We start from the raw sequence: 144,179 nt of genomic DNA, 5'->3' as shown, positions 1-144,179 counted from the left end.
ACTGTGCACAATTTTTTTTACATCCCTGTTAGTGACCATTTCTCCTTTGCCAAGATATGCCACAAGTCAGGTGAATGGATCATCAAGAAGCTGATTAAACAGCATGATAATTACATAGGTGCACCTTGTGCTGGAGAAAATATAAAGTCACAAATGTGCCGTTTTATCACACAATGCCACAGATGTCTCAAGTTGAGTGAGCATGCAATTGGCATACTGACTGCAGGAATGTCCACCAGAGCTGTTGCCAGTGAAATTAATGTTAATTTCTCAACCATAAGCCACCAACATCATTTAGAGATTTTGGCAGTATATCCGACTGGCCTCACAACAGCAGACCATGTCTGGGCAAACGGTTTGCTGATGTCAACGCTGTGAACAGAGTGCCCCATGGTGGCTGTGGGGTTATGATATGGGCAGGCATAAGCAATGAACAACCAACACAATTGAATTTTATCAATAGTAATTTCAATGCACAAAGATACCGTGACGAGATCCTGAGGCCCATTGTCGTGCCATTCATCTGCCATCATCACCTCACGTTTCATCATGATAATGCACGGCCCAATGTTGTAAGGATACGTACACAATTACTGGAAGCTGAAAATGTCCCAGTTCTTCCATGGCCTGCATACTCAGCAGACATGTCACTCATTAAGCATGTTTAGGATGTTGTTCTGGATCGACGTGTACGACAGCGTGTTCCAGTTCCCGACAATATCCAGTAACTTCACACAGCAATTGAAGAGGAGCAGGACAACATTCCACAGGCCACAATCAACTCTATGCCAAGGTGATGTCACGTTGCATGAGGCAAATGTGGTCACACCAGATACTGCCTAATTTTATCATCCACGCCCCTAGCTTTTTTTCTTTATAAAAAGGTATCGGTGACCAACCGATGCATATCTGTATTTCCAGTCATGTGAAATCCTTATTTCAGGACCGAATTAATTTATTTCAGTTGACTGATGTCCTTATATGAATTAACTAAAATCGTTGAAATTGTTGCATTTATTTTTGTTCAGTGTATATGAAAAATCACTCTGGTGCTCATTACATTTTGTTTGGTGCCTAACATTTTTTAAGTTGGAAGCAGTGTGTATGTGTTTGTGGGAGAGAGCGGTGTGTGTTTATGAGAGCGAGAGAGTGTGGGAGGGAGTCCATGTGGGTCTGTTTACTGAAGAGTAAAGAAGATTTCATGCAGTGTTTTCACCTTACTGCCACAATTACATGCAGATCATTAGACATGTAAACTCAGCAAAAAAGGAAACGTCCCTTTTTCAGGACCTTGTCTTTCAAAGATAATTGAATTTTTACAATTAACTTCACAGATCATCATTGTAAACGGTTTAAACACTGCAGTCCATGAGGAGGAGATGCACTGCAGTACTTAATGCAGCTGGTGGCCACACCAGATACCGACTTACTTTTGACCCCCCCTTTGTTCAGGGACACTTATTCCATTTGTTAGTCACATGTCTGTGGAACTTTTTCAGTTTGTCTCAGTTGTTGAATCTTATGTAAATACAAATATTTACACATGTTAAGTTTGCTGAAAATAAAAAGCAGTTGACAGTAAGGACGTTTATTTTTTTTGCTGAGTTTATATTCCTTCCTCCAATCTCTCCAGGCAAATCACAGGTAGGCCTTGGCAAATATGAGCAAATCAGCCATTCTATGCAGTATGCTATTAAACAGTTTGAAGTTAAATTCTGTGTTGTAATGAGTAGAAGTGGGAATATCAGTGACGGTTGTTTGAAGCACCTGCGGATAACGTTTAGAAAACCGGAACTGGGGGGGGGGGCACCAGGCCACAGAATTTCCCCCGTGGTACCCCATCCATACTACTTGGTATCGTGATACTTGGCCTGGTATCGTTAGTAAAATGTTGGTATAGTGACAACACTATTCCTTATACACTGAGTGTACAAAACATTACTATTCCTTATACACTGAGTGTACAAAACATTAAGGACACCATCCTAATATTAATACATTCAATGTCATCTTGGTAAGCAACTCGTGTACATTTGTCCTGCTTAACGATGAATTTGTCTCCCAGTGTGTTGGAAAGCAGACTGAAGCATGTTTCCCTTTCAGATTTTGCCTGTGATAAGCATAATACAATTTCTACTCATCCTTAAAAAAATATATAAAAAAAATCCCCCTAGTCCTTGCAGATGACATGTATACCATAACATGATACAGCCACCACCAAGCTGGAAAATATGAAGAGTGGTACTCTGTGATGCGTTTTCCCCAAACCTAACGCTTTGTATTCAGGACATTGTTAAAGAAATTAACAAAGGTTTTTTGCAGTATTACGTTCGTGCCTTGTTGTAAACAGGATTCATGTTTTAGAATATTTATATGCTGTAATGTCCTAGGATTGTCATCTGATGAAGATCAAAGGTTAGTGCTGCATTTAGCTGTGGTTTGGGTTTATGTGACATTATATGCTAGCTTGAAAAATGGGTGTCTGATTATTTCTGGCTGGGTACTCTGCTGACATAATCTAATGTTTTGCTTTCGTTGTAAAGCCTTTTTGAAATCGGACAGTGTGGTTAGATTAACGAGAGTCTTGTCTTTAAAATGGTGTAAAATAGTCATATGTTTGAGAAATTGATGTAATAGCATTTCTAAGGTATTTGAATATCGCGCCACGGGATTACACTGGCTGTTGCGTAGGTGGGACGATTTCGTCCCACCGACCCTAGAGAAGTTAAGAACAAATTCTTATTTTCAATGACGGCCTAGGAACAGTGGGTTAACTGCCTTGTTCGGGGGCAGAACGACAGATTTGTACCTTGTCAGCTCGGGGATTCGATCTTGCAACCTTTCGGTTACTAACCACTAGGCGACGCTGCCGCCCCATTAAAAACTCTGTTTTAAAAGTCACCATTGGCCTTATGGTGAAATACGTGGGTGGTTTCCTTCCTCTCCGGCAACTGAGTTAAGAAGGGAGCCTGTATCTTTGTAGTGAGTGGGTGTACTGATACACCATCCAACGTGTTATTAATAACTTCACCATGCTCAAAAAGGGATATACAATGTCTGCAATTTTATTTTACCCATCTACCAATAGCTTCCCTTCTTTGCGAGGCCTTGGAAAATCTCCCACATCTTGGTGGTTGAATCTGGAATTCACAACTGGGCAGAGGGACCTGACAGTTAATTGTAAGTGTGGGGTACAGAGGGGAGTTAGCCATTCAAACTTAATGTTAAACACTATTGCACACAGGGTGAGTCCATGCAACTTGTGAAGCAAATGTTTACTCCTGAATGTATTTATGCTTGCCATAACAAAGGGGTTGAATACTTGACTCAAGACATTTCGGATTTTCGTTTTGAATTTGTACAAATTTATAAAAACAAATCCCACTTTGAGATAATGGGATATTGTGTGTAGGCCAGTGATAATTTAAAACTATTTAAACTAAATTTGGAGAAAGTCATGGTGTGAGAACACTTTCTAAAGTCACTGTATGTAGCTCAAACCGTTCGCGAGTTATGGAAGTTTGAAGGTCCTAATATCTGTCGAATCTCGGACCAATTTTACCAGGGTTTGACAAATGTTTGCCGTGTGTCGAGAACATACCCGTGTCGTTCATGTCACTCCCACTAATCTGAAACTAACAAAATATATATTTTAATAAACTATCGAGCCCGCAAACGTAGTACTTTGTTCATAATTCTTCACATCGTCATAATCTTTCACATGGTGGTTACATTTGCTTACTTCTTGGGGCCCAAGGCAACGCACCAAACATTCTTACCGAAGATATTAGCTATGTTAGCTAGTTAACCATCCGTTCTAACCCGCTAACGTTAGATAGCTAACTACAGTAATACCTAGCTAGCTGCTAAGGACAGTGCTGAGGCTTACTGGTCAAAAAGGGCAAGTCAGAGGAACGGACTTTCCTTACCTTTTCTGTCGAGGCATCGATTGCAGACTGGTTGTAAAACGACGTGACGGTTTTTGACCTCTCTCGTGCCAGTTCTGTATGTCCCTGTATTGAAGATGTAGAAAGAAATAATTTGCTGTCTGTTGAGATGGGGGTGATTGTTTTCGTGATGGGGGCAAGCAAAAGCTTGCTCAGCGTCGGGCTCGTGATAGTAGAACCACAGCCCAGCATCTCGAACGCAGTACCTGTCACTCTACGACGCATTTTGGATATATATTTACAGGAAAATCCTGTTCTGAGGTTGTTCAAATTATTTGATGGACGTAGGTAACCCTTGTGATCGTGCACAAAGGCACGTATCTGATTACAGTGAATCTCATGAAGAGTACGGAAGGGTCACTTTATAAAGAGATTGACCAGTCTGCAACAGTGTTTTTCAGAAGACGCGTCGGTTTAACCAATCGCAGAGAGGAGAGGCGGGGAATGGTGTATTGCCACGCCCACATGCTATTGTCCGTAAGGTTTGTGTGCGTGCACAGAATAATGGAAGTATCAAGAAGAGTGGGAGATCCTCATTTGCATTTCCTTGATTCCTCGCATCCTCTCTTACAGCCTCCCCAATCCATTAAATGTGAAAATCAGTGGAGGGACCTCTGACCTTCTCATCAAGTGGGCTTTGAGGAGGCGGCAAGGGGAGGACGATAGAAATCAAGGAAATGCACCTGATTCTGTCAATGTTCTTCTCCTTGGCAAATTTTAAATGTTTATAAATAGGAATCAAATGCATACTTCACATTTATACAGATTTAATTTAGGCATAGTCCTCAATCATATACAATGAATTATTGTGCAACAAATTTAGCAATGCACCAGTTGAGCAAAAGAAAGAGAAAACTACTTCCTGATTCTTCATCTAATTAGTTTGCAAATAAAACAGTCCATCTTAAAATAAAAACAGTATATCATGAGGTAAATTGAATGAGGTTTATTTTTTTTTAAGTATCCGGTTTTGTCATTATCTATATCATTTTGAGACGTTTCCCCACAAGGTGCCACATGTTCTGTCCTTTAAGAAATTGCTCATGCTCTTGTGAACCGGTTTACATTTCCACTAGAATAAGGCGAATTCGATTATGCTGAGCTGCGGGGTCTCCGGTTCATCGCCCGTGACGTGAGAGGGCTTTAAAAAAATGTAACCTTTATTTAACTAGGCAAGTCAGTTATTAGGAACAAATTCTTATTTACATTGACGGCCTACAAATTGAACAGTAATCTGCGCCGCTCGCTCATGTCAACAAGGCAGCATGGTGCGTCATCTAGAAACAATTTTCCATAAAATATATGTTTGAATTTTCAAACTAGTTTTCCCTGGAAATGCAGAAAAAGCGTATTTTGAAAACACAATCCTACTCATTACTCCTCGTGCTTAATTACGTTAATTACGGGCTTTGAACGGGGCACCTGGCACACGCCTAGGAGGCAGCCCGGTTCCAAAACGAATGCAATCAACTTTCACTCTGCACAAAAAGACGGTAGGGCGGGCTGGCCCACAAGTGACGAGAGTGCGAAGTAACACAAGCGTAAACAAAAATTGACCTTCCTCCAGGGAAACGACCCAGTACTTTTATTCAGGAAAATAAACAGAACGCGCCACAGCGCTGGGTTAACAATAAAACCCCAACCAAAAACCTAGTTTTTCTTTGAGCCTTTCCACAAGGGTCTTCCGGTCCCTCTGCAACCGGACAGCTAACCTGTTCACCGGCGTATCAAACAAAATAAAACATAAATCCAACAGGCTTGTCCTTCCTGGTGTCAGGTCTACGGCCAAGTAACGTCCGGTAGGTTCCTGTCCAGTTGGGTTCGATATCCCTCACAGCGTTGGCGGACTGAATGTCAGCTCTTGCTGATCCAGACCAAAAACAGATCTGGCCAAAACCAAGTTACAACAGCCACCACCCAACCTCCAAGCTAATTATATCCAGATGTGTGTAATTAGGCCCTTATCCTTCCAGGCCACCCTATCTTGTGGCCAGCAGAAGTAGCCAACGTCAGGAATATACCGGCCTTCACACACCCACTAACCATTTCTAATTATTCCTAATTTTCTATAATAAAAATAAATAAATCGTTTCCATATGTAATCTCATACTTACAACATCAGAAAACTATAATCCATTTCACAATTCAAAATATATAAAATTAACCTGAAAAATTACTCAATGTCACACTCTTGTGGCGAAGGAATATAATACACCACGTTTTCCTACACTAACAAAACCAGGCTAAATACGCTGGCTGGTGTTCATGAGTTTATAAAATATATACTTTATTCATTTGTAAAACTGAAATTCGGCAAATAACATAAAAAGTTGCTTATTTGACTCCAAACCAACAACATAAATAATAATAACATAAATTGCTAATGTACGATGTAAAAGGTGGATTTTATGATGTAATGTCAACTTTATGCATTTCTATCCCGGGACCATTACATTTTTTATAAATCTGCTGTGAATTACCTAGAATCCCATTCCTTTATCAGTGAGTGTATTAGACAATGTAAACACATTCATCTACCAGGAGGTGGCATAATACCCACTTTATGCAGGAATTTAACTTGATTATACCATTACATATGCATATTTGTATGCATCTTCAGTACAATTAATATATAAGATTCACCCATGTTTTTAAGAAATAATTTTCAAGCATCAACAACCCCTGCATCAAAATCAACTAGTCTAATAGGTGCTGCCTGACGAGGAGGGGAGTGGAAATTAGGGAGGGTACATTTTAGCCGTGTTAAGGTGAGGAGTCAACAGTAGAGTGAGGTCAACCAAACAGAAAGGTGCCAAGTCAATACCAATTCCCAATAGCATTGAATAGCTTCCTTTCCTTACTGATCATCACTGACCTGAAAGGACTTGGTTGAAGCGATACTGGCAACACCTATCCAGTATTTATACCCATCAGTGAACATTAAGAAAATTAGCCCAGGAGAAGTTCTCTCTGGTCATCAGGAGGACTCTGCCCTTCTCCACACTTGTCAACGAGGGCAACCAGCTGTCTGAGCTCAGGGCCCATGGCCAAACTGTTGATAGTGGGACCTTCCATTGGGCCCTGTCCTTTCCTCACAGGTGACGGCCATTCCAGAATCTGCAATTCCCCAAACAGCTCATTATTACAGTCAAATGACATGGAAAACATGTATCGTTTCAGTGACAAAGGATGACTTTAGACTGACGGTCCTTGCTATGTGGGATCCATGTGACATCTTTAGATGGTGACCACCATTCCCATTCATTTAGGATTGAGACATATAGCTGGATATACACAGCAGATAGCTATGACATAGATTCATCTCAACAGTAGACCACTTTTAAGGTCTGAAAACCCCTGACAAAATTAGGTTTTGGAGTAAACTATCACTTTAATAAAAAGTTTCACTAATAAGTACCTCTGTGGCAGGAATTGCTTAACCACTCCTGGAGTCCACATAAAACATGAAACATGACATAATACAGAACATTAATAGACAAGAACAGAACTACATAAATAAATACAAAATTACAAAAGGCACACGTAGCCTACATAGCAATACATACACACAAACTATCTAGGTAAAATAGGGGAGAGGCGTTGTGCCGTGAGGTGTTGCTTTATCTGTTTTTTTATACCAGGTTTGCTGTTCACTTGAGCAATAATAGCTCTATATAGTATAATACTGTATGCTTTCTTGTATTTGTTCTGGATTGGGGGACTGTGAATTGACCCCTGGTGCCATGTCTGGCGGGGAAAATATGTGTGTCAGAGCTGTGTGTAATTGACAATGCCCACAATTTGTGATTTTCAACACATTGTTTCTTATAAAAAGAAGAAGTGATGCAGTCAGTCTCTCCTCAACTCTTAACCAAGAGAGACTGAAATGCATAGTATTTATATTAGCCTTCTGATTACAATGAAGAGCAAGACGTGCCGCTCTGTTCTGGGCCAGCTGCAGCTTAACTAGGTCTTTCCTTGCAGCACTTGACCACACAACTGGACAATAATCATGATAAGTCAAAACTAAAGCCTGCAGGACTAGCTGTTTGGAGTTTGGTGTCAAAAAAGCAGAGCGTCTCTTTATTACGGACAGACTGCTCCCCATCTTTACAACCATTGAATCTATATGGTTTGACCATGACAGTTTACAATCTAAGGTAACGGCAAGTAATTTAGTCTCCTCAACTCGTTCAACAGCCACACCATTCATTACCAGATTCAGCTGAGGTCTAGAACTTAGAGAATGATTTGTACTAAATACAATGGTCTTAGTTTTAGAGATGTTCAGGACCAGTTAATTACTGGCCACCCATTCCAAAACAGACTGCAACTCTTTGTTAAGGGTTTCAGTGACTTCATTAGCTGTGGTTGCTGATGCGTATATGGTTGACTCATCAGCATACATGGACACACATGCTTTGTTTAATGCCAGTGGCAGGTCATTGGTAAAAATAGAAAAGAGTTGAGGGCCTAGAGAGTTCCCTTGCGGTATACCACACTTTACATGTTTGACATTAGAGAATTTTCCATTAAAAAAAAACTTTCAGTTCTATTAGATAGATAGCTCCAAATCCACGATATGGCAGAGGTTGAAAAGCCATAACACAAGTTTTTTCAACAACAGGTTATGGTCAATAATATCAAAGGCTGCACTGAAATATAACAGTACAGCTCCTACAATCTTCTTATTATCAATTTCTTTCAACCAATCATCAGTTAATTGTGTAAGTGCAGTACATGTTGAGTGCCCTTCTCTATAAGCATGCTGAAAGTCTGTTGTTAATTTGTTTACAGAGAAATAGCATTGTATTTGGTCAAACAATTTTTTCCAACAGTTTGCTATGAGCTGGCAGCAAGCTTATAGGTCTGCTGTTAGAACCAGTAAAGGCCGCTTTACCACTCTTGGGTAGTGGAATTACTTTGGCTTCCCTCAAGGCCTGAGGACAAAGACTTTCTTCTAGGCATATTAAAGATATGACCAACAACGAGCGATCTAGAGAGCCACAAACCCGGGTAAATCCACAGTCCCAGCCACAATGGCTAACCTCGTCGCGGGCTGTGTTCAAGCCCTCAAGAAACCCCCCTAGCTTGATAGGCAGCTAGATAGCAACTGGGCTAGCTGCTATGCCAAATAGCTCCTCAGACCCTGCCTTAGTTGGCAGGATCACTGGACAGATAGTAGCAGTCCCAGCAACAGATGAGGGTCTTGATTTTCGTGTTTTGTGTCTCACAATTTAAAAGGAGTCAACGATCTTGAGAGTGAACCCTTTAATTGTTTCATCATGTCTGTTTGATGGGTTCGATCACTGCCATTTACACAGTATGATGTGGTCTTGACGGAAACAGTTACATGATGTGACATGCAGTCATGTGCTGTGACATGTTGCCATGTTGTTGTGACATGTTGATGTGGTGTTGTGACATGCTGTGCCCTGTTATGACATATGGGCAGGTGTTGAGGGACAGGTAGGGGATGTCTGTGCTGGACCACTGCAGTTCCGCCAGGATCACAGCACACCTCCTCCTTATAATTATTGGTGCGTTGGGCTCGCGTGCCAATCCAGCTAAACCGGTAGATAGAGCCCTGCCCTAAGAGGGAGAGAGCGATATAAAAGAGGTGGACAGAAAGGTAGGAGAAAATGGAAATGAGGGATGTGGAGGGGAGAGGGAGGGGCATAACGCGAATGTCTAGCATCCGAAAGGTTACAAGTAAGAATCTCATGGACAACTGACATTTCAGCTAATTAGAAACTTCTCAACTACAGTACTTGCTACTTTGCTACCAAACTAAGCAAAAAAAGAAACATCCTCTCACTGTCAACTGCGTATATTTTCAGCAAACTTAACATGTAAATATTTGTATGAACATAACAAGATTCAACAAATGAGACATAAACTGAACAAGTTCCACAGACATGTGACTAACAGAAATAGAATAATGTGTCCCTGAACAAAGGGGGGTCAAAATCAAAAGTAAGTCAGTATCTGGTGTGGCCACCAGCTGCATTAAGTACTGCAGTGCATCTCCTCCTCATGGACTGCATCAGATTTGCCAGTTCTGGCTGTGAGATGTTACCCCACTCTTCCACCAAGTCACCTGCAAGTTCCAGGACATTTCTGTCGGGAATGGCCCTATCCCTCACCCTCCGATCAAACAGGTCCCAGACGTGCTCAATGGGATTGAGATCCGGGCTCTTCGCTGGCCATGGCAGGCCACTAACATTCCTGTCTTGCAGGAAATCATGCACAGAATGAGCAGTATGGCTGGTGGCATTGTCATGCAAGAGAGTCAAGTCAGGATGAGCCTGCAGGAAGGGTACCACATGTGGGAGGAGGATGTCTTCCCTGTAACGCACAGCATTGAGATTGCCTGCAACAAGCTCAGTCCGATGATGCTGTGACACACCGCCCCAGACCATGACGGACCCTCCACCTCCAAATCGATCCCGCTCCAGAGTACAGGCCTCGGAGTAATGCTAATTCCTTTGACGATAAACGCAAATCCGACCATCACCCCTGGTGAGACAAAACCGCGACTCATCATTGAAGAGCACTTTTTACCAGTCCTGTCTGGCCTGCGACGTTGTTGCCAGTGATGTCTGGTGAGGACCTGCCTTACAACAGGCCTACAAGCCCTCAGTCCAGCCTCTCAGCCTATTGCGGACAGTCTGAGCACTGATGGAGGGATTGTGCGTTCCTGGTGTAACTCGGGCAGTTGTTGTTGCCATCCTGTACTTGTCCCGCAGGTGTGATGTTTGGATGTAGCGATCCTGTGCAGGTGTTGTTACACGTGGGCTGCCACTGCGAGAACGATCAGCTGTCCGTCCTGTCTCCCTGTAGCGCTGTCTTAGGCGTCTCACAGTACGGACATTGCAATTTATTGCCCTGGCCACATCTGCAGTCCTCATGCCTCCTTGCAGCATGCCTAAGGCACGTTCACGCAGATGAGCAGGGACCCTGGGCATCTTTCTTTTGGTGTTTTTGAGAGTCAGTAGAAAGGCCTCTTCAGTGTCCTAAGTTTTCATAACTGTGACCTTAATTGCTTACCGTTTGTAAGCTGTTAGTGTCTTAACGACCGTTCCACAGGTACATGTTCATTAATTGTTTATGGTTCATTGAACAAGCATGGGAAACAGTGTTTAAACCCTTTACAATGAAGATCTGTGAAGTTATTTGGATTTTTACAAATTATCTTTGACAGACAGGGTCCTGAAAAAGGGATGTTTCTTTTATTACTGAGTTTACTTAGCATGTTAGATAACTCCAGCCCAGCCAGCCAGCCAATTTACATACATAATAATAGAAAATGCTCTGATCAACTGATTTTTACGGAAATAGAAACAGTGATCATTGTAGTCTCTCTATATCGGTGTACCCTCAAAGCTCAGAGCTATGTCCAGCAGTTGGGAGCCCAAGTTTTGAAGCTCTCCCCCAGACAGGTACTCAGCTAGCTCCCTGTTGGTAGCCTACTGCACACCCTGCGCTCATGGATGTCATGTCTGTGGATGGCATGCTTCCCTCTGTGCCTTGCTTCGTTGTATACCACCACAAGGGATCCGCAGGGAAGGTGCACAGCCACCCTGACCTCCCTGTGAACCAGTTTTGTCTGTCCCTACTCCAGGGACATTGTGAGAGTGGTGTCTGAGAGCAGCTTGACCCTTACTAAAAAAAGATTGCAGTATAACTGCAGTATACTGCAAATACTGTGTCCCAATTATAATTTTTTTTACTGCAGTAATTTTGCAGTGCAGTATTCTGCAATTACTGCGCCCAAAATACCACAGTCGACTGCAGTTACTGCAGTTTCAAAACTGCAAAAAAAATGTAAGGGGACGGTGACCAGACGCTAACCCCATGGACAGCTGTCATCCAGGTGGGGGTTGATGGCAGACACGCTGGGGGTGGTAATTGTCGTGACTTTACTTTTATTAATCTGATGACTTACTTATCTAATCAACTAACTATGTTTAATTGTTACCCGATTTAAATTAATAATCTAACAATTAACTCATTAGGATTTGGGGCACCACGAGAGCGGTTCTTTAGAGTTACCATCTCCCAAATTAAACTCTAAAGGTCTTTACCTATCACATCCATAAACAGTCAACTTATTCATCATAATAAATTCATAAAAAAATCCTACAATGTGATTTTCTGGATTTTATTTTCTCATTTTGTCTGTCATAGTTGACGTGTACCTATGATGAAAATTACAGGCCTCTCTCATCTTTTTAAGTGGGAGAACTTGCACAATTGGTGGCTGACTAAATACTTTTTTGCCCCACTGTATGTTCCAATGGCACGTTGTGTTAGCTAATCAAAGTTTATAATTTTAAAAGGCTAATTGATCATTAAAAAACCCTTTTGCAATTATGTTAGCACAGATAAACTGTTGTGCTAATTAAAGAAGCAATAAAACTGGCCTTCTTGAGACTAGTTGAGAATCTGGAGCATGAGCATTTGTGGATTCGATTACATGCTCAAAATGGCCAGAAACAAAGACCTTTCTTCGCTCAGCCAAACTGAGCAATCGGGGGAGAAGGGCCTTGGTCAGGGAGGTGACCAAGAACCCGATGATCACTCTGACAGAGCTCTGGAGTTCCTCTGTGGAGATGGTAGAAACTTCCAGAAGGATAACCATCTCTGCAGCACTTCACCAATTAGGCCTTTATGGTAGAGTGTCTAGACGGAAGCCACTCCTCAGTAAAAGGCACATGACAGCCTGCTTGGAGTTTGCCAAAAGGAACCTGAAGGACTCTCAGACCATGAGAAAAAGGATTATCTGGTCAGATGAAACCACGATTGAACTTTTTGGCCTTAATGCCAAGCATCACATCTGGAGGAAACCTGGCACCATCCCTACAGTAAAGGATAGTGGTGGCAGCATCATGCTGTGGGGATGTTTTTTAGCGGCAGGGACTGGAAGAGTAGTCAGGATCGAGGGAAAGATGAACGGAGCAAAGTAGAGAGATCCTTGATGAAAACCTGCACCAGAGCGCTCAGGACCTCAGACTGGGGCGAAGGTTCACCTTCCAACAGGAAAACGACCCTAAGCACACAGCCAAGACAACACAGGAGTGGCTTCGGGACAAGTCCCTGAATGTCCTTGAGTGGCCCAGGCAAAGCCCGGACTTGAACCTGATCAAACATCTCTGGAGACCTGAAAATAGCTGTGCAGCAACGCTCCCCATCCAACCTGACAGAGCTTGGGAGGATCTGCAGAGAAGAATGGTTTGCCAAGCTTGTAGCGTCACACTCAAGAAGACCTGAGGCTGTAATCGCTGCAAAAGGTGCTTCAACAAAGTACTGAGTAAATGGTCTGAATACCTGTAAATGTGATCGTTTTTTCTACTTTGAATACATTTGCAAAAATGTCTAAACTTGTTTTTGCTTTGTCATTGTGGGGTATTGTGTGTAGATCGATGAGGGAAAATAACAATTCAATCGTTCTAAATAAGGCTGTAAGGTAACTTTGTGGAAAAGTCAAGGGGTCTGAATACTTTCCGAATGCGCTGTATATGTACAAATTACCTCGACTAACCTGTACCCTTGCACATTGACTCGGTACTGGTACCCCCTGTATATAGCCTCATTGTTTTGTGTAACTTTACTAAATAAACTAAAGTAAAATATATATTTTTTAATATTTTCTTAACTGCATTGTTGGTTAAGGGCTTGTAAGCATTTCACGGTAAGGTCTACTACACCTGTTGTATTTGGCGCATGTGACAAATTAAATTACATTTGTAAACTGACTGATATCTCATTGAACAACATGTATAAGACCTAAGCATGTGTTGCCCTCAGACCTTATTTTTGTCATTCATCCCAAAACCCCATTATTTTCCCCCATAGGAATGGATGAAAAAACCAGAGGTAACTAATTTCAGTTTTTTAGGACTACAAGCTGGCGAGCTCTATAGGGCGGGGGGGTCGTCACTAGTTAACACAGCCACAGTCATGAACCCTGCCTATTTCTAAAATGTTTCTTCTTAAAATTCAATGTTTAACCCAAACTTAACCACACTGCTAACCTTCTGCCTAACCTGAAGCTTAATGAAAACAAAAATTAGCTTTTTGGTCTTCATTTAAGTTAAGATAGACAATTTTGACTTTGTGGCTGTGCTAACTAGTGACAACCCTATTGGGGGGCTGGCTATAACATTACAGGAAAATAAATATTACAAGAATGATTTATTGAAAAACAAACCTTAACTGTTCACTATTATTCTCAGAAAATGTAGGGCCAAATAAGGACCATGTCGGGCATTGTAAAACTAAAGCATTTAACAGGAATGGATATCATGCAAAATATTTCCATGAAATAAAGTTTTAAACCATGCTTGTCATCTTTCAGCACATACCTAACAAACTACAGTATTGAATTCAAATGAGTAAAACAACATGTGATTCTGTTTTGAATTAACCAATCCACTTTATGATCTCAGATTCTGTTTCAAATCACCAATTTCCTTATGTTTCAGTGTGTAAAAAAAGTATTATTTAACATATACAATTACATCCATTCTTGCAAATATGTTACCGTGGTCTAGAATGAAAACTCACTCAAAACGCCATTCAGTACTTTGTATACAGAGCCTGTGCCTAGCATGGCAGTAATGGTAAGTCCAAAACAGAGTCCTTTTATAGAATCCTGGTTAAATGAAATGTGATCTTCAAAGTGACATCTTTCCCAACATTATGCACCAATCCTTATTCAATTCCTTCTTGCTTGTCTTTAATTGCAACCTGAAACAAAGTTGAGAGATATGAATGTAGTAGTTACACATTCTGCTGATTAAGTAGGTCCTTACTCACCAATTTGTATTATTATTAGTTTTCAAAAATACATTTCCATTTTAGTCATTTAGCAGATGCTCTTATCGAGAGCAACTTAAAGTAGTGAGTGCATACATTTTCATACTAGTCCCCCATGGGAAACCAACTCACAACCCTGGCATTGCAAGTGCCATGCTCTACGAAGTGAGCCACACACAACTTTTTAACCCAAATAGTATTGCAGATGAGTGTTTCAGGTAAATTACTAAGCAAAGGTTGTTGGAAATGTAGTTAGCGCGTACATCACAGGACAGGCTCGAGGTAATGGCAGGAGCGGAATTGGTGGAATGGTATCAAATAATCAAAACACATGGTTTCTATGTGTTTGATGCCATTCCATTCGCACCGTTCCAGCCATTATAATGAGCAGTCCTCCCCTCTGCAACTTCCACCGGCGTACATACATTTTTGGCAAAGAATAATATTTTCCACAACCAGTTCTAGTATAGAGGACAATCCATATAATATTATATATTGACAGTTCACTACAGTAGAACTGTTCCACGAAATGTACTGATTAAGAGATGTGATAATGACGGTATCTCATGTACTCACCCTGAATCTCTCCTCCAACAAGGACAGCTCGCTGATGAGGTCAGTGATGGCATTAGTGAAAGCCTCCTGAGGACTATAGTCTGGTGTGGTCTGAACACGGATCACAATCTTGTGCTCCAGAGGATGAGGGACCTTGTAGCCAGCAAATAGCACTTGGGGGTCTTTCAGAAGTTGTCTGCAAATACAATACATTTTAGTTATGATTGAGGAGCTTCGCAGTTATCATTGATTACACAAAAATCACAATAAATTCAAGAATTGCACTCACTGTCTGATGATGTTACCAAGCGTGTGATCCTCTTTGTTCAACGTGAAGAGGCAGGCGTTAGGGACTTTTGTGTCCTTGATGATTGTGATTCTAAAAACATTTTTTGTAAGAGTATTTCACTTTCAGATTCATATTCAGTGGTAATGGCAGACCAATCATTGTGGCGTGTAAGTTAGCTAGCTAGTTTATGCTGAATTGAGCTAACATATAGTAGGCAACAAAGCCATAACTATATAACTCTGGTAGCCAGTAGACGCGAATTTGCTAGCTGATAATGCCTGACAGGACTTCCCTAGCTGATACTCTTTAGCCACTGGCAAGGCACAAACATAGCATACTAGCTAACTGTCAGGCTATCAAATACGATATGTTGTAGCATGCTACCTATCTAGCTACTTCCTGAAACAGAATCTGGGATTCTCTTCTGAGAATCGCCATATTCAACGTCTCCTGTAAACCCAGATTATGGTTCAAATACCTGCTTACCTGGCAGTTAACTATGATCGCTAGCGAACCTAAACCAGAATAACAATAGCTAAATGAGCTAATCCTAGCTAGCTGAACGTTCTTGGAGGGAAACGTCAGCAAGGGATCAAGTAATATGTTACAGTAGCTATATGTATAAAACGTACTTCTTTTCCCCTTCAAACAACAGAAATGACTCGAATGCCGGTGGCGCGTTCATATTTGAACAGTTAGTTATCTACGTAGTTGCATATAAGAATGCAGAAACAGCAAACACACACCACAGTTCTTGAATGAGGGACTCAATAGCTGGTGGGACCAACTTCCGGTAGTGTTTATTATAAAGGGATTTCAAAATAAAGGTCTTCATACAAGATCTGTGCGTCTTGATGAGTGAAATCATAGAAATTATAGAGCCCTTATCAATGACGGTCTGGACACCAACCTGTACCTCAAAAAGAGAATCAGAAGACGACTAAGGGATGCTTCAGAGTCTGAATTGAGAAGTGCATGGGACGATGAAGGAGAAGAACCTGAAAGAGATGAATAGGGAGGACAAAGGGAGGATAGGCACGGAGGTAAGGGCACTAATCCAAATGATGAAGAGAAACTGCAGCGAAGGTGATCTTGAGGCAGTAAACCTGGACAGCTGGCTGAATTACCTCAAAAAGTTGAAAGTGGCCTTCAAGAAATGCACTGGAGAGATGGTCAAAATGATAGAGAGCATAGCAGAAATGCAGGCCACCATAGCTGACTGCAGAGTTCTCAAACCTGAGAAAAATAACTCTGTCCAGAGCTTTGTAAGTTACTCCTACTTATTGAGTGTAGTCACATCTGCAATGTGTTATGAAGTAGTTAATACAGTATATCTAGAGATTGTCTATAACATAGCACTGTCCTGATAGTTTGTTTGTTGTTTCTGGTCCTACAGAGCCCAGGGAAGGTCTCTGTGTCCTGTGTCTGGCATGACTGACCTCTCACCTCTTGTGACTTCAGCACCGCAGACCCTGGATGAAGCCCTATGGCCCTGCCCTCTGCTGTGGCCCCTCCCTCCCCAGAGGATGTCCCAAGGCCTTTGACTCCTCCCAGCCCTGTCCATGTCATTGTTGCTCTGCCTGCTGTGGAGTACTTCTTATACCACCGCAGCCCTTACCTGGACCCCATCACCAACCTGAGCGAGAACGGTAGGAAGCTGCTCCAGGAAATGGCGCAGGACATAGCAGGAGTGGCCCAACAGGTAGGTTTTGGGAAGGGGTTGTCATTCCCTCCTACTATAGCTGTAAATTACCCGCAGGGTTGGGTAGGTTACTTTCTAAATGTAATCCGTTACAGTTACTAGTTACCTGTCCAAAATTGTATTGTTTTGAATTTTAGAATTTTTATTTCACCTTTATTGAACCAAGTTCTCATTTGCAACTGCGACCTGGCCAAGATAAAGCAAAGCAGTTCGACACATACAACAACACAGAGTTACACATGGAATAAACAAACATACAATCAATAATACAGTAGAAAATCTATATACAGCATGTGCAAATGAGGTAGGATAAGAGAGGCAAGGCAATAGGTAGGCCATGGTGGCAAAGTAATTACAATATAGCAATTAAACACTGGAATGGTAGGATGTGCAGAAGATGAATGTGTAAGTTGAGATACTGGGGTGCAAAGGAGCAAGATAAATAAATACAGTATGGGGATGAGGAAGATTGGATGGGCTATTTACAGATGAGCTATGTACAGGTGCAGTGATCTGTGAGCTGCTCTGACAGCTGGTGCTTAAATCTAGTGAGGGAGGTAAGAGCCTCCAGCTTCAGAGATTTTTGCAGTTCATTCCAGTCATTGGCAGCAGAGAACTGGAAGGAGAGGCGGCCAAAGGAAGAATTGGCTTTGGGGGTGACCAGTGACATATACCTGCTGGAGCGCGTGCTACGGGTGGGTGCTGCTATGGTGACCAGTGAGCTGAGATAAGGCAGGGCTTTACCTAGCAGAGACTTGTAGATGACCTGGAGCCAGTGGGTTTGGCGACGAGTATGAAGCGAGGGCCAGCCAACGAGATCATACAGGTCGCAGTGGTGGGTAGTATATGGGGCTTTGGTGACAAAACGGATGGCACTGTGATAGACTGCATCCAATTTGTTGAGTAGAGTGTTGGAGGCTATTTTGTAAATGACATGGCCGAAGTCGAGGATCGGTAGGATGGTCAGTTTTACGAGGGTATGTTTGGCAGCATGAGTGAAGGATCCTTTGTTGAGAAATAGGAAGACGATTCTAGATTTAATTTTGGATTGGAGATGTTTAATGTGAGTCTGGAAGGAGAGTTTACAGTCTAACCAGACACCTAGATATTTGTAATCAGTAACGTAACTTTTGGATTACCCAAACTCAGTAACGTAATTTGATTACATCCAGTTACTTTTAGATTACTTTCCCCTTAAGAGGCATTAGAAGAAGCCAAAAATGTATGTTAGTAATTGAACGACATCTGTTGCAGGATAAATCGGTGTTAAAGTTTACATAGCTGGCCATATATGGATGTTACATTTTACTTTATGGGTTGGTTATGTAGGCTTCTTATAACCCATCGCTTTCTACTACATATAATAAATAATACGATTAAATTATATCTTTACATTAAAAACCGAACTCTATCAGAATTCCAGTCATTCCAATAAATGTTATATCCCTTGATCTTCAAGAGTAGGACTTGGAAATATGGAAGTATAGATTAGCCACATTGTTTTACCTGAACATAACCCCAAAACCCCATTCTGACTATGTCCCAGTCCCTGCCGCTGAAAAACATAAATTTTCACCCTATCATTTGGACTGAGTGCACTGAGCACCTTGGACTCTTTGTCATAGTACCTTTTCTGTTCACTCCTTTTTCTCAGTTTGTTAAGAATGACCTTGTCATCCTTCTCTGTTTCTAGGAGTACTGGCAACCTAGTTTTGAGTTTCCTGTTGAACAACAGCTCTGCAGGAGACACCATGTTTTAGTGGAGTAGCCCTGTAGTTTAACAAAGCTAGATACGGATCTGTCTTTGAGTCGAGAACTTTCTTAAGCAGTAGTTTCACTGTTTCGTAACCGTTTTCGACAAACCCATTAGACTGTGGGTACAGTGGGCTGGATGTAACATGCTTGAACCCCTCCAGTTTAGCAAAATCACTGAAAGCTGAACTGTGAGGCGTTGTCTGTACAGACTACCTCTGCGACCCTATGACGAGCAAAGAATGACTCAATGTGAGTTATCACCTGACTATCAGTAGTGTCCTTCAGCAAAGCCATCTCTGGGTAATGAGAGTAATAGTCTATCAGTAGAACATAGTTTTTGCCCTCAAGAGAAAAGACATCTATTCCTACTTTGCCCCATGATCTCAATACCTCTTTTTCCTCAACCCACATTGGCTCTTTGCTCTGTTTCGACCTGTATTTCTGGCATGTTTCACAGGCTCTGACTATCTGCTCTATATCAGCATTCATCTTGGGCCAGAATAACACTACTTTTGCACATCGTTTTGACTTTTCCATCCCTATTTTGATCAGCATGTTTTTCTATAACACACTTGGTATCATAATTCTTGAACCCTTCAACAGAATTCCATTAAGGCCAGATAGCTCATACCTGTATTGACCATAAGGGTATGGTATCACTTGTGCAGCATGTTATGGCTTGAATCACCTTTTGCAAACACTCATCTTCTGCAGTAGCACGTGAAATAACTGTCCACATTTCATCTGAGACTGGGCAACTCTTTCTGATAAGGTTTACATGTATGGCCTCATCCTGCTCTTATATCTGGTTTGGTTCTAAGCTGTGAAAAGCTCTGGACAATGTGTCTGCCACTAACAATTCTTTCCCTGGCCTGTACTCGAGTTGCAAGTCATATTTCTGAAGTTTTAGAAACCGTCTCTGTACCTTTGAACATTCTTTGCAAAAGTAACCAAAGGTTTAGGATCTGTTTCGGCCCATACTGTGTTAGCCATAGATAAACACATGGAATTTCTGACATGCATATGACAGTGCCAATGTCTCTTTCTCAATCTGAGCATTGTTACACTCAGAAATTGTCAGAGCCCTGGAGGCATATGCAACTGGGCGCTATCTAGTGCCATACTGCTGTAACAACACTGCACCTAAACCTTCTTTTGAAGCATCTGCTGAGATTTTGGTTTTGCGCTTTTCATCATAGAACCTCAGTACTGGAGCATACATGATTAATGCCTTGAGCTCCTCAAACTCTTTCTGGTGTTTACTGTTCCAAAACCACTCTGTAGTTTTACACAGTAAACTTCTCATCTGACTCTTGTGAGTTGCCAGATTAGGTACAAATTTGCCCACATACAGTAGTTAACTATACTTAAGAACCTTTGTACACCCTCTTGATCGGTAGGCGGTGGCATGTTCTTGATGGCTTTCACTTTGCTCTGGTCTATCTGAACACCTTCACATGTTAGTTTTTCACTCAAGAAGGTTATTTCTGTCTTTCTGAATTCACATTTGTCTGCATTTAGCTTTAGCCCGTTAGCTCTGACTAGAGCAAGTGCTGCTTTCAACCTTGTGTTGTGCTCTTCAAGAGTCTGACCCCATATTAGCACATCATCAATGTACACCTTTGTGCCTGGCACACTCTCAAATATCTGTTGGACTGTCCTATGAAAGACTTCTGGTGCTGAAATGAGATCAAACGGAAGCCTTTTAAATGAGATCCTACCAAAAGGAGTATTGAAAGTACAAAGCCTTGTACTCTCCTTGTCTAGACTGATCTGCCAAAACCCTGAGGAGGCGTCTAGCTTTGAGAAGTATTTAGCCCCTGCTATGTCCCCAATTATCTCCCCTCTGGTGGGCAGCTGAAAGTGTTTCCTTTTTACATACTTGTTTAGCTCTTTTGAATCCATACACAGTCTGAGCGAGCCGTCTTTCTTCTCAACTATTACTAGTGAGTGGACCCATTCAGTAGGCTCTTCTACTTTGTCTTGGATATGTAAGGACTCTAGCCTCAGTAGCTCTGCTTTTAGCTTGTCTCTTCGTGATAATGGGACCTTTCTACAGTAGGTGCATGGATCACTGGTCTATATGGCTGCTCTAACTCGATTTTGTGCCGCATCTTGAGTTTTCCTACTCCCTGAAAAACATCAGCATATGTATCCTCAACATTAGTCATTTCACCATTCACTGTATGAACCCGTTTCACTAGACCCAGTAAGTTACATGACTTGAACCCAATGATGGGTGTTTTTTCTCTCTTTACTATGACAAACAGAACCTTGTGAGATTGATCATCTACCTCCTGTACCAATGTGCATGTCCCTGAAGTGGCAATTGCTTCACCACTGTAAGCTTTCAGTATTATCCTTTGTTTTGTGTTCACCACTGGTTTTACGTGTAACCGTAACAATTCAGTCTATGGAATGATGTTGACCTGTGCTCTAGTGTCAAGTTTAAACACAATGTCAGTTCCATTAGTCTTGTATTTTTATTTATTTTATTTAACCCAGTAAGTTGACTGAGAACACATTCTCATTTACAGCAACAACCATGGGGAAAAGAATAAGCCAATTGTAAACTGGGGATGATTAGGTGACAGTATGAGGGCCAGATTGGGAATTTAGCCTGGACTCCAGGGTAACACCCCTACTCTTCCAATACATGCCATGGGATCTTCAGTGACCATAGAGAGTCAGGACACCCATTTAACATCCCATCTGAAAGACAGCACCCTACACAGGGAAACTTCCCACAAAGAGGTCACCTAAGGACCCCTCACTGTACTCGTTGTCACTGCTGTTGTCCTGGTCCTCTTTGACACAGTGTACTGTATTTTGTTGTCTCCGCTGCCTGCATTTGAGTGCAAAGTGGTTCTTCATGCCACGGTTGTAACATTATTTTTTTCTATATGTTGGGCACTGGTGAAATCTTTGCTCTCCTCCGCAGTTGCCGCACGAGAGCTGGTTCCCTGAAGTGCGCTGCTGACTGCTGTCGGCACTGTCCTTTGAAGTGAGCCTTTTAGCTGTAGCTCTTCCTTTGCTAACATACTCCACTTTACATACTATGTCACTAAGAACACCACTGTCCATTGACCATATGCGACTCTGAGTCACTTCTCTAGCTTGACACATTTGTATCGCTCTTTCTAGTGTCAATTTATTCTCACCAAGTAACTTTTCTCTCAGACCCTTGTCTCTCACCCCCATGACAATTCCATCTCGTATAAGCGAGTCCGCAATTTTACTAAAATTACACGACTGACATTTCAGTTTCAAGTCCATAATAAATTCATTTAATTTTTAATTCTGACATCTACTGTTGAAAACATACCTCTCAAATGTCTTGTTTCCTCTGGGAGTACAAAAAGACAGACATTTGGCTAATACCAGTTCATATTCTGCTTGCTCTTCATCCATTAGCTGAAAGCTGTTGTAGACATCAATGGTGTCCGAGCCAGATACTGTGAGAAACTGTGCAAACTTCTGTGCGTCGTTTTTTTCAGCCTCTCCTATCGCCGGTCAGATAGAGGATGAAACGCTGCTTGAACCGCTTCCATTGCTCTTCAACTTTTCCGTTAAGTTTCAGTTCTGTTAGAGGCTTTAGCTGCTCCATGTTGTTAGCCAGCTAGCACTGCAAAACGACTAGCTACATGCACTGCACGCTCCGTTAGTGCCGGTGTGTTTTTTTTTTTTTTACCACAGTCTTGTTAGCCCAGTGGCTAGTAAGCTAACATTAGCTAAAGTTAGCTAGTTGACGTGAAGCCTCTTGGCTTCGTTCAGCATTTTCTACCAAAACTCGATGATTGATGAGACAAAGGCGAGTTCTGTCACTCCTGGTACCATGTTGTATCTTCTTGTCTAAGAAATACTAAAGAAAACAACTGTTCTTTAAAACATAAGTTCTTCTTTATTCAAGTTAACAGGAGCCGTACAAGAATTGTGCATTGAGCTGGGATCTCCCATCTCTCTGCGCGGGCTGTGCGTCCCCTAAATGGTCAGGTGGTCTCTGATACAATATGCCACATCTGGTAGCTAAGAAATTGAACCTAACTAGAGTGAGGATGAATTACCTGCAGTGTCAGGTGCAGTGAAGACTGGCGAATTTGGGCCTCAGCCTGATGATGACAAAGATGAATCTGACCCAGTGGTACTCAGATTTTTGGAGAGAATGGATCCTTGCTGTATGGCTTATCCATTTGTGGTGTCAGGTTGGGTGAAAATATGTTGGGGACTGTTGAATTGGTGAAAGTAACTAGAAGTGGACTTGTGATGATTTTTTTAGTGTGTCTTCCACCCAGAGGGAGTGGTGTCTCCGCACCACGCACCTCGGGACAGGACCTGTGACTTGCTTTCCTCTCCGAAGAAGGGTGCAGTTGAAAGGAGTGATAACTGGGGTAGCATTAAGTGTTATGGAGGATCAACTGAAATGGAAGATTCAGGTGTCTGTGACACCTGCCATTTGGTGCGACACAGACCTAGTGGAGAGTGTGGTGAAACAGAGAAGACACTGTCTGTCCTGCTGAGTTTTGATGCAGAGTCTTTACTCCAAAAAAGTCAAGTTAGAGTGTGTCAGTTATCCCATGAGAGCTTTTGTCCCGAACTCATTATGGTGTTTTGGGTGCCAAGTTTTATGGTCATGCAGCAGTGTGTAGGAGGGAGATTCCTAGTTGTGAGAAGTGTGCAGGAGGACATGAGACAAAGGAATGTGTAGCACAGGAGGCTGCTGAGGAGAGGATGGCTCATAATAATGACCGGAACGGAGCGAATGGAATGACATCAAATACATGGAAACCATGTGTTGATGTATTTCATACCATTCCACTTCTTCCACTCCAGCCATTACCACGTGCCCCTCCTCCCCAATTAATGTGCCACCAACCTCCTGGGATGTGTAGTATTGGTGGAAAAAGCTATGTGTGTTACCTGTAGGGGTACCCATTTTGCTGGAGATCAGAAGTGTCTGGTGAGAGAAATGTAGGTCGAAGTTGCAAGGATCAGAGTTGTACAGAAGGTGTTGTATGCTGAGGCAGTGAAGAGAATAGTAGAGAAAGATGGGTCCAGGGCGAGAGATCCTTAGAGGCTCCCTGTGAGTATGCCGAGGCCAATATAGAGTGATAGGAATAACATATGCTTCAGTAAGGTTGGCTTCTTAGCGTTCATAGCCACGGTTATGGTTTAACTGACTGCAGAAATTGAACATAAATCACAGAAAATAGACGTGGTGGCAGCTGCAGAAAAGTACTCGGTTTACAAGGTTTTTCTGCAGAAGAGTTACAAGGTGTATTGAACGATAGTGTCCAGTCCTCACAGGCTGCTGGCTTGGTGTAGGATCAGATAGGGCCAAAGTAGTGGAATAGTGGTAAGGTTTTAAAGAGTGTAGGGTTAGTTGGTAGGGCAATTTTTTCTTCCCTTTCCCCATTCTGTTCCCCCTCTCCTTTTTGTCACAGTGGGGATTTCTCTTTTGAGAGAAACTCTTTCTCCACTCCTTTGTGACCCGAAAACCCATAAGTGATCGAAGAGTGTGTCAATTCGTTGGTAGGCAAATGGAAAACAACCATTCACTCCTCGATTGCCTCCTTTAGGCGAGGAAGCACAAGTGTATCCTACCTGAGTCCTTCACTGAAAAGTTTTGAAATCTGCCACACCCCCTTTAAATCAGCTATCGTTTTCTGGAATGAGAAAAGCATGCAAACATTTAAAAACGTTATACCACGTATCCTTTCATGTGTAAAATGTCTTGCAAATTCGTTTGTATCACTTTATACATTTATTTTGGGATTCCACCCTGTAAACGTAATTTGCCTGATGGCGCGCGATTGGAGGACAGTCTCATTTCACAGGAGCGCATTTTAGTCCACGTTCCCTCTCCTCGCCGCCTCTTCTTGATTACCTTTGACCTTTTTCAAAAGGAGGCCAGAGAGAGGACGCCGGAGTTGATACTATCTTAATTGAGAAAATTAATGCTCCAGAACAGTAGATGGACACACAGTAGGTGGCGGCATGCACCTCTGACGTTTGTTTGCGACCTCCATAATACAAGAGAAGAAGACTTTTTATTTTATTTTATATATACACTTTTTTTTACGTTTGAAGCTACATTCCAAACCGGAAGTTACCCGATTTGCTCTACAGGCGGAAAAAAAACTGAAACATAGGAAGAAAACAGACAAATAGTAGCAAGCTAGCTACGCTCCTGTTTAGCTAGAAGTCTGAAGAAATTAGCCAGTATACTTAGCTCGATATTATTTATTTTGTCAATACGCTTTTGTATTTGCGTGTGCCCTGTGTTCATCCAAGCCTGTCCACAAATATAACAGACGGGTCACAAATTGAACAACCAGGCAGTAGGTTGATCTATGCAAACGCCTGTCTTTTCCGACGAAAGGAGAGGGCAGATGAAGACTTTAAATCAGCTAACTAGCAAGCTTACCATCCTTTAATTCGTCTTGTGATATTTGTGTGGTTATTACTGTCTTTATTCGAGAACAATAGAGATAGGCAACTACCGTGGTTACTAAATACGTGCCCAGAATTGTCATTCATTGACGGCCTCCAAGCCCCGGGGCTCTCCCCCGGCCGGCGACAGAAGCATGGCAGGAAATCCGAGGAGGGGCGCGGGTTTCATCGGCTTGATGAAGGACGCATTTCAGCCCAATCACCAGCCTCCCCAACCTGCGGTGGTAGACAAGAAAATGGTGGAGAAATGCTGGAAACTTATGGATAAGGTAGGTAACAAGCCATCTAATTTCCTCAGGTCTTATGTTAAGTCCTTTTGATAGGTAGTGCAATTGTCCATTTAAATAGCCAGAATACTCAAAATATGAAATGCAAGGTTTGCAAATGTCCATAGTGTAGCAATAGCAAAACAATAGGACAGTGTGCTTTTCATATTCTGTGAGCAATTACCACAAGACTGATCATGCTAAGTCAAAACTATTTATTCTGCAAAAAGAAAATAACATATTCAGGCATTTATTTATTTATATAAAATGGGCTCCAATACATTGTTCTCCAAATGGCCACAATTACCAATTATGCTGATTGGGCAATTTTGACTTAAGCAGAGTGTACAAGTTGCCTTTGTCAGGAAAACACTTTCAGAACAAAGTCTGTTTTCAACGTCTGAACTAACCATCAGGTGGTTATTACATCCTTCCTCTTTTGCTCACTCACTCCAGTTTGAATGAACACAAGTGTACCAGTTCCATGTGTCAAATGGCCTATTCAGATATTATAACAATACCAAGTAGGCCTAAAAGGTATTATTTTCACATGTATTTTACATTTGACACAACTAAAAGATATGATAGGCCTACAAAATGGTCTATTCCCTTTCCTACTTCTGGTGTGGGAAAAATATCAACTATATTTTCTATAAATCAAATTTTATTGGTTGGGTACACTTATTTTGCAGCTGTTATCACAGGTGTAGCGAAGTGCTTATAAACAAAGATGATAAGGACTACTTTCAAAAAGGACAGTTGAGACACTAACAAGGTACTGGCTAGGCCTGGTTGGGTGAACCAGCTGAAATAGAAACATCAACAAGACTACATTTAAAAAAAAAAGTTTAATTTCACACAGATGCACGTTGGAGAAACACGTCCAGGTTCCTCTGACCTCGTCTCATCCTCCCTTTCCCACGCAGGTGGTACGTCTCTGCCAGAACCCTAAGGTGGCCCTGAAGAACAGCCCCCCCTACATCCTGGACCTGCTGCCAGACACCTACCAGCACCTCCGCACCATCCTGTCCCGCTACGAGGGCAAGATGGAGATTCTCGGGGAGAACGAGTACTTCCGGGTGGTGATGGAGAACCTGACCAATAAGATCAAGCAGACCATGAGCTTGTTCAAGGAGGCAAAGGAGCGCATGTACGAGGAGAACTCTCAGCCCAGGTAAAATGTAGGAGGATATTGAGCCTGCTGGGTGCCAGTCTGTTTCTGCTTTAGCCAACTTGTTGATGTTCTGCTTTAAGGCTAGCACCAAACTTGAATAGTAGGCCTAGTTCCTATCAAAGGTTTCTTTTCTCGTTATCAAGGTGACTGGTATGTCTTATTTTAGAAGAGTTTCTCAAGTGATTTCGACCACTTGCGGGGAGGTATAAGAGCATTTATGCATATCTCAGCAGTGTTAACCTACTCTTGAGTGAAGCTTCAAAATAGAAACGCCCTAGTGGGAGATGCTGTGTGATCAGTGTTTTGAATTTCTTCCAAGAAACTACCCCACACCTCAATCCAAAGTCCTATGAATAAAGCACATGTTGTGTTATTTGCAACGATTTGTAGCCATTTACACACACAGAAATACTAGAAATTAGGAATTGGACATTTTTCCTTATTTAGGTGCAGCTAACGTTGTGTAAAGCTGAGTGATGCAAGAACCACTAGGCTAAATGATGACCAGATCTGTTTAGGGTATATTTCCTCTTTTAATCAAAAAGACACTACTAAGCTAAAAACCCATCCTGTTTACTTTAGTTTTCAGTGAAGCAATCATAGAACTCTAATCTCATTCTAGTTCTGTGAAAGCAATGATGCTATCAGTGATTCTTCTTACTCACAAGTAGCACAAATGCATGAGCCATTATAGGAAACGGACGTGCTAGTACTTGTATGCAGCATGAAATAGCTAGGTTGGAAAAATAGTTTTTTTCTTAAGGTGAACATCTTCTAAACAAGTGTTCGGAGGAATGTAAAAAAAAAAATGTTTAGCCCCTGTGTAAACTTTTGTGGTCATATAGATAAACCCACCAGGCAGTCTCTAGCATATACCACCACACGGATTACACTTCTAAGAACCTCATCACACAAGTTAGATGAATGTAATTGAATCAAACGCAATTGCTTCTCTATTGCACTTTCCCTTTGCTCACCTGTAGTGAATACTCCAGTTGGTATTGCATACCAGTCCCCACTCAAAGGCATTGCTTTAGTAGACTAATGTGAATTTAGTATCCAATCCTAAGCGGCTAGGCTTATACTACCTAGCCTAAATGTTTGACCAGTGGGGTGCCAAAGTCAAGAGAATGCATTACCATTAGTCAACCTCAGGCATATGAGGTTTGTTTGAGGACCTGATTTGCTAAGATGAGATATAAGATACCATTTCTCCATAGGCGAAACCTGACCAAGCTGTCGCTGATATTCAGCCACATGCTGGCTGAGCTAAAAGCCATCTTTCCCAATGGCCTGTTCCAAGGAGACAACTTCCGCATCACCAAAGCTGACGCCGCTGAGTTTTGGAGAAGGTCTTTTGGTGATAAGTGAGTTTTTCTTGGCTCATCTATTATATAAAATGTCCTTAAAATTAAACTTAAATGCTTAACCAAAACACACCTGGGGATAATTACTACTTTTGTATCACTAAACGCTTTCCCCTCTGTAGGACCATTGTTCCATGGAGGACATTCCGCCAGTCTCTTCATGAGTTCCACCCCATCAGCTCAGGCCTGGAAGCCATGGCTCTCAAATCTACCATCGACCTCACCTGCAACGACTACATCTCCGTCTTCGAGTTTGACATCTTCACCAGGCTCTTCCAGGTAATGATTTGCATGTATTTGTATTTAAGTTTCTCAAACTCAAGTAATGATGGTGATGGATGCGTTTGTTTAGCGCTTTTCCAGGTGCCTAAAACACTTTAGATTGAATGGGGGAAACTTAACTCATCCACTACCAAAATAGTTTTGCACCCATTCCACCACCAATATATAGGGAGTGTGCTTTCACTGCTCCCCATTCCTTTCCTGAATCACTCACTGTCATATTACTTTGGATGAGAGCGTCTGCTAAATGAATACAAAGTGACTTACAGTAAGTGCATTCAGGACCACTTACTTTGACATAGTCATCGGGTCATTGTATTCATAATTAAGTAACCACCCTAAGTAACTTGCGTCTCTGCCGATGGACGTTTTAAAAAATGGATGTAGCTACTAAGGATTCTAGCTTTAAGCACAACGGCAACTTTATTACCTTCTACAGTCACAAAGTTGTTTTCTCTCTGGGGCGCCAAATCTATACAGAGCTCAACTGCAGTGTAGAAACTCCACTGTAGAAGTTAACAAAACTGTTGGAGGTGGCTAAGGAAAGGCCTGCGACACCACTGTGTGGGTGGTTAATTTCAACCATGGGTACCTTTTTTTAGGCCATAAGGACATGTGAGTACAAAGGTAGAAACAGCTGCTCTATCATTATTTAGGGTGGGGTGGTTAAAGTTCAGTCAGTACGTGTTCTATTGAACGTATGTGCGTGGCCTTTACAGTAGTTCCCTCGACTGTGTGTGCACAGAGGCCACAAGTGTTTCCACAGCCTGACTCCGGGCAGCCTGAAACCAAAATGACTTCCTCAAATTAGCCTTGAGATTTGAACTGGAGATGCCTGTAAATGTTTAACCAATGTAGTTTGTAGTGCAGCAGTGGTTACCAGCCAGTGGCCCTGGAGAGCTACTGGGTATGCTGGCTTTTGTTGCAGCCCACCACTAACGCATCAGCTTGAACATGATAATCAATTAATCATCAAGGCATTGAGGGGATTTTGAGCTGGGCTGGAACAACATCATACGGGGGTAGCTCTCCAGACCATGGTTGGTGACCACAGTTGTAGTAAATATCAGGTGAAGAACAAAATCAAATGTATTTATAAAGCCATTTTTACATCATCAGATGTCATAAAGCGCATATACAGAACCCAGCCTAAAACCCAAAAAGCAAGCAATGCAGATGTAGAAGCTCGGTAGCTAGGAAAAACTCCCTAGAAAGGCAGGAACCTAGGAAGAAATCTAGAGAGGAACCAGGCTCTGAGGGAGTGGCCAGTCCTCTTTTGGCTGTGCTGGGTGGAGATTATAAGAGTACATGGCCACTAAGGCCAGATTGTTCTTCAAGATGTTCAAAGGTTCATAGATGACCAGCAGGGTCAAATAATAATCAGTGGTTGTAGAGGGTGCAACAGGTCAGCACCTCAGGAGTAAATGTCAGTTGGATTTTCATAGCCGAACATTCAGAGGTCGAGACAGCAGGTGCGGGAGGGAGGAATAGGGTCCGGGACAAGATAGCTTGTCTGGTGAACAGGTCAGGGTTTCATAGGCACAGGCAAAACAGCGTACATAAACTAAATCAGCAGCACGAACAGGTGGACTGGGGACGGGGGCAGACGGGAGTCATCCGGCCAGATGGTCCTAGGGCTTAGGTCCTTCAGGAGGGGAGAGAAATATGGGAAAATTAGAGAGAGCATACTTAAGTTCACACAGGACACCAGATAAGACAGGAGAATTTCACCAGCTAGGACAGACTGACCCTAGCTCCCCGGCACATAGACGATTGCAGAATAGATACTCAAGGCTGAGACGGGGGGTCGATACCCATGGACAGAGCCAACCAGGCAGGATGTAACCCCACCCAATTTGCCAAAGCACAGCCCCCACACCACTAGTGGGATATCAACAGACCAAGGCTGGTGGTCATGACATTTTGTCAGCCGGTGATTGTCAAGCAAATAACTGCCGGTCTCATGGTAATTGACCGTTAATTTACATAAACACATTTAGCATCTCCTGGCTTCCAAGCATAGCCTACAAGTCACTGATGCAGACCTTTGGATCATCTACATTTTAAAGTCTAATAAATCCATGTAATATAGCCTTCACCGTCACAATAAATCCATTATTTATTTTAAACAGGTCTAAAGAAACATGATATGATGAAAATGTAGTCTATTTCAGAAGAACGGAAAAGCATACTCTGAGTTGTCCTTATGTTAGTCCCTGATCTGGCTATGCCATATGCCTGTGGGCTACACTAGTTCATTTAGCAGACAATATTTGCTTAGAATTCCGTGGCATTATTTTATATACTGCTCAAAAAAATAAAGGGAACACTTAAACAACACAATGTAACTCCAAGTCAATCACACTTCTGTGAAATCAAACTGTCCAGTTCGGAAGCAACACTGATTGACAATAAATTTCACATGCTGTTGTGCAAATGGAATAGACAACAGGTGGAAATTATAGGCAATTAGCAAGACACCCCCAATAAAGGAGTGGTTCTGCAGGTGGTAACCACAGACCACTTCTCAGTTCCTATGCTTCCTGGCTGATGTTTTGGTCACTTTTTAATGCTGGCGTGCTTTCACTCTAGTGGTAGCATGAGACGGAGTCTACAACCCACACAAGTGGCTCAGGTAGTGCAGCTTATCCAGGATGGCACATCAATGCGAGCTGTGGCAAGAAGGTTTGCTGTGTCTGTCAGCGTAGTGTCCAGAGCATGGAGGCGCTACCAGGAGACAGGCCAGTACATCAGGAGACGTGGAGGAGGCCGTAGGAGGGCAACAACCCAGCAGCAGGACCGCTACCTCCGCCTTTGTGCAAGGAGGAGCAGGAAGAACACTGCCAGAGCCCTGCAAAATGACCTCCAGCAGGCCACAAATGTGCATGTGTCTGCTCAAACGGTCAGAAACAGACTCCATGAGGGTGGTATGAGGGCCCGACGTCCACAGGTGGGGGTTGTGCTTACAGCCCAACACCGTGCAGGACGTTTGGCATTTGCCAGAGAACACCAAGATTGGCAAATTTGCCACTGGCGCGCTGTGCTCTTCACAGATGAAAGCAGGTTCACACTGAGCACGTGACAGACGTGACAGAGTCTGGAGACGCCGTGGACAACGTTCTGCTGCCTGCAACATCCTCCAGCATGACCGGTTTGGCGGTGGGTCAGTCATGGTGTGGGGTGGCATTTCTTTGGGGGGCCGCACAGCCCTCCATGTGCTCGCCAGAGGTAGCCTGACTGCCATTAGGTACCGAGATGAGATCCTCAGACCCCTTGTGAGACCATATGCTGGTGCGGTTGGCCCTGGGTTCCTCCTAATGCAAGACAATGCTAGACCTCATGTGGCTGGAGTGTGTCAGCAGTTCCTGCAAGAGGAAGGCATTGATGCTATGGACTGGCCCGCCCGTTCCCCAGACCTGAATCCAATTGAGCACATATGGGACATCATGTCTCGCTCCATCCACCAACTCCACGTTGCACCACAGACTGTCCAGGAGTTGGCGGATGCTTTAGTCCAGGTCTGGAAGGAGATCCCTCAGGAGACCATCTGCCACCTCATCAGGAGCATGCCCAGGCGTTGTAGGGAGGTTATACAGGCACGTGAAGGCCACACACACTCCTGAGCCTCATTTTGACTTGTTTTAAGGACATTACATCAAAGTTGGATCAGCCTGTAGTGTGGTTTTCCACTTTAATTTTGAGTGTGACTCCAAATCCAGACCTCCATGGGTTGATAAATTGGATTTCCATTGATTATTTTTGTGTGATTTTGTTGTCAGCACATTCAACTATGTAAAGAACAAAGTATTTAATAACATTATTTCTTTCATTCAAATCTAGGATGTGTTATTTTAGTGTTCCCTTTATTTTTTTGAGCAGTGTAGTATAAAGAATACAATTGAACATAGCTGAATAAAATAGAAAGGATATTTTCTCCAAAGGATTTGAGGGAGTGCGCACATGCGGCTATTCTGTTATTTATGTAACTTTAGTTGTGATACAAATGTTGGGCTATATGTTTCGATTTTTAAAAGTTTCAAAGGCTGCAGGATGTGACTGATGGTGATTTGAAAAAAGTTGCATGAAAGGCATGAGCTCTACTTTTTTGTTGTTGCGCAGGCTGTACACACTTCATCACACTCTCACTCACAATTTGACAAGCACTTGATAATGCCTAGAATTTTCCGGCTTCATCCCCTTTGTGTGGCCTTAATGCCCCCTAAAAAAATCTGTGCCTTTTGCAGCCAGTGATCGTTGTGCCCTTAGGCTGAATATAATAAATATAATTTGCTTCTCCCAGCTGCCTGCTGAAGCATCTCTCCGTCACGTGATCGGGTCTTTCTCACAGGCTACAAGGGAAGACAGACGTATCGGGGCGCGTCCTTATCTAATTCTGAGGCGCATATTGAAGATATTGGAAGAACTGTCCACATTTACTTTTTGTCAGCCAACAAGATGATTAGGCCTAACGAACAGCAAAAGCATTAGCCTATATTAATCTACTATACCCCATAGTACAAAAGTTGATCTACTCTATTCTGTGCGAGAAATAAATATTCCAAATATAATCTGGGACAGTTGTGGGATGCGATAGATCCCAAATTAATACAACCACTAGCATAAAAAAACCTGTTTTACGCAATGAGCCTGACGCAACAGATGACAGTTTATCAACATTTTAAGATAAACGATTAGGCTATTTCTTCACATTATAAGCACAGCAATGCTCACACGTCAGTAGGCTATAAGCTCTAATGTTCCATTAGCAGGAAAATACCATTCTCAAAAGTGACCACAAATGCGAATATGCATCTATTGCTTTTATTATAAAGGTGCATTTTTATGGTGAAAAGGATCTTCTCCAAATGTGTAATTTAAGCACTGCGTATGTATGCCATTTAGGTTCTACACCCGTTGTAAAGCAGATTAATGTGCTTTATTTTAAGAAGTTATTTGGCCACTTTAGTTGTGATACAAACATTATCGAAACATATAGGCCTATGAGCTAGGCTACATGAGCTATAAGTTGAAAAAGTAGCAAAAAAAGAATGCGCTGTTTTCCTTAAGCTGGGCATCATAATATATAATATATACAGTTGAAGTCGGAAGTTTACATACACTTAGGTTGGAGTCATTAAAACTCGTTTTTCAACCACACCACAAATTTCTTAAACTATAGTTTTGGCAAGTCGGTTAGGACATCTACTTTGTGTATGACAAGTAATTTTACCAACAATTGTTTACAGACAGATTATTTCACTTATAATTCACTGTATCACAATTCCAGTGGGTCAGAAGTTGACTGTGCCTTACACTAAGTTGACTGTGCCTTTAAACAACTTGGAAAATTCCAGAAAATGAGGTCATGGCTTTAGAAGCCTTTTGATAGGCTAATTGACATAATTTAACCTCTATGGGCTAGGTGGGACGTTTGCGTCCCACCCTAGTCAACAGCCAGTGGAATCCCGTGGCGCGATATTCAAATACCTTAGAAATGCTATTACTTCAATTTCTCAAACATATGACTATTTTACACCATTTTAAAGACAAGACTCTCGTTAATCTAACCACACTGTCCGATTTCAAAAAGGCTTTACAACGAAAGCAAAACATTAGATTATGTCAGCAGAGTACCCAGCCAGAAATAATCAGACACCCATTTTTCAAGCTAGCATATAATGTCACAAAAACCAAAACCACAGCTAAATGCAGCACTAACCTTTGATGATCTTCATCAGATGACACTCCTAGGACATTGTTATACAATACATGCATGTTTTGTTCAATCAAGTTCATATTTTTACATTAGCATGTGACTAGCATTCCCACCGAACACTTCCGGTGAATTTACTAAATTACTCACGATAAACGTTCACAAAAAACACAACAATTATTTAAAGAATTATAGATACAGAACTCCTTTATGCAATCGCGGTGTCCGATTTTAAAAAAGCTTTTCGGTGAAAGCACATTTTGCAATATTCTGAGTAGATAGCCTGGCCATCACAGGCTAGCTATTTTGACACCCACCAAGTTTGGTACTCACCAAAGTCAGATTTACTATAAGAAAAATTGGATTACCTTTGCTGTTCTTCGTCAGAATGCACTCCCAGGACTTCTACTTCAATAACAACAAATGTTGGTTTGGTTCAAAATAATCCATAGTTATATCCAAATAGCGGCGTTTTGTTTGTGCGTTCAAGACACTATCCGAAGGGTAAAGAAGGGTGACGCGCGTTTCGTGACAAAAATTTTCTAAATATTCCATTACCGTACTTCGAAGCATGTCAAACGCTGTTTAAAATCAATTTTTATGCGATTTTTCTCATAAAAAAGCGATAATATTCCGACCGGGAGTCGTTGTTTTCGTTCAAAGACTGAAAATGTGAACATGGAGTCGTCTCGTGCACGCGCGCCCCAGTCTCATTGTTGTCCGATCGACCACTTACCAAATGCGCTACTGTTTTTCAGCCATGGCCTGCAAAGTCATCATTCAACGTTCTGGCGCCTTCTGAGAGCCTATGGGAGTGTTAGAAAATGTCACGTTACAGCAGAGATCCCCTGTTTTGGATAGAGATGGTAAAGAAGGCCAAGAAATGGTCAGAGAGGGCGCTTCCTGTTTGGAATCTTCTCAGGTTTTGGCCTGCCAAATGAGTTCTGTTATACTCAGACACCATTCAAACAGTTTTAGAAACTTTAGGGTGTTTTCTATCCAAATCAAACAATTATATGCATATTCTAGTTACTGGGCAGGAATAGTAACCAGATTAAATCGGGTATGTTTTTTATCCGGCCGTGCAAATACTGCCCCCTATCCCCAACAGGTTAAGTCAATTGGAGGTGTACCTGTGGATGTATTTCAAGGCCTACCTTCAAACTCAGTGCCTCTTTGCTTGACATCATGGAAAAATCCAAAGAAATCAGCCAAGACCTCAGAAAACAAATTCTGGTTCATCCCTGTGAGCAATTTCCAAACGCTTGAAGGTACCACGTTCATCTGGACAAACAATAGTACGCAAGTATAGACACCATGCAGTTGTCATACCGCTCAGAAAGGAGACTCGTTCTGTCTCCTAGAGATGAACGTACTTTGGTGCAAAAAGTGCAAATCCATCCCAGAACAACAGCAAAGGACCATGTGAAGATGCTGGAGGAAACGGGTACAAAAAATCTATATCCACAGTAAAATGAGTCCTATATCGACATAACCTGAAAGGCAGCTCAGCAAGGAAGAAGCCACTGCTCCACAACCGCCATAAAAAAGCCAGACTACGGTTTGCAACTGCACATGGGGCAAAGATCGTACTTTTTGGAGAAATGTCCTCTGGTCTGATGAAACAAAAATAGAACTGTTTGGCCATAATGGCCATCATTATGTTTGGAGGAAAAAGGGGGAGGCTTGCAAGCTGAAGAACACCATCCCAACCGTGAAGCACAGGGGTGGCAGCATCATGTTGTGGGGGTGCTTTGCTGCAGGAGGGACTGGTGCACTTCACAAAATAGATGGCAACATGAGGATGGAACATTTTTATAGATATTTTGAAGCAACGTCTCAAGACATCAGTCAGGAAGTTAAGCTTGGTCGCAAATGGTTCTTCCAAATGAACAATGACCCCACGCATGCTTCCAAAGTTGTGGCAAAATGGCTTAAGGACAACAAAGTCAAGGTATTGCAGTAGGAATGACAAAGCCCTGACCTCAATCCTATAGAAAATTTGTGGGCAGAACTGAAAGACTGTGTTCGAGCAAGGAGGCCTACAAACCTGACTCAGTTACACCAGCTCTGTCAGGAGGAATGGGCCAAAATTCACCCAGCTTATTGTGGGAAGCTTGTGGAAGGCTACCCAAAACGTTTGACCTAAGTTAAATAATTTAAAGGCAATGTTACCAAATACTAATTGAGTGTATGTAAACTTCTTACCCACTGGGAATGTGATGAATGAAATAAAAGCTCAAATCATTCTCTCTACTATTATTCTTTCACATTCTTAAAATATGGTGGTGATCCTAACTGACCTAAGACATGGAATTTTTACTAGGATTAAATGTCAGGAATTGTGAAACTGAGTTTAAATGTATTTGGCTAATGTGTATGTAAACTTCCGACTTCAACTATAATTCACAAGTGATAGGCTTATATTGTCACCCATCAGACTTTAAAAAAAATGTAAACTGGTCTTTACATATACTTAATGTGTTAAATTTGTTTTTATTTAGAATGGACCATTATCATGCACCTGTATCGAAACGGGGGCAGCGGGAAAAAATACATGTCATCTATGCACTTAAATAGCGAATTGAGGATGCTTTTCACATGATTAATTTTCATGCCAGTCAGGTAGGCTATACTCCTGTTGTAAAGAGAAGCAATGTGTTTAATATTAGGAAAGCTGAGAAGTAAATATAGTAGGCCTAGCCTACAGAAAGCTGATGGGATCCTCCTCTTTTTAATAGAGGCCATCATTCTGTTCTCACACAATTGCAAAGCATATAGAAATGTTGCGAAACATGAGCTCATGTGCTCTCATCAAGTCTTTGATTAGATTTTCGATTACATTTGCATTGATTTCAGAGTGATTAGAGGGACAATAGAATGCTGAGTACCAGGCAGTTAACAAGTTTGGTAGACAACTAATGACCATCAGAGCTTGGAGAAGCCTTAATACCGTGACTAAACGGTCACGTGGAATTTGAATGTCATGACTCGTGACAGTCGGTGTGGCGGTAATACGGTCACTGTAACAGCCCTACCACCAACTTACTACCCACAAAGATCTCCTCCACCGCACGAGCCTGAGGGGGCGCAATGCCGGACAGGAAGATCACATCAGTGACTCAACCCACTCAAGTCGAGTATTGCAAAAAAAGCCTGCCACAACATTTTTTTACATTTTAGTCATTTAGCAGACGCTCTTATCCAGAGCAACTTACAGTAGTGACTGCATACATTTCATAATTTTTCTCCATACTGGTCCCCCGTGGGAAACGAACCCACAACCCTGGCGTTGCAAACACCATGCTCTACCAACTGAGCAACACGAGACCACGTGATGCAGCTCCCCCAGGGATGTTATGGAAGAGCACTAGTAAGCCAGTGACTTATCCCCCGTAATCGGGTCAGAGGCAGAGAATCCAAGTGGGAACACAAGTGCTTCTTTCGTGTTTTATTATCAACTAGGATTATGATTTGTTGTCAGAGTTTTGACCATGGTTTTTGACCGTGGTTCGTGTGTTGTATTGTGCAGCCGTGGTCATCTCTCCTGAGAAACTGGAACAGTCTGGCTGTCACACACTCCGGGTACATGGCCTTCCTCACCTACGACGAGGTCAAGGCCCGGCTTCAGAGGTTCATCCACAAGCCTGGCAGGTGAGACACACACACTCATGACATACACACACTTGCATGCACTTCCATACACACTAACACAGAAACAGTGAGGCACACAGACCATCCAAATACATCATGTACACTCACAACTCCCCTTATGGGCCACACACACCGCACTGAATGTTGATCTCAAATCCAATTTTATTGGTCACTTACACATGTTTAGCAGATGTTATTGCGGGTGTAGCGAAATGCTTGCGTTTATAGCTCCAGCAGTGCAGTTATATCTAACAAGTAAAATCTAACAATTTCACAGCAATACACAAACTACATACAAATCTAAAGGAATGGAATTAAGAATATATACACCACCGTTCAAAAGTTTGGGGTCACTTAGAAGTGTCCTTGTTTTTTGTCCATTAAAATAACATAAAATTGATCAGAAATACAGTGTAGACATTGTTAATGTTGTAAATTACTATTGTAGCTGGAAACAGCTGATTTAGAAATAAATAAATAGGCTATTCAATACTAGAAATTGACAAGAAACTGAAGATCTCATACAACGCTGTGTACTACTCCCTTCACAGAACAGTGCAAACTGGCTCTAACCAGAATAGAAAGAGGAGTGGGTGGCCCCGGTGCACAACTGAGCAAGAGGACAAGTACATTGGTGTCTAGTTTGAGAAACAGACTCCTCACAAGTCCTCAACTGGCAGCTTCATTAAATAGTACCCATTGTGCACCGGGGCCTCCCACTCATCTTTGTATTCTGGTTAGTGACAATTTGCACTGTTCTGTGAAGGGAGTAGTACACGGCATTGTACGAGATCTTCAGTTTCTTGGCAATTTCTTGCATGGAATAGCCGTAATTTCTCAGAACAAGAATAGACTGACAAGTTTCAGAAAAAAGTTCCTTGTTTCTGGCCATTTTGAGCCTGTAACCGAACCCACAAATGCTGATGTTCCAGATACTCAACTAGACTAAATGCCATTTTTTTTATTGCTTCTTTAATCAGAACAACATTTTTCAGCTGTTTTAACCTTTTTGCTATTATGTTTTCTAATGATCAATTTGCCTTTTTAAGATGATAAACTTGGATTACCTAACACAAAGTGCCTTTGGAACACAGGAGTGATGGTTGCTGATAATGGGTCTATGTAGATATTCCATAAAAAATCTGCTGTTTCCAGCTACAATAGTCATTTACAACATTAACAATGTCTACACTGTATTTCTGATCAATTTGATGTTAGGTCATTTCGAAGTTGCCCCAAACTTTTGAACGGTAGTATAAATATTTGGATGAGCAATGTCAGAGCGCCGTAGACTAAGATTCAGTAGAATAGAATACAGTATATACATATGAGATGAGTAATGCAAAATATGTAAACATTATTAAAGTGACTAGTGTTCCATTATTAAAGTGGCCAGTGATTTACAAGTCTATGTATATAGGGCAGCAGCCTCTAATGTGCTAGTGATGGCTATTTGACAGCCTTGAGATCGAAGCTGTTTTTCAGTCTCTCGGTCCCAGCTTTGAGGCACCTGTACTGACCTCGCCTTCTGGATCTACCGTTCGTCTGCCGTTCATTCGGCGTGCTGTATTTCAGGGATCATTCTACATGTACAACCGGTTTGCAAATTACGGCCGGCCCTCACACACCACACGTCTCCCTCTGTCCCAGTTATATCTTTAGACTGAGCTGCACTCGGCTGGGCCAGTGGGCCATTGGCTACGTCACTGCAGATGGGAACATTCTGCAGACCATCCCCCACAACAAGCCCCTCTTCCAGGCCCTCATTGACGGATACAGGGAGGGATTGTGAGTACCATGACATAGCCAAGATAAAAGAATGACCAACTACTACCTTCTCTGGTTCAGTCAAGGCGTTTGCTGAGTCTGTTGTAAAGTTTCCTCTGAAAGTGGTTGAAATCAGTTTATAAGACTATAAACTTAAGTCACCACAGAATTGCACATTAGTTGAAATAACAGGAAATCATACAGCCTGTGGCTTCAACTGGCCATTGAAATGTTTTGGTTTGTTGCTCTCTCTGTCCAGCTACCTGTTCCCAGACGGCCGGACCCAGAACCCAGACCTCACAGGGCTGTGTGAACCCTCCCCACAGGACCACATCAAAGTCACACAGGTCAGACACTCACGTCCACAAAGTACAGCTCGTAATTCAGACTTCAGATTCACTTGTGTGACTCAGAAGTTTGCTTACTGTAATTTTCCATAGCTTACAACGCCCTAAATGTAAATTTGTATACTTATTCTGATTTATGTCTGTCTTTCTCAAGTCAGAATGCTGTCTGTTTAGATGGATGTTTCCTAAAATCAGAGAAGGAAATATTTGTTCAATTGTAGTATGCATGCACTGAGATATTCTGACATTTCTGTTGTCTCCTTTCTCTTCTATGTGTTACAGGAGCAGTACGAGCTCTACTGTGAGATGGGCTCCACATTCCAGCTGTGTAAGATATGTGCTGAGAATGACAAGGACGTGAAGATCGAGCCCTGTAGCCACCTCATGTGCACCTCCTGTCTCACTGCCTGGCAGGTAGGTCCCAGAGTTGCTTCACCCTGAAAGAGTGTCTATTATTTCACTCACATATGTTATACATTTGATCTAGATTTAGTCTATTTTGGTCCTGTACTGTTACTCTCCCCTCTTCCTCTCCTTTCTTTTTCTCTCTTTAGGAGTCGGAGGGGCAGGGCTGTCCGTTCTGCCGCTGTGAGATTAAAGGCACGGAGCCCATCGTGGTGGACCCCTTCCGCCCCAAGAACAACGGCAGCGGGGCCTCCTTTGCCAGCTTCCAGGGGCTCTACGGGGCGGAGGGAGGGGGCTCGCTGTCAGTCTCCCCGAGCAACGACGAGGACGATGACGAGCGCCTGGAGGACCCCCACCTCAACATGAGCAGGCTGGCCTGCACCAAGGCAAGACTTCCTCACCCCCAGCCACCATCTGGAATCAGTCAGACTTTGTCATGTTCTCTCTCTTTCTCCTACACACACACCATCTCACAACATAATTGTTTCCTTATGTGCTCAAAGTGAAAAGGCAATCTTTTATATATATTTCAGAATTTGCCACTCAGATACACCACCCAGTAAATCAACAACAACAAAACCACATCCTCCATCTAGAAGTTGTAGAAAGTCTGACCTCTCAAGTTTGTTTTAATGTCTCCCCTGTGTGTTTTCAGGTAGAGCGCCCACCCTCCCCTGTGACGCCACTGCCCCCCGTGCCACCCCGGCTGGACCTGGTGCCACAGAGGCCCCCCACCTCCCCAGGGGCCCTGGGCCAAGGAACCACACCCAAGGCAAGTGGAGGACCTAATCCATCAATCACTTAATCAAATTTAAGCTTTCTTATGTATATAAGGGTGTGTGACCATGCATGTCATGTGACATTTACATTTGACAAATTTAGCAGACACTCTAATCCAGAACGACTTGCAATGAATTTACAATTATAAATGGCATCCAGTCATATGAATGTCTGCTCTCCCCAGATTGCAGCCCTCCACAGAGACAAACCTTTGCCTCTCCCTCCTGCCCTGCGAGAGTTACCCCCTCCTCCCCCACCCGAGCGTCCCTCTCCCCTTGGACCTACAGAGGGCCGGCTCCAGAGGAGACCCCTGCCATGCACCCCTCCGGAGCCCAACTGGGCCTCCAACTACATGGTTCCCCGGCCTGTTGCCAAGGCCCTGCCACAGACCAACGGGCCCAGTGACGGTGACTCCATCCCCAGAGCAAAGCCGCTGGCAGCGACCAACGCTATCTACTCCTTGGCAATCAGGTATGGCATTTGTATACATATGGATAAAATATGTGTTGATGTAATGTAGATGTTCAATTGCGATTAGTCGCTCAGGTGCTAGGAAAACATTCCCCACACCAGTACACCACCGCTACCAGGCAGGATGGGGTTACGGACTCATGCCGCTTACGCCAAATCCTGACTCTGCCATCAGCATGATGGAACATGAACCAGGATTTGTCGGACCAGGAAATGTTTTTCCAGTCCTTGTTTTTTTTTGCCCTTTTTTCTCCCCAATTTCATGCTATCCAATTGGTAGTTAGTCTTGTCTCATCGCTGCAGCTCCCTTACGGGCTCGGGAGAGGTTGAGAGCTATGCGTCCTCCGAAACACGACCCAACCAAGCCGCACTGCTTCTTGAAGCAATGCCCACTTAACCAGGAAGCCAGCCGCGCCAATGTGTCAGCGGAAACACCGTACACCTGGCAATCATGTCAGCGTGCACTGCGGCCGGCCCACCACATGAGTCGCTAGTGCGCGATGGGAAAAGGACATCCCTGCCGGCCAAACCCTCCCCTAACCTGGACGACGATGGGCCAATTGTGTGCCGCCCCATGGGTCTCCCGGCTGCGACAGAGCCTGGACTCGAACCCAGAATCTCTAGTGGCACAGCTAGCACAGCTAGTGCCTTAGACCACTGCACCACTCGGGAGGCCTCACTGATGCCGGGTCTTCTTGTTTTTAGCTGACAGGAGGGGAACTCGGTGTGGTCGTCTGCTACAATAGCCCATCCAAGACAAAGATCGATGAGTTGTGCGTTCCGAGATGCCGTTCTGTACACCACTGTTATACTGCACTATTATTTGTCGGTTTGTGGCACACATGTTAGCTTGCACGATTCTTGCCATTCTCTTTCGACCTCTCATCAATGATCTGTTTTCACCCACAGGACTGCCGCTGACTGGATGTTTTTTGTTTGTTGCAACATTCTCGGTAAACCCTAGACACTGTCGTGTGTGAAAATCAGTTTCTGAGATACTGGAACCTGTGCGCCTGGCACCGACGCTTAGGTCACTTGTTTTGCACATTCTAAAATTGTCGAACAGTAACTGTATGCCTTGATGCCTGTCTGCCTGCTTTATATAGCAAGCCACGGCCACATGACCACTGTCTGTAGGAGCAAACCATTTTCGTGAACCGGGTGGTGTACGTAAACTGATTAAACTAAAACTGATTGGCTATATTCCTTGTTTGTGACTCATGGTATGACTGATCAGGAATTCAAATGCGTCATATGTATTACCTGGCTCAGTGTCTGTCTGTGTGTCTGTCTGTTAGGACACCTCAACGGGCGTCTACTGGTGAGAAGTCGTCTGGGAGTGACGAGGAGAACGAGTACATGAGCCCCACCTCTCTCCCTTCAGGAGGACCCTCCTGGGTCATGGCGGGGGCTGTCGTGCCACCACCGCCCCAAACCACTAACCACGACTCACGGTGAGCACTCAAGACTGTCACTATGAGGTGGCCCAGTGGATTATGATTGTACTATCCTAGATGTATGTATTTCCTGAATGGCTTAAATCTCTAAAATCAGTACAGGGTCATGACTACTGTTTTTTTTTTTTATGCCCCTCCCTCTGCCCGCCATCTCTCCCTCACTCTTTCTCCATCCCTGCCTCTCTTTCTCTCTCACCTTCCTTCTCTCCTAGAACTGTGGTGTGTGATGTGGACTGTGAGGACCCTCAGGTGTATGAGTCCATGTGTAACATCAAGGCCCAGGCTAGTGCTGCTGAGCCTCTGCCCGCGCTGTCCCTGCCACAGCAGCCCCCAGAGTCCGGTACATAGAGATGAATTAAGGATCTCTATTCTCACCTTTCTGATTGCACATCAAGTTACATAAGTCATACCTTTGTACAATCAGAAAACCATCATCTAACTTTGGCTTGAATCACAATATATTTTTTTTTGCTACTCTATACCTGCCCAGAAACCTACTATTGCAATGAATGTGGCCACGATTGGATAACAGTTCATTTTGATCCCCACCAGGTTATCTGTTAAGCCAGTTATCATGCATCTCAGTGCATAGAAATGTATATTCTGTATTTGGGGTATTAAAATCACTGTCTTTTTTTTTATCCCTTGAATTCTCTGGTTTCCGTCCAGACTACCTCATTCCGCCCCCTGCGGTTCCCCTGCACCTCGCAGTAGAGGAGATTGAGGCAAAGGATGTGTATGATTATGACTACCCCCGACCCCAGGCTCCCCCGACCCCCGCCAGGCGCACCCTCTCTGATGTCACTGGCACCTCGGCCGCCTTCAGGTGCCTCTCCATGGACAGCCTGTCTACCATGGATGCCTGTATGTAGCTTAGCATTAGTGTTTTCAGTCCTTTCACTCTCTTGCTTTATGTTAACAGTTATAGTTATCAAACACCATCTCTCTCCTCTCTCTTTCCTCTCTCAGCTATGTTTGCACCAGGTCAGGACTCTGAGCGCCCCCCTAAGCCCCTCCCCCGCCGGGTCAACTCAGACCGGCAGCCCCGCCCCCTCACCCCAGAGGCCCTGCCCGCTGCTGCCAGTCCATCAGCGGGCTCCAGAGGAGCATCCGGAGGGCCCTCTCCAGTTCCTGGTGCGGAGCTACCCATCAACGGGGAGATAGAGCGTCTGATGAGCCAGGGCTATTCGTTCCAGGACATCCAGAAGGCCCTGATGATCGCCCAGAACAACCTGGAGACGGCCAAGAACATCCTGCGCGAGTTTGTTTCCATCCCCTCCACGGCCCACATCCTCACGTAGCAGCTGCAACACCACACCCTATATCCTTTACCCTCTGTGCCATAATGGATAGCATTTCTGCTGCGCTAGTTGTGACAGGTCTGGAAGCGCTGTATATTGTAAGGGGAGGAGGGCTCACCTTGGTTCCATGCACAGGCATCTAGTGAGAGAATCTAAAGAGAGAGGGAGAATGTGGCCTGTGTACGGCCAAGCCTTTGAACCTCGCATGGTCGTTTGCGCTTGCCTCCAGTCTTATTGTGTGGATCTAAGCATTTCCTTGTTTCTGGGTACAGCGTAGAGTAAGCCTAACTTTACACTGTGTTCTTAGGCTGCAATGTCTCGCAAGGAATAGTTTGAGACTTATTGTGCACTAGCAGTAACTGTCGTCGGGGCGTACTTGACTCATGATTCCCCTCCCCTCGTACATACATTTTGTAGCTAAATACGTCAGGTGGAGATTAAAGCGTTTAATTCTGTGGTTTGTGCTAAAGCTAACGAATGTGAATCTTGAAGTTGCATTGCAGTATTACAGGGCTCCATGTCATACGTTTCACTGTATTGTAGTAAATGAAGTAAGGATTTTTTTAAAAGTAAGAATAACTCCAAATTGCTTTAGTTCCTGGTTTATTGATGGTCTTATAATATATAACAGTCTGAATGATGTGTACGTAATCTTGGAATGTACAGTAAATGTACAGTAATGTACAATGTAGTGCTAACATTGACGGATGAACTAACGTAACATTTATCATATTTGTAATTATTTTTTACAATTGTTTTAATTCCACCAGTGGTAGTGGTTTCATGGTTAAGCCTTATTGTTAATTCTGTGAATAGCTTGTATATTTTAAAGTGAGTGTCCTTTTTTAATGTCATACTTAAAATTAAGGGAGTATATGTGCCCTATCAGAATTTTCCTAGCCTAATCTGTATTTTTTTCATATCCATACTATTCATTTTCCAAACAATAGCATATTGATTGGGCAGAGAAGACAAAGTGATCCAAGTCATATATATATATATATATATATATATATATATATATATATATATATATATTAATATTACACTCCTTGATATTTAGTGAAATGAAGTACTTAATTGGCACTACCTCATAGTGGCTTTGCTGCCTCCTCTTGTACAACGTTCTTGTTACGTTACAGACCATGACCCCATCGTAAGGTGGCAACAAAAAAATCTTACTTTGTTAATGCGTTTTCTTTGTACCAACCTTGATTAGCAGTCTTTTTTTTCCCCCCAGGGATGTGGCTTCGACACATTATTGAGAATCTGTTCATATATTAATAATTACATTTCTTTCCTTTGAATTTGAAACCCGGTTGGACAGAGGGAGTTTGTCATTGTCCTCTTCACTCAGGTACACAACAGAAACTGAACAATGTGTAGTGATATGCCAAGGTTGTATGGGGACTCACACTCCAGAAATGTTAGTTGTAAATGTGTTGGATTTAAAGCCAAAAGCATTTCAAATACAGGTTTAAATCGCATATTAGTAGTAGATACTTGTAAGGTCATTGTAAAGAATGGCCATGATATTTCTGCATCGGTTTGTTTCTCTTGATCTCAATACCGTTTTAACTTCTTTCAAATTGTGATGTACGTTGACTGCAATTCCTTGATCATGAACTTAAGTGCCACTCCTTGTAAAATAATTTGTGAAAATTGACTTGAAATTGTTCAAAGTAGTGCTTTGTAAGCCCTCTGCTTTCCACTGTCACTCATATGTAGACTCACCACAGGAGGGCACTCTGTCATAAGATATTGCTGTGGTCTCTATGACTCCACATACAGTGCTCAAAAGTTGCATAATTTACTGGTATACTGTAGTACAGTTGGTACTTTGTCATTCGATCTAAGATCCAATGTGAAAATGTATGTATGGTATAACTCATTGTTCGCCTAACCGTTACATACGGAGAGAAATAGCTTTTTTTCATTGCCTTGTTATTGCATGTGTAGATAAAATATTGTATTTATTGATTTTAATATACTCAGCATTCATTATGTTGCCATGTGTTCATGCCTCAGCCATTAAATATTTGAAAATAAACCATATTTTCTTTAAAATTTGCTGATTGGTATATTTTATTGAAAAATATATAAATATTGTAGTACTGGAAAAGTATTGTGTTTATAATGTAGCTCTAGAAAATAACATTTTCCAATCGTAAGAGTAAGGGCATTCAAATACAGATGAAATCTTCTGTTTCTACATGTCTAGACTATTTTGTTGAACCTCCTCCCACCAAGCAGGCTCTCTATGGAAATCTGGAGCTACTGTACTACTCACTCCAGCATACAGCATAACAGTGGTTAGCGGGGAGAATATCTCCTTTCCCCCGTCGATCACATTCTGGGTCTCTGATATAGACCATACTGAGGTGCAAAGTCAGTCATATTTTGGCTGGTGAATTAAATGTATTTTCAGTCATGTCTTAGCCACTGAAATGCACTCGTAGAATGTTTTCAATTCTCTGCTATAAACTTTTATTTTAAATATTTTGTGTAAGGATGACAATGAAAAAGCGACATCAAATGTGACTTTTATTTGGCATTTTCTTGCAAAAGAGAATTATAAAAAATGCAAGCATCAAATCACAAGAACTATACTTAATTTACACACATTTGCAAAATCAAAACATTACAAAACAATGATAAACTGTACTGGTCCAAACATTCTTGTCCACCAGTAGCTGTTCCAGATAGTGATTAACATATCAGTCAAAGAAAGTGGTTGGGATGGGAGGAAGCAGGTTTAACTTTATATTTTCTGAGCTAACTGCATGCTGTTTTTACTGGTGATGTTGGCTAACAGTGAACCTTTTTTTACATCATGTAGGCCAGTCATCCACAAGCTTTTCTTTCTCCTGTGTTGGGATCTGTCTTTGGGTGACATAAATGAATGAAACTAAAACACTCCTATGTCCAGACCTCTTCCTTCCATAAGCATCAAAACACTACACTATAACACAACTAAACCAGACTGAACAAAAAAGGCACACAGTTGTCATACTACTACCAAAGGTCCACTATCTGCAGTCCAATGGCAGGATGAAAGCAGGCTGAACAAAATGTATTACATTTCAACTAAACACTTACAATGACCACTAAAATATTACCTTTGAAGGCAATGTTAGGATCACAACATACACTATTTGTACAAATTGAACTCTAACATATCACCATTCAGTAAATGTTACAAATCAGAGCAACAACTTCTTCTTCCCTGCACACAACTTACAATAAGCATCCAAAATGGATCACACACAAAATGACCTTCAGGTCTGCTTGGTGCTCATCCAAACACAAAGGAATACACAGAGCAAAAAAGAAAAAATTCAGTGTATTTTACATTTTCAAAATGAGACGCATTTCCACAGGCACTGCAGATTATAAAACAGTAGGCCATTTAAAAAAAGACAGTTGAAGGCCTTGGCTACAAAGGTTCTTATCCTACGATTACAAACAATACAAGAGCTTGACAGTAGTTCACAAGAGAATGACCCATCTGGATGGGCGAGTTTTGCTGACTAAATTGAAACGGCTGTTGGCGTGGCGTTTCGCCATTTACATAAAGGTGGCAAAGCATTGGGCCACTACTGCTTATCTGACATGACAAGCTCACTGGTTCCCTGATTTACTTTAGGCTTTCTCTCTTCAGATAGGCAGCTCCAGAACTTATGTCTTATGATGGAGTATAGCTGTCAAAGCGTTTAGTGAGCCAATATAGTGCTGTACACACACCCACAAAATGTCACATTTTGTATGTCTCTCTAAACATTACAATGGGTAATTGGTCCAATGTCAACAGATTAGCATATTGTGAATGATTCATGGGTAAAAAAATAATAGCGTTATAATTGTGTACAACAGAGCTTTGAAGAATGTAGAGTTGTAGACACAATCTGATTATTCATCGAATCAGGTCTTGAACAGCAGTATATTTACTGTATGTTTCCAAAAGAAAAGTAAAAACAAAAAAAACATAAAAACAGCAACTGGTCCACTGATAGTAGACCATTCACAAAACTAACCAGCTTTGCATAAGCTTTGGGAGTCAACAGGTCATGTATACTGCCACAGATCACATACTTCTTACATCTGGATGTACATGTAAGATAGGTAAATGGTGATTAGTGTAGAAGAGGAGAGTCCTGTAATTCAGTGGTGTGACTGCTGGAACATGTCAACACAGATTGAGGATTTAGATCCAACTTGCCCTCATGTCAGGGAGTTTCAGTGTGGGGACTTAAAGGGCTATATGTAATATTTGTCCATTGTAATTTCAGAAAATGACCTTAATGTGTACAGACGTGGCCAAATGTTTTGAGAATGACACAAATATAAATGTTCACAAAGTTTGCTGCTTCAGTGTCTTTAGATATTTTTGTCAGATGTTACTATGGAACACTGAAGTATAATTACAAGCATTTCATACGTGTCAAAGGCTTTTATTGACAATTACATGAAGTTGATGCAAAGAGTCAATATTTGCAGTGTTGACCCTTCTTTTTAAAGACTTCTGCAATCCGCCCTGGCATGCTGTCAATTAACTTCTGGGCCAAATCCTGACTGATGGCAGCCCATTCTTGCATAATCAATGCTTGGAGTTTGTCAGAATTTGTGGGTTTTTGTTTGTCCACCCGCCTCTTGAGGATTGACCACAAGTTCTCAATGGGATTAAGGTCTGGGGAGTTTCCTGGCCATGGACCCAAAATATCGATGTTTTGTTCCCCGAACCACTTAGTTATCTCTTTTGCCTTATGGCAAGGTGCTCCATCATGCTGGAAAAGGCATTGTTCGTCACCAAACTGTTCCTGGATGGTTGGGAGAAGTTGCTCTCAGAGGATGTGTTGGTACCATTCTTTATTCATGGCTGTGTTCTTAGGCAAAATTGTGAGTGAGCCCACTCCCTTGGTTGAGAAGCAACCCCACACATGAATGGTCTCAGGATGCTTTACTGTTGGCATGACACAGGACTGATGGTAGCGCTCACCTTGTCTTCTCCGGACAAGCTTTTTTCCGGATGCCCCAAACAATCGCAAAGGGGATATATCAGAGAAAATGACTTTACCCCAGTCCTCAGCAGTCCAATCCCTGTACCTTTCACAGAATATCAGTCTGTCCCTGATGTTTTCCTGGAGAGAGTGGCTTCTTTCCTGCCCTTCTTGACACCAGGCCATCCTCCAAAAGTCTTTGCCTCACTGTGTGTGCAGATGCAGTCACACCTGCCTGCTGCCATTCCTGAGCAAACTCTGTACTGGTGGTGCCCCGATCCCACAGCTGAATCAACTTTAGGAGATGGTCCTGGCGCTTGCTGGACTTTCTTGGGCACCCTGAAGCCTTCTTCACAACAATTGAACCGCTCTCCTTGAAGTTCTCGATGATCCGATAAATGGTTGATTTAGGTGCAATCTTACTGGGAGCAATATCCTTGCCTGTGAAGCCCTTTTTGTGCAAAGCAATGATGACGGCACGTGTTTCCTTGCAGGTAACCATGATTGACAGAGGAAGATGTTTTTTTGGGGGATTCAGTTCATTTGCATGGCAAAGAGGGACTTTGCAATTAATTGCAATTCATCTGATCACTCTTCATAACATTCTGGAGTATTCTCAAATTGCCATCATACAAACTGAGGCAGCAGACTTTGTGAAAATTAATATTTGTGTCATTCTCAAAACTTTTGGCCACGACTGTATAGTTATAGTGGAATGATAGTTTCACAATATTTATTTCAATTTGTTTTACATTCTGCCTACACAAAATTGCATTCTGATGGTGCAGCCATATTAGCTATCAAAAGACAGACCATCTCTTGTTGTCAAATTGACTGAAGCCAGCAAATCTTGTATTGTCAATTCAACAACGGACCAGTCCATTTGACAACAACAGATTTGCTGACCCCAGTCAGTTTGACAACAAGAGATGGTTCGTTGTTGAATTGTTACATGTAGTACCTTTAAGCTTCCACTGATGCCACTGATAGTGCTTAAGAAGACATAACAATCAGAAAAGAAACTGAGGGCTCTATTTAATCCACACAGAGGAAATTCAGCTTTACAACATGATTGTAATTTAAAGGCAATGTTCTTGCTTTAGCGGAGACTGCATTCACGGTAAACGCTGCTTATGCCGGCTCAATCGGAAATGATCTTAACATTTATATTGTGGAATCTGTAACACTTCAGAGTTACAGATTGAATAGAGCCCTAAGAGGGTGAAGATATGAAGAGAGAACCCTTGGCCTGACTTGAGTGACATTTATGGTCAAATCACCTCCATAAGATAATGTTGGAACGCCTAAACATGGATCATGGATGAATAGCTAAAGCAAAATGACACCATAAACAGATACTACCATGAAGTCTGCAAGGTATGTGTCAAAATATCTTAAATAACGAAATATATATAATATATACACTTTATAAAGTTTATAACGCACAATTAATGAACGTCATCGTTCACTTGAAAACAGCAAAATCAAATCAAATCAAAAAGGCTTTGGGGAAACGGTACAAAAGAAGAAACAGTAAAACGGAACAATCAAAACATCCTACAAACCTCTATCATACACCTTAAAATCTGTGGTGTGTGTTCCTGTGTGGTTTTGGCCAGATATGGGGAATACTGCTGAACACAGAAGAAATGTGGGGAAAGTGATTGATTGAGTCCTAATTATAAAGTGATTGTGAAAGCTGATTTTTCCAAGGCTTCCAGTAGTCTAGCCTTGGATTGTGGGTGGATGTGGTGGGGTGGCGAAGAGCTTCGGCTGCCCACGTCAGAGCTCGGCCCTCTGCATATGTCACTTCCTCAGATTCATGTACTTTACTCCAGGGAAAAACACACACGGAAATGTATGGGGGAGAGGGAGAAAAAAACACCAGAAAATAAAATGTCAATTCGGTGAGCCATGCAAGATTCAAGAAATACATTAGACAGTAGGCTACTTCTGTTTAGCGTATAGCTTTCGTATCCATAGTTACCTGGTCGCTGGGGCCATTCTTGTCACCGTTGACGCCCTTCAGAAGTCCGGCATCCTCGGTCTTGGTGTTAGTCTTCATCTCCATCACAATGTCATCTTTGTTGGGGTTCTCCTTGGTGCTGTGGATGGAGAGCACAAACTCAGTTTACTCTCAAAAGTCCTCTCCAGTGAGGACAGTATCACATTCTTAGAAGAAAAAAGACTAATTCATATAGAATACATTTACATAACACTTTTTCAAGTGCTCAGGGTGATTTACATTGTAATTTACCCTAACACACTACAAATGTGTAGCACCTACCTTATAGAACTAGACACAAAACCTGGCCCTAGACCAGTTGTTAAAGTGCAATACTCACATCTCCTGCTTGCCAGAGCGGCCACAGGGGATCTTTCCCTTCTTGTGGAGGAAGTAGAGCACACTGCCCAGGATGGCCAGCAGAAGGATACAGAGGATGATAACCACAATGATCACACCATTGCCCTCAGCTATATAGACAGACAGACAGACAGACAGAGGGGAGGGCAAGCTCAGGTTAATGCTTACACCCGTTCACCGATCCGATAAACTGGGAAAATGGAGAATGATCATGGAGAATCATCCAGACATGATAAGGGTAAACACTTCCTGGTCACCTGTGCTGCCTATACACGTGACCAATGACCCATGACCCATGACCCATGACCGATGATGTGAGAGTGTCCTTAGTGTAAAAAAACAACAAGTGAAAACATCCCTAGACAGACAACATATACCCAAGACATAAAAAGGCCAAAATGACTCGTACAATAACGTTTTCAGATTTGCTACATCAGCAGTTGTCAAAGCAGTTGTGACAACTTTTTACATCAGCAGTTGTCAGAAAGTGGTTACTGTAAATAACCCAGCCATGACCCCAAAGAGAAGGCAGAAGGAAATTCACAAGCATAGTGGCCAGGGATGGGTGGCCCATCCTCTTCTTGCAGTACCAAAAATATATGTAACAGTAAGACAAAACATAGAAAGATGTGGAGGATAGTAGCCACTAGCCAGGATAGTCCACTCAGCAACACTTGCCACTGTTTTCCAGGGAGTCCTGGGATCCAGATTGTAGAACAGTTGTAGAGTATGGAGCTATTGGTAATGAATTATGGCCAAGTCATAAGAAGCAGATTGGGAAACAAATCAAATGTCAATTTCCTGGTTCTCTGACAGAATGGCACAATAGATTAAGTTAATTTGTTGTGTTCGGAACATTGTACAAATTACTGTATGTTCCCTACAGGCTGATGTGGTTTTTAATGTAAAAGTGGGTTTGAATATACACATTAACTTCCCAGCTTCAGCTCTCTTGCTTTGTGAGTGAGTGCTCCAGACACTGGGCAGAGAGAGATGGGAAATAGCCCTGGCCTGCCCCTGTGACAGAGCCATCAACATTTCAGTGCAATCCCCTCAGGAGGAAATTAGAGAGTGCTACTACCTACCAGAGCAATTAACTCCTATATTTAACCATGCAGTAAGCCCTCGTTAAAAGGGAAACAATAGTCTGGGTGTGGGTTTATGACCATTTCTATTACAACAGCTCAATAAAACAGTGAGACAGCGCATTAACTTCCCCAATAATAAGTAAATATAAGTGATTTTGGCACTCGACCACTATATTTTGGAATTCGACCACTATAAGTGTTGCCTTGCTCTTTTTTTCCTGTTAGATTTGTCTCTTTCAGACAGAATTTTAAATGTACCCGCAGGCAATGAGCAGAGCCAATCCTCCCACTCGTTCCAGCGAACACTTTGCCTGTATGAAAATCATTAATTATTTAGTTGCCTCGTTGGCTTATCCTTCATTGTCTGGGTTGGTGTGCATTCAGAGAGAATCAAACAAAAGTTGAGAGAAAGCAAATGAAAAAAAATCTAAAAGTTCTTCTCAACTAGATAAGAGTGATCTACAGGTGAAGAAGAACAGACACAGTGTGGGAGCGTGGTTCTGTGGTAGTGCTGAAGCCTGTTACCCATGGTGATATGGGTAGGAATTCCACCCCACACATTTGTGCTGTTTCTTCTCTGTACTACTTCCAACTGTCTAAATAAAAGTGATAAAATATGCTCCTGTTCTCCTTTAAAAAAAAGATGAGGAGAAACAGAGATCAGCAAGAACAAAATAATAGCGAGATTGCTGTCTTACCGGGTGAGTAGGGCGCAGTTGAAGTGACCATGGGAACTGTGGACAAGCAAAACAACAATTAAAATGTAAGACCTTCCCATCAACAATATACATTAGTGAGCTGTTTAAAATAAAAATGCATTTTTATTGTGGGTGTGGGGAATTGCTCATAAATATCCATTTTGGGGGTGTGTAAACGTAGTTGTCCTTGATCCCAAAACTTTCTCACTAAAGCATACTGACCAGAGGTCCACTGTCACGCTCTGATAATAAAATGATGTTCACTGCGAGGAAATACACCTCTGGACAGTTAGCTCACAGTGATAAGATGCTGCATTCCTGACATTTACTGCCATTTGCAGTGTAAGTTCAAATCCCCCATGTGGGGTAAAGCGAATATTTTAAATGTGGACTCATATTTATTGCGATGCAATCATCACCTTGAAACTGAAGATTAGGGGCTCAATTCAACCCACATTTTTACGCCGTAGCTTTTTTTCCAGTGGTTAAATGAACTCCCAGATTGGTCTTCTTGGGTACTGTATAAAACCTACAACTACTACTGGAGTGATCACTTTCACAGGTATGCTTTCACTTTTCAGAATTAGAAGTGTGTGGGCATGGGACAAATAATGGATTTGAACTCACAATTAGTGAACTATGATGCAACAGTCTTAGCGGACTGCGCCACCAATCAGTCATAGCAGAAGAGAAAAAATACAACAAGTTGACATTAACACTATTGTCATCTATTTCTTGTTACGTCTGATGTATGTAGCTATGAATATAAACATAGAATCCTCATGGCCTACATGTTTTTTTTTCTTTGTAAAAGCACATACAGTTGAAGCCGGAAGTTTACATACACTTAGGTTGGAGTCATTAAAACTCGTTTTTCAACCACTTCACAAATGTATTGTTAACAAACTAGAGTTTTGGCAAGTCGGTTAGGACATCTACTTTGTGCATGACACAAGTAATTTTTCCTACAATTGTTTACAGACAGATTATTTCACTTCTAATTCACTGTTTCACAATTCCAGTGGGTCAGAAGTTTACATACACTAAGTTGACTGTGCCTTTAAACAGCTTGGAAAATTCCAGAAAATGATATCATGGCTTTAGAAGCTTCTGATAGGCTAATTGACGTCATTTGAGTCAATTGGAGGTGTACCTGTGGATGTATTCCAAGGCCTACTTTCAAACTCAGTGCCTCTGCTTGACATCATGGGAAAATCAAAAGAAATCAGCCAAGACCTCAGGAAAAAAAATTCAGGCCAAAGATTCATCCAACTTATTGTGGGAAGCTTGTGGAAGGCTACCCGAAACGCTTGACCTAAGTTAAACAATTTAAAGGCAATGCTACCAAATACTAATTGAGTGTATGTAAACTTCTGACCCACTTGGAATGTGATGAAAGAAATAAAAGCTGAAATAAATCATTCTCTCTACTATTATTCTCCCATTTCACATTCTTAAAATAAAGTGGTGATCCTAACTGACCTAAGACAGGGAATGTTTACTAGGATTAAATGACAGGAATTGTGAAAAACTGAGTTAAAATGTATTTGGCTCAGGTGTATGTAAACTTCAGATTTAAACTGTATACACTACATGACCCAAAAATGTATGTGGACACCTGCTCGTCGAACATCTCATTCCAAAATCATTGGCTGTGGAAACCCATTTCATGAAGCTCCCGACCAACAGTTATTGTGCTGACGTTGCTTCCAGAGGCAGTTTGGAACTCAGTAGTGAGTGTTGCAACCGAGGACAGACAACATTTATGCGCTACACGCTTCAGCAGTCCCGTTCTGTGAGCTTGTGTGGCCTACCACTTCGCGGCTGAGCCGATGTTGCTCCATGACGTTTCCACTTCACAATAACAGCACTTACAGTTGACCGGAGCAGCTCTTGTAGGGCAGAAATTTGATGAACAGACTTGTTGGAAAGGTGGCATCCTATGACGGTGCCAAGTTGAAAGTCACTGAGCTCTTTTAAGGCCATTCTACTGCCAATGTTTGTCTATAGAGATTGCATGGCTGTATGCACAATTTTATACACCTGTCAGAAATGGATGTGGCTGAAATAGCCAAATCCACTAAATTGAAGGGGTGTCCACATATTTCTGTATATATAGCGTATCACTTTTGCAACAAACTGTCTAAATGAAGACCAGAATGGACGTATTTCACTATAACTATGCCAAAACATCTGGTTTAAAATGATTTAAAAAAAATGAAAGTTAGTCTTTAAAAGCTGTTAAAATGACCCAAAATGTTTTTGATAAGATTTCAGTTCGGCTTGGATGCATATTTTATGTGATTGAAATACTATCATATTTTATGATGCTGATAAAGATAGCACCTTTACAGACGGTCCCTAAACGTGAATTTGTTCTTTCAAGATGCTGAAATAAGTATTATTTAAATAATAAATAATATTTCTCCACTCCTGTTCCAGAGTAAAAATTTACATTTTGTGTATAATTTTACTGCAAGAAATGATTAATTCTGCAGGAGTTCATATTTTATTAAACTATGTGAGAGGCTATAGACCTACAGTAGCGTCCAGTATTCCATTTAATGCATCTGAACAGTACAGTTCCTTTGACGGGCCATTTTGAAGTCCCATTCTTATGACTGGCGAATTTGTATAGTGTCTCACAATTATCACACGTAACACTGCTATCAGCCTCTTTTACACGTCACCAAATCTTTCCCAAACATTAGACTATTGTTCTGGCCCTCCCTTCTATTAATTTTCAACTCTCCATTTCGCAGTGTTTCTCTTATTGTCCTTTTTGCCTCAGCGTATCAATGTTAACTTTTTCTGCCCAAGTTCCCAAAAGCATTTCGCAATTGGCGTGTATTTGATGTTCTACAGTTAGGCCCTAAAGACTAGGCTTAGGCTACGCACTAGATAAAAATAATGAAAGAAAAACCTCAGTGTAGCCTATAGATATGAATTGCACAAGAATGATACATTTATGGATTTTTTATGCATGTTTTCTCATTATTCAACCTGCCCTTCATCCACACGATGTTTCATGACCCTAAACCCGCCCACCCCGTGTTTATAACTGTGGGGACTGCGGGTAATGAGTCAACCCGCGCATCACTAATGCCCATATATTCCTATGTAGTGTATGTGGCAGGGTGGCTTACTGGCTCTGATGCTGAAGGACTTTGTCTCTGTGCCAATATCGTTGGTGGCGTTGCAGAAGGCTGTGATGTCAGAGGTCACTTTGATGGACACCACGCTGATAGTGCTGTGCTCCGTGGCTCTGGTCAACACCTCGCGCCAGCTCTGTTAACACAGCACACACACACACACACTAATGTATTATCATCAGTCACACCAATGTGCATCGGAAACAGACATTACCAAGAAAATTAGATAGCATAAAAAAAGCTACATTCATGCGATGTAAATATGCCCACATATGTAAACTGCCCAGTGTACTGCCAAGCCCTGTTTTACCTGGCTGCCAGTCACGGTCCAGGAGATGGTGGTCAGGGGGTGTGCATGTGCCTCACAGCTCAGGTTCACCCACTTCCCAGTTCCCTCATCCATTTCAACCTCCCTATCAGCATCCTTCATCTGGGGAGCACCTGGCAGACGGGTTACAAACACAGATACATGATAGACTCTAGGTAAAGACAGTTTTTGAGCTATGAAAACATCTTATCTGACAAACGATTGAGTTTGTCAGATAAGATGTTTTCATAGCTCAAAAACTGTTTCTGGTAGAACAACCAGGGTGGATGTATGTTTTTGTTCTATCCTATCATATCACACCTGATACAACTAATCACCAAGTAGTGAAAGTGCTGGGCTAAAGCAAAAAATGTGTACCCCCTTGGGAGTTCCCCAGAAATGGACTGTATGTTACAGAGAGTACATGTGGTGGCGTGGTGACTCACCCTGGACGATGATGTGGACCGAGCCAGAGGTGTGCAGTCCAGACAGGGAAGAAACAGTCACCTCACACACATACTCTCCTGCCGTGTCATAGGTGGCATCCTGCAGGAACAGCATGTGGCCTTTTCCAACCTCCTGCCCATTCTACACATAGACAAAATTATACACACAAACATAAGACATATATGAGGGAACATTACTAAGTCCACATAACTGAATAACAATGCCTGATTAGCTACATTCGGCAAGTGACATGGTCATCTGTTATGTCAGTCTTATAACCGTGTTGCATTTAAAGCACTAAGTTAGTGCTTATTACGGGGTATACTGTACCTTCAACCAGACAGTGGTGGTTTCCAGGGAAGACAGAGCGTTGCAGGTAGCAGTCAGACTCTCTCCTTTTAACAAGATCTCTGAGTCTTTGGGCACCACAACAGCTGGGTCCAGATCTGGAGAGAGTAGATATGATGTGAGGACAAGACATTGCTAAGTACCATGCTGGTGTCTGGTCCATGCAACCTTTTTCCATTCAAATGCCTTCTCAATTTGAATTAAATCACTGCAAATCATGTTAATCGATGGTGAAAATGTTGACTTCAATTAAATGATCTTAATGAGTAGTGAAGTGATGCAGTGACAGTAAGCAATTGGAACACAACAGCAGAGCTATCTTGGTAATCAAAGGGCCATGAGTAAAAATAATTGATAGCTTAAACTCAGTCAAGTAACTAATTCAACCACTTCCAGTCTAAACAAACAGAGCATAGAAAAATACAAGTGTGCGTGCACATGTTTCAGTGTGTGTGTGTGTGTGTGTGTGTGTGTGTGTGTGTGTGTGTGTGTGTGCGTGCGTGCGTGCGTGCGTGTGTGTGTGTGTGTTAGCTAACTTACAGTGGACAGTGAGCTGCATGTCTCCCGTGACCTGCTCGTAGGTGTCCAGGTCCAGAGCACGACACTGGTAGACCCCGCTGTCCCCACGGGTCACCTCCCTCAGCACCAAAGTGTCATCGCTGGCCTCCAGCGCCGTCTCCTGCTCCTGAGGGGGGCAACACCAGGTTTACACTGTCATATTAATGGATCTACATTTTGGATACTTTTATGGAATGGAAATCTTTGGCAAATGTAGATTTTGGGGTGAACTATGCCTTTTAAGTCACACCCAAACAACAGCTTAACTAGTCTGGTTATCGGGAGCTACAGTATATAAACCCTTTAAAATGTTCCTGTGACCCTCTTAATCAGTGGTTCAACACTGTGGATCAGGATCCACCGTGGGTCACAGCAGGGGTCCAGGTGGGTCAGGGGATATTTATTGTGCATTGAAGAAAAAAAATATTCTCCCTGCTGCCAAGATGTGGGCCTAAAATGTTCTTGCCCAGGGCCAGGGCAGAATTCAGCAGTGCAGACGACCGACCACGCCATTGTCACAAAAATGACAAAATACAATGACAAAATACCATAAAGATCAATGTATTAAATACTACAAAATACTTGTATTTTGAAATGTATTTAATTAAAATACATGTACAGTTGAAGTCGGAAGTTTACATACACCTTAGCCAAATACATTTAAACCCAGTTTTTCACAATTTCTGACTTTTAATCCTAGTAAAGATTCCCTGTCTTAGGTCAGTTAGGATCACCACTTCATTTAAGAATGTGAAATGTCAGAATAATAGTAGAGAGAATGATTTATTTCAGCTTTCATTTCTTTCATCACATTCCCAGAAGGGTCAGAAGTTTACATACCCTCAATGAGTATTTGGTAGCATTGCCTTTAAATGGCCACTCCAATACCTTGACTTTGTTGTCCTTAAGCCATTTTGCCACAACTTTGGAAGTATGCTTGGGGTCATTGTCCATTTGGAAGACCCATTTGTGACCAAAATTTAACTTCCTCACTGATGTCTTGAGATGTTGCTTCAACATATCCACATCATTTTCTGTCTTCATGATGCCATCTATTATGTGAAGTGCACCAGTCCCTCCTGCAGCAAAGCACCCCCACAACATGATGCTGCCACCCTCGTGCTTCACGGTTGGGATGGTGTTCTTCGGCTTGCAAGCTTCCCCCTTTTCCCTCCAAACATAACGATGGTCATTATGGCCAAACAGGTCTATTTAAGTTTCATCAGACCAGAGGACATTTCTCCAAAAAGTACGATCTTTGTCCCCATGTGCAGTTGCAAACCATAGTCTGGCTTTTTATGACGGTTTTGAAGCAGTGGCTTCTTCCTTGCTGAGCGTTATGGCTTCAGGTTATGTCAATATAAGATTTGTTTTACTGTGGATATAGATTCTTTTGTACCCGTTTCCTCCAGCATCTTCACAAGGTCCTTTGCTGTTGTTCTGGGATTGATTTGCACTTTTCGCACCAAAGTACATTCATCTCTAGGAGACAGAAGGCATCTCCTTCCTGAGCGGTATGACAGCTGCGTGGTCCCAGGGTGTTTATACTTGCATACTATTGTTTGTACAGATGAACGTGGTACCTTCATGCGTTTGGAAATTGCTCACAAGGATGAACCAGACTTGTGGAGGTCTACAATTTTTATTCTGAGGTCTTGGCTGATTTCTTTTGATTTTCCCATGATGTCAAGCAAAGAGGCACTGAGTTTGAAGGTAGGCCTTGAAATACATCCACAGGTACACCTCCAATTGACTGAAATGATGGCAATTAGCCTAACTTCTCTAGGGCCAGTGGGACGATTTCGTCCCACCTACGTAACAGCAAGTGGAATCCTGTGGCGCGTTATTCAAATACCTTAGAAATGCTATTACTTCAATTTCTCAAACATATGACTATTTTACACCATTTTAAAGACAAGACTCTCGTTAATCTAACCACACTGTCCGATTTCAAAAAGGCTTTACAACGAAAGCAAAACATTAGATTATGTCAGCAGAGTACCCAGCCAGAAATAATCAGACACCCATTTTTCAAGCTAGCATATAATGTCACATAAACCCAAACCACAGCTAAATGCAGCACTAACCTTTGATGATCTTCATCAGATGACACACCTAGGACATTATGTTATACAATACATGCATGTTTTGTTCAATCAAGTTCATATTTATATAAAAAAACAGCTTTTTACATTAGCATGTGACGTTCAGAACTAGCATACCCCCGCAAACTTCCGGTGAATTTACTAAATTACTCACGATAAACGTTCACAAAAAACATAACAATTATTTTAAGAATTATAGATACAGAACTCCTCTATGCACTCGCTATGTCCGATTTTAAAATAGCTTTTCGGTGAAAGCACATTTTGCAATATTTTAAGTAGATAGCCCGGCATCACAGGGCTAGCTATTTAGACACCCACCAAGTTTAGCCCTCACCAAAGTCAGATTTACTATAAGAAAAATGTTATTACCTTTGCTGTTCTTCGTCAGAATGCACTCCCAGGACTTCTACTTCAATAACAAATGTTGGTTTGGTTCAAAATAATCCATAGTTATGTTCAAATATCCTCTGTTTTGTTCGTGCGTTCAAGACACTATCCGAAGTGTAAAGAAGGGTGACGCGCACGATGCGTTTCATGACAAAAAAATTCTAAATATTCCATTACCGTACTTCGAAGCATGTCAACCGCTGTTTAAAATCTATTTTTATGCCATTTTTTCTCGTAAAAAAGCGATAATATTCCGACCGGGAAAGCGTGTTTACGTTCAAAGAGAGAGAAAATAAAAACATGGGATCCCCTCGTGCACGAGCCTCAGTCTGATGGTCCTCTGATCGACCACTATCCAAAGGCGCTAAAGTTTTTCAGCCAGCGGCTGGAATTACATCATTCAGCTTTTTCCCGGGTTCTGAGAGCCTATGGGAGCCGTAGGAAGTGTCACGTTACAGCAAAGATCCTACGTTTTCAATAAACAGAGCCAAGAAGCCCAAGGAATGGTCAGAGAGGGCACTTCCTGTACAGAATCTTCTCAGGTTTTTGCCTGCCATATGAGTTCTGTTATACTCACAGACACCATTCAAACAGTTTTAGAAACTTTAGGGTGTTTTCTATCCAAAGCCAATAATTATATGCATATTCTAGTTACTGGGCAGGAGTAGTAACCAGATTAAATCGGGTACGTTTTTTTATCCGGCCGTGCAAATACTGCCCCCTATCCCCAACAGGCTAACAGAAGCTTCGAAAGCCATGACATCATTTTCTGGAATTTTCCAAGCTGTTTAAAGGCACAGTCAGCTTAGTGTATTTAAACTTCTGAACCACTGGAATTGTGATACAGTGAATTATAAGTGAAATAATCTGTCTGTAAACAATTGTAGGAAAAATGACTTGTGTCATGCACAAAGTAGATGTCCTAACCGACTTGCCAAAACCATAGTTTGTTAACAAGAAATTTGTGGAGTGGTTGAAAAACGAGTTTTAATGACTCCAACCTAAGTGTATGTAAACTTCCGACTTGTGTACGCAGAGGAACTTAAAACTGTATTTTAAAATACAGCAGCAACATTTTCAGTAACGGATACAGAAACAATTTACTTGCTATGACTGTGATATGTTGTTGTTTATCTACACTACATCAAATAAAATCAAATTGTATTGGTCACACACATGGTTAGCAGATGTTAATGTGAGTGTAGTAAAAATCCTTGTGCTTCTAGTTCCGACAATGCAGTAATATCTAACAAGTAATCTAACAATTCCACAACAACTACCTAATACACACAAATCTAAAGGGATGGAATAAGAATATGTACATTTAAATATATGGATGAGCGATGACTGAGCGGCATAGGCAAGATGCAATAGATGGTATAAAATACAGTATATACATATGAGACGAGTATGTAAGATATGTAAACATTATTAAAGTGCCATTATTAAAGTGATCAATGATTTCGAGTCTGTATGTAGGCAGCAGCATCTCTGTGTTAGTCATGGCTGTTTAACAGTCTGATGGCCTTGAGATAGAAGCTGTTTTTCAGTCTCTCGGTCCTAACTTTGATGCACCTGTACTGACCTCGCCTTCTGGATGGTAGCGGGGTGAACAGGCAGTGGCTCGGGTGGTTGCCCTTGATGATCTTTTTGGCCTGCCTGTGACATCGGGTGCTGTAGGTGTCCTGGAGGGCGGGTAGTTTGCCTCTGGTGATGAATTGTGCAGACCGCACCGCTCTCTGGAGAGCCTTGTGATTTTGGGCGGTGCAGTTGCCGTACCAGGCGGTGATACAGCCCGACAGGATGCTCTCAATTGTGCATCTGTAAACGTTTGTGAGGGTTTTAGGTGACAAGCCATATTTCTTCAGCCTCCTGTGTGGGTGGACCATTTCAGTTGTCTGTGATGTGCACGCAGAGGAACTTAAAACTTTCCACCTTCTCCACTGTTGTCCAGTCGATATGGATAGGGGAGTGCTGCCTCTGCTGTTTCCTGAAGTCCATGATCATCTCCTTTGTTTTGTTGAGGCCCGTCAGAAAGTCCAGGACCCAATTGCACAGAGCAGGATTGAGACCCAGGGTCTCGAGCTTATTGATGACCTTGGAAGGTACTATGGTGTTGAATGCTAAGCTGTAGTCAATGAACAGCATTCTTACATAGGTATTCCTCTTGTCCAGATGGGATAGGGCAGTGTGCAGTGTGATGACGATTGCATCGTCTGTGGACCTATTGGGGCGGCACGCAAATTGAAGTGGGTATAGGGTGGCAGGTAAGGTGGAGGTGATATGATCCTTGACTAGTCTCTCAAAGCACTTTATAATGACAGAAGTGAGTGCTATGGGGCGATAGTCATTTAGTTCAGTTACCTTAGCTTTCTTGGAAACAGGAACAGTGGTGGCCATCTTGAAGCATGTGGGCACAGCAGACTGGGATAGGGATTGATTGAATATGTCCGTAGCTTTACACCACTCCAGCCGACTCTTGGCATTGCGCAAGGTGAATTTAGGCATGTTTGCGGCTGCTTGGCCAAGGAAACCCATATCATGAAGCTCCCGACAAAAAGCTTTTGTGCTGACGTTGCTTCCAGAGGCAGTTTGGAACTCGGTAGTAAGTGTTGCAACCGAGTACAGACCATTTTTATGTGGCCATCCTACAAAAACTACAAATGCCTTGATGATCTGGACGAGACTGCCGAATCGAGGCAAAAGTAAGAATCTCTGTATTAACTATCTAATGTTAGCTATATTTAGTAATTAATAAATTGGCAACATTTCTTTAAACTGACAGTTCTTTGAACTGTCTTGTGCAAGTTTTAAATTGACACAATACATGTTAGTAAAGGTGTCAGCTGAGAGTAAATAGAGCCGAATCTATTGATAAAAGTCACCTTGTCCGAGAGATTTACATGGTTATCAAAACGTCACTCCAGGGTAAACCTAAAACGAAACATAGCCCTTATTTTAAGTGTCTCTAAAATCCTATGGGAAAAATGAAGGGTGGAAAAACGATTGGAACCATTTCCCTATTTGACCACTATGTTTTATAGGTATTATGACACATCCACTGTGGGGCTCTATGGGGTGACGTCAGAGTTGGGGTGTCCCAAGGATCCCGTTTATAGACTTTTCTGTGACGCGACTTATGCTTTTGGACATTGACAAGGCAACACTCCAACTTAACTCCTCCTCCACATTTACTGGATTTGTTGAACCTCACCTGACAGGTTTTTCCTCTCGTCAGGACCAGAATGTGGGGTGTCACGCTCAGGCATTTATTTTACGCCTTTCTACATTAGGTTAGGGAACCCCTGCTCTGAATGACCAAATCATGCTTCTATCCACATCCCAGTCTTAAGACCCAACAGGGGAAACCTTAAATGTGTTATTGTGGTCAGTTGAACATACTGTAGGTATTGTGTGTGAGACATGGGAATGAGAACTATTCTATCCTGAGGATTTTGATCTCCAGTCAGTCACAGACCCTGCCGGAAGGGGTCCAAAGATCTCTCCCAGAGCCACAGGGTCAAACATTATGCGGTCCCGTTCACAAGGCCTACACTTCTACTCCGAGGCCTGAGTCTGAATATCAAAAACATTCTCGAGATGTCTCCTGCGTGTAATTTTTTCCCCCTCGTTTTATGGTTCTCTGGACTCAATAGGCAGACGCAGAAAAGCGGGCCATTCTTACTTGTTCTCGGTTGAAAGTGAAGGGCGGCGGGGGGTTGCCATCGCCTTGGCAACGAAGCTCCACAGTGTCCCCCTCTTTGACCAGGCCCTGGGGAGATTCCTTCCACAACTCGATGATGGTCGTGGGGACTGCGGGACAAAAACCATACATCAACGGGACTATTCAATGCCTGGTGAAGTCACCAGACTACGCCGCTTTACAAGCCAGTCATTTACTCAGCACTGACAACAGCAGAGTTTATGTTTTGTCATCACTGTCATGGTATGCTAAATTGGTTCAAACAACACTAGACACATTGAGAAAACATTGTGGGCTAAAATTGAAAGAGCGCCAAAGATGGTGGGTTTGGATTAGATTAGTTGGTTTACTACTTTGACAACCCAGAAGCTGTTGACTTGTTTTAGATAGGCTGATATCATTTCATATGCTTTAACTTGGGTGTTGTAGAGAGAAACACCAGCAAACACCCTACTAGTTTTATGGTAGGGAAATTCATAAAAACAACCGGAGAGCGTCTTTATCACAACGAGGAAGCATTAGCTCTAGTTAGCAATACATTCAATTGAACTCAATAATGCTAAGAGTAGCACGCTGAGTTAGCATAAGTTGTGCGGTTAGCGATAGCATGTCTGGGGTATATGACAGTTGGTAGGTTTCTTACAGTGCACAGTGATGTTGATGACCTTGGACTTGGCTGTCCTCACACCTTCTGGAACGTAGTAGCTGACCTCACAAGAGAACAGGGCGTCCTTGTCCTCCTTGGCCACTTTGTACTGCAGCTCACTCTGGACCGTGTAGAAGCCACTGGACTCACGGGTCACCAGTGTTACCACATTGATCTCTGGGATGGGTGAGAAAAACACTGATTTAGCTGCTATCACAAGCTGGTAGATAGATGACATCTGGAAACACTTCTTCATGTAACGACAACATGTATTTCAGTGACTGTTGTGAGTATCACCACATGAAGTCAAAACAAGAAAATAGCTTGACTATTTTTTCTCAAATAGTCCATTGGTGAGATAGTCCATTGGTATTCTTGCTACTCACGGCCATGTGTGGGGGTAAGTGGGCTGCTGTCACGGTACCAGGTGATGTTGGGTTTGGGGAAGCTGTTCCTTGCCTCACACGATGCAATCTGAATAGAGAGAATAAGATACCTTAAAGCGTTTTATAATGTTCAATGTTGCTTTCATGGACTGAGAAATAAAGTGAGATGTACTCAAGTGGACTGCCTAGTGCCTACCCTTGATGGCAGCTCATTGGTCACAGAGATTCCAGTATGGACACCTTCAATTACTGAGGCCTCTGGAGGATCTGGAAAAAAATTACATTATCAATATATAGACGCATTCTATCAATAACCACTGAAACACCTGGTAATGGGCAGAGTATGTCACCATACTGTGCTGTACCCAAATCCTCAATCATTTGGATAACAAGGAGAGAGAAGTTGGATCAAGCACAAACAGATTTGGACCATCAGGCTAGGAAGAGACTGATGCAGAGTCCAATGTCTTACCGAACACCCTGAGGTGGGTCTTGCCTTCTCCGTTGCCTGCAGCCATGCCGTTGACTTGGCAGAAGAACTCCCTCTCATCAGTCAGCTGGACGTCCTGGATGGTAAGCAGCACGCCCTCCTGGTCCCCAATGTCGGACACTGTGATACGGCCCGTGAAGTCTGTACCATCATCCACTATCTGCTGTGTGTTGTCACCGTAGTAGATCCGCTCCCGGCTACTGCTACCGGGAATCCTCTGTAGGGAAGGAAAGTGCCGGAAGATGAACTAAGTTGAATGTGAAAAATACAGTGTACTGTACATAGAAATAAATTGGTGTGTGTATGTGTGTCAGAGCATGTGAGCGGAGTGGACTAGTTGGAAATCCCGTTCATCGCTCATGGAGCGGTGCTCGCGGCGCTCCATGTCCTTTCCAACCGCTCTGCCTAAAACCGTTGTGCACTCACAGGGAACAAAACTGCCGCTCCAAATTCGCTCCATTCATTAAAATCACAATTTAACCAACAGCAATCTATTTCTGTGACTACCTGGACCTACCATTTGGCTTGGAAGTATTGAAACCAAACCATATGGATTTGAATGAAAAGTATTTGAATAAACATGAAAAGGTGAATGTAAGAAGTGCACATAATTTAAAATAGGCTACATGTCATATTAAACAGCATATAAACACTCTAAATAGGTCAGGAGCCAGACAGGGAGCCTAAGCCATATCAGACTGGCCAATAAACATAAAAGATTAAGATGGGCAAAAGAACACAGACACTGGACAGAGGAACTCTGACTAGAAGGCCAGCATTCCGGAGTCACCTCTTCACCAGTCTCAACGTCAACAGTGTTTTGTGGGTACTATTTAATGAAGCTCCCAGAATAACCAGAATAGAAAGATAAGTGGGAGGCCCCGGTGCACAACTGATACAACGGGTACTATTTAATGAAGCTGCCTGTTGAGGACTTGTGAGGCGTCTGTTTCTCAAACTATACACTCTAATGTACTTGTCCTCTTGCTCAGTTGTGCATTGGGGCCTTCCACTCCTCTTTCAATTCTGGTTAGAGCCAGTTTACACTGTTCTGTGAAGGGAGTAGTACACAGCGTTGTACGAGATCTTCAGTTTCTTGACAATTTCTCGAATGGAATAGCCTTCATTTCTCAGAACAAGAATAGACTGACGAGTTTCAGAAGAAAGGTCTTTGTTTCTGTCCATTTTGAGCCTGTAATCGAACCCACAAATGCTGATGCTCCAGATACTCAACTAGTCAAAAGAAGGCCAGTTTTATTGTTTCTTTAATCAGAACAACAGTTTTCAGCTGTGCTAACATAATTGCAAAAGGGTTTTCTAATGATCAATTAGCCTTTCAAAATGAAAAACTTGGATTAGCTAACACAACATGCCATTGGAACACAGGAGTGATGGTTGCTGATAATGGGTCTCTGTACGCCTATGTAGATAGTCCATAAAAAATCTGACGTTTCCAGCTACAATAGTCATTTACAACATTAACAACACCGTATTTCTGATCAATTTTATGTTATTTTAACAAAACAAGTAGCTTTTTTTTCAAACCAAGGGCATTTCTAAGTGACCTCAATCTTTTGAACGGTAGTGTATATATAGGTAGGCATAAAGATTTTTAGGCAAAATAACCCGATCAAAACGGAACGCTCCTTGAACATGGGAATATATCTGGCTTATTGGGCCAAAATCAATTATGGCCTATTGTATAGATAATAGAACAAAAATGAACGAAAAGTCTAAGAGATCTTCTTTTTTTGTTTATAAATACTTTGCTACAATGAAACACTTAGTTATCTACCCACCTCGTTCCTTTCTTTTAGCATGTGCATGTAGTAAGTACACCATCATGCTTTCGGAATATGCGTCTTTCCAGATTCCACAATGACTCTTTAGTTGTGAACACTCCCTCTCTTGCTCTTGGTCCTCATCTTTGTAAGTCACCTTGATTTAGCACCTGTGAGTTCTATCAGTTTCTTTATGAAAATATTTAGTGAACTCTATGATAGTAGCTAAAGCAAGGGGCTATAGCAGCACACAAGGAGACTACAAATGCATGTTGGGCCGGGCATGCCCTGAGCTCTTGAAGTGGGCGCTACTGGAACGAAATTCGAGCAGCCTGACACTCCAACCTTTGGGAATCTAGCTCTGCGCTCCAGTCAAATTGGGCACGCTCCGCTCCAGCTCCTCTCACATACTCAGATGTGTGTATGTGAGAGAGAGAGAGAGAGAGAGAGAGAGAGAGAGAGAGAGAGAGAGAGAGAGAGAGAGAGGCTGGGTGAGTCAGGAGGGGGTGCAGAAAATGGTCCAGAACTACTCACCACAAACCACTGGATCATGACTGCTCTGGGCTGCTCACTGAAGACATACTGGCAGGGGATGTCTGCTAAGTCACCCAGGTACACCTCCACACTCTCATCCATGGTCATTTCCACCTTGGCCCAGGCTGCAAAGAACAAACACAACACCATCATCAGTGTCTTGTCACACCAAGGACCACAACAACATGCAAGGCGGGCCAAAAATAGGCTTTGCATTTTTATGTTTTCAAAAGACAATCTTTAATTCATTACCCCTATTGTGCCAGTACTATAATGACACACAGGCACAGTGTGAAAGCCAGCATGTTCACTCTATTGCAAACTGATGGATCATCTATGGATCAGTGGGACCTGTGTTTTGGTCGCTCTAACGGTGTGAGAACTAGACACTGTGGCTGGCTGGCAGAGGGAAGAGATGTTACAATGTGTGGAATGTGTGAAGCAGGGCCCACCCTGGTCCCTCCAGGAGCACTGGGCAGTGTCCAGCTCTTCAGCATGTCACCCGCCAGCACAGAGAAAAGGCTTGTTTTACACACAGACTGAAGAATTACTGCAGTGTTCCCTGTTAACCCGTGACCGAGCCAACAAACTATCCTAAAACTGGCCCGCTCAGCATCGTCATGAGAACCACCAGACACAAGATAGAGCCTGTTTGATGTATAACAGCATTATAAAAACATTTTTTTAATAGGATGTAGAATCTAGCACTATTCTTGGCAGATCTGTCTAGACTTTAAGGTCACACAGCTACCCATAATCAAATAATTGAAAGTTATATAGTTTGCTACTGCAGGGTTTTGTAATTTTAGGTATCAATCAAATATGCAATATTAATTGAATTGGGTTATAATCATGTTTCACACTCATGTCGGGTCTGAAGGTCACCTTTCCAAAATTATCTGGCAACGTTGTTCTCAAGCCTCTTCCCACTACATTGGAGCTGAGCCACACAGACACTCCCTGAGACAGTCTTACAGTACGTGTTGTTTTGTTACCACATTGTTCTTGTGATCTCCAGTAGGTAGCCCCCACACAGATCTCTATCTATAGTAATACCCTGTCTGAGCCAGAGAAAAGGAGACATGCCTCAAAGTAAGCCTCCCATTCATGGTGGAGAGATACTTGCTCTTCAATCCCCCTTCCCCGACACACATGTAAATATTGTATGGTACATTGTTGAGTGCCTTCCTGTATTTATACTAAAGCTACTTTTTTATTCTATTCTACTGAGCTCATTTACTTTTTATTTTAATTCTTATCTTTTATTATTTCTTATTTTTGTCGCAATATCGAGAGGGAACCTGCAAGTAAGCATTTCGTTGGACTGTGCATACCATGTGTATCCTGTACATACAATAAATAAACATAAACTTGAAACTTGAACTACCCTTGGTGCCACAGCAATCCGCCACACTGACTTGTAAGCTATGACCCCCACTCTGTTCTCCTCCCCCTCTCTACCCCGCACATCCCCCTCTTTCTGGCTCAAAGACAGTCTGTTTTTCTCCCCTCGTCCCACCCCTCCATCTATCTAGCCTGATCCTAGTCCACTGGGGCCACCATGCCCCCCCTCCTATCTACACCCCCTCTTCTTCTTCTTTTTCTCTCACTCCATTTCAACCCCCCCTCTCGCTGTCTACCCCTATCTCAACCGCACCCCCTCTTCTCTATCTCACCCCAACCCCTCTCTCTCTCTAGCCTCCATCTTCACTTCAGCATGGAGAGAAGTAGAGAGAATTGAGAGAGGCTTCCTTCTTAATCGGAAGCATGTGGGAGGCGGGGACTGGTGCTGGTAGGGAGCCGGGGAGTATTAATGGGTTTCCTCCATGTTGGCAGAAGGAGCCCTGACTGGGTGGAGGGGAAGGGGAGAGCAGACATTGGTAGTGCTAAGGGGGTGAAATTGGTACAGAGTCATCAGCTTTTCAATTCAATTCAGGGCTTTATTGGCATGGAAAATATATGTTTACATTGTCAAAGCAAGTGAAATAGATTATAAACAAAAGTGAAAAACAATGAACAGAAAAAATTTTGAAAAAGAATTAACAGTAAACATTACACTCACAAACATTCTAAAGGAATAGAGACATTTAAAATGTAATATTATGGTTATATACAGTGTTGTAACAATGTGCAAATAGTTAAAGTACAAAAGGGAAAATAAATCAACATAAATATGGGTTGTACAATGGTTGTTCTTCATTGGTTGCCCTTTTCTTGTGGTCACACATCTTGCTGCTGTGATGGCACACTGTGATATTTCACCCATAAGATATGAGAGTTTATCGAAATTGGATTTGTTTTTCGAATTCTTTGTGGGTCTGTGTAATCTGAGGGAAATATGTGTCTCTAATATGGTCATACATTTAGCAGGAGGTTAGGAAGTGCAGCTCGGTTTCCACCTCATTTTGTCTTCTCTTGTGAGCCAGGTATGCCTACGGCGGCCTCTCTCAATAGCAAGGCTATGGTCACTGAGTCTGTACAAAGCGTTCCTTAATTTTGGGTCAGTCACAGTGGTCAGGTATTCTGCCACTGTGTACTCTCTGTTTAGGGCCAAAATAGCATTCTAGTTTGCTCAGTTTTTTTGTTATTTCTTTTCAATGTGTCAAGTAATTATCTTGTTTTCTCACCACATAAGAGTAGGAATGCCAACGTCAAAGAAGACATGGCAAGGGGGGGCTAGGGGGGTCCTGGGTGAGTGAGAAGGAATGGAATTGGATCGGCCTCATTCATTGTTTGTGTGGTGTGTGTGTACTGTATGTATGTTTGTGAGGGGGGTATGTGTCTGAGTCCGTCTGTGTGTGTGTGTCCAAGCCCACAAGCCATTACCATTTGCACTTTCTGGAAGTATTTTCAAACTTCTATATTCAGATGTGTCATTATAAATCACACACAAATGCATGCACGCAGACACACACACACACACATGCACGTATGCATGCACGCACACACATTCAGAGCCCTTATTAAACTCACAGTCACATCCTGCTGGTCCTATTGAGCTTTCCCACCCCCACTGTCAGCCTGCTTGCCCGCCTGCTTTTCCCCTCCTTTATCCTGTTCACAGCGCCAAGCAACCAGCCTGCTCATTGTGGCCCTGCTTGTTGGGGCTTATTTCTGTCAATTCTCCCAGTCTCTCATCTGGTTTCTCTCTCTCTCTCTTTCCCTCGCTCCGAGCCATGAGGCATCAGGCTGTATTCAGTCAGCTCTAAGACGCACACGCCATTGTTCCCACACCTGGTAAGACCTTAGCCTCTCTGCCTCTCTCCAGAATGTTTGTCCACTTCAAACTCAGAGGTTACAGGGAGTTTGTCACGTACCACTAAGGTTGTTTGCTGTTTATCTCCTGAGCTGTGGTGGTTTAGCTCATGAGGGAACAGGAGTAGAGAGGAGGGGGCAACGTTTCTGTCTCTTTGGGCCTCGTCATGTTTGGGCTAATCCGATTAGCATGCGGACAGAATATCTACTAATCGGGGGATTTAACTCCAAAGCCAACATGGGCTGCCTTATCTGTGTAAACTTACAGATACAACAGCAGCATACCTCACCTGTGGACTACTCAGTCAGAGTGTTGTCCCTGGTTACCACAGTCTGCTGGCTGGAAACCGCCACTAGATATTTGGACGTGTTGACAGGGCCCGTAATGAGGCAATGAGGCCCAAAACTGCTGGGCTGTCACAGAGGCAATGGAGGGGGGTGTACCAAGGAGATTTACAATTTGTCCCGTTCTTTGGGAACATTGCCCATTGAATCCAACCTGCATTGTTAACAGTCAGAGGCATTGCAGACAATAGCACTGAGACAATGGGAAGTGCCGCATGGATTGTTTGAGGGGGGTCTTGCATACAGTCGGTCATTATACACCTAATACGCAGACAATAGCATTAGAAGCTAATCACGGTAGTCTCAACATTAGCTTCTGTGCACCTCCCCTCACCTCCCTCACTGACAAAGCAGATCAGCTTGGGTTGCAGGCCCATCTGAGCTCCATTAAAGCTCCAGCTGTTCCTCGTCATCCTCCTTATCCACGGTAACAGACCCACCCTGCCTCTGCCAACCGTTGATGACAACACACACAAATCACCTGTGGCAATAGAAATTAAAGCTATTTAAATGGGAGATATAGCCTAATCCCTCCATGTCTAGCCAGGCATGAAATAGTGCAATATGTATGTCGTGGCAGATAACCAGCGCCTGTTCACCCCGCTACCATCCAGAAGGCGAGGTCAGTATAGGTGCATCAAAGCTGGGATCAAGAGACTGAAAAACAGCTTCTATCTCAAGGCCATTAGACTGCAAAACAGCAATCACTAACTCAGAGAGGCTGCTGCCTACACTGGCCACTTTAATAAATGGATCACTAGTCACTTTAAACAATGCCACTTTCAATAACGGCACTCTAATTATGTTTACATATCTTACATTACTCACATCACATGTATATACTGTATTTTATACCATCTATTGCACCTTGCCTATGCCGCTCGGCCATCGCTCATATTCTAATTCACCCCTTTAGATTTGTGGGTTTTAGGTAGTTGTTGGGGAATTGTTAGATTACTTGTTAGATATTACTGCAGAACTAGAAGCACAAGCATTTCGCTACAGTCGCATTATCATCTGCTAACCATTGATATGTGACCAATAAAATTGGATTTGATTTGATATCATGTGAAATCTTGGTAATATGGGGCGACGAATGTATGTGGAGGTATAACTTTTATGTGCCTGGGGCCCATGGTGGTTTTCCCTGTCCCTGACTCTCAGCCTTCTTCTGCTTAGGGGCACTGCCTGCACCAACTCCCCATATAGATCAGCGACACACTTTCCAAAGAGGAGCTGTTATGCTGAGGCTTTCTCATTCCCAGACGGTGACTATGATGTCTGTAGTTTTCTATTGATTCCTATTGACGTGTGATCCTCTTAAATACAACAAACTGATCTAAATTTCACATCGTTAGAGTCACCAAAGCCTATCCAGGCAATGGTGATTCCTTCTGTTGTTCTTCAAACACCATGTGTTCTAGGTGGTGTGGTTTGAAAATGGCATACCTGGTGGTTCTAAGCCACCTCAGGAAGTCAAAGGGGTCAGTTTGTGGGGCTGGCATGTAACCCTGCGTGACAGTTAGGCAGTGATGACCCCTCAGAACTTTAAACAGCACCCCCTGGTCCCACTGAAACACCTGGGGGAGTCCACACAGCACCCACCTGAGATCAAAGTGACCCTGAGCCTCAGCTCTGCTTTCTCAGTGTGCTGTTACACACACGACACACACACACACACACACACACACACACACACACACACACACACACACACACACACACACACACACACACACACACACACACACACACACACACACACACACACATTGTGAAAGCACATACCCCTAGACCGGAGAAATGAAACCCCCTTGACCTACTGGTCTTCCCTGGCTTTGTGAACTACACTCTGGCATAAATCTCCCCAGGAGGGTGGGTCTGAGCCAGGGCCAGGGCTGTGGCATTCATTCAGATGGCAGCAAAGGGAGGGTTAACGTCAACTACTTCCCAGAGAAAGGACTGGAGGAATGAAGGTGTAAGGAGAAGCAGGTATAGGGAGTCAAACATTTAATCAGGAACAGACATAAAACAAGACAGGAACAGCGTCAGCACACAGGTATACAAGGACATAAGACAGTCAATGCAGAAGCAGGGAACAGAGTGGGGAACCAGACAGATATAGGGAAGGTAATGACAGAGGTGATTGAGTAGAGGTGAGTCCAATAATCGTTTGTGCGCGTGACGGAGGAAGGCAGGTGCGCCCTCAAGCTCCAGGGGGGAAGAGCTGGAGCAGGCGTGACAGAGGTAATGGTCCACATCAAACATGTCAAATCAAATCAAACGTTATTGGTCACATACACATGGTTAGCAGATGTTAATGCGAGATTAGTGAAATGCTTGTGCTTCTAGTTCCGACAGTGCAGTAATATCTAACAAGTAATCTAACAAATTCACAACAACTACCTTAAACACACAAATGTAAAGGGATGAATAAGAATATGTACATATAAATATATGGATGAGCGATGGCCATGCGGCATAGGCAATATGCAGTATATTGTTCAGAATGTCAACATAATGTAGGATATGTAGACATTATTAAAGTGGTGTTATTTAAAGTGACTAGATATACCTTTATTAAATCCATTTATTACATTTATTAAAGTGGCCAGAGATTTGAGTAAGTATGTTGGCAGCAGCCACTCTATGTTAGTGATGGCTGTTTAACAGTCTGATGGCCTTGAGATAGAAGCTGTTTTTCAGTCTCTCGGTCCCAGCTTTGATGCACCTGTACCGACCTCACCTTCTGGATGTTAGCGGGGTGACCAGGGAGTGGCTCGGGTGGTTGTTGTTCTTGATGATCTTTTTGGCCTTCCTGTGACATCGGGTGCTGTAGGTGTCCTGGAGGGCAGGTAGTTTGCCCCCAGTGATGCGTTGGGCAGACCACACCACCCTCTGGAAAGCCTTACGGTTGTGGGCGGAGCAGTTGCCGTATCAGGCGGTGATACAGCCCGACAGGATGCTCTCAATTGTGCATCTGTAAAAGTTTGTGTTTTATGTGACAAGCCAAATTTCTTCAGCCTCCTGAGGTTGAAGAGGTGCTGTTGCGCCTTATTCACAACGCTGTTTGTGATGTGTACGCCGAGGAACTTAAAACTTTCTACCTTCTCCACTACTGTCCCGCCGATGTGGATAGGGGGATGCTCCCTCTGCTGTTTCCTGAAATCCACGATCATCTCCTTTGTTTTGTTGACATTGAGTGAGAGGTTGTTTTCCTGACACCACACTCCGAGGGCCCTCACCTCCTCCCTGTAGGCTGTCTCGTCATTGTTGGTAATCAAGCCTACTACTGTAGTGTCATCTGCAAACTTGATGATTGAGTTGGAGGTGTGCTTGGCCAGGCAGTCATAGGTGAACAGGGAGTACAGGAGTGGGCTGAGAACGCACCCTTGTGGGGCCCCAGTGTTGAGGATCAGCGGGGTGGTGATGTTGTTTCCTACCCTCACCACCTGGGGGCGGCACGTCAGAAACTCCAGGACCCAGTTGCACAAGGCGGGGTTGAAACCCAGGGTCTCGAGTTTAATGACGAGTTTGGAGGGTACTATTGTGTTAAATGCTGAGCTGTAGTCAATGAACAGCATTCTTACATAGGTATTCCTCTTGTCCAGATGGGATATGGCAGTGTGCAGTGTGATGGCGATTGCGTCGTCAGTTGACCTATTGTGGCGGTAAGCAAATTGGAGTGGGTCTAGGGTATCAGGTAGGGTGGAGGTAATATGATCCTTGACTTGTGTCTCAAAGCACAGTGCTAAGGGGCGATAGTCACTTAGATCAGTTACCTTAGCTTTCTTGGGAACAGGAACAATGGTGGCCATCTTGAAGCATGTGGGCACAGCAGACTGGGATAGGGATTGATTGAATATGTCCATAAACACACCAGCCAGTTGGTCTGCGCATGCTCTGGGGACGTGGCTAGGTCGGCAGCCTTGCGAGGGTTAACACGTTTAAATGTTTTACTCATGTTGGCCATGGTGAAGGAGAGCCCACAGGCTTTGCCACTGGCACTGTATTGTCCTCAAAGCGAGCAAAGTTGTTGAATTTTTCTGGGAAAAGGACATCAATGTCTACAACAGGGCTGGTTTTCTTTTTGTAATCTGTGATTGACTGCAGACCCTGCCACAAACATCTCATATTTGAGCCATTGAATTGCAACTCTACTTTGTCTCTATACTGACACTTCTTATTTTTGTTAGGCAAGTCAGTTAAGAACAAATTCTTATTTTCAATGAAGGCCTAAGAACAGTGGGTTAACTGCCTTGTTCAGGGGCAGAACAACAGATTTTTACCTTGTCAGCTCTGGGATTTGATCTTCCCACCTTTCAGTAACAAGTCCAACACTCTAACCAGTAGGCTACCTGCCACTTTGTTTGTTTGATTGCCTTGTGGAGGGAATAGCTACACTGTATGTATTCTGTCCGAATCCCACCCGCTACCGCAAAGAACTGGTCCGAACCCAACCCCAGTCCCGCAATGTTATTTTAGGCATATATGATGATGCAGCTCACTTGCCAGCCATGGTCGCAGCAATGTTGCGCCTTATAGACAATATCAAAATGCGCAAAAATATCCTAAGAAATAGGTTAAATTACCAGATTTTAATGTGAACCATTATATTAGGCTATCGGTATCAATGGGCTATATCAGCAAATAGGTAAGACGTACCGTAATTTCCGGACTATTAAGCGCACCTGAATATAAGCCGCACCCACTGAATTTAAACAAAATTATTATTTTGAACATAAATAAGCCGCACATGTCTATAAGCCGCAGGTGCCTACCGGTACATTGAAACAAATGAACTTTACACAGGCTTTAACGAAACACGGCTTGTAACAAAAATAAATAGGCTTTAACGAAACACAGCTTGTAACAAAAATAAATAGGCTTTAACGAAACACGGCTTGTAACAAAAATAAATAGGCTTTAACGAAACACGGCTTGTAACAAAAAATAAAAAATTAGCAGTAAGCTTTAGTTGTCTTTTTGCACTGAGTCAATTCCTCATGCTGCTGTTTCCAACGTCTTATCATCGACTCATTAAGCTCCCGTGCAGCAGCTCTATTTCCTTTTCCAACAGCCAGATCAATCGCCTTCAACTTGAAAGCTGCATCATATCCATTTCTCCGTGTCTTTGCCATGATGAGGGTGACAAAATGACTACCGTAATCAGAATGATGGGAAGTTTGAGAGCGCTCGATTTAATCTAAACAGTAAACAAAAAAGTTGTTTGACCTTAACCCGTTCGGCAATTTCATTGGTCTAATGAAAGCTTCATGCCGCCAAAAAAACTGAGCACGTTACAGAATGTGTTTTTTTGGAAGAAAAAAAATTGAAAGCGGGAAAAATCCATATATTAGCCACGTCATTGTTTAAGCCGCGAGGTTCAAAGCCTGGGAAAAAAGTTGCGTTTTATAGTCCGGAATTTACGGTAGTTTGAAGAGAGCTGAGCTAGAGAAATGTGCACTTTCTCTTGAGCTACGTTTTATAGCCTACCTTTTAGGAGTGGGATGATTTTCAGATGGAGACAAATATGGGTGATCAATATTTATTTATTCTAAGCAATGTAGAAATAGTCTAATCATATTTAGGAAATACATTTCCTTAGAAAGAAAACTGTACGTTGAGACCACACATATACTAGGCGTACTTGATCTCGCAGGCCCAACTAGGATAGGAGGTAGGTTACCTAAAGCAGCGAATTCTGAGTGTGTGAATAATGTGTGTGTGCATACCAAGCCCTTTCCAAATAATCTGCAGGACAAGAAAAATATTTGAATCCTAAAGTTGTCTGATCTGACCACCTGCTTCCAACCGCAGCATGAAAAATGCCGACCATGCCGCAATGATCTCTGTCGGGCCCCCCAGGTCAATCAAGCTCCTCTTCGTAACCCATCCTGGATCAAGGGCCTTGCTGTCTAATATTTGTTTTGTCTGTGCAGCACACTGTAAGTAAAAAATGTTTGTTACTTGTTTAACTTGTGTAATGTGTAACTCTGTGTTGTTGTTTGTGTCGCACTGCTTTGCTTTATCTTGGCCAGGTTGGAATTGTAAATGAGAACTTGTTCTCAACTGGCCTACCTGGTTAAATAAAGGTGAAATAAATAAAAACCATTAAAAACTTTATGAGCTGGGATGTCTGTCTGTCCTGCAAATAGTTTATTTCAGAGACTGTATAAAATGTTTGCATGTGTTTCTTAGCATTTAGCTAGCATTCACTATGACATTTTACATGTACTTGATTGAAAATAGCACCCCCTGTGTCCAGTGCCGGTATTACCGAATATCCCAGGATGGCACAAGGTAGGTATGAACGTATGACAATCTGGATACCGCCCAGGCCTTTTGGAACTCTCTTTCTCATTGATCTATTAATTAACTTTATTTTCCAGCTTGGTTTTCTTGGTCCTTTTGGCTTCTCTCAATTTTATGTATTTTCACAGTCTCTCCAGAGATCATACATCTAGCCTTAGGTCATAATGATCCAAAAAGGGGCTGAAAAATGTACGGAAGTCAAGAGTGACATTCACATGCGTTTCCAGGTAGACAACCCTAAGGTGATTAAGGTGAATCATATTCTATCTAGAATTAAAATCACTAGGAGTGACAGACAAGCTTGACTGACATTAAAGCAGAAAGGTCAGGTGGCCCGTGGCAAATATACAACGTATATCAGACGTTGGCATGTGACGTCATTACAACCCTATAAATAGAATCCCTGCTTCACGTCAGCTCTCATGACAGCAACCTCACAGGAACCTGACAAAAGATCTCCTTGTCTCTGTGCACAGGCCTGTGGTTACCAATGTAATAGATACTCTCAGAAAGGTCCTAGAGGAGAGAGGAAAGGGTGGAGGAGCTGAGGAATCAAACCGACTGGCCTTCGGTGGCTTCATCTTTGGACAAAGTATTCTATGTATTTTCAGCATGAAATACACCGAAAACCAGTCAATGAACCAGATATAAAGAGCACTATGGTTTCCAGTACGACCTCACCAATAATATGACTCCAGCCTCTCTGGCATGTCTCCAACATTCCCATCCCCTGGATGTGGGCTGCTGTCGGCCTGTGTGTGTGCTGCTACATCAACCAACCAATCCCTCTTGTGCTGGCAGAACTCTCAGCCTGCTTCTACCAGTCACACAACAAAGACCAATCTGCATATACCCGTCCTTTTATCCTATCGATCAGACGTCAGGACGCTGTCACCCGGTCAGAGACACACCCGAAACGAGGATCAACCAGCAGCATATCTCCAGTTCTATGAACCCCCGCCACAAGGGCTTAATGACCTCAAAGAGAATAGCAGATTGATCACAGGTGCACCATAGCGTTAATGAGGGGGTGGGGGGGACTCGTACCCCCAAACCCCTCCATTCTCAAACTCCCGGCTGTCAGCTAATGAGAGCCTGGGCTAGTCTGAATTCTAATCTTCTCTTTTACAGGAATTCTTTAATGGGGCTTTGGATTAGCCTGGTCTTGAGGATTATGAACACGCAGTGAGTAGGTTAGTTTCCGTGTTTAAATTAAGATTGGCAGTTTTAGAGGTACACAGCCCCAAACCACCAAACAATGTTTTGGGAGACAGGGCCTGTGTGGGCTTTGAATGGCTTGATTTGGACTGAAATAGTAGGTCAAGCTCAACAGGAGAATTCAGTATTTTAAATGTTTTAAAGTTTGGCAGTGGAAAGGTTTGTCTGAATCCTGCTGCCTGGAGCTGTTTCAGCTGCCTACCAATCCCAAGCCTCTCTCCCACCAGCAAGTGCCAAAGGTGAAAGTTAAAAAACATCTGTTGGTTTTCTCCTCGTACCCCTCAGTGTATTGCACTCTTTGCTCCCATTCCGCCCTAAGCACTGTTTACAGCAGCCTGAAACAGCCTAGCACTAAACGACAGGACTTGAGGACCTACAACCACTTCTGTTTTCACCTAAAATTGCCCATGTTTCCCCTTGAAACAGAGTCTCAACTCCAGGAGCAAAAATACAGCCTCCTTTACCTCAAATTAATCCACTGCCAGTCAGACAATGTCAAGCCCAATGACATATCGACTGTTTTCATAACTCCAAGCCACAGACTTTCATATCAAAATGTTAAGCGCTTTCCTTTTCATATCTTCTGTACATCTAAACTTGTGACTGGAACTAAAACCACTGTCGAGGAAATAATATCAACAGCTCCAGACTGATGTTGTATTGACTGAGCGCCATGCCAATACCTTGAAAGATGCTACTATTATGGCTGCCGCTCCAGTCCGGTGGGTGGCCCATGCCACGCTGCGCAGGGAGAGAGGACGGAGTAGTCCTGGGATAGATAGAGAGGTGGGGTTCACGCTAACATGGGCAGCTGCAACAATGGGAACATCTCTCAGACTCCCAAGCTAAAGACAGGCGCAGCTGGGGACAGAAAACTCTCCTATTGACACCTGTCGCCTGGCCATTTGTCAAGTGATTTAATGGAAACTGGTGGAGGTGGGCAGAGGGGGAACAATGGTGAGAAAGTAGAGGAGAGGCAGTGGACCACACATAATGACTGACACTGTTCTCTCTCTCTCAAGTTTTTATTTCTCTCTTCCACACCAGTCACACCTGTGCCCATAATAAATCCTGCACTTCCTTTCCCCCTCATTCAGAGGGATCTGTTCAGAGGTTTCTCTGCAGAAGTTTGGGTCACGGAAACCGGCTTGGTTAATGTCCCCCACTAGGAAGTCAACAGCAGGTGCTCTGGTGCTTTTAACTGGATATGCCTTTTGCTTAAGCCATAATAGCCGCGCCGTGGAACACACTTCCAGACACTATTAGTGCTCCAGATTCTCTGTCCTAATTCTGGTCTCATGTCCTCCGGATCTGACGACACCTTTGATTGTTGTCTGTGTTCTATGTTCTGTGTTTTGGATTGTTTTTATTATTATTTTTTTTTAAATGCACCTTGGGTGTGAGAAAAGCTTTACAATTTAAATGAATTACTATTATTATTATAACTTGGATTTAAGAGCAACTTTATGTAGCCTACTGTTTTGTAGACAATGCATAGCTGCTGGTCTGTCTGAATATGTCATTACGCTGTCATAGGATAAGGGATAGTCTTTATTAACACTGTTCAATACTACTGAACTCATGAACTAATCAGTCTCTGAACTCATTGAGTTAATTCAGTATGTCAGTCTCTCAGTTTAAAGGTGTAATCCATAATGTCTATGTTCCCTGTGGCAAGAAAAGGAAGCCTGGTTTGATTTGCGCCAGTGAGTTCACGGCTCCTATTATTCTTCAGTTTTACACTTACAGCTAGTGCCTTTTAAAGTGGCCTGTCTTTGGTTTGATGAGTTAGACTTTTGAAGGATTACACTACTATGCCTTTGGGGAGGCAAAGCACAATGTGTTTGGAGGGAAGTGCTTTTATCTAACTCAACATATCCTCAACAAGCACCTAAAGGCTCTCTGTGTAATTAATAGTGTGTGATTTTGTCAATCATTGTGATGATGGAAAGAATGGGTGACTGAGAAAAAGGCAGGATCCGATTCTCGTTCTGCAAGTCCTGCTCTAAAGGGAAAGGGGGATACCTAGTCAGTTGTACAACTGAATACATTCAACTGAAATGTGTCTTCTGCATTCTGAATCAGAGAGATAGCAGCAAGATTGAATTATTGGACGTAATAGCTTTGGGCCACTATCCCAAAATTCTCAAAAGAGGGAAAGGGCTCCTTTTTAGGTGTGCACTGAAGCTGGTATATGAATCACTTCAGCACAAGCTATCGCACCAGATAATCAGTATGCACACCAACACACCACTTTGATTCACTCGTGATCTTTTAACAGTGTCTAATATCAGGGGAGAGGAAGGGGAGGATTTGATATTTAAGGAGCTTTATCGTCTCTCTTTGAAACGTCAAGTTCAAAGATTCACAACTATCCCGTTCATCTGTGGGCCTAGACGACCTTAAGAATAACTAAGCGACTGTTCTTCATCATAGAGCAACAGCAATGTCTTTATTTGGGGTTCCCATTGTCCGACTTCAGATGGCGTCATTTGTGCAGTGTGTGTTCTGTCAATATACTTGGTAAAATAATGGTTCATAAACAATTCTAAGGGGGGCCCTATAAAATGTGAGATTTTTTCCCAAATTCTGTTTTATATTTTAGTAGCTAGGATAGTAGCTGGGAGCTTGTGGTGTCGGATACTTGTGACATTTGTTTATGACAGTTTGCGATGGAACATTGCATACAGGCCTACTTTCGGGAATTGTTTGGCGACCTACTCATAGGTGGGCTGTGAGCTACAGGTGGCTTGCGATCGACCTGATGGAGACCCCTGCACTAGTTCCTAACTCAGAAAATCAATCAGTTCTCTAAGCTATGATGCACTGGCCACTACGGCAAACCATGCTCGATCAGCTGAGCAAACTTGCTCCAGCTAGCAGCCTAGTGCTAGCTTGTTTGAATAGCCATTATGGTAGATAGTTTGCCAGCTTTTTGATGCACATCACCAAATTATGGGACTATTCTAAGAAATCAGAATGTATCTATAGCTAGCTAGAGGGAGTATTCAGCATTGAGTGTGTGAACGGAGTTGTTAGCATCCCTTTCATTTCATATGGATTGATTTGAGACTGGTTCAGCAAGCAGACACTAGCCAGCTAGCTCATTTTTGTGCACATTTAAATGTTCATAAATACTGATTCTACAACCACAAAATAATTTAGCTAGGTGTGAATACTTTTTTTCAAAGTTAGCTACAGGTTTATGGTTTTTGTTAACACTCTTTTTAGGATGAAAGGGGCTTCAGTGGACAATGTCACCTTGGTAACATTTTTGAATGTTAGGATAGGATATTATAGCCAAACTTCTATTTAGATATCCTTTGAGTGTTTGTGAGTTATCGTACGGATCAATACCGACACCGACATGAGACAATGGGGGTTCGTGGAAACTATGACAAGTATTATTATTATTATTATCAATGATAATACTGCAAAAATAGCTCTGCAGCGCAATGGATCCACATTCTTTGATGTTTTTTCCCATGCTCCTTTCAGTTTTATCAAATCAGAGCAATTTCTGCATAATGAAATATTCTTAGATGTTTTGAGGCTTTTATCACCAAATTAAGTTATTCAATTAGGAAGCGATCCAAGGCAGTTCCTGTGATATGCTAACTCTCTTAGCCTGAAGTCTAGACCAGTCGAGCCCTTTCATCCAAAAAATGTGCAGTATGAACAAAACTGAACATTATACGCAAACGTAGTACACATAGTCTAGAGTATACTACTGAGTCAGCACAATACAAGTGGAATGCTCATTTTAGGAAAAAATATATTAAAGTAGAAGTGTTAAAATTCATATACTGTAAATTTGAGCTTTTGGAGGCAAGGCAAAGTGGGCACTGATTCAAAGAAGTGTTTCTGTGATGTCATTTTTGTCCCATCAATTCCACTGTCAGCCCCAGTCGATGCCCTGCTGAACTGGAGGCGAGCCAGAGAACAAGCTGGAAAGTCATTGATATGGGAAAATCGAAGAGTAGCCAATATACTTCCCCACTAGCATTCATTTTTCTCCACAGCTGAGCATTTGGGTTAATTCCTTTATACTACTACTGAATGGCTCAAAGCGTTTTAATGTGGGGTCCTATGGTATGCTTTGTTTGTATGCCCTTTGTTTTCATCAGGAAGTTAGTCACTGTATAGCAAGACAAGAGATGGATCTATCACAAAATACACCCTTATAAAAATGTATTTAAGAGTCATGGGCAGGGCTCTAAATAAAACAATTTCAGCAGTGGTGTTACTAAAGTTGCCCATGAAAACCCTCAGACCACTCGTAGAACAGCTAAGTGTGTCATTAGATGCTTATTTGCCCTTTTTTGCACATTATACACAGAATATCTCAGCTAAACATAGAATCAAGATGTTTACCTGTCTATCTGTGACCGCAGGTAACATTAGAACGAAGATGACAAATACAAAGTACATTAGAACGAAGGTGCAAATACAAAGTTGCCAGTGTCTGTGCAATTATTTTGGTATTTGGTATTATACACTGCTCAAAAAAAGAAAGGGAACACTAAAATAACACATCCTAGATCTGAATGAATGAAATAATGTTATTAAATACTTTTATCTTTACGTAGTTGAATGTGCTGACAACAAAATCACACAAAAATAATTAATGGAAATCCAATTTATCAACCCATGGAGGTCTGGATTTGGAGTCACACTCAAAATTAAAGTGGAAAACCACACTACAGGCTGATCCCACTTTGATGTAATGTCCCTAAAACAAGTCAAAATGAGGCTCAGTAGTGTGTGTGGCCTCCACGTGCCTGTATGACCTCCCTACAACGCCTGGGCATGCTCCTGATGAGGTGGCGGATGGTCTCCTGAGGGATCTCCTCCCAGACCTGGACTAAAGCATCCGCCAACTCCTGGACAGTCTGTGGTGCAACGTGGCGTTGGTGGATGGAGTGAGACATGATGTCCCAGATGTGCTCAATTGGTTTCAGGTCTGGGGAACGGGCGGGCCAGTCCATAGCATCAATGCCTTCCTCTTGCAGGAACTGCTGACACACTCCAGCCACATGAGGTCTAGCATTGTCTTGCATTAGGAGGAACCCAGGGCCAACCGCACCAGCATATGGTCTCACAAGGGGTCTGAGGATCTCATCCCGGTACCTAATGGCAGTCAGGCTACCTCTGGCGAGCACATGGAGGGCTGTGCGGCCCCCCAAAGAAATGCCACCCCACACCATGACTGACCCACCGCCAAACCAGTCATGCTGGAGGATGTTGCAGGCAGCAGAACGTTCTCCACGGCGTCTCCAGACTGTCATGTCTGTCACATGTGCTCAGTGTGAACCTACTTTCATCTGTGAAGAGCACAGGGCGCCAGTGGCGAATTTGCCAATCTTGGTGTTCTCTGGCAAATGCCAAACGTCCTGCACGGTGTTGGGCTGTAAGCACAACCCCCACCTGTGGACGTCGGGCCCTCATACCACCCTCATGGAGTCTGTTTCTGACCGTTTGAGCAGACACATGCACATTTGTGGCCTGCTGGAGGTCATTTTGCAGGGCTCTGGCAGTGCTCCTCCTGCTCCTCCTTGCACAAAGGCGGAGGTAGCGGTCCTGCTGCTGGGTTGTTGCCCTCCTACGGCCTCCTCCACGTCTCCTGATGTACTGGCCTGTCTCCTGGTAGCGCCTCCATGCTCTGGACACTACACTGACGGACACAGCAAACCTTCTTGCCACAGCTCGCATTGATGTGCCATCCTGGATGAGCTGCACTACCTGAGCCACTTGTGTGGGTTGCTACCACTAGAGTGAAAGCACCGCCAGCATTCAAAAGTGACCAAAACATCAGCCAGGAAGAATAGGAACTGAGAAGTGGTCTGTGGTTACCACCTGCAGAACCACTCCTTTATTGGGGGTGTCTTGCTAATTGCCTATAATTTCAACCTGTTGTCTATTCCATTTGCACAACAGCATGTGAAATCTATTGTCAATCAGTGTTGCTTCCTAAGTGGACAGTTTGATTTCACAGAAGTGTGATTGACTTGGAGTTACATTGTGTTGTTTAAGTGTTCCCTTTATTTTTTTGAGCAGTATATTAGGATCCCAATTAGCTGTTGCAAAAGCAGCAGCTACTTTTCCAAACAAGAGAAGGATTAAAAGATGCTTCAAATAAAAAAACCGAGATGACTGCATTAAAATATAAATACAGTAGGCTACATAAGCCCTATAATTCAATAATATTGAAATCCATTTCATGTTCAATCAAATGAGTTCTATTTTGGTAATTGTAGGCTTTCTGTCATTTTTTTCCTCTATATTTCATATTGCTTCATTAACAACATTATATTATCGGCCGTTGTAGGAACGATGCGTCATTAAAACAATCAGGCCTTGATCTTTTGAACTGTTTGGACTAGAAACAAGACGTTTTTTGCTGTAGTAATGGTGCAAGCATGACGCTAACAAATCTGAGCTCGGTAAACAACAGTACAGCAAAGCCTTATCATTACAACAATTATTATTACAAAAATATACACTGAGTGTACAAAACAGTAAGAAAACCTGCTCTTTCCATGACAGACTGACCAAGTGAATCCAGGTGAAAGCTATGATCAATTATTTATGTCACCTGTTAAATCCACTTCAATCAGTTTAAATGAAAGGGAGGAGACGGGTTAAAGAAGGATTTTTGAGCCTTGAGACAATTGAGACATGGATTGTGTATGTGTGCCATTCAGAGGGTGAATGGGCAAGACAAAATATTGAAGTGCCTTTGAACAGGGTATGGTAGTAGGTTCCAGACGCACCAGTTTGACTGTGTCAAGAACTGCAACGCTGCTGGGTTTCACGCTCAACAGTGTATATACACTGAGTGTACAAAACATTAGGAACACCTTCCTAATATTGAGTTGCACCCCCTTTTGCCCTCAGAACAGCGTCAATTAGTCGGGGCATGGACTACAAGGTGTCGAAAGCGTTCAAAAGGGATGCTGGCCCATGTTGACTCCAATGCTTCCCACAGTTCTGTCAAGTTGGCTGGATGTCCTTTTGGTGGTGGACCATTCTTGATACACATGGGAAACGGTTGAGCGTGAAAAACCCAGCAGCGTTGCAGTTCTTGACACAGTCAAACCGTTGTGCCTGGAACCTACTACCATATCCCGTTCAAAGGCACTTAAATATTTTGTCTTGCCCATTCACCCTCTGAATGGCACACATACACAATCAAATCAAATTTATTTATATAGCCCTTCGTACATCAGCTGATATCTCAAAGTGCTGTACAGAAACCCAGCCTAAAACCCCAAACAGCAAGCAATGCATGTGAAAGAAGCACGGTGGCTAGGAAAAACTCCCTAGAAAGGCCAAAAACCTAGGAAGAAACCTAGAGAGGAACCAGGCTATGAGGGGTGGTCAGTCCTCTTCTGGCTGTGCCGGGTGGATATTATAACAGAACATGGTCAAGATGTTAAAATGTTCATAAATGACCAGCATGGTCAAATAATAATAATCATAGTAGTTGTCAAGGGTGTCTCAATTGTCTCAAGGCTTGAAAATCATTCTTTAGCCTGTCTCCTCCCCTTCATCTACACTGATTAAAGTGGATTTAACAGGTGACATCAATAAGGGATCATAGCTTTTACCTGGATTCACATGGTCAGTTTATGTCATCGAAATAATGTTTTGTCCACTCAGTGTTCATTAGATTTTTTGGGGGTCTCACTGGTGCTCCCAAATTAAAACTGCAGGTCACACAACAAAATATTTCATCGCACTTTAGAACCCTGGTCATGGGTAAAGGCTTGGGTCATTGGTATGGAAGTTTGTGATGTGATTTGATAGTATTGTACCCTAAAAGCAGAAGATTGAGTTATAGTATTTGTACCTAACACCCTCTCTCCAAGCTCAATTGCTATTATGTCACTTATGTTTCCTAAATGATACTACAGTTGGGTGGTGAAATAAAGACATAAAGGAATAATGAGAATGATAACTCAGCAGAGAACGCTTCAAGGCATCAAATGGCCTCAACCTTTGAGGACAACAGATATTTAATCCAATAATGCCCCTAAAACTGATGGGGAAAATGAGGTTTATAGCAAGTTCCAAGCAGGCAATGACCAAATAAAGCTATTTAATAAAACTTTGGGGAGCTTAGCAGCCAACAAAATGACACTACAAAGATGAATTGCCATTGAAGAGAGACAGTACAATGAATTCAATTAATCTGTTTGAGGGGGTGATTTAGCTACCTGAAGATGCCAAAAATAACCCTTCCTTCCTGAGTAACAACAGAGCTCCCCTCAGTGGTGTGGTATCTATCTCAGTAAGACATGGACCTGTCTGTTTCCCTCCTCACTATAATTGGCTACTTAGGTGTTCTCCCTGTGCCCGGTGTTTGTGTGTTTGTATGTGCTTGTCAATATCACAGTTCCTGGTGTCCGCTGGGAGAGCAGATGCCAGTCAGTAGGAGTGGAGAGCCCGCTGTGCCATGACTCCTCCAGCACTGCAGGGGGAAGTGCTTTGTCAGCTGCTTTCTAACAGACCTGCTGGCACTCTCCATTGGATGTACAACAGTTGTAAACCAGTTGCCCCTGGTTGGGGTGATAGAGTCTTAGCCTTACTTAATTTTGTAAGCAAACATACATAGCTAGCTACCTCTGCTAACAGGCTAAATTGAGCCCAGTGGACTACGTAGGTTACACTTAAGGGTCCTTACGTGACTGGGATTAGCGGAGGCTGACTGAGCAGCACTTCAGGAAGCATCAATAATTAAGTGGCTAATAATCATGGTGGTAAATGACCTTTTAATGACGTCAGACCGAGGCTCTGCATCTGTCCTCGTGCTCCTAGATCTTAGTGCCGCTTTTGATACCATCGATCACCACATTCTTTTGGAGAGATTGGAAACCCAAATTGGTCTACATGGACAAGTTCTGGCCTGGTTTAGATCTTATCTGTCGGAAAGATATCAGTTTGTCTCTGAGAATGGTTTGTCCTCTGACAAATCAATTTTAAATTTCGGTGTTCCTCAAGGTTCCGTTTTAGGACCACTATTGTTTTCACTATATATTTTACCTCTTGGGGATGTCATTCGAAAACATAATGTTAAATTTCACTGCTATGCAGACGACACACAGCTGTACATTTCAATGAAACATGGTGAAGCCCCAAAATTGCCCTCGCTAGAAGCCTGTGTTTCAGACATAAAGAAGTGGATGGCTGCAAACTTTATACTTTTAAACTCGGACAAAACAGAGATGCTTGTTCTAGGTCCCAAGAAACAAAGAGATCTTCTGTTGAATCTGACAATTAATCTGGATGGTTGTACAGTCGTCTCAAATAAAACTGTGAAGGACCTCGGCGTTACTCTGGACCTTGATCTCTCTTTTGAAGAACATATCAAGACTGTTTGAAAGACAGCTTTTTTCCATCTACGTAACATTGCAAAAATCAGAAACTTTCTGTCCAAAAATGACGCAGAAAAATTAATCCATGCTTTTGTTACTTCTAGGCTGGACTACTGCAATGCTCTACTTTCCGGCTACCCGGATAAAGCACTAAATAAACTTCAGTTAGTGCTAAATACGGCTGCTAGAATCCTGACTAGAACCAAAAAATGTGATCATATTACTCCAGTGCTAGCCTCCCTACACCGGCTTCGATTAAGGCAAGGGCTGATTTCAAGGTTTTACTGCTAACCTACAAAGCATTACATGGGCTTGCTCCTACCTATCTTTCCGATTTGGTCCTGCCGTACATACCTACACGTACGCTACGGTCACAAGACGCAGGCCTCCTAATTGTCCCTAGAATTTCTAAGCAAACGGCTGGAGGTAGGGCTTTCTCCTATAGAGCTCCATTTTTATGGAATGGTCTGCCTACCCATGTGAGAGACGCAGACTCAGTCTCAACCTTTAAGTCTTTACTGAAGACTTATCTCTTCAGTAGGTCCTATGATTAAGTATAGTCTGGCCCAGGAGTGTGAAGGTGAACGGAAAGGCTGGAGCAACGAACCGCCCTTGCTGTCTCTGCCTTGCCGGTTCCCCTCTCTCCACTGGGATTCTCTGCCTCTAACCCTATTACAGGGGCTGAGTCACTGGCGTACTGGTGTTCTTCCATGCCGTCCATGGGAGGGGTTCGTCACTTGTGTGGGCTGAGTCACTGACGTGGTCTTCCTGTCTGGGTTGGCGCCCCCCCCTTGGGTTGTGCCGTGGCGGAGATCTTTGTGGGCTATACTTGGCCTTGTCTTAGGATGGTAAGTTGGTGGTTGGAGACATCCCTCTAGTGGTGTGGGGGCTGTGCTTTGGCAAAGTGGGTGGGGTTATATCCTGCCTGTTTGGCCCTGTCCGGGGGTTTCATCGGATGGGGCCACAGTGTCTCCTGACCCCTCCTGTCTCAGCCTCCAGTATTTATGCTGCAGTAGTTTATGTGTCGGGGGGCTAGGGTCAGTCTGTTACATCTGGAGTATTTCTCTTGTCTTATCCGGTGTCCTGTGTGAATTTAAATATGCTCTCTCTAATTCTCTCTTTCTCTCTTTCTTTCTTTCTCTCGGAGGACCTGAGCCCTAGGACCATGCCTCAGGACTACCTGGCATGATGACTCCTTGCTGTCCCCAGTCCACCTGGCCGTGCTGCTGCTCCAGTTTCAACTGTTCTGCCTGCGGCTATGGAACCCTGACCTGTTCACCGGACGTGCTTGTTGCACCCTCGACAACTACTATGATTATTATTATTTGACCATGCTGGTCATTTATGAACATTTTAACATCTTCACCATGTTCTGTTATAATATCCACCCGGCACAGCCAGAAGAGGACTGGCCACCCCTCATAGCCTGGTTCCTCTCTAGGTTTCTTGCTAGGTTTTTGGCCTTTCTAGGGAGTTTTTCCTAGGGAGTTTTTCCTAGCCACCGTGCTTCTTTCACATGCATTGCTTGCTGTTTGGGGTTTTAGGCTGGGTTTCTGTACAGCACTTTGAGATATCAGCTGATGTACGAAGGGCTATACAAATAAATTTGATTTGATTTGATATCAATATTGCTACATATTAGATAAGAATGACCATATGGGGCAACTCACCTCTAATCCCTCTCCTCAAACTAATCTAGAGAATTGCCATCCATAGACTTGTAACCCCTGTAACCCCTTGCAAAGCTAAGCACTCTGAACTTACAAACTAAGACTATAAATCAACAATCAGATGAAGGAACAGCTACCTACCCTATTATTCATACAACTCTAGGAGCTATTATCTTATAGTTCTTGGATTGCAAAGTGAATCATAATGAAGTATCGGATTGAGGGCAGACAACGACTGTACTTGATTGGTGACGTACTGGTGAGTTATGTGACAATAAGACCTCCATTCCAGTTCATTACTTCTGAACAAACCAATGCCAAGATGTGGATTGACCTGCTTTGTAATCAATAACCTTCTTAGAAGTGAAACTTGATCTGAAAATGGCAAGAAGGGACCTCACAGGAACCAGAAACACAGCATAATAATTTCCCAACAATAAATCTTGAATGTCAATGGCAGATTCATATATTTCAAGGTTTACGAGGACAATGGGTATTTTTTATCCAAGAATTACAAAAAAAGTAATAAAAGGCAATGTTGGATGACACTTTGAGCTAATATTTTTTCCCACCAGCAATCACAACAAAATGGACACATTCTGTCTGACAGGCCTGCCTTTGTCATAATGAATATGTGCATATAAACAACGTTTATGAGAACGTTTAATGGGAGGAAATTCATTTCAAACGATGAAGGACTACGGACCGTTTAACACGCAGCAGAGGTGGTGTGCAGTTAAGAGGAGTTTGCTGCTTTAACAGTAATTTTGTGGGATCCACAATAACAACAATATTCTGTGATAGGGTTTGCATCAGGCAGCAGTCTAATACAGTGACAACTAAAAGATACCAAAAACAATTTAGCACAATCAAAATAAGCTAAATATGATGTGGCTGTCCATGGTTCTGATTTGTGTGCGTGTGTGTGTGTGCGTTCGTGCAAGTAGAAAAACATGTTGACTAACCTTATTTGTAGAGAAACACCAATGCCATCCTACTCTCTTTCCTGTTGACGAAACGGTCTATCACTCTGTCATACAGTAGACGCTTGTATTTTTTGTAGTCCTAGGCTACCTGGCTAAAATGCTTGCTCGCTAGCCTAACTTCCATTCATAGGCAACGTTAGCTAGTTAACATTAGCCTTCTACATCTAGCTACATATTGAACTTTCATATTCTCAGGCCAGAGGCACAATAATGTATTAATTAATGGTTGGTTCAGAATCACCGTTATAATCATTGGCCAGTACGGAGAATAACTAAAACCACAAGTCCAAATCCCTATCTCCATCCATGACTAATGTAGGAAAGGGCCAATTTTAGCTAGCTGGTTAGCTAGCCACCGGAAGACAAAAACACAACGAGATGCAACAATTCAACTTTTTCTGTCAATGACGTATGCTCTCAATGGGATTTGATAGGAGTGACGCCAAATCCTAACTGACTTCCCTTTCTTTTCTTTTGGTGCACCAGGACCATTCACAGTTGAGCTCGCTCAGTTTAGCTCAATGCTGATAGGCACATTTTTTTATACTTTTTTTGTCAAGGGAGGCCAGATAATCGCTGGCTTCCCTTGCCTTCAATGCTACGGGGGGTGACAATGTCATAGTCGTTTGGACCAGACAGCATCAGATAGACGGCCTACACGTAGAGAAACAGAGGGGTACTGTTTCGCTCGCTCAGATCCTGTCACACCCTGACCTTAGAGAGCCTTTTCATTTCTCTATTTGGTTAGGTCAGGGTGTGATTTGGGTGGGCATTCTAGTTTTTCTATTTCTTTGTTGGCCGGGTATGGTTCCCAATCAGAGGCAGCTGTCTATCGTTGTCTCTGATTGGGGATCATACTTAGGCAGCCTTTTTTCCCACCTTAGTTTGTGGGATCTTGTTTTTGGTACTGTGCTGTGCTGTATGCACTACTGAACGTTACATTTTCATTTCTATTTGTTTTGTTTTCGGTGTTCATTTAATAAATCTAAAATGTACGCCTACCACGCTGCACCTTGGTCCGATCCTTCCATCGACGAGCGTAACAGATGCTTTCTCCTGTGAGATACATTCAACCTCTTGCGAATTTAAGGAAAATTATGAAACACAGAGAGACAATTTGTTTTATTGGTACATTTTTTTGGGAAGCCTGGCTTCCCTTGGCATCCATGAATACACATCACTGTTCAAAAAAGACATTGTCAGCGAATTTATAGGTGCAGAGAGAAACCTTGGCAGTGGCACACTGACCAAACGAAACCCAACCAAATGATTTATCTACATGAGGCATGACAAGACAGTGTGCAGTCGGCCAAAGCTACTGACCACTCAATCAGAAAAGACACCAGAGATTTAAGAGCCAGGAGCCAAGGAATATTTTTTAACTAAAGAGAGTTTCTCCTAGGCATGTTTTTTTATTTATTCCTCACAAGGAACAGAGAGAGCTTTGTGGGCTGTGTTTTCACTAAGATGGGAGTAAAAGCTGAAAGGGTGAGGGGTTACATATATCAACCACAAATATGATAACCAGCAAGAGTGGCTTCACTTAAACAGACCACTGCTGCGGCGCTGCTGAGTGGGCGATATATCAACAAAGACAAACCACAAGATACCAGGGAGTAGGCGTAGCCTACGTTCCATGTCTTCATCATTAAGAGTCAGCATGATCATTTTTCTTTTTTTTAAACATTATTACAAGATGCTTTAACTGATAACCTTCTCTATACTAACAAAGAGGACATGACTTGTGTGACCAAGCTCAAAATATACATGTAGGACATACAGTACTAATACGTCATCCACATTTAGACAAACTGCAACAGCAACAGACACTACCCACTGGGCATAGACGTCATTTCAAAGTCTTAATTTTTATTTAATTTTGGTTGACTTGTCAAGTAAGGGATGGATCAAAATTTACAGAATGGTTACCTGGAGGAAAATGGGGGAGGGTCATGCTTTTTCAATTTCAGTCAAGGGGAGGACTCAGTATTTTTTTTTTATCTAGTCCAGGGGAGGGTCATGTAATTTGTAATTAATGAAATTTCAATATTTCTCAGTGTTTAAGAATTAGTTGCTGATTAGGGTATTCACTGAGTATACAAAACATTAAGAACACCTGCTCTTTCCATGACATAGACTGACCAGGTGAATCCAGTGTTCCTTATGTTCGGTATACTCAGTGTATATCGATGTGTGCTCCAAGCTGCTCCTCGTCTCTGATTCTCCACTGGGTACCCAATATCAATACTAAGTGCATGCTCGGAGAAGCACTGAGCAAAGTTACATTTCTAAGATAGCTGCTGGGATGGTGTAAACACAACTAGGCTGCATTACACACTGCAATGGATGTTCCAACCATGAACCCCGGCCTGCTCTGCTCTTGCTGATCAAAAACATTTTTGTGTGCTGCCTAACCATAAGCCTACAGTGGCAGGATTGATTAGGCCTAGTCCAAAAAAATTCACCCTTGCGTGCGGACTAGCCTATAGCCTATGTTCTGTTCAGTTTGAGAAGGAGAGCGCGAAAATGAGGAGGACAAGAGGTTAACTTGCTACTACTATAATGTTTCTTGTCCATGATGTATTTATCAGAGTTATTGACCTCACAATAAGCCAGATTTTTACACTGTGGTGCTGAAACTTGAAGTATCAGCCGCGGCACAATCAATCGTAAATGGACAGCTCATGGTGCTGAAAGTAGGCAAATTACAGTAGGCATAATTCATTTCAACATTCTTCAATTTAATTTGACTTTACTAACAAAAAGAGGGCTTTGTGTTGGAGCCTATTCCTTCCTATTTAAGAAATAAGAGGAAGGCCTACCTGTTTGACAGATGAAATTAGGCTATAGACACCTGAGACACCTGAAACCCCACCTCTTCAAGGAATACCTGGGATAGGATAAAGTAATCCTTCTAACCCCCCCTTAAAAGATTTAGATGCACTATTGTAAAGTGGTTGTTCCACTGGATATTATAGGTGAATGCACCAATTTGTAAGTCGCTCTGGATAAGAGCGTCTGCTAAATGACTAAAATGTAAATGTAAAAAATGCTATAGGATGCTATATACAGTAGAAGTCGGAAGTTTACATACACCTTAGCCAAATACATATAAACTCAGTTGTTCACAATTCCGGACATTTAATCCTAGTAAAAATTCCCTGTCTTAGGTCACTACTGTATTTTAAGAATGTGAAATGTCAGAACAATAGTAGAGAGAATGATTTCTCTCATCACATTCCCAGTGGGTCAGAAGTTTGCATACACTCAATTAGTATTTGGTAGCATTGCCTTTAAATTGTTTCACGTCGGTCAAACGGTTCGGGTAGCCTTCCACAAGCTTCCCACAATAAGTTGGGTGAATTTTGGCCCATTCCTCCTGACAAAGCTGGTGTAACTGAGTCAGGTTTGTAGGCCTCCTTGCCCGAACACACTTTTTCAGTTAGGCCCACAAAATTTCTATAGGGTTGAGGTCAGGGCTTTGTGATGGCCACTCCAATACCTTGACTTTGTTGTCCTTAAGCCATTTTGCCACAACTTTGGAAGTAAGCTTTGGGGTCATTGTCCATTTGGAAGCCCCATTTGAGACCAAGCTTTAACTCCCTGACTGATGTCTTGAGATGTTGCTTCAATATATACACATCATTTTCCTACCTCATGATGCCATCTATTTTGTGAAGTGCACCAATCCCTCCTGCAGCAAAGCACCCCCACAACATGATGCTGCCACCCGGTCCTTCACGGTTGGGATGGTGTCCTTCAGCTTGCAAGCCTCCGCCTTTTTCCTCCAAACATAACAATGGGCATTATGGCCAAACTGTTCTATTTTTGTTTCATCAGACCAGAGGACATTTCTCCAAAAAGTATGATCTTTGTCCACATGTGCAGTTGCAAACCGTAGTCTGGCTTTTTTATGGCGGTTTTGGAGCAGTGGCGTCTTCCTTGCTGAGCGGCCTTTCAGGTTATGTCGATATAGGACTCGTTTTACTGTGGATATATATACTTTTGTATCTGTTTCCTCCAGCATCTTCACAAGGTCCTTTGCTGTTGTTCTGGGATTGATTTGCACTTTTAGCACCATAGTACGTCCATCTCTAAGAGGCAGAACGCATCTCCTTCCTGAGCGGTATGACGGCTGCGTGGTCCCATGGTGTTTATACTTGCGTACTATTGTTTGTACAGATGAATGTGGCACCTTAAGGCATTTGGAAATTGCTCACAAGGATGAACCAGACTTGTGGAGGTCTACAATTTTTATTCTGAGGTCTTGGCTGACTTCTTTTGATTTTCCCATGATGTCAAGCAAAGAGGCACTGAGTTTGAAGGTAGGCCTTGAAAAACATCCACAGGTACACCTCCAATTGACTCAAATGATGTCAGAAGCTTCTAAAGCCATGACAACATTTTGTGGCATTTCCAAGCTGTTTAAAGGCACAGTCAACTTAGTGTATGTAAACTTCTGACCCACTGGAATTGTGATACAGTGAATTATAAGTGAAATAATCTGTCTGTAAACAATTGTTGTAAAAATTACTAGTGTCATGCACAAAGTAGATGTCCTAACCGACTTGCCAAAACTATAGATTGTTAACAAGAAATGTATGGAGTGGTTGAAAAACAAGTTTTAATGACACCAATCTAAGTGTATGTAAACTTCCGACTTCAACTGTACATAGATTTGTCAGTAAATTCCTCCACCCACCATGTACTCTTTAAATACCCTACCTCCATGTCAGTGAAGGGCTGTTGAGTTAAAAACAAGACTCAAATTAAGCGGGTATGAGAGGGTATGCCATAGGCCTAACATTTATTTTTTTTAAATGGAAAAAAGCTGAAGATTTTAAAGAAAATAAAATGGATCTGATTAAATAAAGTGATCTATAACCACACTTTGGTCCACTTTATGCTAGATACAAGCTGTAAAATAAATGGGAAAGACTTGACTCAGATGCATATGGGAATATCATTGTTTCGTTTCTTTGACATTCAGAGGCTGAGCTACAACCTTCTATAGCCGAGGAGGCAAAAAATAGACTTTGCTTGGGAAGTAATCTAATTCTGTCACTATACATTGATTAAACTATTCACTGTCAGTGCAATAGAAGATGTTTAAACCCAGTCGCCTTTTAGGGAAACACTTGTCAAATCAAAACACATTTTATTAGTCGCATGCGCCAAATACAACAGGTGTAGACCTTTACTTAAAGCCCCTAACCAACAATGCAGTTAAAGAAATAGGAATAAGAAATAAAAGTAACAAGTAGTTAAAGAGCAGCAGTAAAATAAGAATAGTGAGACTATATAAAGGGGGTACCGGTACAGAGTCAATGTGCGGGGCCACCGGTTAGTCGAGGTAATCAAGGTAATATATACATGCAGGTAGAGTTATTTAAGTGACTATGCATAGATAACAACAGAGCGTAACAGCGGCGTAAAAGAGAGGGGGGGGGGCAATGCAAATAGTCTGGGTAGCCATTTGATTAGATGTTCAGGAGTCATATGGCTTTGTGGAAGAAGCTGTTTAGAAGCCTCTTGGACTGAAACTTGGCGCTCCGGTACCGCTTGCAGTGCGGAAGCAGAGAGAACAGTCTATGACTAGGATGGTTGACAATTTTTATGACCTTCCTCTGACACCGCCTGATATAGAGGTCCTGGATGGCAGGAAGCTTGGCCCCAGTGATGTACTGGGCCGTATGCACTACCCTCTGTAGAGCCTTGTGGTAGGAGGCCGAGTAGTTGCTATACCAGGCAGTGATGCAACCAGTCAGGATTCTCTTGATGGTGCAGCTATAGAACCTTTTCAGGATCTGGGGACCAATGCCAAATCTTTTCAGTCTCCTGATTGGGAAATGTTTTGCCGTGCCCTCTTCATGACTGTCTTGGTGTGCTTGGACCATGTTAGTTTGTTGGTGATGTGGACACCAAGGAACTTGAAGCTCTCAACCTGCTCCAGCCCCGTCAATGAGAATGGGGGTGTGCTCGGTCCTCCTTTTCCTGTAGTCTACAATCATCTCCTTTGTCTTGATCACGTTGAGGGAGAGGTTGTTGTCCTGGCACAACATGGCCAGGTCTCTGACCTCCTCCCTATAGGCTGTCTCGTCGTTGTCTGTGATCAGGCTTACCACTGTTGTGTCATCGGCAAACTAATGATGGTGTTGGAGTAGTGCCTGGCCGTGCAGTCATGAGTGAACTCCAGGGAGTACAGGAGGGGACAGAGCACGCACCCCTGAGGGGCCCCTGTGTTGAGGATCAGCGTGGCGGATGTGTTGTTACCTACCCTTACCACCTGGGGGCAGCCCGTTAGGAAGTCCAGGATCCCGTTGCAAAGGGAGGTGTTTAGTCCCAGGGTCCTTAGCTTATTGATGAGCTTTGAGGGCACTATGGTGTTGAACGCTGAGCTGTGGTCAATGAATAGCATTCTCACATAGGTGTTCCTTTTGTCCAAGTGGGAAAGGGCGGTGTGGAGTACAGTAGAGATTGCATAATCTGTGGATCTTTTAGGGTGGTATGGAAATCGGAGTGGGTCTTGGGTTTCTGGGATAATGGTGTTGATGTGAGCCATGACCATCCTTTCAAAGCCCTTCATGGCTACAGACGTGAGTGCTTCGGGTCAGCAGTCATTTAGGCAGGTTACCTTACTGTTCTTGGGCACAGGGACTATGGTGGTCTGCTTAAAACATGTTGTTATTACAGACTCGGACAGAGAGAGGTTGAAAATGTCAGTGAAGACACTTGCCAGTTGGTCAGCGCATGCTCGCAGTACACATCTTGGTAATCCATCTGGCCCTGCGTCCTTGTGAATGTTGACCTGTTTTAAGGTCTTACTTACATCGGCTACTTACATCATACAGTCGTTCGGAACAGCTGGTGCTCTCATGCATGTTTCAGTGTTATTTGCCTCCTTGCGAGCATGAAAGTAGTTTAGCTCGTCTGGTAGGCTTGTGTCACTGGGCAGCTCTCGGCTGTGCTTCACTTTGTAGTCTGTAATGGTTTGCAAGCCCTGCCACATCCGACGAGCGTCTGAGCCGGTGTAGTACGATTCGATCTTAGTCCTGTATTGACAGTTTGCCTGTTTGATAGTTTGTCAGAGGGCATTACGGGATTTCTTATAAGCTTCCGGGTTAGAGTCCTGCTCCTTGAAAGCAGCAGCTCTAGCCTTTAGCTCAGTGCGGATGTTGCCTGTAATCAATGGCTTCTGGTTGGGGTATGTACGTTTGGTCACTTTGGGGACGACATCATCGATGCATTTATTGATGAAGCCAATGACTGATGTGGTGTACTCCTCAATGCCATAGGAAGAATACCGGAACATATTCCAGTCTGTGCTAGCAAAACAGTCCTGTAGCTTAGCATCTGCTTCATCTGACCACTTTTTTATTGACCGAGTCACTGGTGCTTCCTGCTTCAAATTTTTCTCGTAAGCAGGAATAAGGAGCATAGAATTATGGTCAGATTTGCCAAATGGAGGGTGAAGGAGAGCTTTGTATGTGTCTCTGTGTGTGAAGTAAAGGTGATCTAGAGTTGTTTTCCCTCTGGATGCACATTTAACATGCTGATAGAAATTTGGTAAAACAGATTTAACTTTCCTTGCATTAACCTGTTGGGGCTAGGGGGCAGTATTGCACGGCCGGATAAAAAACGTACCTGATTTAAACTGGTTACTACTCTTGCCCAGAAACTAGAATATGCATATAATTAGTCGATTTGGATAGAAAACACTCTAAAGTTTCTAAAACTGTTTGAATGGTGTCTGTGAGTATAACAGAACTCATATGGCAGGCCAACACCTGAGAAGATTCCATACAGGAAGTGCCCTGTCTGACAATTTGTTGTCCTTCAGTTGCATCTCTATCGAAAATACAACATCTCTGCTGTAACGTGACATTTTCTAAGGCTTCCATTGGCTCTCAGAAGGCGCCAGAAAGTGTAATGGGGTGTCTGCTGTCTCTGGGCGAAGAACAGTGAGTTCTTTGTGAGTGGATCTTACTTTGCTACCTGACGGTTTTTTACTTTTTCATTACCGTATATTTTTACTTTTTCCCTCACTCAACTTTTTTCATTCATATTTTTACTTTTTCCCTCACTCAACTTATTTCATTCAACTTTTTCACCCCGGAGGTTTTATCTGGACATGGTTCGTCAGGACTTCAAACAGCAGAAGCTAAGTAACATTAACATGATGCCTTCTAATTGCAGTCGTTGTACTTATAATATACAGGAGAACGATCGCCTTACGGCAAGGATAGCTGTGCTGCAAGCCCAGCTTCAGACGCAATCGTTAGGCAAGGGTAATTTCAGTGTAGGAAAGGATGAAACAGCGTCTGTGCCACCAGTAAGTACAGATAGTAACGTTAGTATAAACCCCCTCGCACGGTCCCCGCAGCCGGACAACTTTCTCATGGCTTCTGGAGGGAAACGCTGTAGGAATGCTCAACCGGTGTCGCTTATTCAGCCGACAGAAACTTTCAACCGGTTCTCCCCATTAAGCGAGTCGGAGTCGGAGGCCGAGACTTCTCTGGTCTCTACTCCTCCCGTTGTGGGGTCTGAGACGCCGACGGCTCCCACCATTAGCTCTGACAAATTGAAAACCCTAGTCATTGGCGACTCCATTAGCCGCAGTATTAGACTTAAAACTAATCATCCAGCGATCATACACTGTTTACCAGGGGGCAGGGCTACCGACGTTAAGGCTAATCTAAAGACGGTGCTGGCTAAAGCTAAAACTGGCGAGTGTAGAGAGTATAGAGATATTGTTATCCACGTTGGCACCAACGATGTTAGGATGAAACAGTCAGAGGTCACCAAGCGCAACATAGCTTCAGCGTGTAAATCAGCTAGAAAGATGTGTCGGCATCGATTAATTGTCTCTGGCCCCCTCCCAGTTAGGGGGAGTGATGAGCTCTACAGCAGAGTCTCACAACTCAATCGCTGGTTGAAAACTGTTTTCTGCCCCTCCCAAAAGATAGAATTTGTAGATAATTGGCCCTCTTTCTGGGACTCACCCACAAACAGGACCAAGCCTGGCCTGTTGAGGAGTGACGGACTCCATCCTAGCTGGAGGGGTGCTCTCATCTTATCTACGAACATAGACAGGGCTCTAACTCCTCTAGCTCCACAATGAAATAGGGTGCAGGCCAGGCAGCAGGCTGTTAGCCAGCCTGCCAGCTTAGTGGAGTCTGCCACTAGCACAGTCAGCGTAGTCAGCTCAGCTTTCCCCATTGAGACCGTGTCTGTGCCTCGATCTAGGTTGGGTAAAATTAAAAATGGCGGTGTTCGCTTTAGCAATCTCACTAGTATAAAGACCTCCTGCATTCCTGCCATTATTGAAAGAGATTGTGTTACCTTACATCTCAAAATTGGGTTACTTAATGTTAGATACCTCACTTCCAAGGCAGTTATAGTCAATGAACTAATCACTGATAATAATCTTCATGTGATTGGCCTGACTGAAACATGGCTTAAGCCTGATGAATTTACTGTGTTAAATGAGGCCTCACCCCCTGGTTACACTAGTGACCATACCCCCCGTGCATCCGGCAAAGGCGGAGGTGTTGCTAACATTTACGATAGCAAATTTCAATTTACAAAAAAAAAAACAATGACGTTTTCGTCTTTTGAGCTTCTAGTCATGAAATCTATGCAGCCTACTCACTCACTTTTTATAGCTACTGTTTACAGGCCTCCTGGGCCATATGCAGTGTTCCTCACTGAGTTCCCTGAATTCCTATCGGATCTTGTAGTCATAGCAGATAATATTCTAATTTTTGGTGACTTTAACATTCACATGGAAAAGTCCACAGACCCACTCCAAAAGGCTTTCGGAGCCATCATCGACTCAGTGGGTTTTGTCCAACATGTCTCTGGACCTACTCACTGCCACAGTCATACTCTGGACCTAGTTTTGTCCCATGGAATAAATGTTGTGGATCTTAATGTTTTTCCTCATAATCCTGGACTATCGGACCACCATTTTATTACGTTTGCAATTGCAACAAATAATCTGCTCAGACCCCAACCAAGGAGCATTAAAAGTCGTGCTATAAATTCTCAGACAACCCAAAGATTCCTTGATGCCCTTCCAGACTGCCTCTGCCTACCCAAGGACGTCAGAGGACAAAAATCAGTTAACCACCTAACCGAGGAACTCAATTTAACCTTGCGCAATACCCTAGATGCAGTTGCACCCCTAAAAACTAAAAACATCTGTCATAAGAAACTAGCTCCCTGGTATACAGAAAATACACGAGCTCTGAAGCAAGCTTCCAGAAAATTGGAACGGAAATGGCGCCACACCAAACTGGAAGTCTTCCGACTAGCTTGGAAAGACAGTACCGTGCAGTATCGAAGAGCCCTCACTGCTGCTCGATCATCCTATTTTTCCAACTTAATTGAGGAAAATAAGAACAATCCGAAATTTCTTTTTGATACTGTCGCAAAGCTAACTAAAAAGCAGCCTTCGCAAATGGAGGATGGCTTTCAATTCAGCAGTAATAAATTCATGAACTTCTTTGAGGAAAAGATCATGATCATTAGATAGCAAATTATGGACTCCCCTTTAAATCTGCGTATTCCTCCAAAGCTCAGTTGTCCTGAGTCTGCACAACTCTGCCAGGACCTAGGGTCAAGGGAGACACTTAAGTGTTTTAGTACTATATCTCTTGACACAATGATGAAAATAATCATGGCATCTAAACCCTCAAGCTGCATACTGGACCCTATTCCAACTAAACTACTGAAAGAGCTGCTTCCTGTGCTTGGCCCTCCTATGTTGAACATAATAAATGGCTCTCTATCCACCGGATGTGTACCACACTCACTAAAAGTGGCAGTAATAAAGCCTCTCTTGAAAAAGCCAAACCTTGACCCAGAAAATATTAAAAACTATCGGCCTATATCGAATCTCCCATTCCTCTCAAACATTTTTGAAAAAGCTGTTGCGCAGGAACTCACTTCCTTCCTGAAGACAAAGAATGTATACGAAATGCTTCAGTCTGGTTTTAGACCCCATCATAGCACTGAGACTGCACTTGTGAAGGTGGTAAATTACCTTTTAACCTCTCTGGGCTAGGTGGCACCAAATCGTCCCACCTACGTAACAGCCAGTGTAAACCCGTGGCGCGTTATTCAAATTCCTCAAAAATGCTAAAACTTCAATTTTTCAAACATATGACTATTTTACACCATTTTAAAGACAAGACTCTCATTAATCTAACCACACTGTCCGATTTCAAAAAGGCTTTACAACGAAAGCAAAACATTAGATTATGTCAGCAGAGTACCCAGCCAGAAATAATCAGACACCCATTTTTCAAGCTAGCATATAATGTCACAAAAACCCAGAAGACAGCTAAATGCAGCACTAACCTTTGATGATCTTCATCAGATGACACACCTAGGACATTATGTTATACAATACATGCATGTTTTGTTCAATCAAGTTCATATTTATATCAAAAACCAGCTTTATACATTAGCATGTGACGTTCAGAACTAGCATACCCCCCGCAAACCTCCGGTGAATTTACTAAATTACTCACGATAAACGTTCACAAAAAGCATAACAATTATTTTAAGAATTATAGATACAGAACTCCTCTATGCACTCGATATGTCCGATTTTAAAATAGCTTTTCGGTGAAAGCACATTTTGCAATATTCTGAGTACATAGCCCAGCCATCACGGCTAGCTATTTAGACACCCACCATGTTTAGCCCTGACCAAACTCCGATTTACTATTACAAAAGTTTGATTACCTTTGATGTTCTTCGTCAGAATGCACTCCCAGGACTGCTACTTCAATAACAAATGTTGGTTTGGTCCAAAATAATCCATCGTTATATCCAAATAGCGGCGTTTTGTTCGTGCGTTCAAGACACTATCCGAAGTGTAAATAAGGGTCACGAGCATGGCGCAATTCGTGACAAAAAAATTCTAAATATTCCATTACCGTACTTCGAAGCATGTCAACCGCTGTTTAAAATCAATTTTTATGCCATTTTTCTCGTAAAAAAGCTATAATATTCCGACCGGGAATCTGCATTTAGGTAAACAGAGATAAGAAAATAAAGCATTCGGTCGACTCGGGCACGCGCCTAAGCCCACAGTACTCTGACCAGCCACTATCCAAACACGATAAAGTGTTTCAGCCAGAGCCTGCCTTGATATCCTTCAGCTTTTTCCCGGGCTCTGAGAGCCTATGGGAGCCGTAGGAAGTGTCACGTTATTGCAAAGATCCTCAGTCTTCAATAAAAAGAGCCAAGATAAAACACACCTTGTCAGACAGGCCACTTCCTGCATGGAATCTTCTCAGGTTTTGGCCTGCCATATGAGTTCTGTTATACTCACAGACACCATTCAAACAGTTTTAGAAACTTTAGGGTGTTTTCTATCCAAAGCCAATAATTATATGCATATTCTAGTTACTGGGCAGGAGTAGTAACCAGATTAGATCGGGTACGTTTTTTATCCAGCCGTGTCAATACTGCCCCCTAGGTTAATGGCGTCAGACCGAGGCTCTGCATCTGTCCTCGTGCTCCTAGACCTTAGTGCTGCTTTTGATACCATCGATCACCACATTCTTTTGGAGAGATTGGAAACCCAAATTGGTCTACACGGACAAGTTCTGGCCTGGTTTAGATCTTATCTGTCAGAAAGATATCAGTTTGTCTTTGTGGATGGTTTGTCCTCTCACAAATCAACTGTAAATTTCGGTGTTCCTCAAGGTTCCGTTTAAGGACCACTATTGTTTTCACTATATATTTTACCTCTTGGGGATGTCATTCGAAAACATAATGTTAATTTTCACTGCTATGCGGATGACACACAGCTGTACATTTCAATGAAACATGGTGAAGCCCCAAAATTGCACTCGCTGGAAGCCTGTGTTTCAGACATAAGGAAGTGTATGGCTGCAAACTTTCTACTTTTAAACTCGGACAAAACAGAGATGCTTGTTCTAGGTCCCAAGAAACAAAGAGATCTTCTGTTGAATCTGACAATTAATCTTGATGGTTGTATAGTCGTCTCAAATAAAACTGTGAAGGACCTTGGCGTTACTCTGGACCCTGATCTCTCTTTTGACAAACATATCAAGATTGTTTCAAGGACAGCTTTTTTCCATCTTCGTAACATTGCAAAGATCAGAAATGTTCTGTCCAAAATTGATGCAGAAAAATGTATCCATGCTTTTGTTACTTCTAGGTTAGACTAGTGCAATGCTCTACTTTCCGGCTACCCGGATAAAGGACTAAATAAACTTCAGTTAGTGCTAAATACGGCTGCTAGAATCCTGACTAGAACCCCAAAATTTGATCAAATTACTCCAGTTCTAGCCTCCCTACACTGGCTTCCTGTTAAGGCCAGGGCTGATTTCAAGGTTTTCTGCTAACCTACAAAGCATTACATGGGCTTCCTCCTACCTATCTTTCCGATTTGGTCCTGCCGTACATACCTACACGTACGCTACGGTCACAAGACGCAGGCCTCCTAATTGCCCCTAGAATTTCTAAGCAAACAGCTGGAGGCAGGGCTTTCTCCTATAGAGCTCAATTTTTATGGAATGGTCTGCCTACCCATGTGAGAGACGCAGACTCAGTCTCAACCTTTAAGTCTTTATTGAAGACTCATCTCTTCAGTAGGTTCTATGATTGAAAGTAGTCTGGCCCAGGAGTGTGAAGGTGAACGGAAAGGCACTGGAGCAACGAACCGCCCTTGCTGTCTCTGCCTAGCCGGTTCCCCTCTCTCCACCGGGATTCTCTGCCTCTAACCCTATTACAGGGGCTGAGTCACTGGCTTACTGGTGCTCTTCCATGCCGTTCCTAGGAGGGGTGCGTCACTTGAGTGGGTTGAGTCACTGACGTGGTCTTCCTGTCTGGGTTGGCGCCCCCCCTTGGGTTGTGCCGTGGCGGAGATCTTTGTGGGCTATACTCGGCCTTGTCTCAGGATGGTAAGTTGGTGGTTGAAGATATCCCTCTAGTGGTGTGGGGGCTGTGCTTTGGCAAAGTGGGTGGGGTTATATCCTGCCTGTTTGGCCCTGTCTGGGGGGTTTCATCGGATGGGACTACAGTGTCTCCTGACCCCTCCTGTCTCAGCCTCCAGTATTTATGCTGCAGTAGTTTATGTGTCGGGGGGCTAGGGTCAGTGTTATATCTGGAGTATTTATCCATTGTCCTGTGTGAATTTAACTATGCTCTCTCTAATTCTCTCTTTCTTTCTTTCTTTCTTTCTTTCTTTCTTTCTTTCTCTCTCTCTCTTGGGGGACCTGAGCCCTAGGACCATGCCTCAGGACTACCTGGCATGATGACTCCCTGCTGTCCCCAGTCCACCTGGCCGTGCTGCTGCTCCAGTTTCAACTGTTCTGCCTGCGGCTATGGAACCATGACCTGTTCACCGGATGTGCTACCTGTCCCAGACCTGCTGTTTTCAACTCTCTAAAGACAACAGGAGCGGTAGAGATACTCTCAATGATTGGCTAAGAAAAGCCAACTGACATTTACTCCTGAGGTGCTGACCTGTTGCACCCTCGACAACTACTGTGATTATTATTATTTGACCATGCTGGTCATTTATGAACATTTGAACATCTTGGCCATGTTCTGTTATAATCTCCACCCAGCACAGCCATAAGAGGACTGGCCACCCCTCATAGCCTGGTTCCTCTCTAGGTTTCTTCCTAGGTTTTGGCCTTTCTAGGGAGTTTTTCCTAGCCACCGTGCTTCTACATCAGCATTGATTGCTGTTTGGGGTTTTAGGCTGGGTTTCTGTACAGCACTTTGAGATATCAGCTGATGTAAGAAGGGCTATATAAATCCATTTGATTTGATTTGATAGTGTGGTCTACAGCTTATCATGAGATACTCTTACCTCGGGCGAGCAAAACCTCGATACTTCCTTAGATATCGTGCACCAGCTGTTTCTTACATATATGCATAGTCTGCCACCGCTTGTCTTACCAGACGCCGCTGTTCTATCCTGCCGATTCTATCCTGCCGATATTAATACAGCTATTAACATTCCTGCGTTGCCATGGGATGCTTACAGGATGAAGAACAGTTTCTAAAACTGCATATCTAAGGCTCTGGTCTGTCCAAGAAGTGAGGGTAAACGGTAGACATGTTCTCTGTTATCCACTATGTTTTAATTATTATACTGAACAAAAATATAAACGCAACATGCAACAATTTCACCAACTTTACTGAGTTACAGTTCATATAAGGAAATCAGTCAATTGAAATAAATTAATTAGGCCCGAATCTATGAATTTCACATAACTGGACAGGGGCACAGCCATGGGTGGGCCTGGGAGGGCATTGGCCCAGCCACTGGGGAGTCAGGCCCAGCCAATCAGAATGTGTTTTTCCCCACAAAAGCAAAAGGGCTTTATTACAGACAGAACATACTCCTCAGTTTCATCAGCTGTCTGGGTGGCTGGTCAAAGACAATCCCACAGGTGAAGAAGACGGATGTGGAGGTCCTGTGCTGGCGTGGTTACACATGGTCTGCGGTTGTGAGGCCGGTTGGACGTACTGCCAAATTCTCTAAAATGACGATGGAGGCGGCTTATGGTAGAGAAATGAACATTAAATTCTCTGGCAACAGCTCTGGTGGACATTTCTGCAGTCAGCATGCCAATTACATGCTCCCTCAAAACTTGAGACATCTGTGGAATTGTGTTGTGTGACAAAACTGCACATTTTAGAGTGGCCTTTTATTGTCCCCAGCACAAAGTGCACTTGTGTAATGATCATGCTGTTTAATCATCTTCTTGATATGCCACACCTGTCAGGTGGATGGATTATCTTGGCAAATGAGAAATGTTCACTAACAGGGATGTAAACAAATTTGTGCACAAAATCTGAGAGAAATAAGCTTTTTGTGCATATGGAAAAATGCAAGTATTTTTTATTTAAGCTCATGAAACATGGGACCAACATTTTAAATGTTACATTTATATTTTTGTTCAGTATATTTTGTGTATAGGGGAGGGTTACTTTTTTTAAGCGTTCAGGGAGGGTTTAAGTAAAAAAAAACATTTATTTTTTTTACCTTTATTTAACTAGGCAAGTCAGTTAAGAACAAATTCTTATTTTCAATGACGGCCTAGGAACAGTGGGTTTTACAGGGGGCAGAACAACAGATTTGTACCTTTTCAGCTCGGGGATTTGAACTTGCAACCTTTCAATTACTAGTCCAATGCGCTAACCACTAGGCAACGCTGCTGCCAAATACATTTTGGTGAAGGGAGGCCCATCCATTTTCATTTCAGTGAGGTCTTATTAAATAACTACCAAATGTGAATTCAAAATGAAATCAACAAAACATTTCACAATGCCATTGGTTTTAGTTTAAAAGTTGTGTGGAAAAATACAAAATTCCCTTAAGTTGACGACTATTTGCAAATCCAAACAGTTTTCCATGTTGATTCAACGTTATCAAATGTAATTTCTTTGTTTAAATGACGTGGAAACTAAGTTGATTCAACCAGTTTTTGCCCAGTGGGTAATCACACAGTGATAAGTAGACATGCCAACTTCTTATTGAATGTAGGCTACATGTACAGTTGAAGTCAGTAGTTTACATACACTTAGGTTGGAGTCACTAAAACTCGTTTTTTACCACTCCACAAATTTATTGTGAAGAAACTATAGTTTCGGCAAGTCGGTGAGGACATCTACTTTGTGCATGACACAAGTAATTTTTCCAACGATTGTTTACAGACAGATTATTTCCCTTATAATTCACTGTATCACAATTCCAGTGGGTCAGAAGTTTACATACACTAAGTTGACTGTGACTTTAAACAGCTTGGGAAATTCCAGAAAATGATGTCATGGCTTTCAAAGCTTCTGAACATCATTTGAGTCAATTGGAGGTGTACCTGTGGATGTATTTCAAGGCCTACCTTCAAACTCAGTGCCTCTTTGCTTGACATCATGGGAAAATCAAAAGAAATCTGGTTCATCCTTGGGAGCAATTTACAAATGCCTGAAGGTACCCCGTTCATCTGTGGGACCATGCAGCCGTGGGACCATGCAGCCGTCATACTGCTCAGGAAGGAGACGCGTTCTGTCTCCTAGAGATGAACGTACTTTGGTGCTAAAAGTGCAAATCAATCCCAGAACAACAGCAAAGGACCTTGTGAAGATGCTGGAGGAAACAGGTACAAAAATATATATATCCACAGTAAAACGAGTCCTATATCGACAAAACCTGAAAAGCCGCTCAGCAAGGAAGAAGCCACTGCTCCAAAACTGCCATAAAAAAGCCAGTCTACAGTTTGCAACTGCACATGGGGACAAAGATCGTACTTTTGGAGAAATGTCCTTTGGTCTGATGAAACTAAAATAGACCTGTTTGGCCATAATGACCATCGTTATGTTTGGAGGAAAATGGGGGAGGCTTGCAAGCCGAAGAACACCATCCCAACCGTGAAGCACGGGGGTGGCAGCATCATGTTGTGGGGGTGCTTTACTGCAGGAGGGACTGGTGCACTTCACAAAATAGATGGCGTCATGAAGACGGAAAATTATGTGTATATATTGAAGCAACATCTCAAGACATCAGTCAGGAAGTAAAAGCTTGGTTGCAAATGGGTCTTCCAAATGGACAATGACCCCAAGCATACTTCCAAAGTTGTGGCAAAATGGCTTAAGGACAACAAAGTCAAGGTATTGGAGTGGCCATCACAAAGCCCTGACCTCAACCCTATAGAAAATTTGTGAGCAGAACTGAAAAAGTGTGTGCGAGCAAAGAGGTATACAAACCTGACTCAGTTACACCAGCTCTGTCAGGAGGAATGGGCCAAAATTCACCCAACTTATTGTGGGAAGCTTGTGGAAGGCTACCCAAAACGTTTGACCCAAGTTAAACAATTTAAAGGCAATGCTACCAAATACTAATTGAGTGTATGTAAACTTCTGACCCACTTGGAATGTGATGAAAGAAATGAAAGCTGAAATAAATCATTCTCTCTACTATTATTCTGACATTTCACATTCTTAAAATAAAGTGGTGATCCTAACTGATCTAAGAAAGGGAATTTTTACTAGGATTAAATGTCAGGAATTGTGAAAAACTGAGTTTAAATGTATTTGGCTATGGTGTATGTAAACTTGCGACTTCAACTGTATCAGGGCTCTATATTGCGACCATTTTACTCGCTGTTTATGAGTTTGACAAGGCGGGCTTTAGTGTGTAATTAAGTGCCACAGTCCCTCAGTGTGCCCTGACCCGCCACAGAAAAACAAGACCTCCCTTCAAGTCCTGTTGTCAGGAAGGACGAGTCAGATATGAAATCTGGGAGACAGCTGGGAGGAAACTCAAGATAAGATACAAGGAGCTGCTCTCTCCTCTAAATCCCCAAAAAAGCAAACAGATGTTTTACTTACTGTATGCTGTTAAAGCAGCATGTGTTCTATTTCCATTCCAAATTAAAAAATCCAGAGGTCAAATACACAAAACAGCTATGACATGAAACAAAACAAACTGATTAAAGTTGTCAGTTCTGATTGTAACTTATAAGCATTGTATTTCCAAGCAGGGAGTGCTTGCATTGCTAAAGACAAATGGGTACAAGGTGTTTGATGACAACATATTATTGGTCTCTGCATTCTAAAATATGCCATTGAATGTACCATGATTCATTTAGGACATAAGCAGAGTTTCTATGACAAATGTCAGGTGTATAGATCTCCTGCAGGATACATTTCAGGGTTTAAACCTGAGCTGAGCCTTAGGTCACATTACCACTTTCACATTACTGGTCTTCAAAAAGTACCATACGGAAGTGCCTCAGATCAAATAAGCAACTTTGTGCTGAAGTATATTTTAAATTCCATCTGCTTAACAAAACCCATGTGTCACTGCCAGGCTGCTCCTCTGTGTCTAGGTCTAATCTGGTAACACAGACTGCCTCAGTTTATTATCACATTTCCTGGACCCTTCAAACGACTTTAAACTTAAACGGAACTCTTGAGAAAAACAGACACACTTGGAGAGCAAATGTCCCCTCAAGTTTTCTCCAAACTGGCTGAGTTTTGTAGTAGTTTTGTGCATTGACACTCTGAAGCACCCCTGAACAGTTGTCTCTACATAAATTCCGCAACACTAAATGACACATTACAGAGCCTGTCATAAACTAAAGTGGTTACTAATGTGGCTACATAAAGTCTTCTCTAAAAGCTAACATTTAGTGACATGGACTCCATAATGGAATTGGAAATACACTGGGATACATTATCAGTGAAGGGTTGTGGACGATCTCTGAACTGACTAACCAGGGTTGGCTGCCGAAAGCAGTTAGCTACTGAAACTGTGTTGTGATTTTCAATGAATCATTTGCATCTGAGAGACCGTGTGCGAGACAAAATTCTGAAAAGAGGAAGTTATTTTCCTCATCCTATTACTTTCTTTCCTTTCCTTCCTATTTGTCATTATGCGTCTGTTTCACTCCAAATATCATGGTATTTCTGCTCGTCTTTTTTAAATGACTTCACAAGGATGAGTGGGATGAATTAATGCATATTTTTATTATAAGATATACAATTCCGGTTCTCCTTGGAAAATCCACTGTACTGAATGGATAAGAGGGTTCATTGTCTCACATTCATCAACGCGTCTTGCTAAATATCACTAAATGCTAAATGGAAAACACATACTCACACAGATTTTAGGGGACAGACTTCTATAGATAATGCAAACTAATTGCTGAGTGCAGTAATATTCTGGATTACTTCCATTATTTGATCATCAACACCCAGTCCCCCCCCATCTCTGTCCTCTCTCTCATGATCCCCTTGAGACACACTTAAACAAAGAGGTCTGTCCCATGGGTGTCTGGGCCAATGACACGGTGGATGAATAAATGCCCTGAAACTCATAGAACGTCCACCCAGCCAGTCCTTGAATAATTACCCTATGAGCCTCCTGAGGGTATAGGAACACAGAAAACAAAGTTGTTTAGCCTAATTTTGCCCTTTGTCATCGCAATGCTCATTGCCCTCTGCCATGGCATGTGTGGTAGCCATAGGGCAACCTTAACACTTAACCACCACGGTGTGACTGTTTTTACTTTCTGCTCATTGTTGCATGGCATGCAAGTGCAATCCATTATGCAATTACCCTTGAATCAGGGTGGGTGGTTCCTCTACAAAAGCTCTTTCTAGTGTTTAAGGATTTTTTTTGCACTATTCCATAAACCAGAGTTATTCTGATGGTGCGAGTTACTCTGAAGGTGCTTTCTTAATAGCAAATATCATGGCCTAGAAGGAAACAAGTTATGTTGAACAAGCAAAGCTATTTCCTTTGGAAAATCGATTCACTATGCTGACACAAAGTGGTCACTTTGAGACAACCCATTCTACAGATGACCAAAATGAATGTACTATAAGCAGCATTTCCTGTAACAGACCAATTCCATCTCTGACACCAAAGAAACTCATAAATTGACACCCTATCCCCAAACATTCTGTCACTAAGCTATATCAGATGCTAAGTGTCCTGCAGTCACATTCCAATGAAGGTACGTACCTTCACACCATTAATCCTAAGGGGCCACCCACTAAACACCATAACACAAATACTTTTGTCAATGGTAAGGACAGTAGGAAAGTGAAGGAGGACAAATACAGAAACAGCCGCTTTTCCTCAAAGAGCCAATGTAAACATGAATATTTATGTACATATGCACAGCCTTAATGCCTATCTGTTATTTTGCCAAAGCTGCCATTACATACTCATCCGGGAATCATTTTAATTAGGTGAGGCACATGTGAAAGTTTGGGATGAGAGCTGCTGGTGGCAGGAATTTGGCATGGCGCCAGAAAAAGCATCATGTGTTTCACCAATTGGCTTCTCGTATTCACCTGTCTCTGCTTAGGCCCTGCACCAAAAGTCAATCTGCCAAGGGTTTAAGATGGAGCCAGCTAGCGTCTAAGAAGCAAGGTAGCATGGTTAGTGTCATAGCTTCTTTCCACTGGGGTTTATTGACAACTCAAAATACCCTTGCTGAATAGAGTTCTAAGTTTGGTTTGGCTGGCAATATCAAAAACCATGCAAAAACTGGGCCAGCTCTTTGAGTTCCGCTGGTTTCCTAATGTTTATTTGAAAAACTGCCTCCGGAGAGCAGGACTGAGGAAAACCACTGCCGGGGCTATATTCAGATAAAGAATATTCATGAAGTTCAAACCTGCAATGAGCCCATTGTGCAAAAAAGCAGCTAATTTGCACACAAAAGCTCTTTCTTTCGGGGGGATTTTTTTATTGTTGCGATTTGAGCCAAGCAACTTCTGGTAAAATGACACAAAAAACAAATACTCCTCAAAAATGTGTCTTGGAGACTTTCTGCGAATCTGATAGCATATTCCAAATTGAAAGTAAGTCATTTGTTAAACTGGTATCTTGACATAACCCCAAGAACAAAAGGAGTTAGCAAAGACTCATTCCTCAAGACAATGATATGGTTTAAGGGTATGTTCAGAGAGAGCATTCAGAGAAGAAGGTTGGGAGTTGCATTGTTCTATGACGAAACATAATCTTATCTATTACAATAGAGTCCAAACCAAAGATGAAAGTAGAACCTCTATCTTATGACACATTGCCTTGGTCGAATTTCACAAACCCTCAAGTGTGTCCCTTGAGCATTAAGGACAATAGTTGAAGCTAAGTCAAGCTCACATTCCAGCACCCTCACAGCATACTTAAAGCTTTAAGCCCGTGTGACTGTGAGTAGTTCTTTTCCTATCAAACTGGGCAGTATTACTGCATGCCCCCAGTACTTACATTAAATGTACTCTGGGGAGACAATGCTTACATAAAACCTTAAACGTGTGACTCCAATGTTCTATGAATATTTGATTATTATTTAGTAATATTGGTCAATATCCAGGCTGTATCACAACCGGCCATGATTGGGAGTCCCAAAGGGCAGTGCACAATTGGCCCAGCGTCGTCCGGGTTTGGCCGGTGTAGGCCGTCATTATAAATAAGAATTTGTTCTTAACTGACTTGCCTAGTTAAATAAAGGTTATATTTAAAAAAAATATATATATATAAAAGAAAAATGGTTTAACATAACAGAAGCTGAGGGAAGTCAGTTGTGGACAAAACAAAGGAACTGCTGGGACTGTTCTGAAAACAAGCCGTCTCTTAACCTATTACCTATATACCTTCTATCTTCAGTCACCAGTGACGTTTTAGCAAAAACATTTTTTGTATAAATAGGGGAGTTTTAAGACAATTATTAGACATTTTTTTATCTATCCAAACTGTTTGGAAACGTGCACGATACCAAGTTACTCTAGACTGCCTATGTCTGTCACGCAGGCTACGCTCTTAACTTCTGATCAATCGATCAGGACATGATATCAGCCTTCTCTCTGCTGCCCATTCACAGTACAAAGGAAGGGAGCAATAATCCCAGGCCAAGACGACCACAAAGTGCCATGTACAAAACAAATGTCCTTGAATACAATCAATAAATGAAAGGAATTTAAATTACAATTCATATCAACAATGAATTTCTCTTTGACATGACTGCACATTGCCCCACACCTCCACCCTGTCTGTCCCTTTATCTAAAAACCACTGGTGCTGTTATTCTGCTTTTGGTATTTCTATGTTAATCAATACTGTTTACTACAGCAACAGAAACACAGAGGCCTGGCAGCCTCAGGCTCAATCCACCAGGGATACCAGCCAAACAAAGACAAGGGGGGTAGAGAGTGGGAACAAGGGGAGGGGGGTTAGGCATGAGAGATGTGTGGGAGGACATGTTTTTGACTGCGGAGGATAGGGGGTGGAGGATTGGAGGGGGAGGTCCACTGTGGTGTATGTTTTCTGTGTAACCTGAGCAGCGTAGTACCCCCCTCCCCTGCCCATTCCCCCTCCAAAATCTGCATTGTCTGTGAATTGGGTGCCAGGTGTGTGCAGCTGCTGGTTATTGAACTGTGTTTGAGAGGCTTGGGGCAAAGGAAGAACAATGGGGGGCTTTTCAGCAAGATCTCTGAGTCCCTTTGGAATCATTGGGATCTCTGCCAGGGCCGAGATCCTGGCCCAAGAGAGTTGCCCAAGAGAGTGCCATGTGTCCCACAGATGGGCACTCCAATATGAGGGGACATACTGTACAGACGAGATGGCTAATATTGCCCAAAGAGAGCTCAGGCACTAGCTTTAATGGCTATAATGGCATAAAAATTAGGCGACCCAGACTAATGCCTATCATCAATATAATGTACTGTTATACACATTTAAAATGCTAATAGACCGTTAATACCAATGTGATTAACACAGCTGTGGGCTTCATCAAGGCTCTGCCCTGAGAAAACCACAAGCAAAGAACAGTCACAGTGTAACCTACTAAGACATTTGTCAACTATACAAAGACATGTTGGCAAACAGCTGGACGCAAAGCTTTTGGCATACAAACTTCCTTTCCTACCGCCAACAAGGTGTAAAAGTACTAAGCACTTGCACCCTACTGCTTTTTTCCTGAAATGAACAGGAAAATAAATGTTTTCGCAAGAGCAGTATGCATGATGTGGTTTTTCTACATAGTGCTAGATTTGCCCTGAAAGTGACTGCCCTGGTATCTGCCAATGATAAATTCTTCACCCCCTGGATGCACTTGGATGATTGTAATTAACTCTCACGCCCTTATTACCATAGTTGATCTCCCCATTTGACTTTGATAAACAACCAGTATTTTACAGAAGGCGCTAGATACTGCAAGGCTAAAACTTCTGGTGTAACATCTGGCCATGATTGGGAGTCCCATAGGGCGGCACACAATTGGCCCAGCGTTGTCCGGGTTTGGCCGGGGTAGGCCGTCATTGTAAATAAGAATTTGTTCTTAACTGACTTGCCTAGTTAAATAAAGGTTAAATACATTTTAAAAATTCCATTCTCATGAAAGAGGTGCCCTGAATAAAACAGTTAAATCTCAAGCAGTTTTTTGTCGGTTTTCTGGCACGAATACGATAAGTCAATGCTGAGGAAATTCCCTCCAAGAGGGCAGGGATAAATCTAACCACTTCATAAAGAGCAGCTGAAATCCCACACTAAAATCAATAATCCACATTCTGGAGATACTGTATGCATGGCTAAGCCCTCAGCTCAGGCCGGGGTGCCCTGACTGCTGGATGCCTCTTTGATATACTGTCTGTGCCTGGTTTATTTTTTTACAGTGTGGTAAAGACGTCCAACCAAAATCTAAAGCTATGGGTATGTAACCACAATCATTTGTGGGTGGGCTTACGACGGAAGTATCATGCTTCTAAAGTGCAAGAGGTCCAATAGAGACGGTAAAACCAAACAAACCAAGACTATCTTGTCTTCAGATCAGCACAGCCTCGAGACCCCTGTCTACAGGTCTAGATGCATTTGGGATTAGGATCACCCCCATCCTATAATCAAAGCCCAGGTAGAGCAACATGGGGCCCTTAGAAGCTCCTACTCATTCTTTTGGTCCACACTTCAGCGGGCAACTTCAAATGGTGCAGGGGGGGGGACCGATTTGGGGCTTCCCTCAGTCTCCGTACTCCTGTCTCACCTCATCATTGCTCAGGGGGCTTATCACAGCAAGGCTCAGGGCCTAACTCCATGGCTCCTTGGCCTTGATCAATGAGCCTCCAGAATGAGAGGTGTCATGGTCATCTCAGCTCCTGAATACAGCTGTCAGGGCTGTAGACATCCGAGGTCAATCAGAATAAAAGATCCGGAAGTTTCAATTAATGGTTTGATAAAGTCCCAGTGCCAAGCAAAAATTAATTGGCAATGTAAACTGCGATGCTTGGCCAAAAAAGTAGGCTGAGATGTGCTGCAAGTAGATTAGTGCAGAGTGCACCAACAAAAGAGTTGGTAGACTTGAAGCTTTGAGACATTCATTCTCTTATCTACTCGATATCAAATTGGCCTATCAATTCAAGAGCATATTTGCGACCAATACCATTTTTGGTGTACATTTTTGTCAGTATTTCCATCAGTATCAGTACTATTTCAAGGCCCTGTTTTAAGCCTCTGGGCTAAGACAGCACCTTCTCTCTAATGAACACAAAGAGTCAGTACATTTGAATATTTGCCTGCCGTGGCTAACTGTCACTCAGGCTAAAGCAGTAGTGCTGTGTGGGCGAGGCCCACAGCAGCACACGTCCCAGCTGCCTCTGTACAGCACACGGCAAATCCACCAAATTTCTACAGCTGCCCATTTCTGTAACGGAAAAGACATGAAAAAAAGTTAGGTAAAGTCAAGAAAGTTATGAGCCTATTGGCATTGTATGTTCTCATGGTATTGAGAAGTGTCTGACTGCTGGAGCTAGAAGATTGTTCAGCTAAACTTCTGTTCTTTCACTCTTGGCCTCAAAAAAGAACACTTAATTTTATAGATTATGCTTTTCCTCTGTAAGAAAGCACGGCTTGGATATAATAATGAATCTGAAGCATTGCTGAGAGCCTGAGAGTTTGCTTCAGGATCAAATCAAATTTTATTGGTCATGTACACATATTTAGCAGATGTTATTGCGGGTGTAGAGAAATGTTTGTGTTCCTAGCTCTAACAGTGCAGTAGTACCGTAAAATAATGGAATTAAGAAATATATAAATATTAGGATGAGGAATGTCGGAGTGGCATTGACTAAAATAGAGTAAAATAGAATACAGTATTTACATATGAAATGAGTAAAGCAGTATGTAAACATTACTAAAGTGACTAGTGTTCCATTATTAAAGTGACCAGTGATTCCATGTCTATGTATATAGGGCAGCAGCCTCTAAGGTGCAGGATTGAGTAACCAGGTGATGGCTATTTAAGAGTCTGATGGCCTTGAGATAGAAGCTGTTTTTCAGTCTCTCAGTCCCAGCTTTGACGCACCTGTACTAACCTCGCCTTCTGGATGATAGTGGGATGAACAGTCCGTGGCTCGGGTGGTTGATGTCCTTGTTGATCTTTTTGGCCTTTCTGTGACATCGGGTGCTGTAGGTGTCATGGAGGGCAGGTAGTTTGCCCCTAGTGATGCGTTGTGTAGACCGCACCACCCTCTGGAGAGCCTTGTGGTTGAGGGCTGTGCAGTTGCCGTACCAGGCTGTGATACAGCCCGACAGGATGCTCTCGATTGTGCATCTGTAAAAGTTTGTCAGGGTTTTGGGTGACAAGGCCAAATTTCTTCAGCCTCCTGAGGTTGAAGAGGCACTGTTGTGCCTTCTGTATATACTGTATTGAGACCCAATCACTGGACACTTTAATAAATGGATCACTAGTCACTTTAAACTAGAGGTCGACCGATTATGATTTTTCAACACCGATAGAGATACCGATTATTGGAGGACCAAAAAAAGCCGATACACGTAAAAAAGGTAATGTTTATGTTCCTTGCTCAGAACATATGAAAGCTGGTGGTTCCTTTTAACATGAGTCTTCATTACATTTACATTTTAGTCATTTAGCAGACGCTCTTATCCAGAGCGACTTGCAGTAGTGAATGCATACATTTCATACATTTTTTCCCCCCGTACTGGTCCCCCGTGGGAATCAAACCCACAACCCCGGCGTTGCAAAAACCATGCTCTACCAACTGAGCCACACGGGACTCTTCAATATTCCCATTTAAGAAGTTTTAGGTTGTAGTTATTATAGGAATTATAGGACTATTTCTATCTATACCATTTGTATTTCATATACCTTTGACTATTGGATGTTCCTATAGGCACTATAGTATTGCCAGCCTAATCTCGGGAGTTGATATGCTTGTAGTCATAAACAACGCAATGCTTGAAGCACAGCGAAGAGCTGCTGGCAAACGCAGGAAAGTGCTGTTTGAATGAATGCTTACGAGCCTGCTGCTGCCTTCCACTGCTCAGTCAGACTGCTCTATCAAATATCAAATCATACACTTAATTATAATATAATAAACACACAGAAATACGAGCCTTAGGTCATTAATATGGTCAAATCCGGAAACTATCATTTTGAAAACAAAATGTTTATTCTTTCAGTAAAATACGGAACCGTTACGTATTTTATCTAACAGGTGGCATCCCTAAGTCTAAATATTGATGTTACATTGCACAACCTTCAATGTAATGTCATAATTATGTACAATTCTGGCAAATTAATTACGGTCTTTGTTAGAAAGAAATGGTCTTCACACAGTTCGCAACGAGCCAGGCGGCCCAAACTGCTGCATATACCCTGACACTGCTTGCACAGAACGCAAGAGAAGTGACACAATTTCCCTAGTTAAAATAAATTCATGTTAGCAGACAATATTAGCTAAATATGCAGGTTAAAAAATATATACTTGTGTATTGATTTTAAGAAAGGCATTGATGTTTATGGTTAGATACATTGGTGCAACGACAGTGCTTTTTTCGCGAATGCGCTTGTTAAATCCTCAATCGTTTGGCGAAGTAGGCTGTGATTCGATGATAAATTAACAGGCACTGCATTGATTATATGCAACGCAGGACAAGCTAGATAAACTAGTAATATCATCAACCATGTGTAGTTAACTAGTGATTATGTTAAGATTGATTGTTTTTTATAAGATAAGTTTAATGCTAGCTAGCAACTTACCTTGGCTCCTTGCTGCACTAGCGTAACAGGTGGCTGCCACGCAGTCTCCTCGTGGAGTGCAGTGTAATCGGCCATAATCGGCATCCAAAAATGCTGATCACGGATTGTTATGAAAACTTGAAATCGGCCATAATTAATCGGCCATGCTGATTAATTGGTCGACCTCTACTTTAAACAATGCCATGTGGTTTCCCGTTTGCATAAAGTCCAGTGTAGTTCCTTGAGGGCCGTCGTGGTATCGGCTTGAAGGGGAATATACATGGCTGTGACTTGGGAGGTAATACGGTTGGCATTTGATTGTGAGGTATTCTGGGTCGGGGGAACAAAAGGACTTGAGTTTCTGTATGTTCTCACAGTCACACCATGAGTAGTTAATCATTGAACATACACCACCGCCTTTCTTCTTCCCGGAGAGTTCTTTATTGCTGTCTGAGCTATGTACTGAGTACCCAGCTGGCTGTATGGACGGGGACAGTATATCCAGAGAGAGCCATGATTCCGTGAAACAGAGTATGTTACAGTCCCTGATGTCTCTCTAGAAGGAGATCCTCGCCCTAAGCTTGTCTACTTTATTGTCCAGACACTGAACATTAGCGAGTAATATAATCAGAAGCGGTAGATGGTGTGCACACCTCCTGAGTCAAACTAGAAATCCACTCCGAATACCTCTTCTCCGCCGGTGGCGTCTTGGAACAGCCTCTGGGATAAGTTCAATTGCCCTGGGGGGTACGAACAAAGGATCCAATTCGTGAAAGTCGTATTCCTGGTCGTAATGCTGGTGAGTTACCAATGCTCTGATATCCAAAAGTTATTTCCGGCTGTATGTAATAACACAAAAAACGTTCTGAGCAAATAATGTAAGCAATAACACACAAAAAAATATGTTGGCGCCATCATTAAGGGTTAAGCATGTTTATCAATTTGACCAGTGGTCACAAACCTTTTCTGAGTCAAGATTACTTGTGCAGTAAAAAAGCAAGCCGAGATCTACCATTCATATGTTTTATTTAAACATGAATAAAAAAATGTAACATTAAACAAAAAACAAAAATGCTGTAGGTTTGTGAGGTTTGTGCAGTAGGAGCAAATAATTAGCTCTTTTATTTTACTGGACTGATGCTACCGGCATCTGATGGTCATGGTGCTTTCAAGACAACTGGGAACTCGGAAAAAACGAGGTCAAATCATGACATCAGTGAACTTCAGGTCGGAAAGTCGGAGCTCTAGAAAGATGCCAAAGTTTCTGAGCTGGATGACCGTTCAAAACAGTTTTCCCCATTCGGATCTTTTTTTTTTTTTTTTTAGTTCACAGTTGTCTTGAACGCACTGAACTCAGAGATTTCCGAATTTCCAGTTGTCTTGAACACGGCATTAGTCTCAGCAGAGGGAGGGAGAGAGCAGCAGAAGGTCCGCCTCTCACCGTCCCTGCCTACTCTCTCCTTCCTTTCCTCCGGTGAGACTGACCAGAAAGAGGGGACACTGTCTTCCACCTGATGGCAAAACTCTAATCGCACCACATCTGTCTCAGGCACAAATTCATGTTGTTCCTATGACCAGAGCAAATGAAATATCGATATTAAAATAGACATGACAATGCGAGCTGCTAATTATAATAAAAACGCAGGGCTATCGATACACTTGGCTACTCATTCATTGCAGCTGTAGCACAAGTGGAAGTAGAGAGAAGCAAGTTTTATGTTTTGTAATAGTGTTGAATAAAACAGTGTTAACAGTGCTAAATAAAACTTACGACATGAACTCACTCCTAAAAACTGCACCTCTTTGCTGTATTCTTTGACAGTTTTGCTCTGGTCATGGATTTAAAAGTTATTAAATCTCACATAGGCTAGTATCAAACTTTGCTGTGGCCGGGGTCGTGAAAGCTGTGGAAGCTGCAGGTAGGCACGGTAATTTGAACTATCCGATTGGCCAGTGCAGCAGGCACACTCAATTTAGCCACAGATCTCCCAGTTCACCGGGAAGGTGGAGTTTGTCTTTTCAGACAAATTAAATTGTTTAAAATGGGAACACTTTACCTACCCGGTGCACAGGGCTTCTGAATGAAGTGTACCCACCACCAACAGCGCAACACAAAAAAAAGGTGCGCAACCCTTCATCATTGGCTTTTCTACAGAAATGTTTGGTGATCGACTAGGAATGCCAGTTGGCATGACCGGTTGGTGACCACTGACTTAGACCATCCAGAATGAATTACCCTGTTACTGCCCCCTGTTGGATGTCTATGACGTTACATCATATGGTGACTGAAGGGACGATTAACATTCAATTGCATTATGCTCTAATGAGCATGCTGAGTTCCCCCATCAGCAAGTGACACGTCGATATCTCAGCCAGGGGCTCTGGTTAATGACATTATATCTTATCTAGATGTACGTCAGAGAACCACTAGCAGCTGTGTATTACTATGCCATGAATGTTTACATTCATGATGAATAGTGTGTAATCTGGGGAGCTGTTCAAATGGATTTTAGGGAGGGAGGGCTGAGGGCTCCTTTCCTCACTAAAAGAATGACTGCCAAAATGAAGAAAAGTTTTATTCCGTCTTGAAAAACTCTCTCGCTGCCTCCCCCCTCTTTGTAGAAGAGTGAGATCATTGAAGATGTGAAGAGAACATCTTCCTCCACCAAAGATCCTTTAAAAAGGTCCATTGAATTTCCTTCTGTTGTTTTAAAAGCGTCCTTTAAGATGCCTTCTTTAATTTCATTTTTTGGGTCACCTGAGTTCAGTCCTGAATACATACTTAAAGGACTGTAATAATTCGGAGGTTTAAAGCTGTAAGGAGAAGCAGGGCTCCATTGTTGACGAACCTAGCAGTGTGCAAAGAATGGTCTCTGAGGAGAAACAGCATCCCATTGTGCTTCCATCAGCAGAGGTCAGAGGCTGCTCCATCAAGCAGGAAGCAGGCTGCTTAATGAGTGGGCATAGGCCTACTGAAGCTACTATGATGGGGGCCAGTAATGTACTTCCATATTCCAATGATGGCTTAATTTGAAGTTCATTATTTCCTTCATCTGAATTATTATTAGAATCTATTCGGAACTGGGACAATGCATCAAGAAATATGGAGAGAAATGCAACCCAAAATGCAACCATACAAATAACGGCAGGTTATGTGTCATTCAAAGAAAGCCAGGCCTGTTTTCTCTGCTAAGTGAGCACTACTTTCTTGTTTTTTGTTTTGATGATTAGGTTCTCTAAAACTTCATTAAAGAATCTCCAACCTTAGGAGCCTGATTATAGATTCTGTGTCAGTTACTGTTAGTCCTGAAATTACCTCATGTTTTGACTTAAAGTAAAAGGCAGGCACAGATTAGTAAAAGGCATGCATGTTCTGTTTTACCTGTATTTTTCAATATTCACACAGTAGGCCAATTTTGTTGAATTCCTTGTATTGAAATACAGTTATCTTCTATTAAGAATTTTTAATACAAGTACCTTGATTAAGGAGCGAACCCTTTTTTTACATTTTCGCCTAAAATGTCACACCCAAATCTAACTGCCTGTCGCTCAGAACCTGAAGTAAGGATATGCATATTCTTGATACCATTTGAAAGGAAACACTTTGAAGTTTGTGGGAATGTGAAATTAATGTAGGAGAATATGACACATTAGATCTGGTAAAAGATAATACAAAGAAAAAATTGTTTTTTGTTTTCTTTTGTTCCATCATCTTTGAAATGCAAGAGAAAGGTCAAAATGTATTATTACAGCTTAGGCGCAATTTCGATTCTGGCCACTAGATGGCACCAGAGTATGTGCAAAGTTTTAGACTGATCCAATGAGCCATTGTATTTATGTTCAAAGTGTTGTATCAAGTCTGCCCAAATGTGCCTAATTGGTTTATTGATACATTTTCAAGTTCATAACTGTGCACTCTCCTCAAACAATAGCATGGTATTCTTTCACTGTAATAGCTACTGTAAATTGGACAGTGTAGTTAGATTAAAAATGCCTACATGAGGATGGGAATCCTACTCACAACGGTCTCTGTTTAGGTTCTCCAGAGGGGCCAAGGGTTTCTATCTTTAGTCAATAATCCAAAAACAAACAGCTTTACCTCATCTCCCAGGGGGGCGAGGAGGATTAAGTGGAGGTGACCCAATTAAGACAAAGTTAAAAGAGGAAAAAAATGGGTTCGGAGGCTAAATTAGGCATAAGGCCAGAGCAGAGTGAGTGTTGTCCTGTTGTGAAGTGGTGGAGGGAGAGGGGGAGAATCAATCAAATGTATTTATAAAGCCCTTTTTACATCAGCCGATGTCACAAAGTGCTATACAGAAACCCAGCCTAAAACCCCAAACAGCAAGCAATGCAGATGAAGAAGCACGAGAGGGGGGAGGAGAGGGTGGAGGAGAGGGAGGGCCACACCATACTCAGGTAGATTAATGAACATGTGAGTGTCAGCGGAAGTGTTTCCCCTATATGCATTTAGCAGCAGCCCACCAGGATATGCATTTTGCAGCTGCACACCATGAGGATTTAGTGGATGGGGAGGAAAGGTTGTGGGGATCTTGTGACCAGCAGGGTCAGACCATGAAAAGAATCTCTAACACACACTGTTAAGGTGAGCTGCACTTAGTAAAAGCAACACTCAAACCCAACCCATCTTCGCTTAAGAGCTTGCATGCACACATACATACACATACACTTGCACAAATACAAACTCACTGTCCTGGAATTCCTTTTGATTTTTATCAAAGCAGGCACAGTACACACAACACAGTTTATATATATATATATATTTTTTAAGGCGCGTGGTTGCCCGAGAGATGAAAAACACAGATATGCCATTGATAGCTCTGGAAAAACAACTCCTAATTAAACCATTTAAACCTCTTGATCGTTGGAGAGGGCTGTCTGACATTTAAAACCAGCACATATCATATGATAATATTGGTGAGCAAAATATGTTCATAATGCAAAAACACAACAAGGTTTAATACCCAGAATTCCAAATGTAACACGTACATGATGATTGACAACGTGATTTCATAGTCACACTGGCCATAGTGCCAATTTAGCAACGGTAATTAAAGCCGTATAACTAATGAATAGGCCAATTAATTTCACTAAAACAAAATGACACGGAAATTAAGTGTTCAGTTAACTCTGGCTACACGTAGTCTACGTCAAGTTTTTTATAGTTTGGGAAAAGGGATGCTTTTTCATTTCCCAAAAACATGGGGGTCCAACAGTTCACATTTCAACATTTGCATTTTGTATAGTTGCACTTGCTCCTAAAATAAGCAAAACAATTTTAACTCAAAGTGTGTAGCCTATTATTACTAAATAACTGTCCACAGCTTCGCAGAAGAGTCAAATATATGCTACTAGGTTTTAATGTGACTGCAACGAAATAAATTCGATTTACATTAAAAACAGCCAAATATCGAAAGCCAAGGTTAGGCTGCTACAGCATCCCTCACTCAGTCGAAGTGCATCCCATTCAAACTGTACCCCTTGGAAACATTCGTTAAATCCGCGAGAAAAGTTTCCCAAAATCTAAAACAAAGAAAACATACGTTATTTGTCTTACTTACCATTCCAGCTGAGGGAACAAATAAGAAGAAACACCAATATGAACGAGTTCTTTGGGAAAGCCATGCTGTTTCTCCCGTCTTATCCAGTCCTTTCAAAATGAAACGTAGTTAGTCAACTTGGTCCGCGCGCACAAAGAAAGAGCGAGTCAAGTCTGGACGGTTGTGAAGGAAAGGGAGGGAGGGAGTCGTGTTGCAGAAAAAGGTTTGTCGTCTATTGTACTGTCTGTAGTACTTTGTACTTTGATTTCCAAATTCCATCCCCTCCTTCCTCTTGCATTTAGTGGGTAACGGTAACACGATTGTTTTTCTTGCGAGAAAATGTATCTATAACAGTAGGGACGCTAAGCCTACCATCATTGTCTGGAATAACACCTCTTGGCCAAAATGGTATTCTCTCATTTGGCTATTCTTACATTGGGGTGTATAAGGAACTAGGTGCTTTGATAAATGAGAAAATGTGATTTATTGTGCACATTAACCCTAAACCATTTCTATGATGATATACCTCATGAATAATAATCCAATCATGTAATGCAAGGACATAAAAGGATTGGAACAATCAATTCACATTCTATTCCATTAAAATAATCCTTTGTTCTCTCTATAGGTAGAGCTACTGTACATTTGAAAAATATTGGAAGAAATACATTGTCAACCAATGGGTCCTTGTAAACATAGTAGTGACCCCAACTCTCCACCATAGTAAAGGGGCTTCTCTGGGGCAGATCAGCTTGCAGGTCGTTAACAACCTCTGTTTTTTTCGTCACTGGACTGTCACCTCAGCTAACAGCTGCAGCAGAGAGGGGCTCCAGAGTACGGCTCCCACTCCAGCTGTCCTGCGGGGTTGGGTCCCCCTCTATAGATCACTACTAGCCTGGCCTGAGACACATTGCAGGGGAATATAGGGTTACAAATGGAGGGAAATCAACCCATTGGGCAGAAATTAAGAACAGTCTTCAGTGGCGGTAATAAAGCCATGTTGAACAAAAGATGTAACAGGACACAGTATGTTCTGTTTTTACTTTATTTTATGCTGTGCAGGATATCTTGTTCAGTAAGACATTTTCTTTTTGATTTATTAAAGCATTCAATCTCCTCTATGATAGTATATTTAGACTTCTAAATCATATGTATACTTTATTTATACTTCTCAGAATCGACCACATCATAATTAATGGTAGACAATTAGAGAATGTTTAGTTTTTACTCAAGATGTTCCATTTACAAAATGGGCTCTAGAGGTACCGTCTACACTGACAAAGGTACTCTCAGTGTAGTTAAGGTCACCTTCTGCATCCATCACACACTCCTCATGCATCACACTGTGTGAGTGTGTTTGTTCACCTGCAGATGCAAAAGCACTCATCACTGTACACAGCAGCAATTCACCCTGCAACCACCCCTGCCAAGTGCACCAAATCTTGGCCAGTGGATTTCGAAAGAGGGCAAAAAGGCAGAGTGTAGCACAGTCCCTTGAGGCCAAGGTACAGTCTACAGAGCAGAGAAGGCAAATCTGAAGCAAATGAGAAAGGGCCTTTGAAGTGGACATAGAGCCCAGGCCCCCTCTGAAATCCCTTATTTTCCCTGTGATAGAGGCAGAAAAAGACGATTCCATGTTGAAATGTAATTTTCTCCATCTCAAATCAATTGTATCCCTTGCCCCCTCTGTTCAGCTATCCCTCTCTCTTTTGCCCTCCATCTCTCTCTCTCTCTCTCTCTCTCTCCCCATGTTGTATCAGAGTTTCCCATCTGTCTCTCACACTGTTGTGTCTTTAGAGAGCAAACAGAGAGGGAGGGGGGAGATAGGAGGGAGTGACGGTAAGGATTTAATGGTCAAACACCATTAACACACACACTGATTATTTTACCAGGTGACAGGTGCCAGTTCAGATGATCTGCACACTCTCGTTAAGTGTCCAAGTTGAATTTTCCAGAATGATTGTGGGCTGGAAAGACAAGTGTGGTTTTTGTAGACTCAAGTACAAGTGTCTCATAAATAAGTCAAGATCACTTTGACGAAGAAGGTTGTCAGTCCAGTAAAATGAGGTTCAAAAGTACAACTGGAACGATACCTCAAATCAATAAATTAATTATTCAAAAACTAACAAATTGACAAGAGGTTGAAACTGAAGTTTCTATCTCAATACAATATTTGTGCTTTCCTGTCTCTTGGACATATTTTTGTAGAAAGAAATGGTTAATGGTGAATAAGATTAAAAGTCATTATTGAAAATTCACTATCTTGTTAGATTAATGTAATGCATTTTCTGCAAATACCAGAATGATCACCATTATGACTAATCATCACATTCACAAAACAGATGTTCCTCAAAATTGACTACAAAGTGTAAATAGGAGAATTTTGGTCATAAAGTCATTCTCGTACAAAACTGAGTTTTGTGAGACTTTTGGTCGTGACTGTATCACAACATAAATGAAGGTTTCAATCCTGCCCACAGCTGGCAGCACACAAGTAATCATCAATTCGGAGTACAGCTGCATGTGACCCAATCGTAATGCCCATGGTAAATTTGGGTTCACTTTGGACATCTCTATGGGTTAGTTAGGGACCATCAGTAAATTACACAATGTACATGGGACAATATGTCAAAATTCTAATAGCTCCAAATTGAAACTCAGCCAACAATACATGAAAGATAAACTGAAGTTTCTATCTCACTACAGTATTTGTGCTTTCCTGTCTCTTGGACATATTTTTGAAGAAGGAAATGGTTAATGGTGAATAAGATCAAAAAGTCTATCAGGAATCAAGGTAAGACCCAGATGCGGACACGTTGAATAAACAATGGTTTAATAGTCTAAGGGGCAGGCAAGAGACAGGTCAAGGCAGGAAGTGGTCAATAATCCAGAGATGGGGCAAGGGTACCGGTTGGCAGGCAGGGTCAGGCGGAGTGGTCAGGCAGGCGGGTACAGAGACAGGACAGGCGAGGCGAGGGTCAAAACCAGGAGGGTGAGAAAAAGAGAGGCTGGGGAAAAAAACAGGATCTGACAGGACAAATACGGGTAAGCTTGACAAACAAGATGAACTGGCAACAGACAAACAGAGAATGCAGGTATAAGTACACCGGGGATAATTGGGAATATGGGCGACACCTGGAGGGGAGTGGAGACAATCACAAAGACAGGTAAAACAGATCAGGGGTGACAAAGTCATTATTAAAAATGCACTATCTTGCTAGATGAATGTAATGCATTTCCTGCAAATAATTATCACCATTATGACTAATCATCACATTTACAAAACACATGATATCCCTATTCCTCACTCTAGTGTCATATGATGAATCCATTTCCATTGGGCTTATTGGGGTGAGGTCAGGTGCTGATGATGTGGAGTACATGAGAGGGAGAGAGATGAGCCAACAGAGGATCAGGATGAGCTCTGAGGTGTGACCGGTTTCCGTGGCTGCCTGCACAATTCCCTATCATCAAGATCACAGAATACCATGTTTTTTTCCCATGTCACTCGCTTTGATTACACACACGAAGAAAATCTTCTATATTGTGCCGAATAAGGGTTATTTGGCTTGTAACCATAGCGGATCCCTTTTTGATACTATATAGATACTTTTTAAAATATTCTATAAAGCAAGGGTTCTCAAATTGGGGTCCCAGGAGGTGCTATTTCTACATTATAAAAAAAAGAACATTGTCAACAACAACAGATTAAACTAATTCATTTTGGACAAGGGTTCTGTGGAATAAGTTTAGAGGGAGTAATACAATACAATGCATTATTATTAATCTACAATTTATGTTCTTAACCCTGGGCAACATGGGCCTGGGAGGCTCACAGGGATATTGGTATCCACATTACTGTGTCAGGTAGCCTAGCGGTTAAGCGCGTTTTGCCAGTAACCTTAAGGTTGCTGGTTTGAATCCCTGAGCTGACTAGGTGAAAAATCTGTCAATGTGCCCTTGAGCTAGGCACTTAACCCTAGTTGCTCTGGATAAGAGCTTCTGCTAAATGTCAAACATACTCAATCAATTTTTCAACTCAATACTTCTCGTATTCCCCAAAAATTATATATAAAAAAACAACAACATAAATGCACTGTAATTTAAGCAATTTTTCTATCTGCCTCTTGGCAAAATGTTTAGAATTGCAGGAAGTTAGCTTGGGCTGGTGGGAGGAGCTATAGGAGGACAGGCAAATTGTAATGGCTGAAATGGAATTAATGAAATCACAAACATGTGGTTTCCATGTTTGATGTGTTCGACATAATTTCCTTTATTCCATTACAGCCTTTACAATGAGCCTGTCCTCATATAGCTTCTCCCACCAGCCTCCTCTGACTTGAAAACTGCTAAATGTCTTCTCCTAATTTTTATTTAACTAGGCAAGTTATTTAAGAACAAATTCTTATTTACAATGACAGCCTAGGAATAGCTGGTTAACTGCCTTGTTCAGGGGCAGAATGACAGTTTTTACTTTGTCAGCTCGGGGATATGATCTAGCAAGCTTTCAGTTACTGTCCCAATGCTCTAACCAATAGGCTACCTGCTGCCCCCTATGCCAAGAGGGCCTTAAAAGAGCAACTAATAATTTAGAAAACAGCCTATGTGACATCGATATGAATCAGAAACATTTATTCTACTATCAAAATTTACTATAAAGTGTAAATAAAGTCAGTATCACCCAAAACTGAGTTTTGTGAGACTTTTGGTCGTGACTTTTTATTTTTATTTTTTCATTTCACCTTTATTTAACCAGGTAAGCTAGTTGAGAACAAGTTCTCATTTACAACTGCGACCTGGCCAAGATAAAGCAAAGCAGTGCAACAGAAACAACAACACAGAGTTACACATGGAATAAACAAGCATACAGTCAATAACACAATAGAAAAAAAAGAAAGTCTATATACAGTGTGTGCAAATGGCATGAGGAGATATGGCAATAAATAGGCCAAAGTAGCAAGTAATTACAATTTAGCAGATTAACACTGGAGTGATAGATGAGCAGATGATGATGAGCAGATTATGATGTGCAAGTAGAAATACTGGTGTGCAAAAGAGCAGCAAAGTAAATAAAAACAATATGGGGATGAGGTAGGTAGATTGGGTGGGCTGTTTACAGATGGACTATGTACAGCTGCAGCGATCGGTTAGCTGCTCAGATAGCTGATGTTTAAAGTTAGTGAGGGAAATGTAAGTCTCCAGCTTCAGCAATTTTTGCAATTCGTTCCAGTCACTGGCAGCAGAGAACTGGAAGGAAAGGCGGCCAAAGTAGGTGTTGGCTTTGGGGATGACCAGTGAGATATACCTGCTGGAGCGCGTGCTACGGGTGGGTATTGTTATTGTGACCAGTGAGCTGAGATAAGGCGGAGCTTTACCTAGCATAGACTTATAGATGACCTGGAGCCAGTGGGTCTGGCGACGAATATATAGCGATGGCCAGCCGACTAGAGCATACAGGTCGCAGTGGTGGGTGGTATAAGGCGCTTTGGTAACAAAACGGATGGCACTGTGATAGACTGCATCCAATTTGCTGAGTAGAGTATTGGAAGCTATTTTGCATCGCAACATAAATTAAGTTTGGGTTGTTTCAAACCTGCCCACAGCTGGCAGCACACAAGTAATCATCAATTCGGAGTGTAGCTGCATGCGACCCAATCATAATGCCCGTGGTAAATTTGGGTTCATGATGGATACCCCTATTGGGCTAGCTAGGGACCATCAGTAAATTACACAATGTACATGGGACAAGATGTAAAAATTCCAATATCTCCAAATTTCAATGATTTAAAAAACTCAAACCAAATGTAAATTGTAGAAATTCATTTACAAATACTGAAAGCATTTAATGAAAGAGCTAAAAGTTGCCTAACTAACCCCAGAGTTGGGCTATCCAAAGTCAAACCAATTTTGCCATGGTCGCACATTAGCCGGCTGTAGTTAATTGGCTAAATCATTTGTATAACTCAACCCATCTGCAAACACACACAAGAGTCACCCACATCAAACCACACTCTGAAACCAACTCACGTTTGAATTCAGTCGCCCAAACCTTTAACATTTTTCTTCCCAGGGCAGGGCCCGAGACTTGGTTCGTCCGGCAATGCACTGCCAAAGTCATAGTAAAACTCGAGTTGTGTTCTGATTCTGAGGGGGTCCCTGGTGAATTTGCTATCACAAAAGGGGTCCCCAGCCAGCCCCAAAGAGTTTGGAACCTTTATGGTGCTATAAAGAACCCTTTCCTAAGGTTCTATAAAGAACCATTAATAATAAAGGTTCTATATAGCATCAAAAAATGGTTCCTCTATGGTTATAACCCCTTTTGGAGCTGTATAGAACCTATTTTTATGGTTCTTTATAGAACCTTTATGGAGAAGGGTTCTATAAATAACCCTCAATCTCAAAAGTTCTTTGTAGATCATTTTTAAGAATGTAACGTGGGTCGTATAAAGGGGACCAAGGCGCAGCGTGTAGAGTGCTCATACTTTACTTTAATGAAAACACTTAAACAAAAACAACAAAACGACAGCCAACAGTTCCGTCAGGTATACAAATAAAACGGAAAACAACTACCCACACCAACACAGGAAAAACAGGCTGCCTAAGTATGGCTTCCAATCAGAGCCAACGATAGACAGCTGCCTCTGATTGGAAACCATACCTGGCCAAAACATAGAAAACAAAAACATAGAATGCCCACCCACCTATCACACCCTGACCTAACTAAACAGAGAAAACACAGCTCTCCTAGGTCAGTGCGTGACAAAGAACCATACAGGTTTTTTTTATATTCTCGTTAGCCATATAAAAATTATTTGGGCGTTATTGGGTTGGTTGATGAGTTAAATCAGGTGTGCAACATGTAGAACAGCTGGGGTTCCTTGTGGAGAGAATTGAAAAGTACTAATTTATGCCATACATGAGTCTTTCATAAGACATTGCTACTGGCCCTTAGTCATATTTAATATATAACATTGCAACACAACATATTAGATAAATTGGAATGATGCTCTCATTCATGGTTTGCTTGCACACAAAAAAGATGTGAGGAAATCACTTACCAAAATATTTGAATGAGCCACCACCCCTAAATTTCAATTATCACTAAAAGAAGAAATAACCCTTTTCTAAACTGCAAAGAACCATTGAAGGGCTTCAACAGTTGATTGAGTCATTAAGGTTCCACAAAGAACCATCGCCCTTACGAAAAAACACTTGAAGATAATTTGTAAGTGTGTACAGTTTGCAGTCACCATGGAAATCCCTAACAAAGCTATCTGTTTCACGTACTCAAAACAACCATGAGAAATAGTGAATGGAGAATTAAGAGGGAAGAGCTGCTGGGATCAAAGTCATGCTAAAGGTGCTACTCTCCTGCCAAAACTTGCAATCCATACAGGAATCTTCTCCCCTACAATGTTTGATTCTGGTGGTTGGTGTTTGTCTTGAATAACATCCCCCACTGTATGGACTTACTCACGGTAATGATGCAGTATCGGGAATGTGTATTCTTCTGACAAAGACCACCTCCATGGCCATGCAGGTCCCACCTGAATAGTCATCTTATACCACAGCGGGAGCCGTTCTGTCGCTAGAGAATGCTGATGAGATGATATCTATGACTGTGTGAGTGAGAACCCTAATGTGCCTGTTCTTAAAAAAAAGTATATATTTTGTTTATATTTTCACTTTTCACTGGGTTGATTGATTTGATGGTGAATTCATTAATTAAATAAAGGTGAAATAAAAAATTTAAAAATTTAAAAAACAATCCTGCACCTGTGTCTGAACTCACCTCCATTAACGATAAGCAGTATTGTCAGATCTTCCGTATAGAGAGAATGCTCCACTAGCTGAAAACCACCTTCTGACAATGTGGATTCACTTTGATCTTTGACTGTATCCTATGCCTCATGTTCTGGAATAATGGTGCCTATTAACGGAGTACTTCTGATGACTAGTCATGTGAATAAAACATAACCTAACTAATGATTATGGGCATTAAATAACTACTGATTGTATATTAACTTTAATTAATCCCCAATCACAATCCTTGAAATGTCCTACTGTGGCATGAATATTTAGCTGCTTAACTCACTCAGACATTTAACATGATTTTCAACTTGTCTTGACCTGGATGAATTCAGATTTTGGTTGAATAAGCTACAGGAATACTAGCCACTATAACCAGAAAGAGCTTAGTATCCTCAAGAGGGCATAATGTTGGTTACCATTCAGATTCAGACTTTTTGTACAATATGACCTATAATTAAGATCTTTGGAGCCCAAAACCTTCAGCACAACCTTCAGAAATAACCTTACAGTATCTGAACTTGGGGGGGATGAGGAAAAAGGACCTTGACATTGTCCTCAGCTCTTGCATGTCATCTTCGCTTTTGGCTCTGGCGAGTCTGACACCCCTGTGGAGATACACTCTGTTCCCAATCTGTGTAACCAGACCTGCCAGTGCTAGCTCCCGCTCCCGGCAACAAGGAGGAGAACGCTCAGGATAATCATGTTAGCTCTGTATCACTAGTCTACATCAGCTGCCCCACACTGAATGTCATTGAACAATATGTGTCATTTTGGGTTAGGTTCTTTGCCGTACCTGGTGCTGTGGCGAATTTGATCCAGAGGCCTACAGCTGTGTTATCTTTACAAGCTGTTTTGTTGTCTTGTAGAGTGCTGTTGTTTTATATTTGTTTTACAGTGGTGCCGAATATAACAGCAAGGTGAAGAGGGGACCAAAGAGTAAAAATAAAAAGTTTGGTGGTGTAAAAGAGATACATTATTTTAATTGAAATGTACACCAAAGTGCTTCAATATGACCAAGTGCAGCCACACCCTATCACTAACCAGGTAGGCAAGTTGAGAACAAGTTCTCATTTACAACTGCGACAGGGTCAAGATAAAGCAAAGCAGTTCGACACATATAACAACACAGAGTTACACGTGGAGTAAAACAAACACACAGTCAATAATACAGTAGAAAAATAAGTCTATATACAATGTGAGCAAATGAGGTGAGATAAGGGAGGTAAAGGCAATAAATAGGCCATGGTGGCGAAGTAAATACAATATAGCAATTAAAACACTGGAATGGTAGATTTGACAGTAGATGAGTGTGCAAAGTAGAAATACTGGGGTGCAAAGGAGCAAAATAAATAAATAAATACAGTAGGGGAAGAGGTAGTTGTTTGGGCTATTTATAGATGGGCTATGTACAGGTGCAGTGATCTGTGAGCTGCTCTGACAGCTGGTGCTTAAAGCTAGTGAGGGAGATAAGTGTTTCCAGTTTCAGAGATTTTTGTAGTTCGTTCCAGTCATTGTGCCAAGAGCAATGGGCTAAACAGGTCTAATCTAGAGGTTGGCTTATTGCAATTGAGTTTAAATCAGAGTCCATGACACATTTGTAATGACCATTGCCTGGTCTAGCTGAGGGGGCCTTTTGAATCATTGAGCCATTGTCTGATCTGCACTTTCACCTTTATTTACAATGACGACCTTTCAAGCACATCAATAAACAACACATCAACAAACAACAATTACACTACATATCTATATACACATCAATTACACAATACATGAAAGCAAACACAAAATCAAAACACATTCATTTGAAACAAACATTCTTCAGTAAAAAGGCCCTCTAACATCCGCCTAAATTGCCCTAAAGGCACCAAATACATAAACTTGATGGACTTTTGGAGATCATTCCACATGAGACGCACAAAAAAACTAAAAGCAGATTTACTTAACTTGGTGAAGATTGAAGGGAACTCCAGGGTTAGCAGTCCCTGAATCTGGTAACTTATACGTCTGAAGGTTAACAATGAGGTAAATGATGGCGGAAGTTTATGTGAGAGGCTTTTTAGACAAAAAGAGCGTAATGCATCGATCTACGAGACTTCCAGGAGGGCCAGTCTACTTTCTGATAGAAAATGCAATGATGTGTACTGAACCTATCGCCCATAATGAAGTGCAATGTGCTATGATAAGGCCAATTGATGAAAGCCTCTGAATAAGTAATGAGTGATACACAGTGTCGAATGCTTTAGACAGGTCAATAAAAAGGGCAGCACAGTGTTTCTTCTTATCCTGTCTCTTATTATTATTCTTCTTGTGCTTGTGTGTGCGGGTGAGTGGAAAGGGGGTTTCTGGGGGGTTTGGGGGAGGAGTGACTGGTGACTTGTGCCAGTCTTCACATTGCTCAGTTACAATGACATGGCTTGTGCTGAAGAGGACTCTAACATCTACGCTGACCCTTTATAACAGCCGTTGCCATGGTGACCCAACATAATTAACAAATGAAACACCTTGGAGTTCCTCAGCTCAGACACATCAAGGTCTGGTTGGTCAGGTGGAGAGAGGGGGTGGACCGTAGGCTGAATCCCAGACACAATACTGGGTAGGGTAGAGGACAGGGGTGGAGCCAAAGTGGGACCCAGGTGGCCACTTGGAGCCAAATATAGTGTGTTAAAATGGGATCAGGGCACCTCTTAATCATCATTAGAAGGCTAGACACTTTACAATCATTTCTTTGTTATCATATTATACCATTTCCTAGTTCTGGCTCTTGTCATTTTTCTATTTTACATTATAGTGAGGGTAGCAGTTGTAGCTTATTGAAATTCAGCTCGTGATGGTTTGGTGAAAAGTCGGAATATGCTTTTTTTGTGCTGTAAATAATTCAACCTCATACTGTAGGTTCCCTATCAAAAGCTTCTTTGAATGGTAATTTCTTATATAAACTATGGGCAACCCTTGCATTTTAAAATGTTGGTATTAATTATTTATCCCTCCCTCATAATAAAGCTGTTACTTAATTAAAGATGAACAGTTTGCTGTAAGTTATGTACATGTGTTGTGTTAAATTGTTTCTGTAACATTTTCAGTTGAGAACAAGGGTGTGATTGTTAAAGCTGTATGCTTCAGGTTAGCCTCGAGACTTCGTTGACAGACCATTGATAAGGTCCCTATCCCCACACCCAGCCCAGGACAAGGGCAGCCAATTCAGTAGATTTCACCTCCGAGCATGGCCTATGAGCATCCACCGAGGAAAGCAATTATAGCTCAGCTGTTCTTGTAAAGGGGACTTTCACAGGCAGAGAACACCCAACCCTCAAAATTGTCAGAGTGCCAGAAAATATGAATGCTATTCTTTCATTTGCTCAGTTACCAACTGAAGGCTTGCTCTATTTAGGCTATCAAGATATAATTTAGCCTGAATAGACTATAGGCAATGTTGTTCTGTGTGTCCTTGGCTGTATGGGAAAAGATACTTATCATCGCAACAATATATTGAGTGTGCTATTCCCCCATTCTATTATGTCTATGGAACCAATTGTTACATTAGAATCATTGGCATTAATCTATTGACCAATCTATGAATGTCAACTATCTTTCCTATTTGATACATTGAAAGGGTTTATATCAAACATCAACCTAGGATACCGACAGTGCACTTCCACCAGCAGAGTCTTGGAAAGCCTTCCTGTTCTCAGAACATCTTAAACATTAAACATGGACAACTCTTTCAGGGTGAGACAGTGGAGGCATCCAATTGTGCTGTTAGTGAGGACAAGTGTTGAATGCTCCGAAGGCCTATATGAGGAGTGTTTAGTGGGGGTCCTAATTGGCAGGAGAAGGGTGTCTGATGCCATTTTTCCACATTGGGCTTGAAGGAGAGCAGCAGCTGTGATAAGATGGGCAAGAACAACAAACAGGAGAGGAATGAGAGAGTGAAAGAGAGTTAGAGAGATTGCAGCTGTCTGAAAAATGTCTGGGAAATAACAAAAGACTAACTGCGGACATTGGGTTACCTATCTGTTAACCTGGAGGCTCATCCATGGAATACCATGATGTCACTTAAAGAGCAAGAGGGCTTGATGTATGGTTGAAGTCATTTGCTCTCTCAGCTCTCTCTTCTAAGACAACATCACACACGCACAGCTGGGAGGAAGGAACATGACTGATTATGCTTTTCAACCCTCCAAAAGAAGCCATATATTCAGGTTGTGTGATGATTTGATAAGGGCCACGGTTGGCTGCTGTTCCAGAGCAGACAGGATGGGGGTGGACATGGGTGTTAAGCAGTCAAATTTGTGATTTTTTTTTGCCACTTCCATTATGACTGTCCTCAGGGCAAGCTTCCTGGCGAGATCAATCACAAATAACATACATTGATGCTGAGGGATTTATTGACTCATAATGAGATACAAGACGTCTATTAGAAAAAGCATGTTAGTCTCTCACATGGACTAGGATCTGCCCAAGATACATTTTCTCATTCTAGAGTCATTAGTGAATTGTTGAGTGAGATTATGGCTTTATATTTGGGATATCCTACAGTACAGTGGTGTTAATGGTGTTGCTACTTGAATGGTGTTGCCTCAGGTGAGTGGGTGGGTAAGTAAATACATTAAATATATCAAATTACTTGGCCTGTATTGTCTCTTATAGCACAGAATGACAGGGGGTGACATGAGTGTGCAATATCTCACAGTTTTGCGGTTGGCCACTGTCTAGCCAGGAAACACCAGAACATGGGCAACTATTGAAAAATAATTGTGAAAAGAAACTGTAACGGCACTAAATATGTATAAATATGTTTCCACTGTCCATGCAAAAACAGGATAATATGGACATGACAGTATGATAAAAAAATATATATGATTAAGAGTATAATGTCACTATGATTGGTGATAAACGAACTACTGTTACAATTTAATTATTAGTTAGAATATAATATTTGTATTTATTATTATTTTATTATCTGTCGTTCTTATTTCTTTCACAGGCATCAAAGTTGAAGCAGTCACCATCACAAGATCTGAGTTCGATTATTTTGTCTAGATAGGCTTCTCAAAATTGAATCTTCCTGTCTGGTTGGTCGTGTTTACATGGATGGCTAAAATGACAGCGTCTTTAGATTGGAGCCTGCAAACATTTTTATTGATTGTGTCAATCCAATTATCCCATTGGTAGCAATTGGTTAGCGTGTTATATACGCTATGTAAGGTGAGATCTGTTTTCTATTTTAGCTGCTATAGCTAGCATAACCTGCTAACTAGCTAGCTGATAGTGGGTGGGGTTTCCATTAGCATTAGAAGTAGCATACTAGAGATGTTTTTTCTTTTTCTTTTTTTCAAATTTCTGTTAATCTCAGTTCGTGTTATGTCATTGGTAATCAGGAATAATAGCTTTAGCTAGCCACTTAATAATGTTGCACAGCTTGAAAGTTAGCCAACTGTGCTGCTTAGCCTAACTGATAGCATGCTAGCTAACTAGTGTGTAAGCAAGTTTTTAAACGTAAATGTAGTTCAATGGCAAACTTTAACACGTTCTTGTCTTCTGTAGGGAACACTAATATGGATGTAGTGAACTTTGTTTCCTGTGCCATTGGGAAATGCCTGGATACTTTGTGCCTTCTACTGGACTTGGTCATCTGGTTTGTGAATTGGCTAGGCCGACTTTTCTCCAACATGGGTTCATCAATGCACGACCTGCAAGTGGTGCCGAGTGGCTCCATCTTACTAGAATACTGGAACTGTGCACTGTTCTCTTTCCTCACTGTAACAGAGGTGGTCACAAGCACAGCACACGGAGCTTTCAATCTACTGGAGGGATGGCTTCAGACCTTAGGAGGGGTGTTCGAGAGTTTCAAAATGGTGGGCCACCTCTCTTCTCATGTTGCATGGCGCACCAAGGAGCTGCTACACCGTGGACTCTTGTCTGGACATACTGTGCTTAAACAGACTTGTGACGGTTTTAGCATCGCGTTCAGCCTCGTTCTCTACTTTGTCAACACCATCGTCAACATTCTCCTCATTGGTACCCAGAACTGCTTCTCTGCAATGGTAGGGGCCTGGGAGGCAGTGTCAGGCCCCCTGCATAAAGCCTTGGAGCTGGCCCTCACACTTCTCACCTTCCTATACAGCTGCCTGGTGGGCACATCTGTACTGCTTTGGACACCCTGCCAACTAGCTCTTGAGTTTTTGGGCTCCCTCGGTCATGTCTTTATCACAGTATTCATGCTCAACATCTATGGCTTGCTCTTAACAGCGGTCATCGTTGCTTTGACCTTGCTATATCTCAACCCAGAGTTGCCTCGTCATGTGGCCCAGCAATGTCTTCACTTTGTCAACGCAATCCCAGGAATGCTAAGTCTACAGAGGACCATCTATAGACTTTACCTGCTGGCCATGGAGCAAGCTCAAGCTCTTCAGGACAATGCTGCTGGACCACAGGCTATGGGGCAGGTGGCCCAAGCAAGACAGCCAAGGGGCAGAACAGTACAGCCTTCTGTGGACCAAGGTGGAGTGGGGCACCCAGTTCTGGATCCAAGGACCCCAGGTATTCCTACTGACCATACAGGTACCCTTCTTCCCCCAGAGCAGACTGGAAGAGAACAAGTGGAGTTATACTCAACACTTCAACACCTCGACACTAGGTGGGATGATATCAACCTTGACCCAGACCAATACCACCACCAGCCTACAACAAGGACTACAGTGAAGCAGCAGCAGCCTGCCTCTGGCCAAGGCAGCCAGGCCCCTCCAGTTGACACTGGCCTCCTCAGCCTATTGAAGGAGCATGAGGAGAGGAAGAAGTGCGTAATCTGTCAGGACAGGGTCAAGAACGTGTTGCTACTGCCCTGCCGCCACCTATGCCTGTGTCGCCACTGCTCAGCCATCTTGCTACAGCAGCCCCCCCAGCAGCACAGCTGTCCCCTCTGCCGACAGGCCATCACACAAACCATGGACGTCTTTCTCTGAAGGACCTGGTAGTGCACTTTGGGGTACCATTTCAGACATGTCCCCAGAGTTAAAGAGCGGGACACTGATAAATACATAGAAAGAAATGCAGCCAGTCTGAAAACAACCTCAGTTAGCATAATGGGGATGGCTTCAGCTCGACTTCCAATGGGCTTTAAAAGAGCTTCTGCCATATTACTTATTTCTTTTGTACATTTTAGATCTACAAACACTGAAGGGGAAGACTTTAAACTCAGGATAATGAGTGATGATAGACCTCCACAATGTATAGCTGTGCTGATAAAACACAACTCTTGTCCACTGTCATGTAAAAAATGGTACTGTATGTATGGTGCCTATTTAGTGGGGGTGGACATTCAGATAGACATGAATTTTATAGAATAGCATTGACTGTAGAGTTTTGTTTGCTCTGTGTAGTACATTGCTATCAATGCTCTGACCCAAATAAGCCCATAGGGTTTCTGATGCTCACACTTTGCTTCCACCAGTTCAATTAATTCATATTGCAGCTTGCATTTTAGGCGTTTGGTCCTATAGGTCTAATTTATATAATGTGGACATATCCTTGATGGTTTTCCACAGTTGCACTAACTATATTGCACTGGCTACGAAGCTGCTGTGCTGGCTTGTACAGTGAACAACATATTACGTTTGTAATTGAATAGACTTTGAATACTTCCAGTTCCATCTTTCAGGCACATACTGTAGGAGCGCTGCACCTGTACTGTCATATCTTTTATATAGATAACTTATAAATGACTTATAAGCCTATAACAATGTATAAATTGTGAAGATTAAGAATAATCCCATTTGTTTGAGAACTAATACATTCAGAGCGAACTAGACTAACACGGCTCTAATATATTTAAAGGAACTGTTTATCATTCATACTGTATATGTATACTGGCTAAATATACCTTAATATACCTTAAGTTTGTGTTATGATTTGATGCACAAGGTCATGCATTTTTCTATGTTTTGTACTTATGAATGTTTTTTTATGTTGTTCAGATACATGTGTTGTCTATTCATTACCCTTGTCAATGTTTTTGTATCATATCAAATAAACATGCAACAGCCTATGCCTTGTAGGCTATAGTTCCATATTTTTCATGTGTATATGCCAGTGTGTATTTATTCATCAAAACTAACAAGCTGAAATCTACGGAAGTCCAGAGAGGACATATTCATAAAAAATATAATTCCCTCCTTATGTGGAGAGCACGATTTATCTCATGATCACTACATATGAAAACAACTTTTGTTATGTAAGGCTTCTTGCAGACAGCCCACAAGGCAGCATCCTGATTTATCAGCCTCTGAGGCTGCTATTGAATCTGATCAGCATGCCAGGAATAGAGCACGCCCACTCTTGATCATATACATAATGGACTGATTGCTAATCTGCCTGCAAGGAGCTTTACCTATGAAACAGCCTAGAAGGCAGCATCTTGATTTACCATTCTCTGTTGATTCTGATCAAGCTCTGAGGCTGCTATTGAATCTGATTAGCCTGTCAGGAATGTAGCTCACCCACTCTGTAAATGTAAATATTATCCATAAAACATGAAGTGTCCCTTACAATTATACACATATCAGTTATGCAAGCTAACAATCAGCATCGATAACTGGCTAGCTAGCTAAGAAGACTACCTAGCTAACTAGCGAGCTAGTTCGCGCACAAGACTAGCCAAGTTAGCTGTGTTGTTGCTTGCTGTGGTCTTGGGGGAGGCACACAGCCTGGGAGACCGGGCTGCCTGTCAGGTATCGTTCAGGTCTTAAATGTCTCTTAGCTCAAAGGTAAGGGACCATTAACTTGCTAACATTCTAACTTATAAACTGATAATGAGCTCCAAACACAAATGAAAGCATGGTTAGCATGAAATGTACCATCCCTTAGTGTAGCAAACAATAAAAATGTATGCATTGATCTGCCACCTCAGCCATACTGTCAATCTATCATCAATACCTCCACTCCTATTTCTAGAGTTTCTCGGGATCTCAACAGAACAACTTGTATGTCGTGATCATGAGAAAATTGTTGTGATATCGACAAAACTATTGTTATGTGGTGATCATGAGATAAATAAGTTGTGAACTCAACATAACGAGGGAATCATTTTTTTATTCATATGTCCTCCCTGGACTTCTGTAGAGATCTATATTTTACACATCGATACAATTTGTCTAGGGTTGCGACTACATTAGTAACACTTCACCATACCTTTATTTGTCACATACTGGGGACTAAGCAAAACTGAAATGTTAACACCACTGCAGATGGTGTGTGTACGCCATAGGGCATGGTGGTAGACTATTCCTGTGCGTTTTATTCATTGACATAAATCTGGATGATGGATGTCTCACACACAGTGACCCCCAGATATTTTTGGCCAAGGAAAAAAATATGCAAACAATGCAGTTTTAAGTGTTTCGCTGTAATCATATTCACTGTATGAGCTCTGATTTGTCATTGTGTCATTTTAATGGTACTGTGAGACTGGTGTGGGCTTCAATGATCTTTCACCTGCTCCCCAGTCTATTCTTCAATGTATGAAGAACAGTAGCTTAATACACAGCAGTTCCTCGGTTGAAAGTGCTTGAATCCAGGTTACACTGCAGTGCATTCTATCTGAGAAAAGTTTGTATTGGCTTTACACTTTATCCATAAACTAGTATGAAGCAGTAAAACGTTCATAATTGATTGAATGCCACCCACACTCAGTCATTACTACCCCGTATTATCATTTAAACACCATTGGGAAATTGAATTCAGGCCTTATGTTTTTCTCTTTCAGCACAAGAGGAAGGACATGAGGGAACAGCAGGGGGGTAAAGGCCCCTTCCTTAGTGGGACGTCTTGCTCTTGAGGCTGGGGAGTGGCCCTGTCCTGCCCTACCTCTCATTGGACCAGCCGTTGTTCCCCTCCTGACCTGGCACTGGGCCAGCAAGGCTGCCATTACGGGGCCTTAGTTGGTTCTGGGGGGATAATTGGCCAGCAGGAGCCGTCTCTGGACCCTCCAGGCTGAGTGACAACTAGGAGAAAGAGAGCCGCGACTCCCTGCGTCCGCTGTGACAGCTGTCTCACCCAGCCACTCATGCCTCGCCCATTGTCTGAGGTGTCCTAATAGCTGCATATGTAGAATAAAGAAAAAACATGCACGTCTTTTCATAATGAGGCATATTTTTGGAAGGTTTTGTCGTGAGGTGCAAATTGCACATTCTCATTGAAAGGTTTTGGTGCTTTTGAAAATCAGTTCATGCTGACCTCAAAATTGCCAACAGACTATTTGCTTCACCATAATTTCTTATCGCCTCAATGTACACAGTGTACAAAACATTAAGGACACCTTTTCTTTCCATGACATAGACTGACCAGGTGAAAGCCATGATCTCTTATTGATTTCACTTGTTAAACCCACTTCAATCAGTGTAGATGAAGGAGAGACAGGTTAAAGAAGGATTTTTAAGCCTTGAGACAATTGAGACATGGATTGTGTGTGTGTGCATTTCAGGGGGTGAATGGGCAAGAGAAAAGATTTATGTGCCTTTGAACAGGGTATGGTAGTAAGTGCCAGGTGCACCGGTTTGTGTCAAGAACTGCAACGCTGCTGGGTTTTTCACAGTTTCCCGTGTGTATCAAGAATGGTCCGCCATCCAAAGAACATCCAGCCAACTTGACACAACTGAGGGAAGCTTTGGAGTCAACATGGGCCAGTATCCCTGTGCAACTTCATATTAGGATGGTGTCCTTTATGTTTTGTACACTCAGTGTATATTCAAATTAGACCTCTTCAGAGACTGTATTCTATGTCCATCTCTAGCTGTCCATTGCCTGTCCGTAATGTTAAGTGTTGGGAGTTTTGGTAACCATGGAGCTCCATATAGACAGAGAGAAGCTTGGGGGGGGGGGGGGTCCTCCTCCTCCACTCCCAGACTGCTGGCCAGGCAGAGCGGGTGGGTGCGTAGGAGGGCTTTTGTCTTCTCCTCTCCCTGACTCTAGTGGGCTGCCAGCCAGGATAATTCAATCTGTCACCAGCTGTCTGCTAGGCTGTACCAGGGCCAGTCCCTCCCCCTCACTGCCCACCACTCTCTGACTGGGTCAGGTCACACCCCAAAGGCCAAGGGATGAGCCTCTGTCAGCTGGGAAGCCCTGTTCCAGGTTATCCACCATTATATGGTGGGAAATAAGCCTACTTACAAAGTAGCAAACCGTCCCTAACTATAGTATCTGTTTACAAGCACGATGCATCATGGAGTATTGGTGCTAACTATTTATTGAAACTACTGTATGTTGTAATTTAAGCAGTATGTTGCCATTTTTAATTGCTCCAAAAAACAAATATAATGAGTGTTTATTTATCAAGGTTCAGATCCTTGATAAATATTTTTCTATAATCACGCTTGATACATTGTGTTAAGTTTTTTTTTTCTTCTCAAAAGTCTGAAATGTTTCCTTATATTTTGCCAAAAAATTACAAGCTTCAAATTGGGGTTTCACGGTTATTTGGGAACAGAAGTATGTTTTAATTGATTTTACACTCAGGAAAATGTGGAATTTGTCACAATCGCCCCAGAAGACATAAAATCCCTTTGAGGCAAAAGCCTAAAAAGTGATGGTGTTGTTAGCTTTCCAGAATT

General features: G+C 42.4%; 5 protein-coding genes across 6 annotated transcripts in view; 2 read left to right on the top strand and 3 right to left on the bottom strand.

Annotated features, from left to right (window-relative positions):
- Window positions 1-4,329, bottom strand: part of LOC106567669 (3-methyl-2-oxobutanoate dehydrogenase [lipoamide] kinase, mitochondrial) — a 27,869-nt gene extending 23,540 nt beyond the window's left edge. Inside the window, exon 1 of the mRNA XM_014137226.2 lies at window positions 3,930-4,329. Within this exon, the coding sequence (XP_013992701.1) occupies window positions 3,930-4,172 (243 nt within the window). The 5' untranslated portion in view covers window positions 4,173-4,329. The remainder of the gene's footprint in view (window positions 1-3,929) is intronic.
- Window positions 4,330-14,129: 9,800 nt separating this feature from the next.
- On the bottom strand, window positions 14,130-16,400 carry LOC106567670 (DNA-directed RNA polymerase II subunit RPB11-a). Its single transcript, XM_014137227.2, has 4 exons — window positions 16,245-16,400; window positions 15,613-15,702; window positions 15,345-15,519; window positions 14,130-14,699 (listed from the first exon to the last, which is right to left on the bottom strand). Exons 1-4 carry the CDS (start codon window positions 16,295-16,297, stop codon window positions 14,664-14,666), a joined length of 354 nt encoding a protein of 117 aa, XP_013992702.1. The 5' UTR covers window positions 16,298-16,400; the 3' UTR covers window positions 14,130-14,663.
- An 8,584-nt stretch (window positions 16,401-24,984) lies between these two features.
- Window positions 24,985-45,496, top strand: LOC106567671 (E3 ubiquitin-protein ligase CBL). The gene is made up of 15 exons (XM_014137228.2): window positions 24,985-25,788; window positions 26,712-26,959; window positions 28,180-28,326; window positions 28,449-28,605; window positions 37,854-37,975; window positions 39,626-39,763; window positions 40,002-40,089; window positions 40,372-40,503; window positions 40,644-40,880; window positions 41,150-41,266; window positions 41,459-41,745; window positions 43,044-43,199; window positions 43,415-43,542; window positions 43,872-44,066; window positions 44,172-45,496. The coding sequence occupies exons 1-15, from the start codon at window positions 25,654-25,656 to the stop codon at window positions 44,501-44,503; spliced, it is 2,619 nt and encodes an 872-aa protein (XP_013992703.1). The 5' UTR covers window positions 24,985-25,653; the 3' UTR covers window positions 44,504-45,496.
- A 4,757-nt stretch (window positions 45,497-50,253) lies between these two features.
- LOC106567672 (cell surface glycoprotein MUC18-like) lies at window positions 50,254-125,184 on the bottom strand. Of its 2 annotated transcripts, none has more exons than XM_014137229.2 (16): window positions 124,786-125,184; window positions 68,499-68,623; window positions 66,166-66,400; window positions 65,890-65,960; window positions 65,694-65,781; window positions 65,305-65,484; window positions 64,644-64,771; window positions 58,446-58,590; window positions 57,888-58,003; window positions 57,557-57,698; window positions 57,114-57,244; window positions 56,798-56,939; window positions 53,652-53,687; window positions 51,846-51,975; window positions 51,488-51,605; window positions 50,254-51,327 (listed from the first exon to the last, which is right to left on the bottom strand). In XM_014137229.2, the coding sequence occupies exons 1-16, from the start codon at window positions 124,847-124,849 to the stop codon at window positions 51,307-51,309; spliced, it is 1,872 nt and encodes a 623-aa protein (XP_013992704.1). In that variant the 5' UTR covers window positions 124,850-125,184; the 3' UTR covers window positions 50,254-51,306. The 2 variants fall into 2 exon arrangements, with proteins under 2 accessions (XP_013992704.1, XP_013992705.1); XM_014137230.2 differs by having other exon boundaries at window positions 50,254-51,332; window positions 124,786-125,183.
- Window positions 125,185-137,591: 12,407 nt separating this feature from the next.
- LOC106567673 (E3 ubiquitin-protein ligase RNF26) lies at window positions 137,592-140,644 on the top strand. The gene is made up of 2 exons (XM_014137232.2): window positions 137,592-137,781; window positions 138,121-140,644. Exon 2 carries the CDS (start codon window positions 138,132-138,134, stop codon window positions 139,536-139,538), a length of 1,407 nt encoding a protein of 468 aa, XP_013992707.1. The 5' UTR covers window positions 137,592-137,781; window positions 138,121-138,131; the 3' UTR covers window positions 139,539-140,644.
- The last annotated feature ends 3,535 nt before the right edge of the window (window positions 140,645-144,179 follow it).

Source organism: Salmo salar, chromosome ssa13, assembly GCF_905237065.1.
Source record: "Salmo salar chromosome ssa13, Ssal_v3.1, whole genome shotgun sequence".
In the NCBI taxonomy this organism is placed as follows: Eukaryota; Metazoa; Chordata; class Actinopteri; order Salmoniformes; family Salmonidae; genus Salmo; species Salmo salar.
The sequence above is the reverse complement of the archived record's forward strand: the minus strand, read 5'-3'. Positions and strand labels throughout refer to the sequence as shown.

Bases quoted from the DNA above. Each gene is read 5' to 3' on its own strand.
- LOC106567670 (XM_014137227.2), bottom strand. From the start codon at position 16,297: ATGAACGCGCCACCGGCATTCGAGTCATTTCTGTTGTTTGAAGGGGAA. The intron at 15,703-16,244 runs GTACGTTTTATA...AAATGTTTTTAG, and splicing joins TTGTTTGAAGGGGAAAAGAA to AATCACAATCATCAAGGACA. The intron at 14,700-15,344 runs GTGAGTACATGA...ACTTTGTTTCAG, and splicing joins TGTTGGAGGAGAGATTCAGG to GTTGCAATTAAAGACAAGCA.
- LOC106567671 (XM_014137228.2), top strand. From the start codon at position 25,654: ATGGCAGGAAATCCGAGGAGGGGCGCGGGTTTCATCGGCTTGATGAAG. The intron at 37,976-39,625 runs GTGAGACACACA...CCTCTGTCCCAG, and splicing joins TTCATCCACAAGCCTGGCAG to TTATATCTTTAGACTGAGCT. The intron at 41,746-43,043 runs GTATGGCATTTG...TCTGTCTGTTAG, and splicing joins ATCTACTCCTTGGCAATCAG to GACACCTCAACGGGCGTCTA.
- LOC106567672 (XM_014137229.2), bottom strand. From the start codon at position 124,849: ATGGCTTTCCCAAAGAACTCGTTCATATTGGTGTTTCTTCTTATTTGT. The intron at 51,606-51,845 runs GTGAGTATTGCA...CTCCATCCACAG, and splicing joins CGCTCTGGCAAGCAGGAGAT to CACCAAGGAGAACCCCAACA. The intron at 51,328-51,487 runs GTAACTATGGAT...CCTGGAGTAAAG, and splicing joins AGAATGGCCCCAGCGACCAG to TACATGAATCTGAGGAAGTG.
- LOC106567673 (XM_014137232.2), top strand. From the start codon at position 138,132: ATGGATGTAGTGAACTTTGTTTCCTGTGCCATTGGGAAATGCCTGGAT.